Source organism: Synchiropus splendidus, chromosome 3 (assembly GCF_027744825.2).
Source record: "Synchiropus splendidus isolate RoL2022-P1 chromosome 3, RoL_Sspl_1.0, whole genome shotgun sequence".
NCBI lineage: Eukaryota > Metazoa > Chordata > Actinopteri > Syngnathiformes > Callionymidae > Synchiropus > Synchiropus splendidus.
Window position 1 is genome coordinate 6,929,709 of NC_071336.1, and position 144,179 is coordinate 7,073,887.

Consider the following 144,179-nt stretch of genomic DNA (forward strand, 5'->3'; position numbering starts at 1 on the left):
GAGACTATCTTGTGTGGAGTCATTCCGCAGTTCACACTCCAATAACAAGATACAGTGGAACTCTTTCATGACCCGACTTTTGTACTCACCAAGTAGTTTTAATCAGTATGTCGAAAAAAAAGTCCTGCCTCTTATTCCCTCAGGACGGTCTTTGGAGATCTCCTAGTCTTCAGCTTCAAGAATCTCTCTGGGGTGGTTTAAAATAAATAACCAGAGAAGAAAGACATCCCTGATCCCAGGTCACCCATGGTGACCGCATGCCTGCCTTGCTGCACGTTTGAGTGAGTCAGCCAGCAAAACTCATTTGATCCCATGTTAAATATACTCAACGCACCAATGTGCGGTCACGAATCAGCATATTTCTTATTTTATCGTTTCTTGCGTGTCTCCACGATGCCAAACAAATCTGATCAGATTTTAAAACCCCCGCTGACTCTTGGTCACCTGACCAACATGGATGACCTGAGTAAACCTATGGTCGAGAAACACCAGACTTGCATCCAAGAAGTTTAGGTTTTTGAATCTGGCTGCTGGGAGCTCACAATGTTTAAACCCCAAGAGTCCTCGAGAGGAAGCATGCCTCCGCCAATCCACTCCTTTTCACCCACACTAGGATTTTTATTTTCCCAATATTGTTCCTCTACATTAATGTTATTGATGTGTTTTGAAACACCACTGGGTGTAGTGAACACAATTGTACAGCAGGTGGCGCTACTATAGAAGTCTAACGAATGGAAACTTTCAGATGAAACTCCAAAATACCACCAAGTCAAGTTCAAGTCTGTCCATTTCTAGCTGAGCCTGGGAGAAGTTGTTTTCAACTCCATCCAAAACATGCCCCGTGTCATATCTTCTGACACTCCTTGGTCAGTTGAACTACGTCAGTACTGATGGGGTGCTCCAGTCGTGCCTGTTCCCCCGCGACATCACTCGATGTAGGATTTTCCTGGCTGCTCACAGCCTCAGCAGCCTCCAGTCATATGTGTATATTTGACTTCTAACTTGTTTTTTTGTTTCTCCGTTGTTTCCTTAATGTGTCAAACTGTTCGATGCATAGACCTAGAAATGATTCAATAGTGTATCTTTAAACATTCATGCTGTATATGCAAACAACAGGGCAGATTCATAACCACGAGCCTGGTCAACCTCCAACCTATGGCAGCTGGTATGCGCTCAGCTCGGGAGTGACGTCACTTCCCAGTAAGTGAAGGCACCATCTCACCACCCTGAGCACACAATCCAAGATGGCTTCCCCAAACGTAAACAGGAAGTAGACGACTTGAATCCATGAAATATGCCAAAAGAAACACACTCAATTTGTCTTTCCTCTTCTGCGGGTTGCAAACGCAGCACGTTTTTCTTCTGGATCTGGACAAGGCACCTGCTATTGTCTTCTGGGTTCGACAACTGGGCGGCACTGAAACTGCTCTGACGTCATTCCCTGCTACGTCTTCGATGTCAGTTCACCTCGTCCTTGGCAGTTTCTCAGTGTGCAGCAAGTAGCATACAACTGTGTAGCACTCATTCACCACCACACGTCCAATGTGATAACCGCGTGAATGAAAACAACAAACTGGACTCAAGAGCTTGTTGAGCAAATGACAAATGAACCTTTTCTTGGGACTGGGACCTGAGGGGAAATGAAAAGTGCTGCGGCTCCAAACACCCTCATTAGCCTTCGTCACTGAGGGGCCTGGAGGGCTCGGGGTCCACGCCGGCCTTCGCACGATTTCAAAGGGAGAAATGTCCAGATGGACGTTTTATAAGCAGATGAAGGGACGTCTGCTTGAACTCAGGGGAATGTCGAAGTTGAATCAAGAATACGGTCCCAGATGAGAGAGGATCTCATCATTCATCTGCGTCACTGAATTGCCTCCTTGAATCTCATGTTCATGTTTGGTAGTGGGATCAAAAAAGTCGATCTAATATGGGAGTCACATCATGCTGTACCGTGGGAGGATTGAGAGTTCGCTCTTGTGTTTCTTGTGTTTGAGGTCGGACACAGCCTCCAGGGTGGTTCACGTGTAACCAAGATCTGCAACAATTCAGACCAGTTTCAATGAGAATCGATGATTTCTTCACCGATGAACTGTGTACTGTCGGCAGACCCTGAAACTCTGAGTTGGTTCTGAGACTCAACTTAGTTGCTGAAGTCCCCAGTGAGGCTTGTTTAATTTGCTCGAGCCTGAGCTGCCATGTTTGCGAATGATCCTCTGGTATAGTGATGTAAAAACCTCCCCGTCTGATTCAGCTAATACAAGTGTTGTGACAATAATCTAATCTATCTTCAAAACTTTCTTAGCTAAGTGATAGCCACAGTTGGTCACTAGCTTGGCTGGTCAGGTGGTGGCTCTTGGAGGTCAGCCAGGTGAGGACTTCTGTGTGTGGGATCAAAGTATGGCTGGCATCAGTCTGCTCCTATAAATCCGAGACACGTAAAACTCAAAGACAGAAGCGCTTCCCTGCCGGCTGGAACTCTTGAGTGTCTTTCAAGTGCGACAGAGCTTTTACCTCTAGCATGAAGTCCCCGCAGAGTGGCCCCATCCCCCCCCCCACTTGTCTGCCGCCGTCCTCCGGGTTGTTAAAAGCTCCCACACTGAAACTCAACTGCACGTTTTCTTTAATATATGTACAAAAGTAACAAATGAACGAGTTCATCTGCAGTCAAGCATTTGTTGATACATTCAGTGATGTGACATGAGCATCACTTTGGCCTGGAGACACATTGGCACACGATGATTCAGCAATACAGCAAACAAGAAGAGTCCGGTCACATATTTACACAGTAACACTGAGGTTATACGATAAGATTATGAAGGATGACACACACTCCTGTCCGAGCTCAGAATACCAGGAACGGACTGTTTTCAGATGCAGACGGTGCAGTTCCCACAGAACTGATAAGATGAGGCGCTCAAACGCTCGCCACTCTTCGGGTCAAGGTCGCTCTCTGTTTGATCTCTAGATGACACTTGTGCGTCCGAGTGCGACGTTTTCAGGGATGTATCTTTTGGTCGGTCAAGCAGAAGTCTTCAGGGGTGACACTTGTTAACATCACAACTGTCAAGACATCATTTCTGCTGAACAACAATATCCACCAACGTGGGGTCCTGCAGGTGTGCCCTCCTACTGTCCAAACTAGGGGGCGATGAGCCCCTCATGTTGGATTAAAAGCATCCTAAATCACTTTTTTTCTTCATATTTCTGTCACCACCAAAATAAAGACCGTCCAGAGAGCCAGAGGGATCGCCTCCGAGCAAATGGCCGTCCTGTCTCCTGTGTGGCGTCATCATCTATAAGCTGCAGAGCTGGCCCAAGTTACAAGTCACATTTAATACATTATAATTCTGCTTTGATGAAGCAATTTTCAGGTGTACTTTTGTTCTTGCCGTCGTATCAAGGCCAGACCCCCTGACTTGTCTTGCACTTGTGCCACACCTGTCCTTCAAAATAGTTAAACTGTCAACCAAATTAACAATATTTACATAAAAAAAAAACATCACTGACTTCATATAAGAATCTCTCAGGAATAATGTTACCAAACAACTACCAAACTTCTGTAAAAAAAAAGATCAGTCCAGGTGTGTCTACATTAGAATTAACACTCCATTTCACAATCTGCTCAGGTGTCATGCTAAAAAAAGTAGATTACAAATATCAGTTTGTTATTTTCTAGGGACGCACTGATACCAGTTTTTCCAAAATGCGTAGTGTACTCACCAATACCAACTACTTGCAAGATTACACATAAAGTTACTGTGAGATCTTTTTTTTCCACATATATTGTTATCTGAACAACATTCCTCAGTATATTTTTCTAGTACATGTGTGACGTTGATAAGTTTCACTGCAGTACAAACACAAATTCTACAAAATTGCCACTAACTGACATTCAAAAACGTGCACTGGCTTTGTGGTATCGGTGGCCATTCTAGGTGTACAAGTATGATTGCTCAAGCCTCTGGTCTCCAACCTGATACATGAATCGGGTAAATGGATATTGCTCTGAGTAAATTCACATCATTGAAGGGCATAAATTCAAATGTCAGCTGAAGTCAACAAACATCCTTTGATGATATATTAATCAAATGTTTCATCACGTCATTTACATGATGATGCCAAATATTGATTTGCATTTTGACTGAAGAGTAGGTGTTAAAAGTAAATTTACCGGTAAGTTAGTGAGAAAGACTTCATAACTGAGTGTCAAAAACCAGACAGATGAGTAGCTGGACAGTAGACAGTGCTGCAGTCTCTCAACAGGAAGATCAAATACTGCAGCGGCTGGGCGAAGCATTCCTCCACATTTCCTCAGATATTAACACTAATCTCTTCCGTTATGATGTGCGCGGTTAACCTTGGCTAATAGAACAAGTGCTGAACATAGGGAGACCAGATGTCCTCTTTTTCGGAGCAAAAATGTGTTCCAAGTCGCATCAAAACTTCATGTTGAATGAGGCCTCCAGATTAACCTTTGTGATTTAAAGTGAAAGTTTGCACTGAATCTGTGAAGCATTTCATAGCATTTTATATTTACTTTATTAAGTATATCTTTTCCACTTCTAATGTAGACACAATGCTCTTTCGGGTTGTGTGTCCGGTTTTTATCGTAGTGCTGTCTACCCTTCGACTTGGCTTTTAACGGCACTCCGGTCAAAATAAGCCACATCTGCTTCCATTGCTCAGCACTTTAGACTGGTCCCCACAGTGGAGTCGGACCCGTTTAACCCCAAGGATTGTTGTAGATGTCAGGGCAACATATCAGTCATACAACCTCATGAGGCAACATATCTTGAAATCACAGCGTGATGAGTACAATATACATCAATGGTACAAAGTCTGTCCCACCTGTCTCTTTGAGTGTGAGGCCCACTGGCACCAACTCCAGAAACAGGCGAGCTATTGCTCCACTGACCAAAGGAGAGCGCTGCTGGCGGTCAAAACACATTGTCACGTCATTTATTTGTCACAGCGGCACTATGCACCAAACCAAGCCATACCACTTGGAGAAAGTAATCCTTCATGAGGCCGGGAGTTGCACTGAACAATGTAAAACCAAGTGAGGCGGATGAAGCTGCCGTGAGAATACGCAGTCCAGATGGAGCACATGGGCAATAGTTAGGCTCCGAGCGAACAATACTCCAGGTGTGGGCTTAAGGACTGCGGACGTGGCTTCCAAGGAATGGCAGTTACAGACTTTGCATTGGCCTCAGGTAATTGCGATCTCACAACAACAAGTTGGTACAAAACATTTAAAGCACATGAAAGTGTTCTTCTGGCAGTAGTGTTGACTGAAGATCAGCAAATACTTGCTCAGAGGACTAGTTTGATCTGCTGCTGTAAAAGTGCGTTCAAGCTAGTGTGAGGTCTAAAACCCTCCCTATTCTTGCTGCCACACACACACTGAGTCCAGATTATGTAGCTTCACATCCAGCTAAGGCTCGGACACCAACATAGGTGAAGGCCGTCTTGGGTCCAGTAGGCGGGGTGAGACCGTTCTGTTCTATGGTCTTTGGCTTCGGTCTCGCGCAAGCTTCCCCGGCCCTTGTCTGCTTGATCACAGCTGACCGGCCCAACCGGCTGCCCGCCTTGCCGAAGCAGCGGCAGCATGTGAACGTGGCCAGCATGCCCTGGCGGAAGCGCTTGTTCATGAAGCAGTAGATGATAGGGTTGACGCAGGCGGAGGTGTAGGACAGGAGGTGAATGAAGGAAATGGGAGCGCCAGTCAGGCGGTAGGCTGAGCGCCGGTCAAAGGCCTGCCACGCGTTGACCACAAACACCGGAGTCCAGCAGAGGAAGAAGAGAAAGACGATGACCAGGAGCATGCGGATCACTCGCTTCTTGGCCATCAGGTTGGCAGTGGAGTTGCTGCACACCAGTCCCACCATGGGCTTGCTGCTGGTGGCCCCTGCTGCCGTCGCCTGCGTGATGCTCTTCTTCTTAGAGGGCGCCAGGTAGCAGCCGTCACTGTCGCCGGTCTTAATGCTGCCAGAGCTGGTCTGTCTCTCTGTGATGAGGATGACACTGGTTTCATTCGTATAGAACACCAAAGTAAAGTAAACAATTTGCAAATGAGAAAAGAGAATTTCAGAGGAGAAAAGAATATTTTGGAAAAAAGAAATGGAGGAGCAGTCACTATGTACGGTTACATGAGTTTTTCCACAATCTGTATCGGGGTGTATGTGTCCACAGGGAAGATTTAATCCCTATTACATGTATCAGGGATTAAGTCGTCCCTGTTGACATGTCGCTGTTGACGTATTATCTGATGCAAATGACTGTTCTCATGGATCATTTGCCATATTGTCAAACCGAAGGAAAATCGACCAGTGCATAGATGAGACTCTTCCGCCTCACTACTTCCAAACCCCCATCATAAATACTGACCCGGTCAACAATCCACCCTCTCCATTAGAACCACATTTCATTCATTGATCAGTCACCAGATCAGTCATTTCATTCCAAAGAGAAATGCTTTCCATGAAGCGTTTTCATTCAGAGTTTGTTGATAGCATAGCAGCAGAATTAAAGCCTGCCACGACGTGTGTCGTTTCTGAAGTGGACTGTGTAAAGAACGAACAGGAGGCTGCCATGCAACAAACCTTGCGGGACACCATGGGTCAGAGCAGTTGGCGCAACTGCTAGTCGAATGATGCTATTTGAACAAGGCCAGAATGGGAAATGTTTAGAGAGGATTAAGGGCAGAGAAAGTTTTTTCGTGAGCAGAAACCACATTTGGAATGGTTCACACGCGTGTTGGTGATGTGTGGGATGAAAATTCTCTATTGCATCTGTTTTTAGTTCAATTTTTAGTTCAAAATGCAGCGTTTGAATTTTCGTTTGCTAGTATCAGGGTTCAGATTCGCACCTCGGCTAGACTTCCTGCTGGACAGCTCAAACCTGATGCCTCTGTACAGCTCGAGGGAGATGAGTCCATACGCCGTCATCATCACAATCCCAGGTATCAAGAAGAGCAGCAGGAGCAAAGACACATACCTGCCCGAGAGACAGAACAGTGGCATCATCACCTCCCTTGTTCGTCCACAGAACATCCATATCACAGAAAATCAGCCGCAGTCAAACACAGCACCAGAACAGATTTTCTTTTTCACGGTTAAAAATTTTGCAGTCCAAACAAATTTTCTTATATTAGAATGACTCAGGTCGACGACGAATATCAAGTTCTGGTCAACAAGATAACCTGTTTCCAAAACAGCTCTGGTTATGAGGTCATCAGCAACAGGTGTCATTTCTACTTTCCAAGTGTCACATGTCGTGTGTACACTCTCACCAGGACTGCTGGATGATGTCGTTGGGCCAAACCAGGCGACACATGTGCCCGGTGCTGTTGTCCAGGCGGGTGAAGGACTTGAGGTTGCTGGAGATGGGATACGGCAGCATCAGGATGAAGGACGCCACCCAGGTGGCAGTGATGACTTTGGCAGCGTGAGATTTCGTCTGCCATGTCCTAGAGGTCAGTGGGTTACATATGGCACTGTAGCGTTCAATGGAAATGGCCATCAGGTTGAAGGTGGAAACGCTGACTGAGACGCCTGTGGAGGAACCAAGGTATATGAAGTATATGAAGGGTGGGCGCTTCAAAAAGTACATGTAGTCATGACTCAGCTCTACCATAGTACTAGAACACGGTTGGAGGCACTTGGAGTTTAATTGATCTGCTCTGTTTTCAGATGAGCGTATCAGCTAATTCAGAGCATTGATGTCGTCTCCAGGTTTGCAGTTTTGTATAATCACTCTCTGGCAGTGTCAGCATGATGTGAGGCTCAGCCACATAACAACCTCTATCGCACATTTGCATGTGACAAAGGCAGCTTATCGTCATGACCCCTCCACGATATTGATCTTCAATTCTTCCTGAGTTGTGGACGCTTCTGATGACTTATGCGGTGAAGCAGATCACCTGGTCCGATCTCAATCCAGCAAGTGGTTCCACAATGGTTCAAACAAACAGCTGGGTATCTCACCATACTAGGTGGTAACATGTATGTTCAAAGTCTCTCTTTAGTCATCAATTATCTGTAGTCACTGGTGGAGGGTTTCAATCCCACGAGGGGGACTTCAAGTCAGAGAGTACTACTGTACAGAGGAGGACCTGTACTTTCTGAAAAGTCAAAGTCAAATGTAACTCTGTTTGACAGCTACGAGCCATGCAAATGTTTGCAAATATATAATTTATTCAGCCATTTAAAAGTGTGTTCCTGAAAAAAATCATCTCTCAGTTCATCTTGGTGAAGCCTATTGGATTTTTAAAAAACCAAGAAATACACGTCTGTCATTGCACACCTGCTTCCCTACTCCAAATGACAAGTTAATTCATACTAGAGAACCACTTTAGGTTTGACTGGTTGAGCAACAGTTAAACCTTCTTTGGCTCACTGCTGCACGAAGATAAACACACCATCTTCTGTATTATCTGTGGCTTCGAGCTTGCTGCGCTGCGACTGTTGGCCCTCACTTTGACAACTTGTGGCACACCTTTCGATTCAGGGCATTTTTCCTCTGTGATCTTGAACTTGACTTGAAGCTAAACTTGATGTCTGTTTAGTTAATCAATGCATGCGGGAGCATGAACGCTCAGACTGCCAAGAGTGTGAGAACTAATCCTGAAGCTGATCCCAGGACCACATGCTGTCGTGGAGACCGTGTTGAGACCAGAGCATGCAGAGACCATGAAGAATGTGAGACTGAGTGCAAACTGAATACAGAACATTACAGCATTTCAGTTCTTGATTTATTTTGAAAACAATGACTGCTGTTCCTCCCGCAGTAAGAAATAAACGTGTGTCTATATGACTAATGGCCTCATGTTTCTGTCTTCAGTTTGGCCTGGGTCTCGCTCTCTTCATAGGTCCTCGTAAGCAGTGATGCTGGAAAGTGAGGAACCCGGAGAGGAACAAGGCAGGATATCTATCTGTGGTGTGCTCTATTAATCTAAGCGGCTCCCACCAACAAATTCTTTGATTGTCCCAAACCCGCCAGTGGTGAGTTCCGACATATTCGAAAAAACTACCAAGACCTCCAAAACTGATATCAGAGCACCAAGACCTTGAAGATTCAGTTGGAGCATAGCTCGATCACCGCTATTGAAATCGGAGTGCGCCCCACTACTTGTGCTGTTTAGTAAGGTTGGCGTTGCAACGGCAACTGTTTACAGCTGCTTTGCGTAGATGTCAACATAATTTTTAAAAAATGAACTCAGTTTTAAAACAGACATAGGAGATACACATACATACAGACATAGGAGTTAATGCTTCAACAAAACAAGTAAATATCTTTTGTTACAAAACAAGACTAAACAGGTCAAAACCACGACATATTTTCTCGACAAGGCCGAGCCCTTTCTCATATCGTTCCCGGCAGCTGCCGGGCAGAGTTCAATTTTCACCAAGGTTCCAGTCTGGGACGTGTGATGCCGTTTCATTCACAAGGAAAGCAGGAAGCATGACATGTCTGTTCTGGTCCTGCTGTGTTGGAGTGGTCAAGTACAGCAAGGCGATGGTTGATGCCTTCAACGACAAGAGTGTCCAACTTCCTCCAAGCATTATTGCCACACAAAACAGCAGCTACACTGAGTCACCCCTCTGCACTTTCACTGTCAGTAGAGCGAGAGCATTGGAAGTGATGCTGCTACGCCAGGAAAGCCAACTCAGAAAGGCAGCCCTCCATGTGAGATTCCTGAGGAACCAGTGGAGCGTTTCATATTTGGTCCTTAGTCACTCACAGTGATCCTCACTTGCCCAACACTGATTTCTGGCTGCTGCTCAAGAGGACACCTTTCTAGGCCCTCATCCTCACAAGCTACAGCAGAGCAGCGCTACAGATATAACTAGAGAATATAAAGAGTTGGCTTCTCTTGCGAGGGATTTTGGCCTCCTTGTTTTATTACTTGTTTTGTTTTTTTTTTTAAGTTAGTTCACTTGAATGTTGTTTTGTGACCACACAATTGTCCATGTTTTTTATTTGTTTGTGAAATGAACATCATCAATAAGAAGATGAATTTGATTTGACCAAAAAAAAATCCCCCCCCTTTTTTTTTTTTTTTTTTAAGCAAATCACATTATTATTATTATTTTAGAGTCTGTTGAAGCTTAACAAAAGCCTCTTGGCTTTCACTAGTCCTGAACACCCTGCAACACATCCTTTCAGGATCTGGAACAATTTCATGTCGAAGACATATGTTTTAAAATGATCAGACAGAATCACAGCCTGATGGTTCCTGGCTTCCTCCCCCGCTAGAAAAGACACCGATGAGCAGCAGCCCTCACCTCCCGGCTTGACAACACAATATTGTAATCAAGTGTTTCCATCGACATAACCGTCCAGGTGAAGACGTTTTGTGTCACCTCTACCCTAATCGCGTAATATCACTTCTGATTTATGAGTAGTGAGTCCTGAACAATGGTCAGCCCTGAGGCCAGGAGAGGGGCCAAGCGTGGTGACAGCCGCAGACAGAGAGAGGATGAGAGGACAGAGAGAGGATGTCAGATTGTCTGGGCAAATCCTCTTGTCCAAAGTGGTCAGGTATAAATTTTCGAATCACAATCCGAGGAATAAATAAAAAAGAATTGATCAGCTTAACTAGCTTGTTTCAGTTGCTACACTGGTGTCATTTATTTATTTATATTTACACTATGTAAGGACACTGAACTTTACACTGTATGGCTTTGCTGTATTGTTTGCATCCTTGACTTGTGTGATGAGTCCAAGCCAACCCACAGGAACTATCAAAAATCTTTGCCGTTTCGAGGATATGCTTTGTTCCCCTCCATTGTTTTACTGCCGTACTGATCCAAACCTGTTGATCCCCAGTGAAGCTGTTTTCCAAGCAAAACGCATAGCCATCAGGAAACTGCTTTGAAGCTGCTGCGGCGTCCACACGACAGCAATAACAACAGACGCTTCAGCTGTTTCCCATAGTTCTGGCTTTTTTTTAATTAACTGATGTTCTCATTGTTTTGGTTGAGAAGAGTGTGAAGATGATTTGAACCAGCAGAAAGTGGAATCTCAGACCGGAATGTACAATATTCACACACAAGAGCTAAACATTGTTCCAGAAAGCGATTTCAGTTGAGCTCTCGGTTGAATTAAAGGACAAGCCTTCTCATGAGAGAACAGAACTAAAACATTGAGTAGCCATTACGACCAATGGGAAGCAAAAGAAAAGCCCTACTGTCCACAGAACGTCCTTCAGCACACTTTTTTGTTTGTGAGCAGAGGGATTTGAGACACCAACATTTGCGTGCCTCTTAGTAAGTCTCGCAACAAACATCAGATGCAGTCGAATGTGAGAAAAACAAGTCCTTGACATTCCACAAGATTTTAAATGTCAACTACATGAGACAGGTAAAGAGCTGTATGCATTACCCCACTGAAGGGTAATGCTGTCTGCATTGCTGTGCAAACACGAGACACCAAAAAGCAATTTGTAATTCGCTTTTTGTGCGGATGAATGCGTCCTGTTTCCAGAAAATAATAATGATAATAATAACAATAATAATAATAATAACACAAACACACATATCTATAGACACTTCCTCATTCACAGAAGTTGAGTACTTTTCTTACCCATAAAGTACATGACCAACTTGCATATGCCAGTTCCAAAGATGAAGTCCCTCATAAGGTTTGGGATGAGGGTGAAAGGGATGCAGACCAGCGACACTGTCAGGTCACTGATGGCCAGTGAGAGCAGGAACAGGTTAGTGACCGTCCTCATGCGTCGATTCCTGACCAGCACAGCGATGATCAGGCTGTTTCCCACCACACTGAGCAAGAAGATGAGGCTGTAGAGGATGATCCGCACCGTTTCATTGATATCTGCCGGAAGGAGGAGACACTTGCTCATTCACTGCTTCAAACCAAGAGTGAGTATCACAGCTTGATCTCATTCTCTACCCATTGGAGCAGACATTTCACACAAAGAAAAGTATACAAAAAAGAAAACATTTTTTAATAGCTTTTACCAAAGACTTAAATCAATAAGCAGTTGATTCCTTTTAAAACCACTGCATATTTTCTGTTGAGAAAAGAGTCCCAATTGATCAAATAAAATTTGACAAAACCTAACAATTTCATTTACTACTCCATTAAATGGAAAGGTTATAGTTCATAATATGTTACTGTTTTTCCATTTCAAATGAGTTAATATGAAATGAAACAATCAAATTAATGGAACACTCATAAAATATGTGTTACAATATAATGATTTCCAATCAAAACACTACGTTCGAAAGGGATTGCACTGTATGTGTCAGACTAACAAAAAATATGTTAGAAAAAAGCAGATTTGACTCATTCAAAATGCGTAATATTGCCCCTAAGATGGAAAGCGGTATGGTAATCATACACTTGGTAAATTGTCGAGCCATAAAAAATATTGGGAAAAAACGGTTACAAAATACATGCTGTTTAAAACAGGATTTAGTACTAAGCTATTGTTGCTTGGTCCATTACGTTCAATGTGGCCCCAGGGGCGCAGCAAAGCCCTCGTCTCTGCAATACTTTTCCATATGAACACGTACATTTAAGATTTTTGTTGGCAGATTGTGAGTCTGTTGTGACACACAACACATCCTATTAGCTTTGGAGGTCCTGAGCCATATGCGTAATGCGCACTTACGCAAGCAAAGTGCCCAAAGCGCTCGTTGGTTCAACACACACACAAAAAAACAGTTTATTATAAAATAAATAAATAAATAAATAAGTATGAACATCGCGTCTCTGCTACTCGATTACTGGACAAGCAGTGTTTTACAAGAAAAAAAAAGATGTACCTTTCGGCTCCGGCGTCTGGTCGTCCTCACTGTCGCACTCGGACATGTTCCTGATCCCCAAATTGCAGAGAATCCTACTGAGATCCGTAGAATTCAGGATCATGCTTTGTATCGTGACCGATTCCATGTCTCTGCGTGCGTTTTCTTCCCCCTCCAATGTCCTCAAGTATCAGTCATGAGGAAGAAACGCGACACGCTCCGGTGGACGTGTCAAGATGGTAAAAATCCTCCTCGGCTCTTCACAAAATAATAAGAGGGCAGAATGCACATGTGCGCTCGCTGATGTGGATGTTCCTCTTGGTGCGCGCTCTGTGCGCTCCGGTGTCGCTGCGCATTTGCAGCTGCGTTGACAGCATGTGGACGGGTCACATTCTTGCGCCCGCCTTTAGGGTCTCTCTGTCACTGTCTGGTGAAACACGGAGTCACCACGGTGGAGCAGACGCTGTTAATTACTCACAGGAGAAGGGAACACGTCCATGTGGGCTGAACTCGGTACACTGTGGTGTCACTTTGAAAGAGCGACTTTTTCGCATTCCATCTTCATGAGCAACATGGAGCTTAACGAACCAATAAAATGTATGGATTATTCTTCTTCTGAAGAATGTCAAACTATGATATATCACAGGAAACTCACGAATAAACGTTTGTCTGAGTGCGATTAAGATTTTAGAAGAAAATATACATCATTATATCATTATTTTTTAGAAACCCAACTTCTTCAGCGCACAACATTTACATGAGTGATATTTTGATGCCCAAAAATATTGGGCTCACTTACAACTTTATGGTTTAAAAGAGGGTTTGTTCTTCTTATATTCAAGTGTGTTTATTGGGGCGCACCGATGTCAGTCCAACTTCCAATGTCCCGTGGACTGAGTGTTGGGGCACATTTTATGATGAACATGCAGTATATAAATTTCAAGTATGAAATTATTTGACACGGAGGATGTATGCGGATGTTTGGCATTATCAAACCTGAGTGGTGATATATTGTATGTTATCAATCATGTTATATACGTGCTCAACATAAAGGACTGCAACAAAGGTGCCAGAAAGGTTTTGCACTCTGAAGTAGTTAAAGCGTTGTTTCAGTGATGGATATATATATATATATATATATATATATATATATATATATATATATATATATATATATATATATATATATATATATATATATATATATATATATATATATATATATATATATATATATATATCGATTTTTTTTTTGAAGGTTTTTATCTTAAACGAATGAACCAGTGAGCGAACGAACGAATGACTGAATGAATGAATGAATGACCCCCTCCCACGCCCACCCCATCATTAAAAAAAACCAAAAAAAACAAAAATAAAACAGCCCTGTCTATCCTGAAGAAGCACAGCAATGTGCTGCTGTTGTCATCTTTATACTGACAGTGACGATTCCCCTGTATAAAACACCTATTTACGTCTCGAAAATATAAGAATCATGAAGAAACCAAACAGGGCGGAACCAAAGTGAGGGTACTTGTTTCCCTTGCCCGTACACCGACTGTTGCTAAGTAACCTCTGCGGGAGGCAGCTGCGGCTGGATGCTGTAACTGTTCGTTAACGAATACGGTTTTTCAAACTCTATCCATCTGAACGCCGATGATGGAGGACGGTGACCAGTTATCCCTCACCATCGCTCAGATTGTCCAGCGTCTTAAAGGCAGCCATTTACACTCTCAACTAGAGCGACAAGCAAAAGTGAGTTGGTTAGCATGTGGCTAATGATGCTGAGCAGGTTCAGGCCAACGTCGAGATTAGTGTTCTTCCAGCCTCGCTTCTTACCCCTTTTATTTATGAAAACAATCTAAAAACGAATGTGTTTTTTTTGTTGTTCTTGTTGTCCTTCATCTTTGCCCACTATTTATAGGAGTGTTTGCACCTCCCAGAGATTAAACTTCAGTCACTTAAGGAGGATGTCCGCAGTTTCCTGAAGACCTCAGGTGGGCCTCGTCTTGGTTGTTTCTTGTTTTTGCAGGTAGCACTAACTTATTTCTTGTAATTGTTGCAGGGTGGGAAAGAAAACTCCAGAATGCAGTTTACAGAGAATTGCACGTGTAAGTCTCCGTACAATAGGAAGACTCAAAGTGTCTTTTCACCAAGTTGAAGCTGTGCTTCCTCAGTTGTCAATCATCTTTGTATACTTCTTCCTTGTCATCCCGCCTGGCCGACCCATGGGCTGCTGAAGCCATTCCCTGGGGGGGCGCTCTCTTGACTGGCTGCCAGTCCATCACAGGACACACATGCGTGCACTCCGAAACAGCACTGTCGCATGAAGTGACACTGCTGCCATTCTTATTTCATTTTTTAAAGGCAAAACTAGCCAAATATTACAATTTTAGCCCCCGAGTATGGCTGACCATTGGGACACGTTTTTTTTACTTTTACATAAGGGATATAATCAGTCACGATCAGATTTACTGTGTGAGATTGTCTCTGGCACATTGCCACTGTTAAAATAATTTTAAAAACCTAGTAGAAAAGTTTGCAAAGATAATATGAAAAAAATGCTGCTTAACAAAGGTTTTTAAATTTCTTGTTTTGAAAAATATATCCACTCTCGATTGGTGATACAATCATCTGAATGAAAGACAGGCTGGTTGCCATATGTTGTGTAATATCATATCTTCATATCTTTTTTGCGTGGTTATCCCAAATATGAATTCAATAGCTTAGAAGTCACTCATCCTAAATTCCTGACATTTTTACAAATACATCCGAGTAGTAATGTGTGTAACTGCTGGTAATCATAAAGTGATCATTGATGGTGGTAGAACCAGCTTCTATAACAATGTTCAAAAAACGTAGAGCTGAAAATGGCAATAATGAAACATGTAGTCATTCAAAACCTGAAATGAAAAATGGTCATAACATGCCAATGAAGCAGAATTCGTGGCCTCTAAACCATATATTTGATTTGAGCTACTTCTGGTGGTTATCATAGAGACACAAATGCCTTTATCAGACAAAACTCGAATATGTGACAACTCATGTGTTCGGTCTAAACTAATAATCTGAAGTTGACTCAGTTGCAGAAAAACATCTTTCACAATTGTGGAGCTTCTTTTAATTTCAATGTAGAATGTTTTACACAACTAAAAATTATCAGACCAGTTTGATGCCCACCTGCAGAGTCAAGATAAGATCTTACTTGAGTTAGAAAAATGTATTTAGATTTCAGGAATGTTTTGCATATTGAACTCAACTGACGCACGCCCCTAAACAAACATGAATCATGTGCAAATAGGATGTCATGAAGTATCATACTTCCACACTGTTGGATTTGTGTAACTAGGATTCATTTTAAAACGTTTTTTAAAAGATACACATTTTCAATTTAAACTGTGGTGACATTCTGTCAATGTGTAGTGCTACTTTTTCCCTATTGAGCTATAACGTTTCAGTTGGATTCACCCACCTTTGCAAAACCTTTGTAAGCGACTTCATCACATCTTACACACCCTTGTCTAAGACATGAGCTCGTCTTCTTTCATCAGCTGGGTGTGTTGGTGTTGCTGCTCTTCAGGATGCGCATCATTTAGACTCATAAACACTCCCTTGCAACTATTGGTTTTGGCAATTCAGACTTTCTTAGACAAAGTCCCTTGGTTCATCTTCTCTCTCCCCCAGTTCAGCACAGAAGTTTGGCTGGCTCTTCTTTTGCACCAGTGAAGCTGATGCCTCAGTACTCATTGTTTGTAAAATTTCAAGAACAATAGGTGGCTGACTGGTACATTTAAAATCGAACTTAAAAGCTGACCCCTGGCTAAATCGATGCATGCTTTGTTCATCATACGTGATTCAAGATACATCCATAGGGAGGTGGTCTATACCACTCTTAATGAGATGACTTTACCATTTATTGAGACCATAGTCATTCAGCGTCTCCTTGTAAATGTGTTATTGAAGTTTTTAAACACAAAGGTGCAAGAGAAGGATGAGAGCTGATGTGGCCACTGACATTATGAAATTGAAAACATCTGGGGCACGTTTGCCATTTGAAGTGTTGTTTCATTAACATTATTTATTAGGTTAATTTTAACAAAGCAGATAGACATGCAACAGCCTGCTTCACGGCTGCCAAGTTGGTATTCTGTGGCACATTCCGCTGGCATTTGATCCAGTAAGCAAAGGGCAGGCCAATAAATACCGCCAAATAATAGACGATGGTCGCGGGGCATAAATTTTGACTTCTCCAATGTCGAAGCTCAGGGGACCTCTCACTGAACAGATGATCACAGAGTTACTATTTTTTGTCTTAGAGAAATCTAGAACACTTGTCATTGCTTAGAGTGGAATCAGGCTGAATCTCTGTCTCCATTTTTCAGAAGAAGCTGATAGGTGTGAGGACTAAGATAGTCAGCACAGTTCTTTACGTGGACTCAGAAAAATGTATAAAGCTTCCTGTTTCCTCTCTGAGTGGGGCTACATCCCCCACCTAAAGTGATTCAATCCCATTAAAAACCATGCGTAAGTGAATCAGCCATCCCTTTGCAGCCGATTCTCCATAAATTTGAGAGTATGAATGTTATTAATGTCTTGCTTTTAAGGATGTGCAATGTTGACTCATTCCTCTATTTTACTATTAGTCACCGTTACTTATGTTTATGTTGGATTGAATGATGTTTTGCACACCCTGACGTGGAGTCACTCGCATGCCTTTAGCATGGTGAGTGAAGGTGAATTCTGAGTCATTTGAGCTTGACATGCTCGATTATTCCTTCTTAGCACATTTAGGTACACAAGCCTGCTTTTGTGCTCCATTACTCCATAATATTTGTCACTTTTGTAGGAGATACTTGAGGTCTCTCAATCAGGCCGTGCTCTGTCGTACTGTAACACACACTCGTGTGTTTGTGCTCCACAGTCAGCTCCCTCCGAGCCTTCCCCAGGCCCCGCCAGAGCATCTCAAAGAGCCTTTGGCCTACATGCGGAAGGCACAGGTCAGTCTGTCTCCTTCAATCTCCATCACTGCTCGATAGGTTCTTCAGTCTCATTTGTATTTCTTTCATCATACTTATGTTTTCAAATGTGTGTGCTCCCTCACAGTCCAGCTGGGAGAAGCGAGTATTCAAAAGCTTGAACAGCATGAGCACAGAGCTGGAAGTCCCACTGGCTCGCATGGTAACGTAATTCATATAAATGTCATCTATGCAGTGCATTAACATTTGTCTGCTCGAGAGAAGACTATGAGAACCTCATCACTCGAGCACTAATCTAACCTGTCAACTGCAACTGTAAAGTGCCATGGGGCAAAGACCTGTGGTTGTCGATTGAGGACACAGCAGTGGCATAAGTGAATCTTGTTTTGTTTAGCAGTGTGAAAATATAAAGCTTTGGTATTATTATTATTGTTATTCGTTATCATAATCGGTATTATCATCAATGAGAAAACTACTGCATCTACTAATGTCTGTGTCTCTTCAAACTCTGCAGAGGCCTGAAGAGGAGCAGAAGGAGCTCACAAACAAATGGAATGAGATGGGTACTGACGAACCAGGTACTTTCCTGTCACCTAGCTCAGGACTCCAATTTCTGACCTTTTAGTGTTCAATGTTGACTTAACGTGGCTGTGAACCAGACCCGTTAGTTAATGTTTACTTTTTCACTGTTGTTTGATCAGGGAAAGTTAGTCCAAATATTTTCATCTCTATTTTTATCCATAAGTAGCTTAGCTGCTCAGCCATGACTTCTCACTCAGGCTAATGAAACACGGAGACACCTTATAGCTTCCCTCTGAAATAAAATTGTATTGCTTCATTGATATCTCACCATTGTCAGGGACATTTTGATAGAAAGATCATTTCATGACGTGGTGGTGTCATTTGTTGTTTTTTTGTTAGATAATGAATTTGTAAAGAAGCTGAGGTGGGGATATTTTTTTCATAAGTCACTGCTCAACTTAAGGCTGGCATCCAAATGATACATTTGCTGTGGCAAAATGTATACGTATAAACATCAACTTTCATTTTCACTGTAATATCTTTACTTCTGTAATTTGTTTTCTAAATACTTTTGTTCTCCTTGAACTTATCTCTTCTAATTGTTTAACTTTCTGCATTACAATTCTTATGTTTTATTATTTATAAAGGTGACTTTTTTTGTTGGCTTCGTTTCCCAATAAATGCTTTTTTTTTGCTGTAATTGCATCTTTACTTTTTCACTTTTTTATCACTTTTTTTAATTTTAATTTTTTTTTTTAAATTTTTTATTTTTAAAAAAGAATTTTATTTTTTAATTATCAATGATTATCGCTAGCTATAATTTCATTCATTTACCCTCTTTACGATTTAATGCTCTTGCAGTACTGTAAATTCCATCGTTGTCGATTTCTGATTTAATATTTTACCACAAGTCTTTCTAACAACAATAACGGAAAACAACAGGGAAGAGTTTGTGTGTTTTTTGAGGGGTTATTATTTAAAACCACAGCTCACACAATGAGTCATGATACATTGAGCCGTGACTTGAACAAATGACAAAGCACGCAATTGAGGTCTGTGTGACGCCTTCGGCACTCGATTGTGAAACTATACACTGTCCAGATCCTTGGGAGCAATTGTGATACAGAGACAAACCCTCTTCCTTCTTCCGTCTAAAGTTAGAGGTGTCCATGTTCTGGTGATGACATTACAGCGGAATTTACTGCTCTGTTATGTCGCTGGTGGATGGGGGTTTCATGACGCTTCTTCTCCTTCTTCAGTTCTTCAAAGGTCCCACATTTCCAACAGAAATTTACTGCAATAGCATGATCAAGCATCAGGCTATTATTGGGATTTTACTGACTAAATAAACATTATGATAATTGCTTATGCTTTTGTCTCCACAGATTTAAGTCTCTTCAGGCCAGTTTATGCTCCCAAAGACTTCCTGGAGGTGTGTGCCGATTTACAAAAAAATCTGATTTCATTTAGCCAACATGTTTAACTGTGATGCTGTTTGAATGTTTGGTTTGGTAATCGTGGCAATGAGCAAACAAATAATTCTTAGCTTTGTGTCTATTTAATGTTTAACCAACCCCCTGCTTATCCAATAGTGCGAGAAAAGACTCTATGTGACACTTTACAGTGACTCAATCCTGCTCACAAATGTAATGTTTTTATGATGTAGCTCTGCAAATCTGCCTTGGCAAGGATGGAACTCGGTGGCAGCTGAATGCAGATGGGGTGAACACTGAGCTGTGGTTGCAGATCAGGGGTCTGGAACCTTTTTGACTGAGAGAGCTGAGAAACCCTCATATTTTAAACTGTAGAAGTTAAGATCTGTTAAGTTCTGATTTGACTATTTATCGGTATGTGACGTCCAACTGTCTCTTCTGGGGCTACAGAGCTGCATATCATGCTAATGCTGCCATTGACAATGTTCTATTGGGCAGAGCAGCATTGGTCCCATCACTGTCAACAATAAACTCAGTTATGATGACCTAAAAGTTCCCATGATGCTGTGCAGTCCAGTCAACCAATCACATGTCTACAACATGGTGTTTTGCTCTCCGAGCTCTGATGTCCGAAAGCCGTTGAAAGCGCCTCCTTTGTCAGAAGAGCCATAGGTTCCCGGCCCCTGTTGCAGACGGAGGGCACACACACCATTCACACGCGCACCTATTAACCTAGTGAGCATGTCGTAGGGAGGAAACCATAGAACCCAGAGAAAACCCACACGCACATGCAACCACTAGGCCGCCGTGTTCCAAGAACGCAATACAGTAAGCTTCAATATTGGTCACTGCTTCGTGCAGTGTGTGTTACCCCACTGTGGGACTAATAAAGGACATCTAATTTAATGAAGCTTTGTTTTCCGCAGCTGAATGTGCTTTTAGATATTTCCCCAATGACATAATGGATTGAATACACAATTATATAGATGGAAAAAAATAGTACAGTAAATGCACTACTGCATTGCTGGATGGCTTACATTCAAGGTGGCTCACTAGACAAAGCAGAAAGATATTTATGGGAATATATTATGTGAGCAAACTGGGTCTCACAACTGCCAGGCCACGATGTTGAAGTGAATAGAGACAAACATGCACGTGAGTTTGATTTTACTTGCAGACATTTCTCACATTACTTCTCAACTGTGAACAGAACCACACAGAACAGCAGCAGAAGTGAAAATGGCTTTAGCAAGGTTCCTAGTTGTGGCTGAATCTTTTTGAGGATGTTTGTCCCATCTTCCTTTTGACGAATCGAGGAAGATTATGATCCTAGATAATTGTAAAATGTAGTTTTCAGTGGGTGTTTGAAATATTGTGTAAATGTCAATTATATATCTATTTTAGGTGTTGGTCACCTTGCGAAACCCCAACCATGAGAGCAACGAGGATGTCAATGCTAGAAGCCACTGGGGTCTCATCCAGGTTCCACTCAGTGTCAGAGACCTTCCACTGTTGGTGAGAACTCCAGTGCTGTGTGGTGTGCCGTACAGTGAGGTTGTTGATATGATCTCTTGTGGTTGCACCAATGCATCTCACATTTATTTTAGCTGTCTCAAATGTGTTCACTTACAACAAGGTATGACCAGAACACATTTGCATAGGGTATATTTGCTGGCATGTTCGGGTCGTAACTGATTCTCCTGAGAGAATACTTATATGTCTTGCTGTATTTACTAAGCTTGTTCAACATGACATACACACAAGCTGTGCAGGAAATCCACCTATCCTGAAGATGGTTGTGGTCACAGGTCGACTGTCAGATCACTTCTGTCCTCAGGGATTCTAGGATGCATGTATATGGAAGGGTAACCATGAAGATAAGACTGATAAAATATGTCTTCTTTTAGCCACACTATATTACTAAAAGTATTGGCTCACCCGCCGTGACTCTCATATGACCTTAAGTGCCATCCCATTCCTAACCCAAAGGATTCAATATCAACCAATGTCCACGTTTTGCTGCTATTACATCTTCAACTCTTCTGGGAAGGGAAGGTTCTTCCACAACAGACTCTGTCATCCGTGTCTTTATGGACCTTGCCTTGTGTGTGATTTTACAGTAATAATGTGACTGCACTTTGTGACTTGTATCTGAAAGGTACTATGTAAACAAAGTAAAAGTGTTATTATCAAGATTGAATCACAAAAACACAATTTGTGACTCAGGACTTGGTGACTGTGTTTCTCCAAACAGAGGGCAGCCTACTCAGAATTAAGCCTCACTATCGGGCAAGTTGGGATCGATGATAACGCGCAAATCCATCCAGGTAATGATAAGTCTCTTGCACTGTAATGCATCAGTTGAAGCATTCAACCTTTGATCTTGCTCAGAACGGAAAAGATGTAGTATATGAATGTTATGCATGTTGCTTCAGAGACAGTGAATTCTTTGAAGCAAGTGGCGTCTGTTTGAATGACAACTTTGGTCAGGACTGCAGGATACTGTAAACATCTCTGCAGCACCACAGCTTTGATGTGAAGGACACATCAGTGCCAGTGTTCTTACGATTCCATCAGCAGAGTGTCGTTTTTGTATTTTAGCTTGACTTTTTACATTTTGTTTTGGCAAGTGTTGTCTAAATATTATCACTATTTTCTGAAGCTGGTTCTGTCTCTGCAGATTTGTTTGAAAGCGAGTTTGTCCAACTTGGAAAAAAAGGTAAGATAGTGGCAAGTGTTTGCTTTACTTGTCAACTTTTTAGATTGCAGTGATAACAATACTATTAACGTTGTCTATGTCTTTTGCAAGCAATATGGTGAACTATCCAAGCTAAGGGCATTACCTGCTGCTATAATATACTCCCATTTCTTACAAGATTTCTTTTAATTACTTCCAAATGCTTCATATACAGGGTTGTGTTCTCGATCCAGATGGGTCAGAGCCAGGGTACTTACACTTCAAATCACGTATTATTACCTTTCCCGTACTACCTTTTTACACCAATAATAATAATTGTTTCGGTCATGGTTGTGCTGTCAGTTCATGAATTTGTAAAATGTAATGATGTAATTCAGGAACACAACAACACAGCAACAAGTGTGCACAGCTTTATTTGTGAAATCCAGGTGTTCATTTACCAATCCGTTCTGCTGAGCTCGGCACTTTTGACCCCTGGCATGTGTTGACTTACAAAAAAAAAATCACATACACAAGTTTTTCGTAATTCATTATGTTGTTCTCATGTGTACTGTTAAAGAAAAATAGAATACGTCTTTATCACTCCCGAATATAAGTTCCATGTGTCCTGTCATTCCTCACGTTGACTAGATTAAATTCTTATGTAGTTAGCACTTTCACAATATTATAATGACAGCGACAAATAGTCCTGTTATAATACAAAGCAATTTTGTCAATGTAATTGCATTAAATGATGCTGGGATTTGGGAAATTTGTTTATATAGTCCTACTAGTTATCCGGATTAAGCTACGCATTAATTGCAGTCAACTTCTTGCCTGATAGATTTTGTGGTATGGTGAAAAAACATGGGTGCACACTGTACCTAATGCTTTAATGCACTAGGGTCTCCATGACATATCATGAATAAATAACGCCGCTCCATGTAATAAATGTAATATTTGATGAATAGGGCAGACCACTTTTTAAGGAAACTTATATTGGTGCTCAATATAAACCTTTGTATACTGTTTCTTCACGTCCTGCTTCTAGTGGTCATGGAGCAGGACAGTGCAGCAGCCCAGCAGTACAGCAGGCGGGGCTGCCCCACGGGGCTGCGGGCCGACCTTTGGGCCCTCACCCTCAACTCCATCAATCAGTCACAGGTAGCATACACTCTCAGTGGCAGTCACTGATGCTGTGCGTGAACAAGTACCAATCCACAATTTGATATGTGCCATTGTCTTTCCGACAGTTTTATTGTCTGTTGTGCTGCAGCTCACGGCAGGTATCTAGCCTGAGGGAAATTGAGTTGGAGCAAACCTTGCTCTTTTCTGGGTGTTGTCTACATACTTGCATGGGTTTCCTCTGGCCACTCTATTTTCTTGCTACTGTCCAAAAACTTGCTTATTGTTTCATTAACAACATTTCTAATCGTAATAACAGAGTAATTATCACAGCCAATCACAGGTCACCTCTGAGTGTCTCTATAATTATTATTATAGTAATGAGATATTAATCTGAAAATGAGCAGAATGTTGGGGAGCCAGCAGAGTCGGTCTAAACAGCGAGTCTGCCTGAGTTGTATAGTGCTGTTTATTCAGTCCAGAGGCTTGTGTCCATGTGAATAAAACAATTGATTTTGTTGAAGAAAGTCTGAAGAAAGAGCACTCAACAGATATTTATTGAGTTTCACAACCCCCCTCTTTTCAAATAAATTCTTCTTTTGTTGGAAGATCATGTTCCAAGATCTTGCTTGCTTAAGTGCTTCACGCAGTCAAACAAACCTTAAAATCTTAAAATAGCAACATGGTCTTACCGTGAAGCTCTGTTTCATGTTTTATGGCGCGCAGCTAGACAAGTGGCACAAAACACCCACATTAATTTAGAATGTGGAGCACTTGTTTTCTTAGAGAAAAAAATTCTGCATTTTGTCTGATAAAAGTTGTTTCTTTTACATTTTGTTCTGAACATTGTTTCTAAGATTCAAACCCTTTCCTCTGTAGTGGTTGCCTTTGTAAAATCCTTCACCGTCTCTTTTTGGTCCTCTCCTGCAGTGCTGAGTGCTGTCACTGAGGACATTTGTATCAGCACAATATCTTCTTTCCCTCTCATTTATAATGTGCTGTCTCAAACCGGAGGCAGGTCAAAGTTGGCGCTGGAAAGAATCTTACCGTCCTCAGATTTTAGTTTAATCGTGCTGCCATCATAGTGGAGGGAATTTATTAGCTCCAATAAGCAGCCAAACGGATGGTAACTGTTTAAAATCAGGAACCAAAAACCTTCCTAAATCCAGTGGCTGTGCTTAGCCATTACATTATGACCAATTTAGTGATAGTTCATTGGTTGTACTTTCTCACTGTAACTTGTGTGTGTACGAACCTGTTATGGTCTGTATTTACCAAATACAGACAATACCAGCCACATTTGCGAAAATATTGACTTGACTTGTAATATCCATTGTTTGTGTTACAGGATCTGATGCACTATGAGCAGTTAAAGGCTGGAGTGATACAACACAGCCTGCTGGTGGACAACCTTTTCTACAAGGTTCTATATCTTTCTGCTTTTGTGGGGACCTGTTTCTCAATAAAGTGCAATAAACAATGTGTAGATTCTGACAGTCCTAAATGTTTAACTATTTGTTGAATTAAATTTCAATTTGCCTTCTACAGGATGTGAAGCTCACTGCGAGCAATGATGACTACTACTTTGTGTTTGAAGATTTCCTCTATCAGGTGTGTTTCTCTTTTCTCCTGCTTCTGATCTGAGGACTCTCGTGTCCTTTGGCTACACCCAGTTATAAACAGTCGTGAAGCTTTCAAACAATTCTCAGTCATTTCATCCACAAGTAAAAGATTTTGACGGATGGGGTATAATGGATCTATTTTGGCTTAACCTCTCTCTGCAGTCAGGCACAGATGCCAGATTAAACTTCACCATGAGGTCACTTCTTGTAAATTGTTTGACTTGTTATGAGCATTCCACTTTATCGCTATTCCGATATGTATAGTTCAAACAAGGATGTTTTATGGAACTGATATACAGTTAATATTAGTGTGTCTAGCCTCCCCTTGAGTACCCACACACCACACACACACATACATACACAAGCACACTCAATTTTAAAAAAGAGTGTATTCCACATCCAATGCAATGTAAACATGCATAGTTTAGATAGTTTTTTCTATATTTTATCATCTTTTCCTAAGTTTTGTGCTTTTTAGTCCTTTAGTCGTGCTTTCGATTTCATGAAAACTGAGTCAGAGTTTCAGTCATCTTTAGCAACTTTAACTGCAATACATCTTTGATGGGTAAAAAATGCAATTGATTTGAATTAGGTTAGATTAGATTTTCTCCTCTGGAGGCTGCATCAGCAACTCGCCATACATGGACTCCCTAAGGCTATCAAAATTCACGGTCATGTGGAAGTCTTGAAATATTTACAAGACATCATAGTCACTTTGGAATTCAACCACAGATAACTTATAAACACACCATCCTCATGATGTTTACAACCACACAGAATAAATGTTAGTCTGAGGTCGACTTGGAGTTATTTTTGTTCAGCTGTTTATGTGAATAACATTTTAATGCCTCTGTGTGTGCGTTCACGCATGTGTCTGTTTAACTTTGCTATCTAAGGGAAGAGTTCTCTTTATGAAATGAATCCACTTTTTGATAGATTAAAATAAAGAGATGCACGAGAAGTGTTCTAGTTACGTTTTTTTCAGATGAATATGTATTTATTGCATTATGATTGAATGAGGCATTGCTGTTCATGAATTCATATTTTCCCTCCTAAAGTGCTTTTTCTCAGTATTTACACTTGCACATCTCATTGACTAGATGATTTATTCATCTTTTATGGGCACCGGAACAGGAAAGGTCTCAGAAAAAGCAACACTAAAATTGGTTTGTGACTTGAAGTGCTCTCAAATATCAGGTCATTTAATGTTTCATCAACCTCTTAACCAAAGGTTACCAGAGGCTACCAAGGTTAATTATGACTGCAAATGTAAGCCACTTCATTTCAGAGGATAAAGTGGCATATTGTACATGTAATCCACTGAGGCTTCAATCTAATCTGTCTTCAATAATGGAAGAGGCACACATTGGCACCTTGTTGTGATCTAATCAGCTGTATTCTGTGTCCCCAGGTGCTGCTGTGTTTCTCTCGTGACACTGCTGTGTTGGAGCATTTTAAAAACAACAGTGCCACTCCTCCACGGTCGTATATTCAAGGTCAGATGAGTGTCATACTGTGTCTGCGTCCAGGTTGCTCCGATACAGGGCGACCTAAACATAAAGTCAAACCTAATTTCTATATTTGTGTTTGAATTGTTTTTTTCTACCCTAACAATGAGGTCAGAAACACAGACACATCATCAAGAGTGCATCAAGGACTAAATGATGGAATGACTAAAAGAGACGCATCCTCTATGTACTAAAACTTCAACGTTCACTACACCACAACAGTTAGGCATCTAAAATGTAATGTATTTAGTGTACTGGTGTTGTCGTACTTGGGCGTGTATCAGGACCTCTTCAACATTCTGGTTGAGGACTCCACTGAATTCAGTCTTGGTCTCCACTTGGTCTGGGGCTAGGGGGTCTCGACTACAACTCTGAATATTTATGTAGTACTATCATATCAGTCAAACTAAACAAAGTATTTGAGATTGTAAAACAATGTTTAAACTGACTAATTCAGTTGGTACATTTAGTAAAGTATTTGTCTCTCTTATCCTCATCATGTCCTTGGATATCACATTCACGTCTTTGGTTGCCTTATTCATTCTTGGTATTCATGTTTCCCGTCTCTCCTCTGCATAGTGCTGTGGTCAGGATTGTGTTCAGGTTGTGTCGAGACCTAGACCAATGAGAGGCTAGACAGAGACCAAACTGAAAACTAAACAAACATTTGTTCCGATGAATGCATTGCAGCTCCTGATTTGTTTTCGGAAAAATGACTACCATTTCTTTTGCAGTCACAAATAAATCTGTGTATCTATATGACTAATACACTTTTTCCTTCTGCATCCTGTATTGACTTTGGTCTTTGTCTTACCCTTATTATTGGTCTTAGTCTTGGTGTCTGCATGCTCTTGTCTTGGCATGGTCTTGACTCCAACACTATCGTACCTCTCAGTCACCTGAGTCTGGCCTCCCTAACTTCCCAATGAAGACCTGAGTGTGTAGAAATATACCATACGTGACTCAGCAACTTGTTTTTACTGTCTCTGTATCATACAGTACAATATGGCAAGTCTCACTACTGTCCTATGAAACTTCTTTTTCACTCTACCGTCTACTTTTTTTTTACTGCTCATACCACTACGTCTCCAGCTTCTTCTGCACATTTATTTTTCTCTCACCACATACCCCTATGTCATTATCAAACGTCATCATCCTCGGAAACTCCTCCCTATCTACATATGCCTGTCAGTCCAGTCAGTAGAAACAAGACAGAAGAAAAGATGAACAAGAAAAAAATGAAACCTTTCAGCTTTTTTTCTTGCTGAAATGCTTCCCTATAAATTTCTCCTCACCAAACAGGTTTTCTATGTCTGTGGGCTGGTCTACTGAGAGGAGGAATGATGAGTAGCTCAGTAATCCACTTGACATTTACAGAAAAGCAGATATTTGCGATGGCTCAGGAATCTTGTTTAAGCCATCATTTCAATGCTCCTCTACCTTAAACTAGCTTCTCCCTGTTCATGCCTGTCCTCTTCATGTCCTCCTTTATTCCGTCATTCTCATTCTCCATAATGCCTCAGCACCTGATTTAAGTATAACTGAGAGAAGCTGCTTTTTTTTTTGCTGCAAAAACAGTTTTAAGGGTACGGAAACAGGGGTATTTGTCTCTCATGAATGAGACCACAGACTCTATGATGTCGCTTACGAACGGCAATGAAAACTTTCCTTCAATGTATTTGTTCAGAGAAAAAGCCCATACAATGTATGTTGGTAAAAGAATAATTCTAACTGTAAAATCTCGAGATAATATTTTGAGTAAGTATTTCTAGTATAAGCATTTTGTTATGGTTAATAATTTTCTAAATGACAGAACAATGACTTAATAATGTGGGGAAAATAACTAACTGACTTCAAACATCATTGTTCTCACAGGAAAAGCAGGAGATGAAGAATGTGCTGTGGTTTATCCACCCAATGGTAATACTTCCATTCTGCTTCTTTACTTTCAACAAGAGAATCTCAGGTGGCCTCTGTATTTTAACAGGTGTAATCCCATTCCATGGGTTTTCCATGTATGGTAAGCATATTTACAAAGTAACATACTGGGCATGACCTGAGCTAAGATGATGTGTTTATGAGTGTGTTTGTCTCAACAGTGGCGCCTCTCTGTTTCTTGTACAATGAGCCGTCCAAACTCTACAGTGTTTTTAGAGAAATGTACATTCGCTACTTCTTCAGATTGCACTCCATCTCCTCATCCTCATCGGTGAGAATTTACTTTACTTTACTTTAGCTCTCGCTCCTTGTTTGTCTCCAAAGGTCTGTCTTAGCAAGTTGTCATAGATGTTCTACTGTTAAGGCTTCACTCAAATTTCTATTCCTTGCTTGATGCATTTGGAATTTTGGAAGAGAACTGACACTTCTATAGTTAATCAGAATTTGATTCCAGAGCTCAGTAAAGTATGTGAAGTCCAAAATACACATTAGAGGTTGCTTAGTCATACCACTCTGCCTCCCTTGTGTCAGCACTGTTCTCACCAGATCTTTGTCTTGCACACGACACTTCTCTTCCCTACTTTAGCTACAAACAGCTGGTGGAATCAATTTCTAGGTCAGACATCAGTGTTGATATATTTTGTGCAGCGATGAACAATTTGCTAATAACCTCTTGAGCGATCTTCATGGTCTTTTTTACTCCCATGCAGTAATATTGTTCTTCACAGTTTCTGTTTCACTCTTTTGAATGTCTCATGTTGACATTTACTTGTAGGGAATCGTGTCTTTGTGCCTGCAGTTTGAGCGTCTGCTTCAGGCACACATGCCTCAGCTTTTCTACCATCTCAGACAAATTGGTGCACAGCCGTAAGTACTCTGACTTAAAATTCAATTACTACTATGATTACTAAAATCATAATAACCATAATAATGATCTGCAATGATCACATACAGCCCACAAACAAGAAAATTCAGAAATGCCACAAAATATGATTGTATAGTAGTAATAATTGTTATAATAATTGTAAAAATAACAATGAATATTAAGTTGGTTTTGACATAAGACCATGATGACGGAAATATTGGCTCCTGATCTTCATACTATTTATGCAGCGAGTAATGAAGGGTAACTTATTTTTCCTTACTCAGTTAGGGACCAGGAGATGCCTATTAAAAAGCATGTAACCATTGGAGGAACACAGCAGCAATCTTCAAATATTTGCCTTAGTTTCTGATTAACATTTAACATTTTTGCAAACTTGCAAACTTGCAAAAAAAATTTTTAACTTCCCCAAGATAAAGATTATTTGAGTTGTGGCCTCATGTAAATTTTGAGATGTCCTCATAGACGTGCTGTTCTCACAAAAACAAGCAGCAACATTCTGCTAAATTATAGTCAGGTGCTGCTATCTGGTGGCGATCCGAAGTACATACCGACCCTGGTGTCGCAGAGGCAGTCGGAGTTCTCGACGGAAGGAAGAATACGAATGTATTTGTGTGTCTTCCTCATATTCTCATGACTTGCCTAATTTCTTAGACAGCGAGGAAAGCAACCCCAGACAAAAAAAAAAAAAAAAAAAAAAAAAAAAAAAACTCGACAGTGGAAAACTCTTAAGTGATTTAGTGGGGTTTAATACGGTTGCTAATCAGTTACGTAGTACTTGATCCCAGCTAAAGAAAAGTAGGGTTAATTCAGACAATGCTTCGAGTTGAATTGTCCTGTTGGAATGCATTTATTTTAAATGCAGAATGAACATTCTGGAAAAAATGAAGGGTGAAAGTGAGGTGAAGTATGAGTGTATTTGGCTTTGTTGTTGCAACTTTATATTCTATCAGGAGATTGATTTTTAAGGGCTGGATTCTAAAATAAATTGTAAATGAACAGCTATGAAACAAGGCGTTTTCTCTCTTTGTTAAGTCCGATCTAACTAATCTTATTTTTAGGTTGCGAATAGCCTTCAAGTGGATGGTTCGAGCTTTCTCGGGGTATCTTTCCACTGATCAGCTGCTTCTCCTTTGGGACCGTATCCTGGGATACGACTCTCTGGAGATTGTAGCAGGTAAAAAGCAAAAACGATTTGGATAGATTTGTACATAGTTGTGCATGTATTTTAGCTAGTCTACTTCTTAACTGCACACTTGACCTCACTCTCTCATTTCACAAACGCAACCCCTCCAAGTCCTTGCAGCTGCCGTGTTTGCCTTCCGCGCCGAGAACCTGATGGAAGTGACGTCGCTGCCGTCAGCTGAGGTATGCTCATTAAGCATTGCATATATGAAACTCTTAATTCCAGGCCTCCTCAGTCACTCTTATCGTCCTGGAAGGCTGCAAATAGCTTGTTGTTGAGCTGCCAGTTCCAGTAACCCAGTCTCCTGCAGGCACATGTTTAAAAAATGCTTAAGCTGACTCCACTCACTCGACTTAAATGCTCTGCTACTGAAACCCTACGTGCATAGCTCTGAGCTAATTTGATGTTTATTATAATGTTGAATTGACTGATATGATTACGCACGTAGAGAAACTCTAAGCGGACCACATGCTAAATCCAAATTTCCCGTCACTCAAGTTGATTTATTGCAACAACCAGTCATGTCATTCTCTACTGTATGCTGCAGCCACCCCCCTGCACCTCCACTATCGTGTGACAGAAGCCCAGTGTAAAACATGAACTCCCCTGCTACACCCTTGGCTCCCCTTCCTACCTCCTACCTACCACTGCCCTCAAAGGTGAAGGGGTTAAACTCCAATGTGACGCATGAAGGTGACAGGCTGATCTGCAGCTTCTGCGATGCTGGCCGGCACCATTCGCCCGCCCCAAGAGAGAGAGAAAATATCATAACATACTGCTTCTTATCTTATATTTAGAACCTCAAGCCGGCGTTGAAATATTAAACCGCCTCTCTTAACATGATAGGACCCTTAATTTAAGCCTCCAACAGTCCCAAAAGCACCAGGTGCGTGGTGGCATGTCCTTGGTGTGGATTGTTACTGCTTAATACATATGCATCTTCATTATGTCCGTCTAAACAGTACATTTAAACCCATGAATTTAAATAATGATGCAAAGCAGGAGACAGGCGCTTTCTCGTCTTTTATTTTTAACATACTTTTTTTATTTTTATATTCAGGTCGTTCAGCATTGAGATCTATAAATAGATATTCAGTCTCATTGTAATTGACATTCCAGTTATACATCATTATTTCAACCACTTCTTTGCTACATGCCGCGGTCCATCATCAGAGAATCTTGCTTTTCCACTGTAACTGCTGTCTTGTCAGTTGGAGAACTGTCTTCTCCAACTGACAGATTTTCAAACCAGAGTGAAATTTTCCGAGTGCGCATGCAATACTGGAACAAGTAAGTTGGTCTGACTTGAAAGTATTAATTGTGCGAACACATCGCTTTGCTGTGTTTTTAGCCGAAGAAAGATGTCTCAAAATGTCAATTTTTGAATCTTTCACCAAAGCTCTTTGGCTCATATCTGGTGCTACTTCGGTTTCATCACAAGACTTGTTTAAACATACAACAAAGCTGTCCTATGGTCAAAGTAAAGGCTACCAGAATAAACTGCACAGGTGACTATTTACTGAGTGAAGAAAATAATCCCCAACAAATATTGTTATGATGTCAGGTGTGATGTGTGACCAAAGGGTGTCGGCAAGGATGAAAGGGAAAGTGTACAAAACGGTGGTGAGGCCAGCAATGTTGTATGGTTTGGAAACAGTGGCACTGAGGAAAAGACAGGAGGCAGAGCTGAAGGTAGCAGAGATGAAGATAGCGAGAGAGATAGTGAGTACATTGGTAGGAAGATGTTGAGGTTGGAACTGCCAGGCAGAAGGTGGAGAGAAAGGCCAAAGAGGAGATTTATGGAGGTGGTGAAGGAGGTTTGTAGGTTTGAGAGAGAGAGAGAAGCAGAGCAGGGTGAGATGGAGGAAGATGATTCGCTGTGGCCACTCCTGAAGGGAGAAGCCGAAAGAGAAGAAGAAATATTGTTATGATGTCCTTGATCATGTTTCTTCAAATGTTAATCATTTTCAATTATAAAATGATGCTTTCTCACCTAAAAAAAACAATGGAAAGGTGATAAAAAGTAAAATAACAGAGGTGAAGTCAGTAGTGGAGATCATCCAGGTGACGCTCTCAAAATGTTGATTATGAGATTTACTTAAAAGAGTTGACATGGTTTGTAATATTTTTAAACAGTTTCTGATAAAAATTAATGGAATGGGAGGATTTTATAAATTATCACAGGTGGTCTGGAACAAAACCTCCCCAATAATCAAGGGAACTGCTGACCATGAAATTATGATCACTTCAACCTCATAGTAAATAAAACTCATAATAATTAAACTCTGGTGGCACTGGGCAGCACTTTCTAGCTACAGGAGAGAGCCATTCTGATGTTCTTTCTTTCCCACTGCTGTCGGTTGCGTAGTGGTGGACTCACTATTTTGGACACTTCTGCACATTATTGTTGTAGTTTTTATTTGTATTTTTTAAGATATATTTATTTATTTTTAAATGTCTATGACATATTCACTTCAAGTTCTCTAGGTTTTTGAAGACACAGCATCAAATCCAGTAGACTACAACTGAATTACAAACACTATACGTGCTATTTATTACACAGTAATGGAGGTTGTCTATGACAACAATGACTTGTTGTCATAGACGTCATGGTAAAAATGTTGCTTCTGTTCAAACTTTTTAGGCTGTCCTTGCTGATCTTTCAACACTGAAGGTGATGCCGCTCATTCAGATCTTTCTGTATGCCACCTCTGTCTAAGAGGAGGTGCGGCAGTAGGCACGCTTCACCTGGAGGATGACGCTGCCAAAGAAGTGCTACTCCAACACATGTAACTCACCCTAACACTACGGATCCCAGGAGACTACAATGAAGTGTTTTGCAAGTGAGCATACAGATGCTTACATCCATTGTATCCTGTGTAAATACAGCGGACAGATTGATCAGCTGAAGTCACTATATCGGAAGCCATATGTCCCTCAGAGAAACGTAATTTCATGCATGAATTTGAATCACCGCGTTTAGATTATTAGCATATCAGCATGAAGAAGTAACTGCAGTGTGATCACATTGTAAAAAGTAACTGTAACCTGACGTGGCTAATGAAGCGTTCAGTACAAAGTAAATGCTGAGCTTCATCAGTTGTGGGTGTGCCATCACTGTCCCTATAATGTTAAATTGATATTGAAATCATGCAGTGGATTAACAGAAACCGGAGAGATTATTTTAGATTCTTGTTTCATTCGGTTTAAAGGCTCACTTGCATCTTTATTTTTAACTTGAAAAATAGGTGCTCATTTTTTGAAATATGAAAACAACAGACTAATAGTGTTTGAAACCTTCTGCTAGTAAATTAAAATATTTCTAAGACAAATGAGGTAGGTGTCATCTCTCTTTGTAATTTGCTATGCATCATTTTCCATATCTGTTTTTTGTGATTTTAGAAGTTGCATTATCCGACATCTGAAACATGTGAACAGTGAACTTACACAATGCATATCAGTGACTAACACTAAAGGAATGTGATATGAATAGCCATAAAAATTCTATTCAAGTGAAACGGGAAAATCCTTTATGAGTCAGCGAATTAGCTGAACATGGGATTCATTTGCTAAATTAATGAATGTCAGCATGATAATTAAACAGCGCCATCTAATGTGCTGTGGAAATGAGGACAGTGCTCCATCGGGTTGAATTTGCCTATCACTAGTGACTCAACCCGCATTCCTCTGGGCAGGATTAGTGTTGAGACAACACATCAGCTGTAACTAACCTGTTTGACAATCGTTTTCTGACTTGGCTTTGAAAATGGAATCCATATCTCTGTTATGCAAAATTGTTGTGGTGTTTTTTCTTTTTCTTCTCCTTCTTCTGTTCACGAGGATTTTGCTCACTGAGACATATCACTAGCTACATGGGTCAACCAGGGCGTCACGTCCACCAACCTTAATTCTTATGAAAGCAGCTGTCGTTTTGAAGACAAAATCCATAACAGTCAACAATCCTTGCTAAATGCTACATAGGAAGTGCATGTTTATGTTGCTAAAAAGCATATGTGTGAATCCAGTGAAACTACACTGCTAAAAGAATTACCATCTGGATATAATATAATCCTAAATCCAAACGTCTACAAGACCTTTGAGGGTACAAATGTTACCTGTGTTTTGTTGTCATGCCTTTCACGAGTATTCAAGCCTTCTGTGCCAGTGAACAACTTATTTTTTGTTCCAAGTCCTGAATGTATTAACAAATTATGCACTTTCTGAAAACCATGGAAAACATTGCTTGGAACTAGTTCAACTTTATTCATACTATTATGTGTCGGAATTTGCCAGTGCTTTGATCTCATCTCACCCTCTCTGTTTCAGTCAAGACAAATAATGTTTCATTTCAATAAATTATTCCTCATTCACTTTCTTTGGGTTATTTGTAAATTAGTGTGAATGTTTTGTTTGCACTGTCAGGTGCCTGATCCACCCTGTTCCTGACTTGAATATTTCTTTTCTGGTTTTGTGACAGGGTAAATATTTGGACAGGGAAGACAGTTTTCTGGAAGCTCACTGTAGGCTGTTCAAATGCAAGCCAGATAGGGTGAGTGACAGCAGGCTACACTGAAGACTTTGACATAGTTCTTCTTTCACATGTCTGCTCTATTCCTCGCTTGTCATTGGCCGCCCTCCTCCCTGCTGCCCCCGATGAGGGCCAGTATCGAATTATGCTGCTCTTCCCTTTCGCCTCCCTCTCCCTATTTCTCTCTCGGTTGCTGCTCCATCTGCCACCTGTTTGCCTGCACTCCCACGGCTGACTCTTTTATCACTCTTGCACCTCCTTTTAGGCCCCAAGAGTTAACTCGTTTTGGCACACATTTAATTCAAAGCACTGTATCCTTTTGTAAATTGAAACCTTCTCAATTAATTCATATGCACAAAATTTGTTCTGAATCATTAGCATTTGATATTGTCTTTAATTGCAACACCAAAGTGAGTATGTTATCTATATATATATATATATATATATATATATATATATATATATATATATATATATATATATATATATATATATATATATATATATAGTTCAAACAGCTGGCCACAATGCAAGTCCAATAGTAAATAGCAAGGTTCAAATTGAGCCTTCTTAGCTGTTTTCCCTCCTCAATGCCATGTGACTTTGTACTGCACCAGGTATGAATGGGAATCACTTGTGTTCACTTTGGATGTTCAGCGTGGCCCCTTATGGCTGAGATCCCTCTTTGACGTCCTGGAAAGAGAATGGTTGCGCTACATAAAGACGATAACAAAACCCAAGAACACCTCCAAGATGACTGCTGTCTAGCTGAAGATACTGACGGTAAATGTGATGGACTGAACCATAGTCAGCATCTGTGGAGTATTCTCAAACAGGAGATGGAGGAGCATAAGAAAGACCTGAGCTTTAAGAAAACCCAGCTTTGTTACATTGTCCTGGAGGAGTGGCTGAGGGTTCCAGAGGCCACCTGTAAAGCTGTAGTGAGAATTACCAAGTAAGTTAAGGCAGGAAGGCTGGAAAATAATGGGAGTCAAAATGCTAATAAGTAGTGCTGCACTCACTTTTGTTGACAGCAATTGAGACATTAATTTCTTTTTGAGCTTCTTTGAAAACAGCAAAACGTACGCTGTTGTACATGCTGTACACTGACAACTTAAATTGTCATATCATCAGTGCAAGAGTTTCACCTTTTGGTCGTGAACACTGTCCTGCCAATTTTTTTTTTGCTTATTTTACTTTGTGGTTCTGATAAATCCAGTTTTGTTCCTCCACTCAATCCCACTATTTTTTTTTCGAATTTATAAACACACCCAGTTGAGCAGCAAAAAGGTGTTGGCTTCAAATCCCACTTGAGCAACACTCAAATTTACATAACGCGGGCTAAAAGATTGACGTTAATCCATGATCATGGCATACATTAGAACACGAATAGAATGGATGATCATGGAAACATTTTTTTCAAAGTGAAATCATTTTGTTTTTTGCCCACCTGTACTGTATTGGACAACAGGGCAGATTTATTTGGAGTGAGTCCAACTGTGTCACCACACCTGTCTGAAAGAGACTGAACAAATTGATCAAACAGGCTGGTTATGTCCTGAGATTTTCTTGCAGCAGATGTGGAAAATAACAGAGCAAGCAAGTGTCCTCCTTAATGCAAGCACACATCACTAGGCTGTGCAGCTTCTCTGGAGGACGGCAGATGCAGCATCAGTGGGTAAGATACAGGCAACACCAGTCTACTCACAGGGAACGTATTCAGGGTATCAAACCCAGTATCCCGTTCTGCCTCAAGATGGATTTGATGCCTGTATCTTTTTGCTTTGTGGATGCAGCACTAATCACTAACACAATCCAGAATATATTGAAATAATAGAAATTAAATAATAATAATACTATTATAATTTAAATAATAAATGTTTTAAATAACCTGAAATAATTAACACATAATTCCTCAATACTTAACAAAGCAACGTGCGCTTGGTATTGCAGCCTTCAAATCATTTTCCTTAGTGAAATGTCAAATCTAGTCCGCATATGCGCTCTGAGAGAATTCGAAGACCCGCGCTGAGCATCCTCGAAACAGGCCGAACTACTGGCCGAATCAGCCAATCAGGGGCTGCCATGTTGGGACCCGGCAGCCAATCAGCCCGCAGAATCGGGAGGACAACTTGGATATGCCGAGGCGGGGAAGTGTGGAACAATAACGCAGGGCTCATCATCATCTTTTGCGTCAGACGAGGAAATAAGCGCATGCAACTTTGGCTGGAGGATTCCGCCAACTCTTAAAGCGCCAGGCAGCTGCCTGCGCCGACGTGTGGGGTAACAATTGCAACACACATCCAGCCCCTGACAGTGAAACACGAGCGAGAAGCCCGTCAGTATACGGTGTCGTCGTTGGAGCGGGAGCGTGCCTGCCTCCATGAAAGCCCAGTCCCCCCTTCGCCTCACCCCGCACACTGACTTCCGCCCCGCTCGGCTGGCGTTCCCAGGCTTCGTCTGCATCAGCCGGCAAGATAACATGACAGCAGCACTCGGTCGCGCCGAGACGTGAAAAGCTGACTGAAAAACTTGCTCCGGATGCCGGTTGTCGGTTGATATAGGACAGAGGAGGATTAGGGCTAACGGAATGTGTTTTTTGATGCGATGGGATTTGCTACTTTCGCATGAAGAGGCGGACCTCTGAGACACCAAGAGTTCAATATGCTGAAGCTGACCGCGGTGTTTGTACACTGTACGTGGAAGTACAGAGACTGTTTTCTTTCGACCTGAGGATTTGGTTCAGTATTCCCGCGGATATTCACCACAGTCTCCCCCTGTCGCTGTTTTTTTTTTTTTGGTTTTGTTTTGAAGAAGGAATTCCTCCAGACGGGCTGCATGTGCTCTCCGGTCTCCTGCTCCTTTTATTTATTACCATGAAGGGCTTGTATCTGACTTGTAGCGTCTCTGAACCCGTCCGCGGTCGCCAGTGGGGTCTTTAAACTTGACTCGACCCACCATGAACTACGCTGTAGGTATTTTTCCTGCGCCTGTAAGATTCCTTTTTATATGACAGCTGCGTGTATCTTCTCGGTACAGGTGGCTCAGTTACACCGTGAGGACAAGCTTTTGGGAGCCGTTTAGCTCGTGACTACTACGTTATCCTCCAAGCCCTCAGTGGCAGCCTCAAGGAGACCTGGTTTTCCTCTCAGTTCCACCATGAGTTGCACCCACAAGGTGGTGAATGTCTTGCTTCGTGGACTCGTCATCTATGCGGTACTGGTGCTGGACTGCTCTTCCTCGAACGCTCTGCCAGGACACTCGCCTGACGCCGTGGCCACCTCAGGTAAGCCCGTCATGTCACATTCCAGTAGCCCCTCCGTGTTCACCCACCCCCTTTCCTCCTCATCAATGTCCCGTGGTTCCCTCCGGGAAAGCCGAGGAATGCCCCGTTTGGCTCTAACCGCCAGTGGAGTGTTCACATTTGCTCCCAACGCTGTAATGTGTGACATGGCAGGAATTGAAAAACGAAGCACAGTGCTGTCCAGAGCGCTGCTGTCACCAAGGATGTTGTTATTCTCTCTGTGCCTGGCTCTGCGTGGACCTGAACACTGCTTCCAAACACATTCATATTGCCAATCTGAATACTCAAATTAAACATTGAACATGAACACGAAACCCTCGGATATTTGGATGCTGCCATCAATAGTGTTTGCTTTTTTTAGCCTCTACTTCAAATTGAATTGAAGTTGTCTTTAGTGAAATGAACCTTGTTAAATCTTCCCCAGTGCGTGGTGATGATGAGGTTCGAGAGGGAAACTTTGTAGGTACATATTGTCACTGCCGAGAGTAATGGGTACAGTGCAGTCATAGTTCAAGGATTCGTGGGTGGTTACCTCAGAATGTTGCCTTGTTGGTGTCTGATGTAGTGGCAATGATGCAAGTCAAGACCAAGGTGGGATCTGTCTCACACAATACAGCTCTTATCGCAAATTAAGCATCACTGAGAATGTGGACGTTTTCCTCAAACTAGTTAGCACACTGTTCCTCTTCCTTTGTAATGAATTTAGACTTGACTATTAATGGATGCATGCTGTAATCCGTTAATAACTTCTCAGTGATCCCCAACTCCTTTTATTTTACAAATGGCAGGGTGGTGCTATGGACCAGGGGATGGTCCCTCAGATAAAAAAAACCACTCCTGACCATTGATACATTTAAGTATTCAACCAACCTAGATTCCAGGCATGAAGTTACAGATAATCCTTATTGTCACGTTGTCTGATGGTGTGATAGTTATATCAGACCCCCCTTTCATGCAGAGGTCTCTCAATGATGGAAACAGAAGGTATACAATCGTGACAAAAAAAATAATCTCTCATTCATCTGTGTCTATCTGACCAGGAGAAGATTGGACATTGGCTTTCTTGCCATGACAAGTCAGTCTTGTGTGAATCCTAGACAAATGTTTCTTCTTACTGTTGGAATGAAATTCACTTGGGAAGTCATTTTCCCCTCCAAGTCAAGGTTTCCTCATTCAACTCTCAAGAGTTTCCATCTCATTGCTTTTTCAGCCTGGCATGTACCAGTTTCATCATGTTTAAGGGTGTAATTTGCTTCCTTTACAGCTTTGGCAGTCAGCTGTTCAATAGGACAAAACACTTCTTAAAAAGCAGCTGTAGCACACCTGGTCTCGCACTACCTTTGTTTTGGACATTGCCACAATGCTTTCCCCAGCCTCTCACCCTAAACCTAACCACCCAAAACACATGGGTGAACTTAACCAGGACTCTTAACCAAACTTAAACCTAATTATAATGACTTAGATATATTTTTTTCTTCATTTGTAAACTGAGGATGTCAACACACACATACACACACACACACAGCAGATAACTATTGCTCTCTGCATAATTGTATCTGTCATTTATTGTCTTTTATATTGCAATATCACCATTGATTCAGGACACAGACATATTTCATGTCAAACTCCTGAAAAGCCATCACCACACTGGTTGTGTGTGATTGTAATGTGGTGCGTTAGTCTTCTGACTCTTGCATCACAGTTCTGGGATTTGCTACCGTGTTCTGGAAGACGAGTCAAGTCTCCAAATGTACTGGCACAGGTCATGCATTGGAGAATTAACCTTAAAAATTTTTATGTGTTTGTTTTCTGACTGCTACAGGCCATTTACGCTAAACAAGCTCCATGTTGTACAGCCAACATTTACAGAAGTAAACACCATGTACGTCCCTCCTCATGTTCTCCTACCTCTTTCTGTCTGTGACGACAATGGGAAGCCAATAATTATACAAGTTGAGCAACAAAATGTCCACACAATATGTGCAGTGCAGACTTCCTTTGAATTTATCATTCAATTATTTGACATCCTGCCATGGCAGTTGGACACCCTCATGGTTTTGCATACTCATCAATGAAGGAGGATACCAGGATGAATGATTATAGAAAGTACCAGTCCACTCTGGCAGGGAAATGTCTCTGCAACCATGGTGTGATCCCTAGAGGTTTGAACACATCCTGTGTTTTCATTCTGTGTACACAAAACAAATGTTTCCGCATACTACGATATATTGCAAGGTTCTCGTAATTTAATCTAAGTGAGCCATCTTGTGACATCACTGCATGTACTAAATGTAAGCAAACACTGGTGCATTGTGCAATGATGTGGCGGCAATCTCAGTGAACACTGAGAGATTTGAATTATTATGAAGCTGGTTCATTCAATGAAGGACTTATTCTTATTTGAACCACGTTGTTGGGACTTGGTTGAATTCAGTTAGCTTGGTAATAGTTTTACTCTTATCTAGTGTTGTAATTCAGAATAATTCAACTTAGACAATATATGATCATTCAGACTGTGTATTCATGCATTGGTCCAGTGGTGGTGTCTTAAAATACTGCAGCCTCTGCAGTGGCTTGGATTTGGAAGATGTATGATTGAAACAATTAAACCCAGTTGTACTTTACTGGGACAAATTCATTCGACTGCCACGAAGTCTATTACGGACCACCATGCAATTTTGGAGGCCAGTGATACACAGGTGATGTAAGCTTGTGGTTTTCTTGGAGTTCATTGGAGTCCTACACTCTAAACTACCTCTGTAGTTCTGGGCAATGCCAGAACTCCCCATCCCCGGCTCCCGTAGCCACTCTGATCCAGTGTTCTTGAAATTATTCTGTAATGGATTCATGCATTCTTTTACTGGTCCTTGGTTTGTCCCAGGGATTCCTCCCACTGGCTGTGCCTGTTTATACTTGTTTTTTGGTAATTATTGTTTTTTTAAAACTCATTCATTCTGTAGTTGTACAACAACAGGACCTGGTTGTTTGGTACTACGCTCTTAAGGTCTTAGCTTCATATTTTTAAACGATTCGTTTTTTAAGTGTGTTTACAAGTCCTGGTTGGCCTTTCATTTAAGTGTTTCCACTCAAGTCACAATAGCAATGCGTCAGCCCTGAAGATAAATCAGTCAGCAATAGTCATTCACTGGCTCCTACTATTAAGTACATTTCAAATGAATATGTTTTGGAAACCTTATCCCTGCATTATAAACATTCCTAAACTAGACATTACTAATGATAGTTGTAATAGATGATAATGTATCATACCAGTGTGTGAATAATGAGGACCGGGCGCTTCTTCTTGCGAGGTCATTCATATGAACAAATCAACTGTGGTGTATACTTCCGCTTGCTGAGTTGCGACGACCTGAGGGAGGTAGATGAGTTGAAAGCTGCCATTTATGACGCTGTGACGGATTTTAGGGAGCGACTCTAGGAGGGATGTTTGATAGGTCAGCTGGCTTTTTGATTCTGGGGCTTCAAACAGGTTGAACTGTGTGTGAGAGCGCTTTCCCCTTTGACATATAAAATAGATATGTGTGTTGTTCCCCAACTTCTACAGCGTGGTTACTCATCAAACACGACTTTTAAGTCAAGCAAAGTTAGCTTTGAGGTCTGAATTAGTTTTAGCTTTAGACAGGAAGCTACATTTCCATTTTATTGAGGATGCTAAAAATCACTTTATTACGGTAATGTTGCTGTAATGCACATTACAGTATTTGTTCAGGAGCTTTGTGTTCAAGCAAACAAGGAGTTGGGAAATGATGATCAATATTGAGGACCATGTGATTTGCTTTTTAATTTCGTGTTTTTCTTGGTCCTGTAATGTGAGCGAAAATGTTGTGGGCTAGATTTCAATTTGCTTTCTATCCTTCTGAAACTGTCTCGAATGAGTGTATGCAGGAAGACACAACAGCATTCAAATCAAATCCTGGAGTGAGAAGTTCTGAGGAATGGCTGTATAAAAATAGGACACTTTCTTTGGACCGTGTGTTGCAAATGTGTCATAATAAGACCAGGTTAGAAAGGAGTTGTGATGTCTTCATTGGTTGCTTTATGATTGCAGTTTGCCTTTAAATGATCCAGCGAATAAAATAGTTTAGGCACTTGTATATAATGTCCTCATGTGATACATTTCAGGTGTAGCAAAGTAGATGTGGTCTTCTTGCGTTTTAATGGTGTAGTGTGTCGTGCCGTTTTCCTTCTCTGCAAACAAAGCTCTTCCTTCTGCCTTCAAGGAACATTAAGTTCTGAAGTAATGTTCCTTTTGGTAGATGGTGTCTCAGATATAGCCTCCCCAATTTAGCATTAGCATTACATAACTAACTGAGGCTGAAACTGTCTGCTGATGGTTCAATTACACCACAGACACGTCTCAGTCATTCCCGGCTCCTCCAGCATCCACATAACTCAGCTCAGTTTTGACTGGTCTTTGTGTTTATAAACCTGATTCAAATGACTGGTTACATCAGAAATGCATCGCTAATTTGTTTAGACAGAAGGACGAAGATTTGCTTCTCCTTCATTACTGCATGTCACGTGATGTCGGGGCCCACGTCATTTGCTTTTCTAATACGTCTGCTGCATACATGGTGTTCGCTTCAAGAAAGGAAACAGCTGTTGAGGTTCATTCTTTTTGTTTTTTTAAATACATTTGAAGCGCAGAGTAAGTGAACGTCTGTGCTACTTTACGAATACAGCCAATGTCTGACAAACTATTAAAGAATTTGACTTATTTTTTCTGGATTTTTTCAGGAAAAATCTGTCATTCTGTGAATGGAAACCTATTCTATGTCCTCATACATATTTGAATCTGTCTAATAATCCCAAGCCTAATCTAATACATACATACATTCAATTAACCACCACTTAGTCCTGTTGTAATACCTACTGCTAAACAAGTATTTAGAGATGAACAGAGGCAACCTGCTCTGTCATGAGTGCTAGTATATATGTAGTTTAGGAGTGAAATAACACTAACATTGTATGCAAACAAAGATCAATGGAATGGCATAAATGCATGTCATCAATTAAAAACAAACTAAAAACCCTGTAGTTTATGTTGGGACACAATCTACTGATATTTACATCTCTGATGTGTCGCTAGTAATGTCTGTCATTGTTTGTCTATGCTAGTAAAGATTGAAAATTTGCCTCTTTCAAAGGTGTGTTCCCTGGTATCTACTTTCTCTGCAGTCAATGTATTTTGTGTGTTAGTAGGAAAGACTGCAACAACAGAAAAAATAGTTCAAGAAAATAAGTTTGTGTCATTAAATTGCAAGGTAGACTGAAAGCACAAACCACATAAGGACCAATGGAAGGCTGAACTGTGGCACGTGGTAAAGTTACTCAAGACTTTGTGTTTTTGTGTCAACGATTCCGTGGGTGTTTTTTCCCAGTGCCAATTGTCTGACTTTTATTTATTGCCTGACTTTTATTTAGTAATGTATTATTTATTTTTATATTCCCAGTTGAATTGCACTCGAACACCATTAAATAACACCATCCTGGTGCTGGCCTTGGACCGGTGTTGTCTCTAAACTGATCCTACTGCAAAGTAAACTAGGACATTCACGCTCTCTGATGCAAGGTTTTGGTGTTGCAGATTAGATTGTAGTGACCGTCAGAAACAGATGTTATGGACAGTGCAAACGATTTAGTACAACCAAACCTGCTTCCCAAAAAGTGAGCTACTTCTCCGGTCTGTCAAGAGGTACAGTAGTGGCATCATCACACCGAGCACAGCGGGAGCCGTGCAGTGAATGTTCTGCACTAGCTAGGATAAAGTGGCAGATGCTTATTACTGAAAAGAGAACTGTTCAACAAGATCTCACAAAATGATCTTCCTTTGAGTTCATCTCCATGATAAACTTGTCCTCTTAATTTTATTGTTTTAAAAAAATACAATATCATATCTAAAACCACCATGACCACAAATCGGTCGGACTATTTTTAACAGTAAAGACTGGTGTGACGTTGAAGCCGCCCAGACGCTGTGTTGACCTCTGCGAAAGTGGACAGCTGCCAGCCAGTTCATTCAGAGGGCTTCAGCCTTATTATCCAGACTAATGAACTATCACTGAAGAGGCAGTGTATTTATAAGTCCAGCAAATGAAGTACTCCCTGTGTATTTTCCACCAGGCTTACTAGCAATCCACTGATGCCACCGCCTTTATAGTCTGACGCTCCAACAGGCAAGCGATGAATGGGATGTGATTCAATGGGCTACATCAATGTGACCCTGCAGTCAGCAGTTATGCCGGGAGTCACAACTCTGATTGGAGGTGCCCCACAACAACAACAACAACAATCAATGACCTAAAAACACAAAACAGATCCACTGCTTTCAATGTCACTCAGCTAATCATTTATTGGTAGTCATGCTTTTTTTTTTTTAAGTCTTGACATCAACTGCTAACTTGTGTAAATCTAGCTGTGACAAAGGATGGTGTGGTGCGAGCTACAGAATAGTGGCGCGTTTAGATCATCAATTTAAAGTCTTTGGTTATCTCTTTGACAATATATGACACTAGTGATTTTTTTTTTATTCCTATTTTCTTGACCTCTTGGCATTTGTGCGGCTAGGCTAGGAGAATATAACCTGTGTGAAAGGTAGAGGAATGGCCCACACTAGTTCAGAACAGCCATCACGAGTGACACCTCCAATTTCTTGGAATTAGTCGAACTAAAGACAGTGTCAAGAAGTGAGCTCCTCATATTATTTGCTTATATTGATTTTCGATGTTGACTAACCCTTTATTTGAGCCATTCTTTAAGTTTGTTTGCACAGGTTCTGTCCATGTATCCATAGAGAGAGGGTGACAGCACTTATCTTTTGCTGGGAACCTCGACATATAGGTCACTATACTCATCTGTACCATACTTCCTGCTGTGCTGAGCTACCATAGCTGTGCTGTCTGCACATAACTGAGACTCAGCTGGTTATTGTTTGCTGTGTCACACTTTCAGTTGTTTGTCCTCTGAGCCGGCAAGCTTCTCATGCTCGACGTTTGCAAACTTGAAAAACTGCATACCAATGCGTTAGAAAAACAACTCAGGTGTGCCAGATGATATGTGACCTTATGAACATAACAAGTCACCTAATATTTGTTTAAGCTATTATCAATTTCAATATGACAAACAAGTTGTTTTTCTTTTCACAACCTGTAAATGCAATAAGTTAGTGACAATACATTTTAATGAATCAAACATTTGCCTGTTTATGCCAAATTGAAGTTACTACTATGTAGACAGGGTAATAGATAAGTGAGATCAGCTGTCACTGCTTTGCCTGATAATAACTATCAGATGCTGTGTCCCATTCAACTTGAACTTATAAAGTAGTTGGATCTACATTCAAATGATATATTGTATTTCTTTTATTGAGGCACGGACAACTTAATAATGTGGAGCAGTTGATGTACATGTACAAGAATATCTGACCATGGTCTACTTATGAAGATTTTATTAATCTTTCAAATGAGATGTCATTGGTTCTACCTTTGACTGTTTAAAATTGTTGCTGCATTATTTTTTATTTTTGGTGATAGTTAAGCAGCTGCACAAAAGCAGTCGTGTTACAATAGGTCAGCGACAATCTTTATGAAGCGAGTGCTAAACCTTTGTTAACTCAGCATTGACCAATAATTCTCCTTTTTGTATTCTGGGTTCTAAATAACTGACTCTAAATGTGCTAATATGTAAAGTGATGGTTATTAGGTACCAGTAGGTAGACAAATACACAACGCCTTGACTGAAGCCCACTCAGTGTCACAACCTTGTTCTGTTATTGGGGTTTGAGCCAGGTCTTATCAACTTAACGCGGGAAGAGACCAATGCCATGCCCTTCACAGTGTGCACAGTGGTCACCACAACCATTTTAAAGTCCCCAGCCACATCATGTATTTCATGAGAGGGATTGTCGTCATTTACATTTGACACTTGTGGCCCCCTTTGACCACTGATAAGGAGTAACCGGTGGACATAAACTCATTTATTCATTCACTTACGACTGTAAACATATATGTGAAGCTTTTTACATGTATTTTCAAGTGTGATTTAAAGATAGTCAGTCATGAGTGTGCAGTCCCCTCTGATTTCAGGGACTTTCCCATGGCAGAGGGCACGTGATGTGGTGACCTGGGCAACAGGGACAAGGAGAGGTGTGGATTTCTTTGGCATGTTGGCACTGCTCGTGTCTGCCTCCACTATCCTATGTTTTTCTGTATCAAGCAGATGTGGATAAATATGTGCGCTACAAAGACAGAGAAATGCACACATGCTTGCAGAACGCATTTTTAATAAATAAATAAATTAAACACCTCATGTAATTACAGTCTGAATGCAAGGAGGTGCTTTTAAAATATCACAGTTCGTAACACAACAACATATTGAGCCAGCAAAGTAGATATTGCCTATGTGACGTGGGTGTTGGGACATGAGATCAACTTAACCTCACCTCACACACACACACCAAAAGTTCACGATGTGATGAAATTATGTGGGAATATTGCGTGTCTTGTTCCATTGAGGCTCCAGATTTTTGCCTTGCGCCGGTTGTTGCCACATATTTGATGTGGATCACACTTCTTGAGAGAGAAGTTACAGTGTGTTGTCTTTTCTATAGGATGTCTTGGGCTTGTTTCACTGGGCAGATTGTAAACATCACAATCTCGGTGCTTCCCTCCTCTGTACGTAATGAATAAACCATGTTGTGCGTTTGTCCCATTCACGCACAGATCTCTGCACCCAAACAGCACTAAGACCAAGGGTACATTGCTTGACAATTGCAACGTAATGGGTTGATTGTGTTTGACTTGTGCCACAGCCCGTCATTGCACAGTGCGATGTCAATAATAGCACCGACATCTGCTTCACATAAAAATGCATTTCAATGTGTGTGTTATAAATTATGGTTTTCCAGTAGTTGTTGCAAATCTGTCACGCAGTCGTCATTAGTTGCACGTGCAGACCAACAGGTGGATTCTATGGAACCACTTGGACTTTGTTTTAATCGGCCCAGTTTGTATTACATACTGTAGGGCATGATAACACCAAATGTTCTTCATTGGCTTTGGTGACCTTCCTCTGTTGCATGAGCGGGTCAAACGTCTAAAGAAGTTTTAAACCCCCTGTCAACACATAGTTTACTATTGATCACAGTAGGCTGTACTGTAGCTTCCATGTGTTCAGCTCAAAGTGACTTTGCAGGACTACGCTGCTTATCAGGAATGCTTCATGCTGCAATGCATTTTTGGGGTGAGGCAGCCATAATGTAATTTTTAATTAGTGTAACTTCATAAAAACATTTACAATGTTTTGTTGGTGTGGGAGTTTACATGACTGGAAGTAGCCAGCCATTGCCTGTTTGCTGTTACTGCCCCAGAATAGTAACACTGTCACACTGAAAACAAGCTTCATCATCCACCAGAATACTGTCCATTCATTTTTTTTTTGACTGTGGAAACCCCAATTGTTGTTGACACTAGCACAACAAATCTGCCGAATCACATTTACTCAAATGTACTCAATCAATTGGTTCGAGTACAGTACGATATGCAATACTGAACTGAAAAGCACAATTTCACACATTTACATGGAAAGAACCTTTCTTTGCCGCAAGCCTCCTTTTAAAAAACAAACACAAAACATTTTTTCCGGTTTTGCATGGTGTAATTTGGAGCACAATGGAAAGGGAAAGCATCTTAATAGCTCTGAAGTTTGTCTGCTTATTCTCTGAAAACATGTTGAAACACCCAGACATGAGTGTGTCTGTCTCTGCATGCACACATGGCCACATGACCAGTGCATGGTTAATTTGCATCCTGCTTTCATTTATACTTTGTCCAAAGACTGGTGTTCTAATCTTGTGTGCAGGGTCTTTTTTTTTAATCAAATTTGCTTCCCCTTTCTTGTCATCTTCAAGCCAGCCACATACATCACGCACCTTGTGCTCGGGATACTTATCAAACATTCCATGGACGCCTTGGTCCAAGAAGTATCTCCTTTTCTGGAAGTTTTTCGATCTCTCTTGGACGGCCTGAACTTGTAATGCTCTACTTGTCTTCACCACCCTTTATTTGCCCAAAACCCTCTGTGTTACCTAAGCAGAGGATTACTCAAGAGGTGGTTTTGATGTACTAAGGCTATTTTAGAATTGTGAGTTTGAAAGCGTCTGAGATTGACTGATCTATTAATCCGGGGAACATGTGGACAAAACTCCTTTTCTGTGTCTGGTCTTTGAGCAGTTAGTTAGTGCCGATTTCAACTCAGTCTCAGAGTGCTACCAAGCACAATAGGTTCTATGAGAGTATTATTTACCAAGTCGTAGGTACGGGCGATGTGGGCAAAAAACATGATCACAATCATAAATTGAACCATTCCGAAGATAATGCTAAAAGTCACAATAAGTACACTTTCATTCTTTATATTTTGTGTTGAAAGTCCAACTGTTTTATGATTGCTGGAGTTTGTTGTTGAGCCCTGTTGTGTTTGTATTGTCACTGCCAGTTTTATTTTTTGAAATTGGGGCTGTGAGAGATGGTGAGTGCGCTGAGAATTTTGTAGCTATAGCGGCTAGCGAATGACGTGACAGGGATGTTGTGTTTATATTTCCAGTGAATTCAGCATCTGTTGTTATGGTGTGCCAATGTTTTTGTGTTGTTCCCTGATATGACAACCGTGTCAGAAAACTTATTTGAGACCGCTTGATCAAACAAAACCAACACTGACACCCAGTCTTAGTAACTACTGTCATTTTCGGGAGTTTCTTGGATTAAAGATACGTTTAAAACTGCGATTGTGAACCAAAGTCCTCCAGACACTGCTGCCTTCAGTCTGTGTCAGTTGTCACATGCAGCAGAGCTGGAAAGCGTGTATGATGACATGTCACCCTTTCCTACAATGTGGGTCGGTTAAACTCCTTGATAAAATGGAATTCTTTTTGCTTAAAATATGGATGTGTGCTGGTGAACTTATTTTTGTTTTGGTCTAGAGTGGAGAAGGACCTAAAAGGATGAGTGGGTTCATTTGTATTATTGACAATCTCCATGCTACTGCAGACTGAGGTCTATTGGTCTTTTGCTCGGTGTGAGGGTCTAAAATTGTACTGGTCTTGCAAACCCTCCCCCTCTCTCCAACACACTCTTGTGTCTGCCAGACCAGGACAGAAACCTAGTGCTACCGATTATGGTGACCTGTCTCTTGACAGGTTACTGGTGTCACCTGAACATGAAATCAGGGAGTAGCAGTTCACTTTAATGGGGAAATTATTTGCTGAGCTGATCCACCCACACCAACCTGCCTCAAACATCAAGCTTATAACAACAATGATGATATAATAGTTTAGTTTCTTGTGCGGACATGTCTGGAGCCTGTGTACAAACCTACTTGGATTCAAGGCTAAGCCCAGGCTCCCACTTGTGTGAGACCTGGTGCAACTTTGTGTCTGTGCACCCTCAGAGAATGCATCTCCCTACTGAGTCTCAAAGTGGAAATATTTGACAACTCGGCATCAGCTGTGACATGTGTATAGATTAAAAATGACTGCAAAGGAAAGGCACTTTTAGACGACTCGGTACAATCTAAATATCAACATTTATCTGCTGTAATTTACCCACTGCAGTCCTTAAACTAGCATGCAAAACTTGTAATGTTAACCAAGAGCAACAGCAATTGCTGTCTTGCTTCCTGCTTTACCGAAGTGTTGCCTCCTCTTTTGCCTTACCCACCGGTGGGATTTGTTGAGTGGCTAATGATATTTGCGTCTTATTAATGGCTGCTGATGAGCTGAAATGGTAGACTCTCTAGAAGCTTTATTTACCCGCCTTTAATACTGACCCGTCAGCTTGACTTATGACATGACCATATGGGCCGCAGCTATGGAAACCAGGGTGGTACATTCTGGCATCGCAGTCTTCTTGAGCAAGAAACGGATCAACAGTGTATGTGTTGTAACTTGAGATCTACATCACGTGTCAAACTCAAGGCCTGGGGGGCGAAATCCGGCCTGCCATGTAATTTAACGGCCCGGCTTTAAATATGTGTGGCTGGCTTCAAGTAAAATGTGTTATAGGGTTCTCCCCAGGATTTTTTCTCAGCACAGGTGACAGGGGAGGGAGTGGGCCACAGATGATGGAACGCCATACATGTCTTTTCTGATCCTCCTTAATGTTCTACCTTAAAAGGCTAGAGTCCTACTCGACAGATGTTGTGAGTCAAACTTCACTTCCTGTTGACAAAAACAGCTGAAAAGGCTGGGATTTCATCCCCTCTGTGGGGGACCATATGCTACTAATGCACCCAGGAGAGCCTTCCATTACGTATTTAAGTTAACCAAAGACTATATCACTTAATGTATGTTCTTGCTGAGCAACGAATGTCAACTGAAAATGCAGAGAGGCAATTTCTGGAAAGCAGATGGATATTATGACCGTCTGAGAAAATGTAAAATAGGTGATCGAGTTTGACACGCCTTCACAATGTCTTCCTTTGCCTCATCCTCATGTGGCATTGTAGCTGTTAATTGTTTGGCTTTGGAAGGTGACATTCCTAATACGCATACAAATTCAATTTTCTTACATGAACATTCATGTATTACAAATCATCGACAGTTTGACCAATCCGTTTATTTTCAAACGGAAGCATGCATGATCCTTTCACTGTGACATCAGCAATTTAACTGCGCTAAAGCCCCCAACAATTCTTCCAAGTATCATATCTATCGCCTCATGCTGCTGCTGTTCACGCCTCAGTGTTTTTTTAAAGTAGACAGCAATAGAAAAATATTTTTGCAAATCCATTGGTCAGCAGAGGCCGTTTTTAAATATGTCATTATCCAAGTGTCCCTCCGAACATTTGTTTGATTATTCATGGTATTTGCTCAACATTTCAGAAGCACCACATTCCAATTTATTAAGTGTTTGTTTTTGGATCATCATCAACGTCAGTCTCCTCTTTTCAGACAGGTTGTCAGAAGCATGTGACCCAGTTTGACTCTGTCTGCCTTGCGCTCATGTAAAACAAGAGAAAGGGAACCATCATTTATTTCCCCATTCTAGCATCAGTTTAACAACAGTGACACCTGAGCAGTCATTTGTACGTAGTTGATCTTAATATGTCAGTGCCAGTCATACTCACAAGTGAACCACTGTGTGGCTATCTTTGTCTCTGGAAAGGGAATAGCTCTGAGAAATCCTAAGCCGCAAGAGGCAACACTAGCGCCCCTTAGCTCCCAGGAGTCGCATGTCAGAAACCTCATAACCTGCTGTTTGACTTCCAGGTCTTGTCTGCCAACACAGACATGCTCCAAGATAATCTTTCATTTTATTTGGCTGTTCATCTAAGATCTCTCCTGAAGTGAAATGCGGGCTTAGAGGTTATTGGTGCTCTTCTGCTGTCATGCTAATATTGCTTTATCACAATTGCTGCTGAGAGGATGTTAGATGTACCATGCTATGGAAGGTTGAATAGTCATTTTCAGGTTTGATCTTAACTTTTCGTGCAAGGTTTTTGTTAGCAAGGTCCTCCTTTTCTCAATTTTCCTCTTTTTTACTATTCTTTTTAAAAATACTTCATAGGTTTGATAGTGTCTGCTGGAGAAGACAGCATCCTTCATCGCCTGACTTAGAAACTTTCATTCTGTGCTATTTTGAATTCTTGTTTCCATTTGCACTTAAGTTGGTCATATTTAATGTCATGTTAACACGGCTACAGTCGTCTCATGTGGAGCTGATCCTTTTGGCTGCGAGACTCAACAGTTGTTATTTGGGAGGCTTTGCCTATTGTCTGTGTGAAATTATAAAATAGAGATGGAATGCGTGCATTCATTTATTTAGAAATGGGACAACACGTTTATCGCAATTATCTTTCTTCAGTTTTGCTAGAACTATCCTCCAATCTCAGCATTATTGTCATTATTGTTCTGGGAAGCTGTAATATTGTAGGGAGTGCTGTGTTACCGGAATGATAGCCGAAGACTTAAAAACTATGTAGATATGTGTATTGTCATCACTACCTGAATGCAGGACGCATTTAGTTCCTGGGAAAATTTGTGGGTAACTGCACCTATCCTGGGAACCAACTATTTCAATCAATTTCTTAAGCATTTGTGCTCAAGGTTGTTGGAATCAATCCCAGAATCAGGCTATGGGGTTATTAACTTTCATCAGGTAACACCTTTTTATGAATTTCTCAGGACTTTGCTTGCCTGAAATCTTAAGATTTTAAGATTATTTTGTCCAATAGATGCCAAGATTGTTGAAAGACGGTCAACCCCTTAAATTTCTGAGACGACACACAGCATCTTGTGCCACTAGACTAGAATTTCGGCAGGGATATGCTTCTGTGAGGGTTTTTCGAATTGTAAATATAGACCAGTGCTGTCAGGCTGTTGATAAGAGGGGAGTTTGAGAGAAACATCATGTTCAAGAAAACTATTTTTATCTCTATTGTCCTCTACCTCTGTCAAATTAGCATCAAAACCTGTCATGAGAAAAAGCAGCCACAAAAGCCACACCAAAAAACTAAAGTGACAACAGCCGATAATTCACCTGCGGCACATTCCCATGATGTAAAGAGCCGTTTGTGTCCGCCATGGAGTTTTAGTTGGATGTAGCCTCCTGGGAGTAGATTAACGGAAGTCCCCAAAAAGTCACTTCAAAGATTTCTTTTGTCTTCTTCTCTTGTCAAATGTGTGAAAGGCACGACAGGGCCTTCCGAATGGGATGCATATATTTTTGTAAAACTTTAAAGGCTGCGTCTGACAGCTAATCTCTTTTGTTATCAAAATCTTTTGAACCAAACATGTCGGCCCTCTGTGACAACTTGCAGGCTTTTGTTAGCGGCAATGAATTACTGTACAGCTGCTTTTGTAGTTGTGTGTGTGTCTGTGTGTGTGTGTGTGTGTGCGCTGACGTAGACCTCTGCCATTGTTGAGCTCTTACATCCTGACAACCGGGAGTCTGACAAGTTAAAAATAACCCAGTGCTTTCCAAATTTGACTTCTTTTGGGAGTGCATCTCCCGTCTGTTTTGATTTTGTGTGGCCCCCCTTGGAATGCTCGGGGTCACCGTCGGCCGTTTCCTGTCACGCAGAGTTATTCATTGTAGTATTCTCAGATAAATACACCTAAATATACCCAAAAAATCCCACAGGGAAGGAAAACCTGTCACATTTGAGAGTTTCACAGCCCAGAAGTCATACCGTCTTAAATACTGACAATGTGAATGACAGCTTGTGTTCACTTTGTTTTAATCGTCTTTTTTCGTTCTTTGCCTTCACAAGTCAGTTCACCGGGAGTTTAACTCACAGAAGTAGGCCGCTTGTAAAGAAAAACACTTCGAAAAGTGTTTTAAATCAACAACCCGTCTTCTGTTATGACGATGAAGGGATTAAAAGGATGTTTAAGTCTCACAAGAGGATGCTTTACCTGTAATACTTGCCGGTACACACTATTGCTTCACACTGTTGGCAGTTCAGATAACCAAAATTATGGTTCCTATGCAAACAGCAGTCTATGTAAACAGCCTGGGAAGCTAAGCAAATACATTATGTAACTCCTTCTCAAGTGTTGTGGCCTTTTGATGGACACTGTTGAAGATTTTGCGGGATTGTCGTATCTGACTTGTATACATGGATGTGGCATCTTGTGATTAAAATGTCAGCTCATTGTTGATAGTTTGGACAGTGTTTGTGTGGCTTTTTAAGCTAAGAAAATGAAATGGAAGTGAAGATTTAGCAATCACTGCACACCTGCAGCCAAACTATGAATTTTTACTTGTGTATTTAAAAAGTGAATGACAGACAACCTGTTTGTTCAAGGTGACATTGTGATGCTTGACATCAACCCAATGAGCAGAACGCTGTCTGTAAATAGATAGAGTATTGTTTTTATTCTCACTTTAATCCCCACTTCCTGACTGTGAATGAAGCAAGTATAATGTCCTGCTACTGACAACAACTCTTGCGACGAGCAACCAAAGCTTCATGATGCTGTGCTTTCATTTTTATAACCCCGTATATGACACTTAACGTGGCCTTTGTTGAAACACCATAATGGCCTACAACACTGAATAAAGACCACCAGCTTTTGGTGTTTTAAAATGAAGACAAACTCAGACTCATTCACAATAGCATTCAGTTTCACACTTTACCTCTCCTTTGACCCATCTAAAAAGCTATCAAAGCTGTACTATTATCAATATTTTCTTAATTTGCTTGCCATGTATTTGGACTCTCCATAAAAGTATGTCTGAGGGATTGTATGTTGCCTTATCGTCTTTCGTGGAGAGTCAGGGTTTATAAGCTGTGGAGAGCGATACTGTTGAGGTGATCTGCGTCACGTGTCCTCATAACCAGCCAGTGGTTTACAGCGGAAATGATATTGTAAATTAAGACGTTGAAGCTGTAGCTCAGTGCTACTACCATGTCCTGTCAACAGGTGGAGACATTCAAGCCACTGTTTCTTCATTTACTCCCGCGAATCGACTGTGTCCGGTTACACAAACCATCAGTGTGTTATCTGGCTGGATATTCAATCGCAGCAACACTGACTAGTCACCACACTTTGCCAGTGTCGAAAGGATCTTCCCTGGTGTCCACTTGTCCAAACTTAGCATGGGACTTTTTGTTTCTTCAGCACACTGCCAAGTAGCAGCTATGCTGCCTTACCTGCTCCTAGCAGTCATGAATCCAATTGTCTAATGCGAGTTTATGTCTGAAACATTATTATGCATCAAAGAACATGGACCAGGACTGATATTAGCACCCGATCCAAAGACGGAACGGACAGTCAAGAAAAATGGTCTGGAGGATGTGGATCGGTTTCTACAGTTTGAATGCAAAAAGTGTTTTTCAAATGTGTCCACTAGCCCAGGGGTTCTTTAACTTTTTTGATCTTGGGGCTCACCTTTCCCAGAACCAATGGTCAACAGCCATATTTAATCTACTTACACATAAACAAACCAATAACTTGCAAAATGACATGAAACCATGTGATCATCGCAAAAACATGAATTTGTCATCAAAAAGTCCAACCAGCAGCAGAACCAGGTGCAAGTCATATTCATCAAATTTACAAAATAAAAAAATGCACTTGATACAAACTTTGAGAAAATGGGAAAAACTGAATACAATTTGGAATAAAATAAATGTAATAAATCATGTCTAAATATCATCAATAAAAATCATATATTTTATTTAAACTCTAAAGAAGATGTAAGTAAAGTGTAAATGAAAGTATTGCCGTAAAATGTTGTCATTAATTTTCAAAACTGTTCAACAGGTGCTTTCATGAACAATTTCTACTGTTGGGGTGGCGGCATCACTTTCTTTATCATTTTTTTCTTTTCAAGAACTTCTCCATATTTGTTAACTATCAGTGATTTGCAGCTGTCAAGTCAATTCAGTGACACCCTACTGCCACCATACGTGGCTAATGCATCAAAACTGAGAGTCCTGCGACCCTTGCGGCCCAAAGGTGTGAAACAAAACAAAACAAAACAAAACGGAAAAAAAAAAAAAAAAAAAAAAAAAAAAAAACCTTTTAGCGGCCCTCTCGGAGACGCGCGAGGCCCAACTATGGGCCCCGGCCCTATGGTGAAGAATCACTGCACTAGCCAACAAGGACGGTTCCTTGTTTGCTTCTCTAAATTCAGTATGAAAGGACTTCACGTTTCTGAGTCAGGTTTAGAAATGGGCTTGCTCCACTCTCCAATTGATGGTATTCAACTTTCAACAACCTGTGCTGGACTTAGTGGAATATTAAGGCCCAAAATAATCAGTACACACTAGCCTTGGGTTTCCATCAGAACATCTGTGAGCGAACGGTGAGCCATGATTTCCAACCGTCTATCTGTTTGACCTTCTTTAGTTCGGGTTCAAGGTGTGTCACCACCAACTTTCGAAACAAGAGAGAATCAAGAGTAATAAAGATATCATTTCCTACCTTCTCTTTGTTCTTGCATCTTGCATGAAGTTTGATTAGCAGAAGTGAGAGACTGTTTGCTGTTATAATTGTTATCTGCTCAGGCCAGTGTACACAAAAATCACCTGCTCTAAACTAGTAAGACTGTAATTGACATAGCAAAGAATGTGATTTCTAGGAGAGTCTGATAGATGTATTTGAAATGTAATTGAATAAAATGATATATTAATAGACTTTGAAAATGTCTCTACCTAAGCCTGAGGAAACGGTGAGGAATTTTGGTACATTAGTCCCGACACAATCGCTGCAAACTTTGCGAAAAACCAAGGTTGACGGCTTATATCGCTATCAACACTTGCATCTTGGCTGAAACCTTTTATGGGGACTTAAAAAATGAAAATAATTAGTGGAGAATCATAAAGGTAATACTAATGATAATCAGCATGTGTACGATGGCAAATGGATGTCATGCACAGTGTGCATCCTTTTTCCAGTTAGCTAGTGGTCTTAGCCTTTCTTCGACCTATCCAAGCACTCACTTTAATGCGCTATTTAATGGGCTTGGTTGCCTGAGTTATTGCCCGACTTTGGCATGACTGCTGGTATTGTTTCATTGTAAATGTGTATGTATTACCTTAGTGTGTTTGAAGTAGCGCTGAACTGTTTAAATGACGCTGAAATGCATTCCTTGGGCTACAGGACGATCCATCAACAAATATTCCTAGGGGTAGGGAATGAGAGTTCAATCTCTGGTGCATATTTGCTGACATTTGTCACTTCTCTCTACCAATGGGAAGGAAGGTCATGACAATGGTTTCAAGTTTTACATTAAACAAGTATACTCATGCTAAATGGATGCTTGTCATGCACATTATTCACCTTTTTTCGTGGAATGCCAGCAGGATGTTAATTTTCAATTTACTCATAGCCTCCAAGTCAAACTGTGCTTGTCCTCTGCAGACCCCTGTCTAATAGTGATGCCACCATGCATGGGTGATGCCGACCGCTTCAGCCTGGAAGCTCTTCGCCACATCCACAAACAGCTGGATGACGACAACGATGGAGGAATAGAAGTCAACGAGAGTGTTGAGGTGAGTGTCAAAACCTAAGTTGCTCGACCTTCTCACAAAGAACCACCACACTTGTCCTATGTAACACTGCCTTAGGACACAAATGTACATTAAACACAGATACATGCTGATATGTGTGTGGACTTTTTTTCTCTGACTACCTCATGATGCGGTATTTGTCGTCTGAATGTGGCCAAAGTTTATTCTAAAGTTTCTCTGAAGTGTTTACTTATGATTGTTTATCACACTAAGGCCAGTAACAACAAATATGTGAATATTGAGTTAAGAAAGTCGTCACTTGGTTACTCCCTTTCGGACAACTTCAGGTTTCCTTCCTGACGTAAAAGCTGCTGATTTCTAAACTTCCGACTGATTCATCAAACTCAGTTACTTTCACGGCCTGTGTTTGCGAACAATGAAGCGAAGCATAGCATTCTGTCTGTGTGGCAATTGTAATTCTTGACTTCAACTGGTCTTTTCCACACGCTATTCCCAATTTGCGTTCCAGAGGTATTCCTCAGTTTAGTTTACTCAAAACTGATGATCAAGTCTTAATTTTGACCTGCTGCTCTGCACCTCCATGCTTCATGAGGAAGGAGGCTTAGAATGCAGAACAGCTGGTGAGTTCTCAAACCTCTTGTGACAGTGAGTTGTGTCCTCATCACTCTCACAGGACCACAACTAGCTTCAGCTTATTAAGTATTTGCAGCATACAATTGGTTGTAGATGGACACAGTTGTGACACGGTGTTGAACTCTTGGACATGGCTAATGGTCAACAGTTGTGGAGATAATTTTTAAATAAAACATATAACTGTACCCCCGTCGTCTAATAAAACTATGTGGTAGATGAGTCATTTGCTGCCGTCTCGAAGGAGCACTTTGAGATTTTCCCTCTTGAGATGAGTCAAGAAGTTGAGGTGGCCATTCATGATAAACAATCACCTGTCATGAATTGAAAGTCGCACTCCACAACTTTAAAGAATGTAAAATTGTTAACTTCTTGTGTATAAAAATATGAAAGTTACCTCCTGCTGTACCTCACAGTTCAATTGAATTTCATTTCAGGTGGCATTTGCATTTATTTATTGTATTTTTTAACTGTATTAATATTTTCAGTCAACACATGTTTTCTCCCTCTTGGTGGATAAAATATTGACCAGAAATCACTACAGAATGTACATGAAACGTAAACGAAGACTGGGTGGGCACCTAATCTGTGATTTTCGGAGCCATTCAGGATTCTGTTACCGCCGCTGGGGAGGGCAGGTGCATCCCAAGGGTGGTGATATGTTTGTTGCCAGAATGCCAAGGAGACATGCCGCTGGATCATGTTGCATCACTTGAAAATCATCTTTCACAGTGAGAGCACTCACAGGCTACATGCAGCGTTTTGGGGATATGTATTTTCTGGTTGTCACCAAGACTCTTTTGGAATCTTTGTATGACATTGTGTCATGGATTACAGGAATTGATGAACATTATTAGAATTTTTTTTATTCGTAATTTTGTTATTGACAGTATTATCAAAAACATTACCGCTAACAGTGTTTTAGATACTTGAAGATTCAGATATTGGTTTGCATCGGTTTTCAGACAGTAGAATCATATACTGTGGCTTGTGTGTCAGTTGGAAAAGTCAGGTGACCAGATTGTCCAAGAGGACCTTATTGTCTCCTTATGAAAGACAAAAAGCTTTTGTTCCAGTGATTCTATTTTCACCCTTTTTTCCTGCAGATACGGCCATCAGATGTTTAACTAGCATGCAGCATGTGCCTGATATTATCTTTGCTTGAACCTGAACATAGTTGTCCACAGTTGTTGTCACTTGACACATTAATTGCTAGTGACTGTCATACCTACGACATAGAGGGAGTTCGAGGAAAAATCTCATGCCTCAGAGTTTGATTTTGGTTTTGTTTGTGAGAAAAGAATAAAAAAAAAGCTGGCAAGGAGCTTAATCACTTGGGAAGATTGAGGAGTTCAAATATTTGCATACTTGCATTTGAAGAAGGAAACTCACAGTGGTTTAACTGTCTGTTTTTATTGCATGTTTATTCCGTCTGGACCATTTTGAACTGGGTTACTTATCGAGCCACTTTTTTTTTCATCTTAGCGTGGTTGCCTAAATGTGCTGCACCATCATTTAGCCGGGAAATGCACTTAACCTCACTTTGATCGTCAATGTGCGTGCAATATGTGGAACAAACAACGAAGGCTTTTTTATCTGGCGGATAATCTTATAGGACACTGTGTTTACAGGAATATCATATAAAGACAAGACAATAACGCTGGCGAGATCACACCGAACACACAAGGCTGATTCATTTGTTAAAAAGATGCAACGACTTAAAATGTAATGTAAGTGTTTGAAACACGCAATCTGTAGCCGTGTATTGATCAACGTACTTAACGGGTATTTGAAATACACAGACAAAATGCCAGGCTAATGCTGAGAATGGGAGTGGATCATCAGTGGGTGGATCAAAGGTCCCATTGCCAGTTTGTGTCAGATATTTATTGGTTGGATATTGGCCATTCACACCGTGGACTCAGCCTTAGGGCGCTTTCACACTACGGCTTCTGTCTTGAGACAAAGCTCTTTGGGCTCAGAAGTAAATGTGAAGGAAGTAAAGGCTGGGCGGACAACATCGTTCAAAAAGAACACTGTGGTGTGCAGCTGGGAGCTGCAGGAAAAGGAGAGCACAGCACAGCAAAGCGGTCCAGGACTCGCGATGTGTTCGGGGCTTTGATAACGCACATGTTTTCGCCTTTATTAGGCTGATAAACATCTGATTTTATTGACAGACAGATTTGCTTAAATGAATAATGCCGCGCTCTACAGTAACTATTTTCACTGCTGTGGTCTCGCTGCAGCGCAGCTGTCTACATGAGGACACTGAAGAGGAAAGACGCTGATTTTCCCTAAGTTACTGAAGATCACGAGACTATTCATTGATCATTTCTGATGTCTGGATCTGTGCTTAAATGATTATAATCTTCTCGATCGTCAGGAATCTCTCACTGTGTTCAACGTGTTGTGAGAGCAGCGTGGATCAGTCAAGACGCTCCGTACTACGTAGCAGTGTGTTTCTGCTATTTCCTAAATTAAACATGATAAGACTCTTTCATGTTAAGTTTTGGCTGATATCTGAGGTGAGGACGACTCGTAGTGTTAAGAAGTGACAGAGAAATAAGGTGGTCAAGCTGGTGGTGGTAAATAGATTGTCATGTGGCATTTGGCCCGTAAACAAATATGGCGTCTGCGGTGGCCAAGGTTCCGGTGCAGATGCGCTGAATTTATCATATTCAGCGAAAATGCTGCGCGGGAACTTCCTTTTCACAGAAATATGATGAGACTCTGGGGCATTACGCAGGCACTGATTAAATCCGCGGGACGCCCAGACGCCCCCCTAACTAAAAGCCTGAACTCAACTGGAAACATGACCCTGCAGTGACAACTCCACAGACGCGATAGGTAGCATGTCTTCCACAACATACCTCGCTTCTAGTGTGTTCAACGGCTTCTTAAATAAAGGCTGTGCAGCAGGCGCTCCCAAGTCAAGCTTCTGCTGTTTGCCTGCAGTGGCTTCTCCAGTGGCGTCAGACCAGCTAACCTTAGCAGCGTCTGCTTCGGGTTCTTTTCCCACCAGCTTGGTCGGTGCATGCACTTTCTGAAGATGTTTTGCCAGATTGAAATTTCTTGTTTTTGACGTGCTTAGTGTTTTCGAGCCTCTGGTCTTTTACAGCTAAAAAGGAAAAACAATGTAACGATAAACGCGTTGGTAATTTTGGCAAAGGAGCGCGTTATGGCGCTTGTTATTACAAAAGATAACTACTTAATAACTATTACTAAATTACTTAATATTACTTAATAATAACACTGTGTATCACAAGCTCCTATCTCTCTGTGTGAGAAATACTAGTTTGTCATGTTTTGCTCTGATCAGGTACAAAATGAACTGATGGAATCCCCCTGCTGATCAACGATTTATTTTCTGAAATCTGGCAAACCCTCGTCTCGGAGATGTACGACCTAGCCTTGCCTGATTTGGCAGCACTTCCTCTGTCTCTGAGTTCACAGGTTCTTCTTTGGAAATGAATGTAGCAGTATTTGTTTTCAACCCTCAGTGCCAGCATGCAAGTTTGAATCTGTCAGTTGTGGCAACTTTGCTTACCATTCTGAACAGATTCCCATCTTAATCCAAGATTGAGACTCAGTAGCTCAGTAGCACTAACTTAACTTAGTAACTAATGGTTATCATGACTGTGAGGTTCCTGTCAAAAGTATGAATGAATGTACACTGAAACTGAACCTAAGTCTATCCACAGTGTGTCTGAGACGGGGATATGTGGGGACATTTCTGCACAGCACAGGTGTGTCAAAGCCCACGTTATACCAGATTTCAGAGCCAATTAACGCAGCGATATCTTAACGGTAGAACAAGCTTGTCAACAGGGGTCCAACATTTTAAACTAATAGATTCGTCCGAACACTTTTTAATCTTCCTATATTGGACCTGCAGTTGCACTCTAGTACTGCTGGGGGGCACTGCTAGCGCAAGAGAATAACCACTTTGCTGACCCACCAATTATGCAAAATGTTCTATTTGCAGATACAATATTTAGTCTTACAAATACCCACACATTTGCAAGTGCAGCAACACAGCAAACAAACAAACACTGCCCATGGGGAAGTCAAACTGTGCCAGACAGGAAGAGTGAGTTGTCCGAGAGAATAGTCAACGTTTCTCCAGAAATCAACCCTTGAGAGAACCCAGTGTGATATGATTCATCCTGGTCAACATTAGAACTCCTCTTAGTGTTTCCTCAATGTTGTGTCATTGTTGGCGCAAGGTAATTCCTCATTACGTAAAGTGAGCTTTAGACGCTTTCTGAGACGTTTGTTTTCGTAGGAAGCACGCACATGAGGCTCTCTGACTCAGCGAACAACTTCCTGGCGTGGTGTGAGTGAGAGAACTCATTTGCATTTGTGTCATGTACAAGGGAAGTAGAGGGCACTTCTTTTCACCTCCTAGAGTTTTTTTTTTTCACTCTGCCACAAGTCACACCGTCGGAGTTGTAAGCTGCTCTCATCAAATGAGCATATATCATGAGTCACCTACAGGACTGAAGGGTGTCTGGGCACAGGGAACAATAAGTTTTACCTTCATGCAAAGTGTATATAGATCACCCAAAAAATGTAGATTGAAGACCATGCAACATGTGTTATAAGACTCTGCGCTCATAAATGTGTTCCATTGACCAAAAGCTGAATCTCCAACAATGCAAATCTGTTCCCTGCATGTTGGATAATGTTTCTAACCAGAATTTGTTTTTTGCTTGATGGCATGTGTCAACTTGATGACACTGTGATTCGCATTCACAGCACAGTACCAGTGAATAGGTACACAGCAATCTAGATAGATTGTCTGGGCTAGTTGAGGCTCTTGAAGCGGTGACGTCAGAGTGGCTTTTGGATAAAAAAAAAAAAGCTTCTGAGCCATCCAAGTCGGTGACAGTAAACATATTTATGCAGTCATTTGTGTGTCATTTTACCATCAAAGTTGGAGACCAATATCGTTTTGTTCATCCCCCTTAGTGCTTGAAGTCTGTTCCTATTTTGATGTTTCCATTGTCCAAGTGACAGTTTAAACGGCCAGGTTTTCTTTATTGATGTATGTATTTTTTTATTTAAGTAAAAACCATCTTAGCTGTTATTTTTTTTTTGCCTCCACAACTGCTGTTCATGTTAGTTTTGTAGTTCTGTTTGAAAGAAGTACAGATAAGGTAAAACAAAAAAAGGCTGGGTGAGTAACAGGAACACTTGTTTCTTGTTTTCAACACACACAAACACAACAACACACACCGAGACACAAACAGCTCTCACACAGTTGCACACAGTACAAGCACTCCGAGCAAGACAGGTAGAGGCCTGTGCTACAGCTCAGCTTTTCTTCAAAATGTCCCTAAAAGGCTGACAGAAAGACAGTAAATGTGTTTATTTACAGGAACACCTCACACACTCTTGGTGTGCCCCTCTTCTAGCCCCACAGAAAAAACTAACAGATTCTCACTTATTTCTTCCTGCAGTTCATTATAGAAGACATGAAGCAACAGCAGACTAACAAACACAGCAACCTCCACCGTGAAGACCAGCACATCACTGTGGAGGAGCTGTGGAGGTGCTGGAAGACCTCTGAAGGTAAACACAAGTGCACAACTTGTTAACTTCTGCGAGAGGAGGAGGGTTTAACACAGGGTGGGAGAAGCAGAATGTGTCAAAAAGGAATCATTTCAGAATGAAGTGCAGACTGTTCTTACATATAAACAGTCAATTTAGAAGCTCGATTCATCTTCATTTCTACTTTTCTAGTGACCCAGGCTCCAAGCTTCTACTAACTTGTTTCTGCATCTCAGAATTATGCGATACATCTCAAAAACATTTTCTTATTGAGAATATTCCCAATACAAAATCCCTCTCTAAGTAAGTGACGCAAGTGTGATGACTATTTAAGAGGGCGATGGTCTATAGCTGTTCAAATACAGCGAGGCACACACCACAGGTCTTAAAGTTGATTCACAGGTGTGTGCTTGACTCCTCCAAGCATGTACTTTGTATGTAAGCTGCTGACTCATCTTTATTTCAGCTCTTAAATTGTTTACATCCCTGTGATACGTCAGAAGAGGGTTATTCTGACTTGAGCGTGGCGTGTTTTGACATGAGCACGCCTTGAGATGCTTTTGCAATAAGTTCTCACACAGTAGAACTAATCCAGGCATACACCTACTTGATAAGTGCTCCGCGGCTAAATTGACGTTTCTTGCTTGATTCTATTGTTCGCTAGCAACCGAACACTAGTAGTTTAACTATATAAGCCTAAACACTCTTTAGATTTGAAAAGGATAAACTAAACCAAATATGAGTCGGATGTTCTGCGCTTGCTGCGCTTCTGTGAAATGAAGCCCGCGGAAAAAGCTTCATTATGAAAAGTTGAGTCATGTTTGGTCTCTTTGACTGAAACTTTGAATATAATAGATGTTTAAATAAATTTGCTTAGCTACATTTGCACATCTTTTGTATTCTGGCTAAATTTACTCAGGCTAATGAACCTGTTTGAAATGTCATAGTCAGGTCTCTTTAGGACTTATCACCCAGATCATTTGGGGATTTAGATTGGTTTGATGAAATTGAATCAAAAAACGTTTTTTTTTTTAATTCTGTGTCAATATAACAATTAATTCTGGTGATGTTTATATTACTTCCCTTGTATTCTAGTATTCCTAGTCATTCTTATCATTATTATTTTCTCATACAAGATAGTGCTCTTGATCCCTTCTCATGTTCTATTATTGAATTAAAAGTGTTCATATTTCCCTCCTGAGAGTTCAAATGTCTGCAAAAATGTTAGTGAGTACAACCCACCTCCCCCACAGTTGTACGAAGAAAAGTCTGATCCAACATGCTGTGTTCGCAACTCATTTATTAATGTGAGTGATCAAATAAGTGGTGACAAATAAGGCCTCTGATCAATTTAATCACCTCTTATTAAATTACAGTTTGACAGTCCGTGGTGTCAAACATAACTGATATCCGTTTCACTGTCAGATCAATATTAGGATTGAGAAGAAACTCCAGAGGATCTCGTTTTATTTAACCTAGTTTTGTAGTAGAAGAAAAGTTCAGCTGAAGTGCAAGCGGTGAACGTTTGAGCGCATGTTTTGATTTCACCAGTGTTTTCATCTGAACTATGTTGGATCATTTCAAGTGAAAAGAATCGTCAGATTCTATTCAGGCTGCTTAACATTATGCCCGCATGCTTTAGAGAACGTCCCCCTTCTGGGTTGTTCATGCACAGAAACTATTATGTAACTGTTGTCCCAGGAGACAGGGGAACCTGTGGGGGGTCGTGGGTGGCTGCCAGGGCAGCAGTTTGGTCTGACTCTACCAAAGCTTGTTGGTTAGATGTGAAGATGTATTGCACATGTTATGATAACTAGTGGCTCCTTTACTGGGCCTCGTCCGCCCATGGCTGCTGCACCTCAGGATCAGTCATGACCTCCATAGCTGCACCCGTACTGACAAAAGAGCGACTGTTGGACGGCCGGTCATCATGCATGGGTATAAACTTAAAAGATAATCCATCGATTTGAAATCAACACCACCTTCTGTTTATGTTCTCAGTTCACAACTGGACCGTAGAGGACACTGTGCAGTGGCTGAAGGAGTCAGTGGAGCTTCCCCAGTATGAGAGAAACTTCCGGAGCTTCCGGGTCACAGGAAACACGCTACCTCGGTACTTTGGATCCCCACTTCACATTATTCATATTATTTTTGTTCAATGCTGCCTACTGCTGGTCATTTATAGCAATACAAGAAAGGTTTTGCTTTTTCCTTCAAGCAAAAACTTTCAAACTTTCAAGTGTTGCTTGCTGCTGTCTGACTTTAAGACATACGAGTGGACGAAAGGGGCCAGAGCAAGGTGGCGGCGAGGGGGTGCATGTGTTGGGGGATTTGTGTTACACCACCCACCTGAAGGGCGCTGACTCATGACGTGACGCCACCACGATGGGTTACAGTTTCTGCTGGCTGCCATGTTGTCTGGCGAGAGTAAGATGGTGGTGGCGTGGGAAGACTGTCACAGCAAAGAACTCGCACACACACACTCACACACACCCACACACACAAGGAGTCTGGTGTCTCACTGGACTTACTGGACAGGATCATGCCTGTCACACAATCTCACGCATGTTTCTCAACAGCATTAGTCAGGTTCTATAACCAGAACTGTTCAAAGTCACATGTTGACTAATACAGTTCATGGCGATGCTTTTCAGGTTCATGCCTGTGGATTCTAACTTTAACTCAGGCCATCACGTTGATAGAATTACTCCAATAGCAGCCCAAGTCAACTCTTAAGCGTCATCCCACAGATAAGGAAGAAAGAGCGCTTATCTTTGTTCATGACCACAGATTTCTCCATTCATTCTTTTTCTAGTTGGCACCCACCCTCTCGGCCATGCCGTCAGGACACTCAGCCAAATGCACATATTTTGACTCCTTTCTTTCTCTACTTGTCTCTCCAGAATAGCAGCAAATGAACCGTCGTTCATGTCGACGCAGCTGAAGATATTAGACCAGCGACACAAACAGAAACTCAACCTGAAGGCACTAGACGCCGTGCTTTTTGGTCCTCCGCTGCGTAAGTGACGCTGCCCTACCAAGTGTCCCTTCATTTTAGGATCTAACTGGTTTGCCCCTCGCCTGCAGGTCCGCAGCACAACTGGATGAAGGACTTTGTCCTGATGATTTCTATAGTAATCGGCGTCGGAGGCTGCTGGTTTGCCTACGTGCAGAACAAATCCAGCAAGGTCCACATCTCTCAGATGATGAAGGATCTGGAGAGTTTGCAGAAAGCTGAGCAGAGCCTGTTGGACATGCAGAGCCGGTGAGTGACTGGCGGCGAAGAGCTTGCGAATGATTCATTTGTTGCCGTCAAAAGTCATGACAAGAGGTTTCTTTAGGCTGGAGAAAGCTCAGGAAGAGAACCGGACTGTGGCAGTGGAGAAGCAGAACCTGGAAGAGAAGATGAGGGATGAGATCACTGGAGCCAAAAAAGAGGCTCATAGGCTCCGTGAGCTGCGGGAGGGTGCCGAGTGTGAACTGAGTCGACTCAAATATGCAGAGGAGGAGCTTGTTCAGGTGGGGATGCACAGACCGCTCGGAGATGTTAAACAGTTACTCATACTCTAACCGGGTCTTTACTCGTAGGTCCGTAAGGCTCTGAAGCGAGCTGAGAAAGAAATGCAGTCGGAGCGGTCCGTGCCTGAAGCTCTCCAGAAGTGGCTGCAGCTCACACATGAGGTGGAGGTCCAGTACTACAACATCAAGAAGCAGAGCGCGGAGCTTCAACTCTGCGTCGCCAAAGATGAGGTAACCGCAACATGGCTGGGTGATGGAGGCGATATTTTATTCTGGTGCCGTTTCTGAAGAGATTTCGAGACATTGAGAAAATGACATTATGTGACTAGGCAAAGACTTGGTGAAGTGCTGCGACCATTGGACTTCTTTGTCTTCATGACAGTGTTTTAACTTCCTCAGTCAGGATCATAGTTACCTGGTGGGGGTGCAGTGGACTGGTTAGCCATCCAAATATTTAACCGGCATGTATGTTTTAGGACTAAGGAAGCAAACCGCCATGCCCGGAGGAAACCTGGGTTCGCCTGTAGCCCGAGTTAAACCTTGTTGCTTTGAGGCTGCAGATACTAACGCAGCATTAGTGAACCATGCTGAAGGTTATTTGTACAAGCTAATAAACTCCTGGAGGCGTTTTCTCCCAGTGTGTCGCCAGAGTTGTAAAGTAGCAGATGAAATCCATTGAATACTGAACATCCCATGATGTTTGAATCACCACCTCCTGGGTCCTCGCCGGAGCACGGTGAAGATCATGGTGGAACACGGCTGAACAAACTTAACGCAGCCAGTGACTGTCACGCGTATCACGCAGCGTTGGTTGGTTTGAGTGTTTTCCTGCGCACGTCCCCGCCTGCGACTGTGGCGCAAGTTCTCAGCCTTAATTGTGGAGATGAGTTTGGCCAAAGCGTCTCCAGAGACTGGACTAATGACCCGATTGCTCAGCTGATGAAACAGCTTGACATCACCTTCTCTCTAGCGCCAAGTGCCTCTCATTTCTTGACGAGTGCTCTTCAGTGGGTCAATATTTGTGCCCGCGATGACTGAACTCAGTGGCTGTTTTGGAATCCATTCTGTTGATCTCTGATGATATGAATCTGGGTTGCTTTGTGTTTCAGGCTGAGAAAATAAAAAAGAAGCGGAGCTCTGTGTTCGGAACTCTTCACGTCGCCCACAGTTCATCACTGGATGAGGTGGACCACAAGATACTGGAGGCAAAGTAAGGGCTCACACAGTGAACCTGTGCGAATGCGGTACTGGCTTTACTTTTGAAGGTGGTGAATATTGAAATCATCAGCTTGTCTGCTGTCGGAGCACCAGTTCTATTTCCAAAATATCCTCACCTCTGAACTTCATAACAATATATACAGGCACTTGGTAATACAGATGAGAGTAGGAACATAGATCAACTGGTAAATCAAATCCGTCCATCTCACGCTACATCATTCTAACAAGTTGATAAAACTCAGGAAGGAAACTTTGTTTGGTGATCTTTTGATGATGGAGTTCAGACTGTGAGATCAAGTCGACTGCAGCTGATGATCCACTAGCTATTTGAATTTGGACATTCCCTGAGCAAACACACAAAACTGGTTTCAGTTACTATGCAGAATTTAAATGGAATTAATTCAAACTATCTTCCTGCTGGGGAGTTCTGTTTGCACTGCAATACATCTTTTTCACCTGCTTGGTTTGTGGCTTGTTGCTGCATCATGTTTTTATCCAAGGCTCCTCTTGGAAATTATTGTCAATGAAGTGATGAAAGAAAAGTGAGTGAACATTTTTTTAATAAAATAAAAGACCTTCACAATACAGAAAAAAAAAAGTCACTGAAAATGTATTTTCAGCCAGGAATGAGATGCCTACATGGAGGAGGTCATGTACCACATGGGAGGGTGGACACGGTCTGTTTACAATTGTAAAATCTATGTGTTTGAGATCAATGGAAAACTCACTCAACAAACTTTAGCAAAAGAGAGTAAGAAAGCGAGTGATAATATTAGAGTCCTTCCGTGAGAAACTAGTTCTCACGAGAGTAAAGTCTATCGAAACAGGATTACTGATGACGATACGGTGTATGAGCTAGATAAATTGACAAATTAAAGTCACAAATTCTAATACTAATGAACCATCTCTGATGTCAGTGGTTGATCTTTCTGGCGCTCACGTGCTGCTTTACTCGCAGGAAAGCCCTGTCCGAGGTGACGGCATGTCTGAGGGAGCGACTCCATCGATGGCAGCAGATCGAGAAACTCTGTGGTTTCCCTGTTGTTAATAACTCGGGGCTGCCCAGTCTGACAGCAAGCCTGTACTCGGATCACAGCTGGGTGGTGATGCCCCGAGTCTCTGTGCCCCCTTATCCCATCGCGGGCGGAGTAGACGACCTGGATGAGGACACGCCTCCGATCATCCCTCAGTTTGCAGGTCAGTATCTTGCACCTTTTCTTGTATTACATAGGCAGATGCTTCTTTCCCTCCACTTCAGTGTCACACTCTCACAAAGGATGTGCTTCTACAAGCTAACATGAGTGCATATTGAAGGGCAGCAGGTGCGGAACCCATGGTTTAAGAGTTACCTACAGTGTTAACAAGATGACATGACAAATGGCGTTGGACTTAGGGACACAGTTCATCCCCCATGTTTGTAGTTCTTTGTAAGCCTTGTCATTCAATACAAACAGGTCATTTTGAGCAAAGTAGCCAACTTTGCAAACTCTAACAAATTAAATTTCATAATTTTTATAATTTCAATTTTTTTTATGAGATTTGATGGCAGAGGAGGAAAAAGTCCTTTAAACTCCCTTAAAAAATATCTGTTTGCAAAAGTGCATTACTTTAATATGTAGTAAGGAACCAGTGCTAATAAATGGCTTTCTAGTAAAAAAAATACGATGCATTATGCAGCTTCTACTCTACGTACAGTAAAGGTTTGACCATTCTGTTTTTCGTTCCCAGCGGCAACATTTGTGCGCCCCCCGCTGACCCGCAACAGCAGCATGTGTCGGTCCCGCCGCAGCCTGTTGTCGCCACAGTCCTCACTCATGTCCCCGGACCCGGACCTGCTATCCATGGCCAGCTTGTCCCTCTCCTATCGCACCGATGCAGATGACGAACATGTCATGTTCTCCTCAGATAGGAGGGGGTATGTAGTGGTGGCCGGACCGCCCAGGAATGATTTTACAGTTTGGACTCACAGGTGTTTGATCCAGATTCTCAGTGCTTGGGTATAAATGGTAAACGGTTGCAAAGTGGTGAGGTGGAGGATGCATGGGTGACCCCTACTGGTGACGGCACACATTACACCATGTTCATAGCAGAAACTGGTGTAGTCAGCCATGATGCTTGTGACAGAACATTCGACATGTTGAGTTGATTTAGTTCCATCAAATCAGATGATTTTACATTCTTGTTCCTCAAAGTGTAGTCCAGCAGGGACCCCTTGTGGTCTGCGAGGACAAGAGGCATTTTTTAATTCACTTTTTTTAAATGACATTTTGGGATGTGACTGGGCTATTCCTCTGCCCTGACTCCTTCTCTCTCGCCGCAGGGACCCGGCAACACAGGAGTGTGCCTCCGAAACAGACTCTCTCAACTCATCCATCAGTCGGAAGCAGCTGCAGAACCTGCCGAGCTCAGAACCGCCCAGTCGCAAGATCAGCAGGGAAGAGCTGAGACTGTTTAGCCAGATCCCGGAGCTTCCTGCGTCCTCAGCGGCTGTCTCCACGGCGTCCCCCCACAGCAGCAGCAGCAGCAGCAACGGCAGCCTCAGGGACTCCACTCCACCTCCCTTACCGCCAACTCCAGCCTCCACTCCCTCAGGCCCACCTTCCACCTCCCCCTCTCCTGCCTTAGAGCACCATCCATTTGCACACAGAGGCTCTCCTGACCTCACCCACATCCTCCCTGAGTCCAAGAGCGCCCCCTTCCCACAGGGGAGCATCAGCGCCCCAAAAGGAAAAGGCATCTACAATGGCATCCTGGAGAAGTCTTACAGCTTTGGCCAGCTGCCTGCTAGCATGCTGCCCAACGTGGGCCGGTACCCATCTCTCAACTCCCTGGACTCTGAGGGGCGAAGCGTGTACAAGCTCCAGAGCGCCTCGTCCCAGGACTCTAGCGACAATGGAGAGCGAAGCAGGCGCTCCTCTTCTAAGATTAAAAGCTTATTTAAGAAAAAGAAATAGGACTTTTGGAGCGAAGACTTGTTGTTGTTTTAGCCCCTCTTCTAAAATAAAACATGGCGAGCTGAAACAGTTCCTGAAACAGCCGGCTCGCTCTGGGTGAGTCATCGCCTTATTTTACAAAATATGCCTTTTCATGGAGTGGACTCACAGAGACGCTGCTGGATTTCTTTTGCTTCCCCTTGGTTCTGAACCATCAAAGCCACCAAGTGTCGAGGGTCTCAAGGGGCAGTCACTTTTTTTAAGCACACATTGTGAAGAATTCTCGTGTGTCAGCAAACACTGGAAGAGTTTGAATCGGTGGCGAAAGCAGCACATGATGCAGCTGCGTTCACATGTCAAGCTTCACTCTTTTGGCTGGGATCTAGGACGTGCAACAGAACGTAAATCCATGTGTCCATTCACAACACACACAACTGACCACAACTGAAATTAACAACTTGTGCACAAGCACTTTAGTATCCCCCCACCACCCACACAATGGTTCAGTTGTGCTCTCAAACAACTCAACCTTCCAGTCAGGACAGAACCAGACTGCCACCACAGGAGCGTTGCTTACAGTCCCATTTCGTGGGAAATCAGGTGATGCTCATTTTAATTTGGTTACCCCACACCGTGATCAGAGCTCCACTGTTCAAGCCAGCAGGTCCCAGGGTTGGTCCGGTTTATGTTTCATCTGGTGAGCCACTGGTGTGTTCTGAGAGTTCATTCGCGGTGTACAGAAGGACTGTCACTAGGCACCTGGTGCTTCAAATGTGCTCATCATTTGTGGAGTCCACTCCACCCCCCAGAAGAAAGTGTCCTTCGACCCTCGCTTGTTGGATGCTGGCTTCTATTTATACTTCAACATGGACTGCTATCCTCACAAGAAGTTCATGTTGCCTTGTCTGAGCTATCATTAGGCACTCTGATTTCCTCCCCCTCAAACTTAGCTGCCATCCCCCTGGCTGACTGGGAATAGTATTTGACAATTCAGGATTGAACGAAAAGGAACCTACAACAGTATTAGCTATATCAGCTTTTTTTTCCCGGAACTTAACTGCAACCTTAAACGCAGCTCCAACCAAATTTAGGGGAAAAGGGTGGTTTAAGATCAGCATTTGAATGCTGGTCAGTTTCTGTCTGTGGTCATCGGCAAACTGTGCTCTGCTTCGTTTGCCTCCCATGTCGCCATTCTTGTCAAAACACCCCTCTATCCAGTCTAACCTAACTGACGCGAGTACCAAATGACCACTAGATGGAGCGCCTCTCCACAATCGCACACATCGGTGTATCGCTAATATCCATTGACAATCCTGAAGCAACCCAACCCGCGGTGAAGCCTGGTGATGTGAACGTAGCTCAAACTCTTTATAGGTCATTATATATTTTTTTAAAAGACACTTTAAGATTCTCCGTCTGAAGTCGGCCAACGTCTTCCTCAACAAACGTCCAACTGCATTGTGGGACAACAAGGTCACCCTACTTCTGCGGAGATCCTGGACTCTTGTACTTGACTATTTCCTTTAAGAAGACATAGAGAATCCTGCGAAACGTTTGTTGCACTACTGCTTCCCTGGTATGTTGGGAAAGAGCTGCTGCTTGCGGGGTATGACTTTAGAGAAGGGGGTGGAGCCACAGCCGCTCATGCAGGCCTCTGTATTTATCATTATTAAGGTCTACTAAATGTTTGGAATAGAATTATATATTGGTCGGGGTTCTCTTGAGCTGAATATGCAGATTTGATCCAATGACGTTTTTTTTTTCTTTTTTTCTTTGTACTCGTCTGGCACTACTTGATGAACTGTGTCCTGTAGCCAAACCAACCCACCATTTCCATTCGATGTCTTAAGTCCGCCATGGTCCACAGGAGCATGGCGTCGCCTTCCCGGTAACATTGTCGCCACATTTAAGTGCCGGGGAAAAGTCCTGTCTGGACTTTGATGAACTGAACTTCTCACGCACTTGAAGGCAACACCACGAGTTGAGAGACAGTTCCAGCCACACGCACTAAGCGCCGAGCGGACCCTGCAATACCTCCCTCCTCCTCTTCCTCACTTCCGGGCCGCTACAAGCGCACTGATGTCAAGAGCTTCTCACTGTGATCTCTGCTTTCCTTCCGCTCGTCCTAGAGTGTCCGTTCACAGAAGGAGGGCCTGTGTGCTTGCGGTCAATGTGTCAGCGGGTTATGTGTTCGAGGTGTGTGTGTGTGGGTGAATTAAATAATCGATGTACCTGTGCAAGGTGGTGGACCGAGTAGCACACAATGAGAAAACTGCAAATCAGAAGTGCAACAATGAAGAGAAAACGAATGTTTACCTGTCATTTGGGTTTTTTGACAACCTTTGTGTGTGTGAATATTTGTATACTGTAGAAGAATTCATTAAAAAAACGAATCTGTCCGTCTCAGTCGTGCTTACTGCTCACCAGAAAGGCAGCTCCTGCGAAGGATAAGTCAGGAATGTTGACTGGTCCATGGGGTTTCATGAAGGGTTCCTTATTTTCAGAGGCCACTAGATGGCGTGTTTAACCCCAGGGTTCTGACGTCATGGCATTGCCCCAACAGCACAGCATTTCTGCACGAGTTTTGGATTATGTCCTGATGTTGCACAAGATGGAACGACTCCAGTACGATAGGAAACTCTGGATCGGCTGTTGCTCACCGCTACTGTCATCGGAAATGTATGGCCACATCTATAAGATGCCACATAAGAAGACATATGAAATCTGCTGTTTCTTGTGATCGACTGTTTTTCTGTGATGCAGGTTGTGGATTGAGTTTAAGATGAACTGATCTTGGCTGATGTTTCACTCGACCTTGCATTGGAACTTCAGCATGTGTCCTGGGGAGAGGATGAGGCATGCCGACACAGTTGCAAAGACTTGCTTAATGATAACTGCTGTGGATTTTAGTATTCTCCTTGACCTTTTCAGGGACTCTGTGTCCTGAAGCGCCTCCACTCGCTCGTCTCCACTCTCTCTCATGCGCTCACGTTTGGATTCTTCTGAGCATCACCCTCTTCCTTTCAGCTTCTCCTCTACTAGACACAAACCAAAACGTCACTCACCATGACCCTCATCTTCAATGTCCGTTCACCACCACAGTAAACAAACATACTCAGGCAATGACACATAAGAATATACTTCATTAGGTATGTTGATATTTTCATTTATAAAATGTGCAAATGGGCACTTTTATTATTTAGGAATTATGGGATGAAAGGGGCGGTTCAACAGTTGCTGGACAGAAAACAAGACAGTCCTGTAAAAGCCCACTTTCCCCCCACAGCAGCGAGGCCCAAGGAGCAATTCTGTGACACCCCATTTGTCTTGTGAGTGGTGGAGGTGTGGGGGACCCCGGTGCACACATGAAGCGCATGCATGATCGCTTTGTCAATACCAAGTGATCGCAATGAAACTTGTGTTGATGCTTCATCAATTCTTCTCCCTGCAAGAGAAGCGGAGACGTGAGCCAATGATAAATGTGCTGTTTGTCCAGTCCAGTACACCGAAACAGGCCCCAACTCTCGCGATGCGAGTGCAGTTGTGAGTCACACCACACGATGGCAGCAGAACATCGTCAACAGGACTACAACAGGCGTCTGCTTCGTGCTGAAGTCTTCTGCGCCCTGCTCCACCCACACACTGACTGTATCTTCCTCTCCTTAAAAAAGTCTCAACATACGAGTAAACTGTTGAATTCATGTTGGAAAAGTCAACATAAGATGCATGTGGTCAAGTATGACTGAAGAAACTTTTACCCGTTTCTCATAAACGTGTTCTTTGTTGTAACAGTTCTTCACCTGAGTGCACTTCTAAAACACACAAATTAAAAAATAAAATAAAAATAATATGATTTCTCAGGGGAATCCATCTAACACTAATTATTTTTCCAAAAGAACTGTATTTTATTCAATTACTGCTAAGATACTAGTATACTTTAGCTTACTTTAATTGTAATGCAGTATTTTTCCACTTCAGTCAAAAGAGTCCCGGTGTAAAATCACATTTGGAAAAACAAGAATGATAAATTGATTGACGGATCATAGACAGACGTGTGGTTCAGTAACCGCATGAGCTCAGGGGCTTCCAATTGCTCCTCTGGAGTCTGAAGCGCTGAAGATAAGGCCCCACAGATCGACGTAGAATCAGACAGGCTGGCTTCAGGTGGCTCCTGTTTGGGCCCTGGCGACGCTGCGGTGTTGTAATTGGCCACACGTGATGGCGACTGTCAGAAGACACTTTCTCTTCTTAACCACGATCCGAGCTAATGAACAGATGAGCTGTGAGGGGACGTGTACATTGCTGCCCGCCTGATGTGGTATCTCCCCCGTTTGTCTGCTGAAATCGCTCCTTTTTCCGTCATCATTACCCAACAACGCCTCCCCAGCTCTCCGCCGGATCCTGGTTTTATGGCCGGGTAATGGCTTTATTAGTGAGTTTAATGCCCTGTGACCGACTGGGACCAAAGTCTGGCCTTGTTCAATGATGGGAGAAGTTTTTTTTTCAGCACAGTCAGTAGTTTCTGCAGTTGATCATAAATAAAGGTGAAAGTACTGTAGTTTGATGCAGAGTATCAGACCAATAATGCATCTAGAGTCCAGGGTGAGCCAGACCATCATGATCCCACAGAAGGCCTGGGTGATTGCTAGAACCCTTGCCCGAGTCATGCACCCTGCACTTTCCTGCCCAGCTCCTGAAGTTACATGTGCCCAGTCTCAAGGTCGACCCCAGAGCTGAGAGCCCAGTCTGCAGTGCAGCGGTGGGCCAAATAAATCGGCTCTCATTTGCTATGATTCAGAATCTATAAAGAAAAAAAAAAGAAAATATCTGCTGCCTGCTGCCATTTTGTAACAATGCTCGATATCCTAACGTTACCATGCAGACACACGCACTGTTGCGTCTTCACTGCTGGTACTGCTGGTCAAGCCACAGCTTTACCAAGAGACTAAAAGAAGGCTCCCCAGTAAAGACACTTTCCTCAGAATTTAACTGAACTATACGTATTTTGGAACATAAAGAGCCGCTTTAATATTTGTAACTCGAGCATTATGACAATATGCTCATACTGCCACGTAGCAGTTCCAACAGTTCCATCGAAGCATGGATACATGTTCAAAACAAACTCAAAATATTGGCCACATGTCCTCCTGAATAACATATATTTCTCTTCTCCCTCCTTGTTTGTTTGTGGCAATGGAGACACATGTAACGCGTCATTTCCTGACACATCCAGGACGAAAAATGATTCTTAATACAGTCTGTATGATGACGACGCTGCAATTCTCTGGAGTTCAACCAACCACATTGGTGTCTCTCTGCATTCTTCACTCCTCTGTCGGCAAAACACTGAGGGAAAACAGTGTTTTACAAAGTGTCCTAAAGCTTTTGAGGGACTTGGTGAATGACATGGACCTCTTCATTTTTGTGGGCTACACAATCCAAATTCTTAAAATTAATAAATAACTAAATAAACTCAACAAAACAAACAAACTCGACAAAACAAACAAAGTCAATAATATCAGAAACAAGACGTGTCACTACAGTTTTTCAGGTGATAAGCAAATGGCCAACTCACTCATGACTGTATTGAAGAATCCAACCAAAGGAACCGCTGGAGTGAAGAACACTGACTGACATGTCTGGAGTGGGTGAACGCGTGAGTGCAGGAATGTTCATGCAGATTATCCCAAACACAGTGAGCTCGCCTGGCTGCCATGTTCCCTCGCCGAGGGACCGTCTCTGTCGGCTTTGGCTTCGGCTGCGCAGCTGCAGATGAATGTTGCCGCTTTCACGCTCTGCCAGCAGCCGCTCTGCTCAATAATGAACCCGTTCCAGTCAGGTCCGCACTGTTCTGACATCTCCCTCAGCCAAATGCCAAAATAGAGATTTAGGAAGCGGAGGTGTCACCTGAGAGAGGCCGGACAATGAGATGCAACATGTGTATCTCTGTGATGATGCAGCCTGCGCTAAATGCTGAGTGTGTTCCAAAGTGGTGGGCGGGAGCGCAAAGCTGGAGGAGACTCACGTCGATGCTGACCTGCCTCTGTGTTCTCAGGTGGAACTTTGGGTTAGATGTATCACAGTGGGATGACATGGTCTTATGTCGGGCCGCAACGATTAGTTCATGTCATCAATGATGTCGATAACAAAATGTCGTCGACGTTAAAACCTGTGCGTTGATGTCACATGTTGCTGCAGGATGGGCATCGACAACTGGTTGTTATTGAGAAACAGTGAGAAAATATCACATTCTCTGGAATCATTAAGATATGTTCATTTCTGTTCCTTTTATTGGTTCCTGACCGAGGTCGGACTCCAACTTGATGCAGTTGCTGCGCGCTCCTGGGTCCGTGTCACCACCTCCAGCTGACTGCCTCAGTCACGGAGGAGCGGCAACGGGTGGTAGTGTTCAAAAGTTTGGCTTTGTTTTGTTTGTGAAGAAAACGTGTCTTTAGGGTGAGCAAACCCCTTTGACACCATGGTAGAATGATGAACGAGTGTTCCGTGTTTGGTCTGTGACGCCACACACTCTCGAGCTAACAGCTAGCATGTCGGTAACCGACACGGCGTGTTCACAGAGTAGCACACAGGGTGTGAGGTACAATGGAAGACAAAGAGCACCTTTTTCCATCCTTTTACTACATTCTTTTTCTCCACTCCTCCCCTCTCACAGTCCAAAGTTTCACATAACCCACGGCTCCAAATCACTAAAAGTGACCCGTCAAAGGGAAATAGGAAAGACACTGAATGCTCAGAGGAAATTAAGTTATTGAGTGAATTAATGAACATAGTGAAGACCAAAAGTCCAACTTAGGATAAGATCACCTTGAAGAAGAATACTCCGTTACCGCGTCCTAGTTCACAATGCATTCTTGATCAGGTTAACTATCACCTTTAAATGTTTCAAACAGTAATTTCCACCTCCATGTGGATCTGATATTTCACATGAGATACATATATGAATATTGAGGATTTTAAATTCTTCTCAAGGACCAATAAAGACCTCTGTTTTAAAGAACTGGAGCTCTCTGTCAACTATGCTTCATGCTTCACAGGGTTAATACATGTTCCTGGATTGTGTGTCATTCTTTTAATATACTTGTTTAATAATGTAACCAACTTTATCAGAAATCCAAAATAGGTTCAAACAAAGGTAATTGCCATGAGTCGACTAATCCAAAATATCTGTTGCAGCCCAAGTCTTATGTATTGGGTCCCACTCAGCCGATCGGAAATGGAGGCTGTTCTGGAAAAACAATGACAACAGCTCAACTTCAGAGGCAAAAACCTGGACCAAATCTTTCACTGTCTCCGGCCGATAAAGCCCAGACATGAATTCCTCAGTAACCTGTCACAGTTTTTAATTCCTGGAGTCTAAATTACCTTTTAAAACATGCATTCTATTTCCACAGCTTCTGTGCATTGGCTCCCAGAAGACTCATTTGGATTAGATCCTATCTCTGCTCCACCATAATCCCTCTCGATGAGGCTGCCTCCGGTTATTCTCAGCACCTGAAAGGTGACACGAAGGAAGGCTCGCCACAGACCCGCAAATCTCATTACCACGGGCCTCATGTCGCCACATCAATCTGCAGTTCACCAGTCAATCAAGAGCTGTTCAGACGACTCTAATCGGGAGAACAACTCTCTTTTAAATGCTGAATTTATAATTAACAAGGCTCTTGATTTATTTCACTGCTTTCTAGGGCAAACAAATTAGTCTGGTAATTGCTTCATAAAGAGCGCGAGTGTAGCTTCTGCGAGTGGAGACTATTTTTGGATGTACTTTTCATCGAAATAAACAAGGAGCATTTCCGTCGTGAGTGAGGCGTGCTGCAGTGAGAGAGACGGTCCCCGCAGGAGCAAGGACGCATTTCAACACAGCCAGAAGACTGGAAACAACAATAAAAGATGCACTTGCTGGCCAGCAGAGGGCTCCTGCGACAAGAGGGCGCACCGGTGCTTCATTCTTCCGTTGAACTCTGCCACAATGTGTGAGCGAGCAGCCGCCGTGGGCAGAGGGTGGTGCCCATATTTGTAGAACGGGATACATTGCATCTCCTTCTTATGTCAGAGACCAAGGCCAAGAGGAGGAATGTACTACCAGTTGACCGCAGGAGACAAGCCACCCTGGATCTGGGGAGGTCCGCCAGCATGTTTGACCAGCTGGAAAATAGCTGACTGCATCGGCTCCAAGAACATTTAGAGATGAAGAGCCAGCGGTGACATGGAGGAGCTGCTCGGGGAGTATCATACACGCTGGAGCAACAGGAGGGTTCATCTGACACACCACCAGATTTCATCATCGCCTCCATCATCAGCATAACCTGCGCATTTCAAGGACAATTATTGATACATAACATGATATTTGTACTTTTCTAGTCAGGATCATTCTGAACATGTTTGCTTACTTTGTGCTACTGCCATCCCCACTTCATTCTTCACTTGATTTTCTTTTATGTCCACTACCAGTCAAAAGTTTGGACTCATCTTTTCATGTAATGCTTCTTTACATTCATGATTTCTTGAGATTGTACAATGCAGATTCTCACTGAAGGAATCAAAGCTATGAACGATGCGGCAAACAAACAAAAAATGTCACGCTTTCTATGACATCATCACCAACTGTAACAGTGCAGTCAACAAGGCTCAATTACACAATTTCCCTTGGGATTAATAAAGTTTTCTGATTCTGAAAGCTTGTGCAGCAACAGCACGGTGGAAGCCCCGGCACAAGGGGGGGACATGAGGGCTCATGGCATGTTCTGCTGTCCTTTATTCATTTCATTTGACTTTACCATCTGCAGTACTTTTACTCTATTCTACTCTGTTACTCCTCAGTTCTGCCATCACCCCATCCTCTTTGTCTTTGGGCACTTCCCTCCAGTCCTTTTGCTCCCACCTTGACCTACCCTGTACTTCTGTCACAGATCACTCATACACTCAATATACTCATTCTCCCCTTTATCTCATTTGATCTCTGTCCCATGACTTGGAATGACTGACACCAAGCACTTGAACACATCTGTTTTCACTTCCTCCACTGGCTGCACCTTCAGGCTCCCTCCTGCCTCCCGCTAACTCTCTCACACACACACACGTATTGTGTCTTGGTTCTACTACCGCTCGCTTCTCGCCTCACACCTCCAACTTCTATGTCACATCCTCCATATTCTCATATTCTCTAAATCGGATCGACTTGTTGTCAATATGCAGTCTGAGCCTGTTGTCTGCTGCTTCTTACTGTGTTCGATCTTCCCCTGTCAGCTGCATACCAATTCTCACTTCTCTGCAATTTTGCAGTCATTCCCCGAATGATTTACAAAATCAGGACAAATTGTAGCAAGTTCCCAGTCGACTCCAATTACGTTTAATAGCTGCAGTACAAGTGTTTTGAGCGCCACAATGAGCAGCAAGTCGCTCCCCTCCTCTTATGAATAAGTGTGTCGGCAAGCATTTCAAAAGTGCTATGGTTGTTGTCGCCAACAGTCTCTGGAGAAGTGGAGTGGTCTGATCATGTGACATGCCACTGCTGACATGACGCGTGTACTGGTCCATCTGCGTGTGACCTCAGTCCATGAACGCAGAAATAACAGCAAGCCAAACAGACAGGAATGCGAGCGCCTTGCTCCTTCATTTGCTAAAGGTGCAGGTGAAAAGCAAGTAAAACTGCAACAAGCTAAACAGGAAAGAGTCTTTCAGCCTGATAACTTCAGCACTTCTGTTTAAATCTACTGAAAGCTAGCAAGCTAACTGAGTAGCATTACCCACAGTACATCTCCAGACGTGCATTAGCATTGTAACGTGGCTAATACATTCTTAAGTTAACGTTACAAACCATAGAGTTTATGTCTTAACAAACATACACCATGACTAAAGTTACAAATAACTTTCATACGTTGCTGCCGTAGATGTTTGAAAAGAGAACTCTTCTCCAGATCGAATGGATCAACACCACCACGAGCTAACTCTGACCGCCATGCCACGCTCCTGGCCGGTTTAGTGCGGAACACGAATATGAATACAAATCCCTTGTCAAAATAAAGGTCCACTTATGGATTACAAAACACCAATCAAACTTGTACACAAACAACTTACAAACATATTTCAACCGGTGCGCCTTGACCTGAGAGCAGAACATCACTCATGGCGTTGGTCATTTGCCAACGCCACCTCTGGATATCGGTGGCATCCAGATCACAGCTTCAGAGTACAGCATACCAGGTAGTGGATTTCATCCATTTTTTTCTAAGACACTACCAGTCAGTGAGCGAAGAAGTATATTTATATCAGCTGTAGGTTTGTACAACAAACTGCTCTGAGCTGTTGTACAGTGTTGTTGTTCCCTGTTTATTGCCCTATTTTTGGAATTCAACTTTACATTCAAGTATTGACTTGGATGAAGTGGGATGGTGAGGCGAGAAGAGAAATCACCAGGGGCCTCATGTACAAAGGGACCATGCCAACTTCAGAGTAGGCTTATGCAAGTTCCTACAGGTGTTGGTCCTCTTGGAGGTGGTGCTGGCACCTGCACATCAGAGACACGTGAACACTGATCAACTATCATTCAATAGCTACACAACAGTTTGTATTGCACAACAAGATGGCTTTGTACTATATCAAACTGAAGCAACACACGCCACTCATCTCGAGTGAATTTTAGGCTAAGATTAAACAACAGGGAGGCACTAACTAACTATTGCTAACCCAAACTACACCATGCCACCAGCATAACTTAACTCAAGTGCAGAGCCACTAAGGCACCTGAGTAACATCGCCATGTCGCAGCAGTTAATGAAGGGTTATCTTTACAGTCAGAGCTACTTATGACTTACTTGTGCCATCTCCAGCCAAAACTGAAGCAACCAACCTGTGCTCAGACTGGGGCCTCATGTACAAAGACTTCATAGATTTCACACAGAAAAGGTTGTACGCCCAAATAAATGTGAATGGAAGAATGACTACAGTTACATGCAGAGTGTAGCCCAACTAAATAGCAATAGCTCGACTAAGCTGCTGAGGACAAGTGTTTCATGCTCTCCTGGTTTACATGCAGTGCTATGACTTCTTCAGTTCCACTGTCAGCAGAGGAAGAACTAGTCATAGCAAGGAGCTGTTTCACGCCTCCTCTCATAGCTTTCTGAGTCAAACAAACTATCCAGGAGACGCTGTTTTCTTTGTATTGTGAGAATGATGGATGTTGTCTAAAGCAGTGATTCTTTACCATGGGGCCCATGGTTGAGCACCTCCTAGAGGGCCGCTAGAAGTTTTGACCACAAGACGCTCAGTTTAATACATTAGCCACGTATGGTGGCCGAAGTGTGTGACTGAATTGACTTGACAGCTGCAAATCTGTGATGGTTACCACCTATGGAAGTTCTTGAAAAGAAAAAATGATAAAGAAAGTGATGCCGCCCCAACAGTAAAAACTGTTCATGAAAGCACCTGTTGATGCAGTTTTGAAAATTAATTGGAACATTTTATGGCGATACTTTCATTGACACTTTACTTATATCTGCTTTAGAGTTTAAATAAAATATTTTTAATTTTATGATATTTAGACATGGTTTTATCATTTTTATTTTATTTGGAATTTTATTCAGTTTTTCAAATTTTCTCAACAGTTTGCGTCAAGTGTATTTTTTTTTCTTTAGTAAATTTGATGAATATGACATGCACCTGGTTGGACTTTTTGATGACATATAAATATCTTTCATGTCATGGTTTCATGTCATTTCACAAGGTTTTGGTTTGTTTACGTGTAAGTAGATTAAATATGGCTATTGATCACAGATGAAATCAAGAGTTATGAATCAGTTCTATGACTTGAATGGGCCCTGGGCCCATTTGCTCTGGAACAACCCAAGATCAAAAAGGTTAAGAACTCCTGGTCTATAGTACAAGCGGGACGCTTTAGATCACCGAATGAGCCCCAACTAACTTAGCAACCATGCTAACGGTTGCTAACATGGTGGTAATGTCTTCTCCTTGAACCAACCAACTACATTGTCAAATCCTCTAGTGCGAATTCACGATCAACACGACCTGAGTGATGGTGGTGGATGAACACAAATCTACACATCTGCAGGTCAGCGCTGTCACAAGTGACAACACGGCAGGTTCACTGTGTGTTCACCACAGACATCAGCTAAGATTGATGAACACTGCTGCATCAAATCACAGCCAGTGTTCCACTTCTCGACTGTTACTTTCGCTGCCCAGTCTGGTCACACTCGGTTGCATGCATTCTTAGTCGAGGTGGGTAGCTTGTTCTACGAAAAAGACTATTGAAGCTAGTAGGAATTGGAGGCTAAGACTGAGGAAGGTCACCAAGGACCAGTCAGATACTGCAGCAGGACACAGCCATTGGCTGAGGTTGAGACAGAGGCTTGTTGAAGGACACACACCCAGGTCTGAGCAGCCTGTGGCGGGCCTTCCTCTGCTGTGGGTGTATTGCAATAAAAGGCCAAAACAGCCAGTGACCCAGAGGTGCACAATGTTGTTATTGTGTCATACTGGTGCGAGAGCACCACCAAACAAAGACCTGGGGAAAATAAAGAGACTGCATCATGCAGGAGAGACACCCTGGACAGGTAGTCAGCCTATACCTGGCCACATATACAGGGGCTGCCGCTCATGCCAACCACTGGCGTGACATTTTAAGAAGCATGTGTTTGTTTAGAATGAATCTCACCACAGACCTGCCTCCTCCCTGCCTCCAGACCAGCAGACTATTTGATGTGTTATTTATGTCGCTGGCCATCTATAATTTCACACAAGTGTGCACGCTCAAAGTTGACCCGGCCGACAGTGGCTGAAGAGCCTTGGTAGCTGAGCGGTATCACTGCACTGACAATGAGCCTGAATCCTGCTGCTGTGATATGTGAGGAGTCACAGGCTTTAATTTACTGAAACCAAAATTCAGAAGATAAAACAAGAACACGGGCTTTAAAAAGAGACAATTTAGGCCGATAAGTTAGAGACCCAAAGGTGCTTTGTAGAAACAGGGAGCTAATCGTGTGTAATTCCAGCAGAGCTCAGCACGGCTTCACTGAGCACTTATCAAGTGACAAGACTATTCTGGCAATTTACAGCGTGGTCCAATCTGAAAGTAGAACAAATCCTCTCACTTTTTTTTGAAAAGTATATTTGACCTCAGAGTGCGCCAGTCAGGTAAAAAAAAAAAAACGAAAAACACGTGAATATTTCGACAGCATGAGATCAGAGGGAGAAAGGAAAATGGGACGGGAAAGGAGTGATGCATGAGAGGGGAGAGCGCCGGATAAAAGAAATGCAACAAAACAAGTGAATCAGCAGGAAGCCAAGGTCACCGCTTCACGAATCCACTCCACCGCTATCTCTTCCACAGACAGCGGTGGAGTGGATACTCAGAAAAAGAACAAACCGTTCTATTAGCGGTGATTCTGTGATAAGCTGTCACAAGATGACTCATTTACAGGAAGCTCATTTCACAGCGGACACAAAGCAAAAAACAACATCATATTCTTATGAATCTGCTTATCAATTTTGAACCACAGGGAGCACTAGTCAGGTCCACACAGTCAAGGTTTTTTTTTACACGGTCGTGGAGTCCTGGCTGAAGAGGTTTCATGATACAGTGTCCTGATTCTCAAAGCTCAGTAGGTGGTGCTGTCGGTTAAAGAAAGCAAAAAGATATGGCTGACAGGATCTGGTGTCTCCTGTGGCTGTGACCTTATATAAATTGCAGACTACAGAGGCACTGATGAGAGTGTACCTCCGCCGAGCCACTCATGTCACCTTATATCAGTCCACATGCTCTTATGTTGTATTGCTTCCCTGTTTTGTCCCTCTTTGGTTTCTCCTGACAGTAAATGGCGCCCACCAAGCTTCCTCGGTCCATGGTCAGTGCACTGGTACAGTTGGTCTCAGTTGGTTGTGCTTTTCTTCTCCAGTTCTGATCTTGGAGTTTGTTTCAAACATGACATCACATTCTGTTTGTGATGTCATGTTTGGACGCACGCGCACAAGCGAGAACCACCATTTTCGTGTGGGTTAGAAGTCTGAAGCAGATCTCAGACTACAGGAGTGATATTCCTCAACACCCCCAAAACTGTACCATTTATTCCTAGCCACATGATTTCAATGAAATGTGACAATAACTTTTCAACCCATCTTAACAGTCAGATGAGCGGGCAAAAACAAACATAACCTCGTTGGCCGATGAGATAACCAAACAAAGTTTCAAACCAAAAGTTGACCAGAAATGCTGTTGCCTTGTGCACTTTGCATGACCAGTATGCCAGGTGTAGAGACCAACATCCATAAATCACAAAGACGCTGAACTGCTTGAAAAACAGTAAAACCCCTTCTAAACGCCGCATGACTGGCAATGATACATACAGAAAATAATTCAATTCCCGCGGATGACGGATGTCACTCAGTGTGTGTTTGCTATCGAAAGTCACCTCTACTTCTTCTTGCATCTGTTGCAGGTCCAACTTTCTGTCTGTCTCCGTCAGAAACTTTATCATTTCTAGAGACGTCAACCCTCAAGCTCGGGCGCTCAAACAAAGACGGGGGAATCTGATTTGAGTTCAGGAGCTTTGTGCCAATGAATAAAACATGGCTGCTCCTTGATGTTACCCAGACTTATCAAGTCACAGATTCCCCCTTTGAGTTTAGGTGGTGACATGGTGCATGAGACCCAGCGCAGGATGAAACAACTCAAGTTTCTGAGGATTATATCTCCCCCTCCGCCTGCGAGGACGGATAACGGCACCAGGGTGAGGACAGACGTGTGCACAGGACACTGTGGGAAGATTGACTTTGGATATGAATGGAGATGAAGGATGCTTTGACACTCCAAGAAAAAAAGAGGTTTCTCAACAGGATCTTTTATGTATGATCTGCAAGTGTATTTTCAAACAGCCTGTCTCGTATGTGTGGAGATACACTGCGTATGTGGTGGAGCATGAATCACTGTGGTTCAAGGATTAAAAGACCTTGAGACAAACGTCTGATTGGAGCGGATGGACGAGATGTATGTTGGATGGTGGGACTTATATATGAGAGTCGCAAATAGGCCAGACGACATGTTCAACCATCCCGAAGCCAGGTGGGCTGCTGCTGCAGCTCCATGTTTGAGTTGGAGAGATTAGCTAGTGGAAACTGAAGCCTGAGAGATTTGATCATAGTGTTCAATGTGAAGCAGCAGACACTCGCCTGTCAGTGGAGATGCTGCATTCTGGTCCATCCATGTCAATCAATAGGAGCAATAACTTACTTTACTCAAAAATATGTCTACAGTTAATGGTGCGCATGGTCTCATGACCCGTGTGTTCAGTGCTATGACCAGTCGAGCTCAGGATGAGTTTAAGAGACGCACATGTTCCGTCACAAGCCTGCTGTTCAGGTGCATATTCTCACGGGGATCACGTGGTGTATCATGACTCATTTATCAAGGCTCTTACTAGAGCACAGGTGAGAGACGAAAGGCCACTGTCTGAACTTTCAAGCTTTAACCTTTTACCAACTGCCCCAGCTCAACTGTGTTTTTGGATAATTGCTTTTGAAATGATATTTATCACGACCACTTGGTTGAGCTGGCAGTTGTTTGGATCAGTCCATTAGTTGCTTTTGACTTTGTCATTCATTAAGTGCTCAGACTGTGGTGAGTTTTTTCATTTTTCTATCTCAGTTCTCAAGTATTTTGGGAATTTTGCTCATGACTCAGTCGCATTTGTGCAGCTGTTGCTTGTAAATGTGTTTAAAAGAATCCGTCTGGCTCAGTAGATGGCAGACTTGTCCTTTGCAGGAGTGGAACCATTACACCACATTGTGCTGTGTGTGTGTGTTATAGGGAATATGGATGAGAAAGGAAGGACAGCTGCAGTAAAGGTGAACATTTTCCCCTTCATATTTATTTTTTGAAGTAGCTCCAACCAGAACACAGTGTTGGTTGCAAGAAACATGCATGTTGATAGGGAATGGCTCACTTCCCAAAATGTGGCTAAATTTTTCATTTCATTCTCATTATTCCGCTGGAGTTCAAGCCTGACAGGCATCCAAGAGAGTGTAAGTGGTCACAGTCACACTCTCTTCACCTCGAAGCACAGCTTCTAAAATCATGCAGATGTTCAGAATCAGTCTAATGACGGAGGCACATCTGCTTTTCAACATAAATTCAACTGACGGCAAACGTCAATAAATAAAGATATTCTCGTCTGACACCATGTTTTGAGCAGTTTTTGAGAACAATTTTAGAGAGAATAAAAAAGGCGTCCTGCTGTCAATCCCAGAAACAAGTGTTGATTTTTTCTCTCCACCTGATCCTGGATCTTCGAAGTGATCTTCTTTCCTCCAGCTGTCCTGGGAAGACCTCCAAATGGAAGATCATCACCATCATCTCCAGCACCATGATGGAGCAATATATGTGTTGGTCAGAATCAGGGAAGCAGCAGGATCTAAATCTGCGCTTGCACAAAGCAACCGTCATCTGTGCCTCTCCAAATTGTGCTTTTTTTATTTTCCACCTCCAAACTAAGTTCTCGTTGGGCATCATTTTCTGTAAGGAAATTGTTTTGAAAGTATAGAACGTATGTAGGTCACCCCGCTTGCGACACCACATTAGCGTTTGTGTAGCTAACGCTTTGCTCCTGACGAAACAAACGTTTCACATTGCCATCGCACTGCTGTTTAATTGTGTGGAAATGAATGTAATCTTATCTCATCTTTAGTCGCTTATTCTAGTGGGGTCACCGAGGAGTCACAGGCATTCTGTTGCCGCGCCAAAGTGTGGATGATATCAAATAACCTTCAGTAAGGTTTCAAGCCCAATTCTTCAGAGTACGTTTGTGATGATGTGATGCTCCACCTGACTCTCATCTCAACCTGCCATGGCTCACCCTAATTTTCAGAGGCCCATGCCAAAAGTAGCCCAACTACTGACTACTCTGAGTACTCCTTTATGACTTTAATTTAAAAGTAACTAAGTTAGATGAGAAATTCCTTTGCAAGTTACAGCCATCAGAAACATCTTTCAAACAAGTCTTTTTTGACGTTTTTATGTCTAAGATGACGGTTTACCTGGACATGTTTGGGGTCATTTCTCCAGGCCAATCTCAGCTGTGTGAATGTTTTTTGTTTTGACATGCTGTATTAACACATTGGACCTAATTTCACACGGTCAACAGGCAACAAATCTGAGTGTGAAAATGCCACAAATATGAAATAATAATAAGAATAATACAAAAGAACCCTGTTCATCTATTTCCGAGTCATTTAGAATGGAAAATATGTCTGCATAAAATGCTGATCGAAGAATCATGGGATGGATGTTGCACGGCGCGCTGTAAACAAAGCTGCTGAAGGACTGAACTGAGCAACTTTTTAACATCTGCTAAATATTGTCTTGAAAGATGAAGTAGTGCGTTTTTATATGTGAGGAGGAGGGACACGTCTTCCTCTGTTGATAAGATGGCTGTGCGAGTCTTTCACCCAGCAGCCAGAACTAGAATACTGAGGACTGTATGCAGGGTTTCATGGATAAGCACTCATGTACAGTCAAGGGATTTTTTTTTTTTGGAAAAAAACACTCATCCTGCATCTGACCTTTAATGTCCAAATCTTTGAATCTCTGTGCTGAAGCAGCTGTCGCTGAAGTCAATACGGTGGTTGGTACCTCGGTTTTCGAATGTGTCGGAATTCGAACAAATCGGAGTTCGAACAAAAATCTCGAGATTTTTTTGCTTCGGATTGCGAATAAAAATCCAGAACTCGAACATCCCCGAAAAAAGCCGGAAAAAACATAACGTGCGCTGACCGATCAGCTGACCCACGACGTGCTTTGTTATCGTGTATAACACAGCCTCTGTATGCAGACGTGTCCCGTTAGCTACATTTACTGACTGTTTTTTCTTCATATTGAGGTGTAAAACCTTTCCTGTCTCCGCACTGGACCGTGGTAGAGTGTCACAGTGGAGGTGCTCGCTCTCCACACCTCCAGGGTTTGATGTCCTGTTGTGGGCTGGAGCTGGGACAGGGATGAGGCGAGTCTCGGACTGAGCGTGACTTGGTTTATGACTTTGTCACAGCCAAACTGCACAGAAGCGCACATTCAGAGCTGGACATGCACCGGGCACCTCTTCACTTCTGGAGAGACGTCACTCACTCAGCAACCCCTCCCACATGCAGCGGCCACACACATAGAGGAACAGCGCACCTGCAGCAGACACTCTACATTCACTCCTACAAAAGCCTATTTTAAGGTTTGGAACGCATAATTTCTTTTTCCATTCATTGTAATGGGAGATTTCGAAAAAATTCGAACGGCCATCTGGAACGCATTGTGGTTGAGAACCGAGGTACCATTGTACGATGACTTTGTCCCAAACGTTTTTGCAGATGGACTACGAGTAACTAAAAATATCAGAAAAACAGTTTATCATGATGAATTTTTCCCTCGACATGTTCCCTCAACAATCACTCAGTCTGCTGCTTGTTTCAGCTGGAACCTCACTGGTTAAACTGTGTGCGACTGACTGGTCGGAACAAAAATCTGTCCCTGCATGTGCCCAGTTGCCATTGTGCCATTGTGCATTGACTGACTACTGTTTCATGACCCAGAAGGTCACCTTTAATTCTAATGATTATTTTGGACAATGCTTCTGATTCGCGAGACCTCCACTCCTGCTCTTCCTCCGCTCCTGCTCTTCCTGATGCTTTCATAGAGCCAAGGGTTTATTTTGGATCCCTGTGTGTATGTGAGTCAAGCGCTCTAACCAAATTTCCTCGGTGCAGTCCTAGAAATGATTGCTGCTTGCACAAATCAGACCTTCTCACTGTAGTGTGTGAAGTAAGAATTGAGGGAGAGCCAGCGCTGACCAATCATAGAGTTTAACATTTTCTTTCAGAGCCCTGCGATTGGATTCTGCGCCAACCAAAAAAGAGACTATTGCTTTTGAAGGGAGCGTGTAAAATTGAGGGACTTGCTCCACTTTTTTTTTTTTAACTTTTTTTTTTTTATATAAAGTAGTGCGGCTGTCGAAGAATTCTGTTCGAGCTGCGGAATATTTTTGAATAATCCTACGGTTATAGAGAGTTTTCTCTGTGGCTCTGCAGCCAAAGTGGCTGAGTTAGTGGTCTTAGTTCCTCCATGGCCAGACAAACCAAACTGAGTATCAAAGTTACATACTTGCTTTGTCATGAAGTGCAGATTTTATCCAACAGGACCATCTGCATGGTAAAAAAAAAAAATGTCATTTTCAGTGCGTTTTTTTGCACTGGAGGGGAATGATCTTGTGAGGCTTGTGATTTGTAACCAGGTTTCACCAAATGAGAAGCACCCGGAGTCACCAGGGGTCAGCGCCCCTTGACCAACATAAGAAACCAGGACACAATCTTAAAACCCATAATGTGAGTGATACACTAAAGCAAGCATTTCTGTTTAATAACTGTTTACTGCGCATGTTTACTGCTACAACATGATGAGTTGACTGAATGTTCTCCATATTGCAGCCTCTGCATCTACGGCAGTTTTCTTTAAAAAGTCTGTCCCACTCAGCTCCCTGTTCTGCAAGTGCGGCTCTCCGACTCTCCCAGTGTCCGTGATCGCACGCTGAATAAAAGCCAAAGTGGTAATGAGTGTGTAATTCTCTTCTCTCTGTCCCCTGCTGTCCCTGTTTCATTGCTGCTTGCGCTGTCCCTCGCTTCTCATTTCTCCCGGCACTGCTGCCCCCCTTGAGGACTTGACCAGTTATGTGTGTTTACCTATTTCCACAAACCAGATCAGGACTCTCGGGCACCTCAGGGAACTGACATTCTGGGAGTTGCCCAGCACCACTTAGCTGGCTGAGTTGTAATAACTGCCCCACTGGTACATGTCCCTACATATGTCCCTCAATTCAGACAAAGTTGAGTGACAATGCATTTATGGACACAACTCAATTCACATGCCTCTTTACTTGGCAGAGAAACTTTCGTTCTCCAGTCACTACAACAAGTCTCCTTCATATGGCCTTGCCCTTCCCTTCACCTGGTCCTCCAGCTTGCTTCAGCCGTTTTTAGTTGGCAACATTTATCAATTTACCATTCCATTTAGTGAACTCCAGAATCTTTGACTACGTCTTGGTTGGAACTGCTATGTTTTCAAAGAGCAACTCATCTCCAAAGCCAATGTTCATGACTCATGTGTACTGTCGGTTTCCGTGATGCACTCATGAGGATGATGATGCTCCATGCTCCAACATGAGAATGGGAGCTTGGGTCTTCACCAGTTGGGAATGGTGGTGATCTGGTGAGTGAGACTGGAACTGGTTGGAATAAGAGGCCTCTGCTTCGGGCAGCATGGTGTGTCACACACACAGCAATGATAGTCAGGCTAAATGGCTACATGCTAGCTTGGTCACGCTACTAACCACATTATTCTGGTCATGTCGTCTGACTAAGAGAAATTTGCATTTATCCAACAAGTAGTTGGACTAAGCTGTTTACATGCATTTTAAAAGTCAGAACTCAGCAGGACTGATGCAATAACTCAGTTTTCTGGCGCACCGCACTCACCGATTGGTTGAGAAAAGAACTTCATTGCGGTTGTAGTGAATGGTACATGTGCCACATGGCCTGAAAGGAAAGGCCTGGTGGAATAGACTGACACAGCGACACCTAGAGTCTATGCACACTAGCAGCAGAACAGCTGAGAGGAACGTGGTGGAGTGAATGAAGAGGACCAACTCCTTCACTTGTACTTAGTCCTCATTGATGATGCACACTAGATCTACTTTGTTTTTATTTCATAGTCCACTAATGCATTCACCTCATAAGATAGTAAATATGGCATATGCAAATATTAATCACTTATTCCAGGAACACACATCGACTTGAGCAATATTGCTTTTTAAACGATGCTGGCAAGTTTACTGTCTGTGGCAGAGGGAAACCGTTTTTGTCGTCTTTATTTTTGAGTTTCACCCAGACACACTGCAGTCTATTGACTCGAAAAACTGACCAAAAAGAAAAGAAGGCCCAGCATGTTCTGCATGACAACATCATATGTATAAAAGCTTGGATTCGGCCCAGTTCCAGAAATAGAATGCTCTGAAATTCAGAATTTGAGAGCTTTTATGGGCAGCAGAGAACCTGCAGACACCATCCTGCGCTGAAAATCACTGGCTCCCTTTGGTACGTGAACAACTTGACAAAATCAGAGAACAAAAATTTCAAGAATCGTTGACGTACCCCGTTGATAAAAATGGATTCCCCCCAGTGTCACATGACAAACCTTCGGCATTAGTGTGAGTTGCTGGATTTTAACTTTAGCGCGGTGGGAAACTTGCCCTTGATGCGGGACGGTTCAATTTCACAGCTGGAGTTTCATCTCTTGGCTATAATGGAGTCTGATGTGTGTGACCTTTCCACCCTGTCACACACTCACAGTAACAAGGCGCTGGATGTTATTGTAAACAACAATATTGTGGGTCCCCTCGGCATCCTGTCGTGGCCGTCCGGCACAGGTCTAATTAAGGCTAGATTTAGATCCTGGCATTTGGGTTTGTGTGGGATGAGCAGCGCTCGCTGGTAAATGACCACATCAACGCGATGATTGGTCCCAGGAGTAGCAGCCCTCAGCCCCGCTTTCTCCCTCCAGCGCATGATTTCTATCCCCTGCCATGGCGGGGCTCTATCCAGTCAGGCGCGCCTCCCCCCCCACCCACCCAGTCTAATTGTTATCATATTTTGTCATGGGCAGTTATTTGAGCCTGCCCTTAGTGGCTGCATATAAATACCCGCTGACGTTTATTGAATGTCAAAGGCCACTGGGCGGCTGATTGATTCTGACCTCTTCCCCGGGACGGCTGGGTGTGATTTGTTGCCACGTCATCTTTAAAAGCCATTCCCCCTCTTAGTGCAAATACAATTACTGCGAGTGCAAAGTGCCAGGAGGAGACGTCCGAATCGAAGAGACACCTGAAAATGGCCTACTTCATTATTTTAACAAAGCCCATTAAAGAGGTGACGCGCAACATTGCAGTGGTCTTTAGCATGCGTCGGTTTTGGGTACAATTCACAGTTATGGGATATATTGTTACCAAAGCATCAGCCGCTCAGTTCCCCAGACCAGCTGTGGGCAGTTGATATTAACGCTGCGCAAGTGCTGAACTGACTACATGACCTCAGTTTGATGAACGCACCGACTGTTGTATTCTGCCTCACATTTCTGCCTTTGTTCTCTGTGCTCCTCACCAAATATACGCACTATTCGGATCTCAAATTCACAAATTCAAACAAATTCAAGATGAAACACTTATGAAGTGTGTCCCACATTGCTTGGGTTCATTTTCCACTCACAGTGACGGGCTGGTGAGGTTTCATGAAACAGAGTTCTCATTCTCAGGTGCCTCAGGTGGCAGTGTCTGGTCGACAATCATTGGCTTTGAGGAACTATGTCAATGAAACGTCACATTTCATAATCTACTGAGAGTTCTCTTTGAAAAAGGGCGCTGAGTGTGAATTTTGCATGTTGAAATTGTGTCTTTGTTGAGTGCCTTTGGTGTATGGTGATTGCATAGAGTTATTGCATCAACAAAAGTAGAGTGCATTTTTATCCTCATATGTAAGTAAAAAAAAACCAAAACATAAATTCTTACATTGACAGAAAAAAAAGCTTGAGTGGATCCAGGCAAGGCTGGCACAAACGCGTAACCGGAGGGTGAGATGAAGTGTTACTGTGACAAATGTCATAGCGTGGCTGGACATGTGTTTAGTCGTGGTGATGGGTTAGCCGAGGTATCATGACTCTATATTGACGGGTTGAAAAGGTTTCATGAAACACTGTCCTAATTCTCAGAGCCCCTGGATGGTGCTCTTGACTTGGAAATCATGGAGGGTTTCATGGATAGTGGCTCAAAGCCAACAGTGGACAGGGCCATCTGGAGGCCTCTGGAAACTGGGACAATGTTTCATGAAACCGCAACAGTATCGGGCAGGAACTTGAACTCAGTCCATAGTTCAGCCTAAACTGTGCAATCTCTCAGATACTGTGCACTTATCTGTTGAATCTGTGCAAGTTTCCACTTCAACTATGTTGCTCATCCATCCAACTCACAGGTGTGGCAGATCAACATGCTGATCAGCCAGATGATGACCGACAGGCAAACAGTTTGCAGTAGAGTAAACCAGGAACCCTCCGAGAACAGAGTAAAACATATGGACGACGCCTAAATAATTGTGTCAGTTATGTTTATTTATCACTTATGTGGGCCGGAAATCGGTCATTAACTACGCAAAAGCTGTGTGACTCTATTCTTTCCTTTGAAAACACACAGTGAAACAATGCTGGTAAAAACAGGCTGTGGACAGCCATTACCTGCTCATCCACCCACGCCGCCTTGTCTGGCCGGAAATGGCAGCCAAAGGAGCCAATGGCATTTTAGAAAACAAACTAATGAGCACGGGTGTCTGGCCAAAGTGAAGGACAGAGGTGAACAAGGGAATGATCCGCATTGGTTCTGAATCACAACATGGAAAAAGAAAAGCACACTTTATTACGTTAGATTACTGCACACCAGTATACCATGTGGCAACAGCCAAACTGCCCACAGCTACACACAGAGAAACTGCAAATCTGACAACTAGAGTGTAATAAACAAATACAAGCTTTCATTCTAAGAAATTCCTTACCCTCGTACAGAAAAAGCCAAACCCTTCTCCTACACAGAAAAGGAAGAATTTTAAAGGAACATGTGCGCTGTAAGCCATGTATCTCTGATCATGTACGGCCAATTATTCTCAATTATGGCTGGAACATGAGTCAAATATTAGCAGTCGGGAACATTTTAATATTCCGCTCTGAGCTTGTGCTTGAATTCCTTCCCTCTCTCAGCGGGTCCTGGAGGAGATTGCTGTTTTCATAGCTGAGGAAGATCTTGCGCAGCCTCCAACTGCACCCGCGCAGGTACAATGCGCGCTGCGTCTCTGGGGTAAATAAGAGGAAGTGACACGGCTGCTTGTTCTCTGGAGTCGGCTCCTTCGAACTGTAATAAGACAGAAAGTCTTACACTCTGAAGAGCCGGATGAAAATAGACACATGCTAGACGGGAACACTTTAATCTCCTTCCAGCCGTTGGAAACATATTTTGCCATTGCGGCGCAGCAGAACCACGTCTTGGGGTGTAGGACTGTGGGATTTGAAAACCTATATCTGCTCTATGAGACGGAATCTTCTCGCTTCCATGTTGCGCTGCAGTCATAAATTTTGCATGCGGGGGCGCTTCCTGAGCGAGCTACAGCATGCTGAACCAGGAGACGGCGGCTGTGGCTTCTATTAAATCGCAACTCTTTGGTTCTCAGGGGAGCGCGGGGACGATGTGCGCGCTGAGGAGGGAGACCACGGGCAATCTGTTAAGCAGAATGTTGCTGTGGGGCCGAGCCCTGTTTGGTATTCAAAGATGGGAGTTTAATGCATTGATCCATGAAGGGACAGGCTTCAGAGTGGCACATGACTATAAATCCACAGCCTGCATGCGACTTCGTGGTCATATCACTGACCAATGAGGCACACATGTCTCTACAGGAAAAGAGCATCCGTGAAGGATGTTTGCATTTGTAGTCCTGGAGTATAAACAGGAGCTCCATGCCGAGTCCAACCTGCATTCATTAATGCCTCATATCAGCAAACTGTGCTCAGGCTTGCTCTCCGTCAACGTCCTTGGACCATGAGTAGAATATGGATAATATTATACATCCTGTCCAATAGCACCCACTGAGGCATCACATCACCCTGACTCATGTCTCCAGGATCTTTAGGCTCTGGAATTTATAGTATCTTGTTTAAATGCCACTAGCTGTACAAGAGAATAATAAAACAAAATGTTTCTTATACACATTTACAGAGCCATTTATTTTCCTTTTCCTTCACTTTGCCCCCTTAAATGTCTGTTCTAAACCAGATGAAGCGGGCCCATTTTTATTCTTACTTGTCTGTTGGGCGCTTTAACTTCATTGCATACACAGATGGCTTCACCAAACGGCAGTAGGTGGCGCTCCTGGTTTAAATATAATGTGAGATTTCATTGGAATTGTAGCATCTTCAAAAGTGGTAGAACCAACCGTGGAAACCAAAGTCTCTGGCTCAGTCAATAAAGTTCAAGTCTTTATTCACAAAAGGGGAAAAAAAAAGGCTGCTCCAGGTTTGAGTCACGGGCAGCGGCAAAACTGTAATAAAGAGAACTGGATCAAAAGCAAGAACTGGCAACGCCAGGTAAGTCCAAAATCATTGCACTTCGCCGCTGTTTCAAAAAGTCCTGGCGGAAACCCTGAGAGTGGCGCCTCTTCCACACTCCCAGTCCTCAACATGACCTCCACTGCTTATGTTGAGAAAAACTCCTGAGTCAGCAGGGCACCTTTTCCCCTGGGAACCAAAGTGAGAAGTTATCATCTTTCATGCCCTCAGAATTTGAGAAAAACAAAGCTCCTGTGAGAAAGAAAAAAAAGTCACAATATTCTGTGTGATCCCTCCTTCACATCTTCCTTCCACCAGACTCCCACGGGGTCACTGGGAGTAAATGATAGTCCTTTCCCAAGCGATGATTGAAGACCATGTCAAGTGCTGGGCTTGCGAGGGGAGCGCTTGCCACAGCTTGGATTAGTGTGCCAGACCAACGTGTTAGTTTACGAGCGTCCAGGAAAAATGCCCCATATTTAGGCCACAAATTAACTCCTGGCTTCTCGCTTTCTCGCCTTCGCCTGCCCGCTTGGATTTATTGCATCTGGCTCACACCTGACATCAAGAATTTACTTTGGGAGGCTCAGGTTCTTTCTCTGGCCTCAGAGAGAATTGGCTCTGCAGTTTGAGGACATCATTATGGACTTCAATTACTCCTCACCTCATTTATATATATATAAAAATCATTTATTTTTCTCATGTCTTAGAATGAATTGAGAAATAAACTGATATGAATGAGAAACAACTGGATTTAATTGAGAAGGATGAGTTATTCAGGAAATAAAATAAACGTTTCTCATCTTATATTTTGTTCTTCAAAACACACAGCTGTAAATCCATTAGTGTGAACCATGGGTTCTGTTTTTAAGGCACAAATTCTCGCTGAAAAAGCCCCTGCTTGCTTTGATGCCTGTGCGGGTAGCATGTCAAAAGGTTTATCAATATGCCTAGGAAACTGGCAGACAGCTGGATAAACTGAGTCCTGTCCAGTTAAGACGCTGGCAGGACTCAATCATTCAACTGCTCCTCCAGCCGGCAATCCAACAATGTGGTTTGGCTTCCTCAATACGTCCTCCATCCCCTCTCTGTAAACCACTCTACGACCACAATATTTCTTAAAAGGAAGGACACCTGCCTGTGTCTACAACCAAAATCCTCAGACAACCGAGCCCATATATTGACTGACAGAGAGGCTGACCCACTTGTCGCTACTTGTCAATGCTGCATGTACTGCAAGTCCTTTCTTCTGGAGCTGTGCAGATGTTTACTCAACAGCTGGCTATAATGGAACAAAGGTACCATCTTCAACCAAGTTACAGTAATTCAGAGTCAGATGAATACCTCATTTTATGATGAAGTTTGAGTCTCACTTGTGGCTTTCAAGCCCAGAATCTGCTACTCAGGTAGAGTTTTATCTCTGAAACCAAAGCACTAAGGCTTGATTTCATTTCCTTCCATTCTTGAAAATCAATTCCCCTAAACGCCAACTATTGTTGCAGCTTCAGCTCACTTTCCTTTAAAATCCCTTAAAAACACAGCTGGAATTGAATAAATGTGTCGCGGCGGGATGTTTTTTTTTAACCTCTGCGTTACTTTGTGAGAAGATTTTAGGGAACAGGAAAAGAATGTGTTGACGAATGGATAAAAGCACTTAAGGAAAAAGCCTCACCGTATCTGCCAGAATGTTGATTAAAACTCATCTTTCTTTCCGAGCGCACCAAAAAGTTTTTTTTTTTTTTTCTCTCTCCGCAGCCCCGAAACTATGCTACCTTCAATCAAATGGCATAAAAGCAGAGAGCAAAAAAAGGATAAAGTCAGAGATGAAAATCCATTCTCCATTGACTATGCAGAGCCCGTAGACGGGGAGGCGCTTTACTTCAGCGCGAGTATTCTCTGCAGACAGCTTGTGTGTAGTTTAATGCTCCATTTTTCCATTCAGACGCCTCATCCTTCTATTATGTCTCACAATTTATTAAGATTTGATGAAACTTTAATGATCCCTGTGAGTAAAATGGGTCGTTGGGCCAAAGATGAGTGAGAAAGTTGGGAGCACTGCAAACGCAAGAGAGGGAAAAAGATCATGTGGAAAATATTCAAAATCTACAACACAATAGAGGATTCCACGATTGTGGCAGACGATGCATTTAAGCTGTGACTAGATGTTGAGCTCGACAGTCACGGCACTGATGTTTCTCTTTTAAACTTTTTAAACTGCTCAGTGAGGTCCACCTTCCTCTTCCTTGTATGTTTAACCTTGGTCTACTGTAGTCTGTTGTGTATGCAGTGTGATTTTGTTTGTGATTAACCAGGCGAGAAGGTGAATGATAAGCCAACATTATCTGCCATGAATTCACTCTAGACTTTTCAGTGGAACATGTCAGAAAAGGCTTGATAAAGGGCACTTCCCATCCCAGCAAATATCATCATTTGCACATCGTCCAACACGGGGCCCCTGCTGCTGTCACAGCAAGCGCCTGGTTTTCAAAGCTAAACAAAGCTACCTGACTTCATCCCACAAGTCACTGGTTCCTTTCGTGCATCTCTTTTGTTTGTAGTCGTGAATTCCTTCAACATTAAGTAGTTTCACTGGGAATTTTGCTTTTCATGCGTTCCTGAGAAGACTCTTAAGTTCCCACTGTTTGGCATCCATTTTTTTTCTGAAATTGCTGTGTGAAAAATTGACTCTCATTTCCATCTCACCAGTAATGTTTGGTTGCCGTTTCACTCCCTGTAATTCATTGACAAAAATGTATTCTGTTCACCTGTTTGCAAAGGCGTCTTTATTTCTGTAGCACTGACACATTTTTAAGACTTATTTTTAGATTATGAATCATATTTTTACATTTGTCTGCATTCTAGTGTTTGTCAAAGCACACGTCTTCCCCACACCCTTCAGAAAATTGTATGTCACATGGGAAACAAATGTGTTGAAGAAGTTGAAATATCAGTGTCACTGTGTGTCTTAAATGTCTGTCCATCCATTACAACAGATAGGGAAGGCATGAAAACGCTATTCCAGTGGTTATATAACAACACGCTCGATTGTTAGTTGAATTGTGTGACAGATCAATGCATTTTTCTATACAAAAGCAACTTTGACTGCATTATCATGTTAACAGCACCAAACTGCTGCTACTCCATTATGAGGATGCATCTAAAAAAAACTTGCTTGGAAATGATAGTAGCATGTTAAGGGGGAATCTGATGTCTGATCCGCTGAATTAGAAGAGAAACTTTTCTTGGCAATGAGGGGTTTGGAAAAGAGCTTGCACAAAGGGTGAGTGAAAAAGTAAATACAAAGAGTTGGATTCTTGCTCGCAAGTCTCTGAAGAAATTTCACCGTTTGCTAAGAATAGAGGTGTGGGAGGCGGTGGGCAGACAGACTTGAGGACATTGCAACTCTGATAAACAGCCAGCTTCCCCTGTGCAAAACTTTTTTTTTTCGATGAATGCATTTTATGGTGAGAAATGCATACATGCAAAGGATTTTAGTACTGCATTATGTTTGGGAGACTATAGGCAATAACAACAGCATCATATATTTTGCCTGTTTACTTCTGTTCTTTGAGTTTAAAAGCCTCACTCCTCATACGCATCTGTTATCCCAAGCGACCTTCTCACTGACAACAATGTCTTCCAGCTCCATTATTCTTATTCTATCACCAAGTCACAGATAGGTGTTCTCTTTGGATAACATCTCCTCGCAGCATCTGCTCTCAACATGACTAGATAACGCCTACAAAGTCGCACTGTGATTAACACAAAGGCAGATAAGTTGGTGACAGCTGAGGTGCTGTTATTGGAGAAGGTTGATCAGCCTAACAAACCGAGTTGCTTTGTCTGAGTTGTTTCACAGAGGAGGAGGATCCACACTTTTGTTGTGGGGAAGCGTTTCTGTGTTCGGCATTTATTTAGTCAGGAAAGTCATTAAACCAACCCAAGCTATAGTTGCATTACAAAAAACAAAACAACTTTACTGACTATCTATGGTTCCTACCACACTCCCATGGCATAATATGTTGACCTTTTTGTGTCCTATGCGGGTGGAAAAAGGCGTGAATGTTACACATAGGTGTTTCAATGGACTAAAAGAAATGTGTTGCTCATGAAAAAAAGGAAACTTTTCACTTCAAAACTTCTTAAGATAGAACTTCTGATTTTTGTCATTACTTAACTCACCAGTGACTTTTATTTGCCGGTCCACCATTAAAATATGAGCTGCACTAGTTTGACTATTTGCTGTTCAGACCTTTGTTGTTTTATTATAGTAGCATGAGAGTGTTTTGTAGTTAATCTTCATCCTTACGTTTTTTTTTTTTTTTTACTTTCAGAACTTTCCGATATTCTCTGATGGGATCAGTTGGTTTACGCAGGAGAATCAAGTGTAAAATTGATCTATGAAGACTTCCAATTTAAAGCTGCTGGCCCTGACTTAAATGAAGCCCCTGCAGTATGATCCTGCTCACACACCGCACCATCTGACGGCAACACCCACTCCGGCGAGAAGTTACACACCAATCCAAGTGAACATAATCAATCCTTTCTTCAATGGAGCACAATGTGAGTGTAACGGCGCCGCACCTTTTCTATCCAACGCTGCAGCAGACGCCTGCGCCACGCAGATGGGCCTCTGCTCTGCCATGAAATTAGCTTAGTATGTGCGCCGTTTGTTCTCCGTGCGTGTGTGTGTGTGATGGGATTGACAGTGCTGCGTGATATATTCCTCTGGGCTTCACTTGTGAGACTCACCATGAGACAAACCGGTGGTTTCATATTCTAGTCTGTCAAGCTCAAGGTCACATTGTGCTCGCTTTCAATCAGGCATATTTCAGCACAAATCTCTATCCGCAAGAAAGTATGTGGATAATGTTTGATAATGAGACAGGAGAGGGGGGAAAGGGAAATGCTTTCATAGAATTATGCATCCTTCCTTTCTCCTTTTAACTGTAGAGCCTGTTGTGGCTGTACAGTGGAATCTCTGTTTTGACAAGCATGTGAAACGGAGCTAGACAGCAACATGATGGTGCAAAGATTCCTGTTTATTGAGTGACCATGACATGATCCGCCACCATGCGTCCTTCTTGTTTGTTCTAGTTCTGTTTGGCTTCCTTCCTTCTGTTGCCAGTGTGATTCTTCTCCCTGATGTTTGTACTCGACCCATCGGTTTCACTCAACACACACTGTGCTGGTAACATGAAGCCAATGCTTATAATTCAGGTGTTCCCCAACGTGTTGGACTGTAGACAGAATGCAGAATGGCTGGAATAAATCACAAATGTTAATTTAAATTTCCGCTAATACATCGTAATGACATTTGTATCACATAAACTTCACCACAATAAATTACATGGTTTCAGATACATTAGATACAGTGCAGTCTGGCATGATACTGAGATTAAATGGAGCAGAGTGAAGAAATTATTATCATTTTTCATCCCACTTTTCTCTGTTTTCCCAACAGCAGTTATGTGTAACTGTGCATATGCTTGTGTTTGTCTCTTTGTGTTGTGATTTGCGTTACTGTCAGTTGTGTGTTACATTCTGTCATTTGAGTGTTCCTGTTAGTTGCTTCCGATTTCAAGTTGTCTTTTGCTGGAGTAATCTAACAGTTTCTGTGTTACATCCATTTTTCTGAAAATACCCATTGTTATTTAGATTTTTCACTTCCTTTGTCAGTGAGTTCCACGTTTCCCCTCATACTATTACAGAGTGCATTTGCCTCACTTGTCTGCTGGTTCTATCATATGGTTGGTAGAAGTTCCCTCTTCTTCTCTGCTCCTCCTCATCAGGATTTAGTTTAAACAGTCTTTGGAGATGATCCATTTCTGAGAAAAGAGTTTGCATTTGCCCGTCATACAAAGTTGGACACACTGATTTTTCTATATAAACAGTGCTTTTCTACAATAAAGAAGGTACATCTGACTATGTAATGTAATTTAGTTTCATTTGTTCTTTTCATTCTCACTGTTCGAGAAAAAAGTTTTTTTGTGAACCCGCCAAATGACCAAAACTCTGTGCTTCGACGTGAATTGGCAGCAGCCACAAGGGTCATAAGTTGTCACTCTGGCTCGGCCTGGATAGATTGTGGAGCTCATCCAGTTAATCTTTAGACCTGTGCCAAGGTGCCCTTTACTGGGGCCCTGAACCTGCAACTTGGCACACCTTTGCTATAATATTTCTCCCTTCATATTTCGTGACACTGGCTTCTTCCTTGTACCGCACTATCATCCAAAACACTGGCAACTTGGCGCACAGCCTCATGGATTAAAATGTATATAAGTGATACATGCTCCCAAAACATCTTCCATTAATATCATAATTTCATACCAGTTATTTCATGAATGCAACTCAAGAAAAAGAAAGGCAAACTGTGTCTTGTCCTGTGTTCATGCGCACTAACAGTGAGTGCATTACATCACTCAGAATTAGTGGCCAACATTTTGAGGTCTGAATGCATAGCTTACATATTCAACACGGACCGACAACCATTACTGCACACTCAGTGATGAAGCCACATGAAGCATTGTCCTCACTTCAGACCTTCATTGGTGGCACTCTTGGTTAATACGTCATGTGAGAGTTTAGCAAAATAGTTTCTCAAAGCCAAGGATTGTGGAGCAGAGAGTGCCATCTCGTGGGCCACAGTTGACCACAGAATAAAAAGACATGGAGATCTCTGCACATATTCGTACACCACACCACAAATGCTACAGAGACATCTTGTCGGTTTATGGACTGCATTCAGACGTAAAATTTGCGCAGTAGCATAATGTGAAACCTCACTGACAATGCCAAGTGCTCGCGAGATCAAAAGTGTCTGAATATTCCCCTTCACAGAGGCGATTCCTCAAAAGACGATGGCACTCTGTGGCAGCTCTGTGAGAAGCCAGGAGTGCTGAGGTGTTACTTCTGCCCAAGAATTGATACACATAATTATAACGGTGGAACGTTACGAGAAATGGTCGAGGCGCTGACATGTCAATGTTTACCTCACGACTGCTGCTGTCAGAGAGCAGGGCAACAGAGCGTGATGTAAATAAACCGCCAAGATGAGCTGGTGGACTCACTTTTATTGGCTTTCTGTCGTCGGATGAGAAAAGAAGTGCATTTCAGGAAATGAAATATGTTCTTTTGGTGAAATCCTAGAGAGAGATGCAATTATGTGAATTAAAATAAACAACTTTATAAGAACCTAACAGTGAAGGAAGGTTGGTGAAATACGTGGGAAGCTGTGTTTCAAAGCGTTTTGGAGTGCAATTGTTTTGAACAGGGGACGGGATTTGAAGCAGAATGAGGAGGGTCAAACCAAACTTTGGTCCACGTTGGTCTGTCTGGCTGAGTTGAGTCATGAAGTCCTCATCTTGGGAGCTTTGGTGCCTTGTCAGATCACCTCACACCCACGTGCAGCCGCCATCGAAGATGGGAGTCAGTTGGAAGGTCAGTATTTGATTGTATCCCGCATCACCTGTGTTAAATCTTACAAACTCGACTTTAATAATGAGTATTTCAGAAAATCAGGAGGGTCATAACCACTGATAAACAAATCTGTTTCAGTCTCTGGGTGTTATAAATTAATTGGTTTCACAAACTTAATGGATCCCACCCTGTTAGCCCAAATGATTTGCACCCAAAAGTCAGAATACTTTCTGGGAGAAATAATTGGCAGCGCAGCAGGGTTGCTAAGCGACGCAGACAGATGGCTGAATGATTTGGTAAAGAAGAAAAAGACTTGGACGAAAACTCGTGTTCATAATATACTAACAGTATGGGTGCAGGTAAGGTACACTGTACATTCTGAGACATGGTAGCAAATATTGCATCCCCATCACATCACTGCAGCTCCTCAGCCTCGATTAAAAAAATGTATCCATGCAATCCAATTTATATGATAAATGAATCGCGATTAATCGCGATGCATGTTTATACAGAAATGAACTGCGACATTTGTGTCGATTAATACATTTTATCTGTTATTACTTATTGAAATAACACATGAAAGTTACATTGTCAATGTAAAACATTAAACCAGACCATATTGAAGAAAGAAACAGTGTCTTCACGCGTCTAACTAACACTCTCTGGTCTCCTGTCCACATGGAGTCCTCACATGCACTGAACTTGCTGCTTCCCTGGGAACTGCAGCGTGACTATTCCTGCCATACTTGGAGTTTCAGATTCTGCCCTGTGTGTTTAGGGAAGCAAACTCTTTGGATGCTCCAAAACCAAACTGGAGATGCATCTCTTCCTCACGCATGACGCCAGTCTAGTTTTAAATGCCTCCTCTGGCCATGCTCTCTCTCCCCCCCCACTGAGAAATGATAAGAGCTCCGCATGAGCACTAATCTTTAGTTTCAGAGCATTTCAACAATTGTACTTAATTGTTTCACGACTGTGCTTCTTGACCACATCACTACGTAACCACATGCCACATTACTCAAAGAAACCTGACAGGGCAAACTCTTATGAACACCATGATATTGTTTGGAGGCGACGATACTTTTTGTTTTTTCCCTGGGTGAAGAGAATGTTGGCAAAGTAGCAGCCGTTTGAACAGGTAATTTATTTCCCACCAGACTGAATTCACCATTTTGCGTGGCTAATTTTGTTTGGTATTTCATCGAGACGCTCCATTTTCAAGCTTCATCAAACAAGTGCCTGCTCGCATCGTCACTCACTGTTTCCACCTTAATGGACTTTCACATCGTTCATTTTCAGAAGCCATTATAAAATGAATGACTTTGTGTCTGAGGTTTTATTGATTTTATTTGGAAGATTTGAGCTACAATGCGAGTTACAGATGATCATCAAAGGCACCAGACAAGGTGGCCGCAGAACAAACACACAATTTCGGGTAAACTCAAAGATGCAGCACAATAAAACAGAAAAAAAAGCCATAGACTGTGAATAAGAGAAGGTTGGAGGAGACATACATACAATGAACATGATGAGTGAAGTGAAACGAGGCGAGTATAACCATGAACAACGATTGAAAGAAATACATTTCCAACATCAAGAAGGAACTACAAAACCAGTGAATGGAAACTGCCAATATAGAGAAATAACTGAGCAATGTATGTCAACGTCGAAGGGCCTCTCTTCACTGAGAGAAAAAGTGGAACAAGAGATCAAAACATGAGGGAAGAAAATATAATTTTAAAAGATCTGTCTATGCCAGTGTGGAGGAATCTCTTCTCTTGGAAAACTACATCCACACGGAGCGCCGCATTTTCCTATCTGATCATTTTCTGTGCCATTTTCAAAAAAGTGCTCAATAAAAACGAAGCTGTTTCTGGGATTCACATGGATCCACTTAAAACGACTGAAAACAATGAAGATGGAGCACATGGGGCGGGACTGTGGTGGCGCTGCGATGCTCTAACAACATATTGCACTGTGTTACTGTTATTATTGGTAGTTATTTCTTTTTCGTTGTGGTCTTAAATCATTGAGCATTACAGGTCTTATTGCTGTTCAACATACTTAAAAAACGTAAATAAATAGTGATAAATAATATGTTATACTGGTACCTCACATGGCTTGTTGCGTACTGGTCAACCACGAGGTTTGTTTTTGTGTATTTCATCTTGTCAATGTAAAACAGGTTCTTTTAGCTGAAGAGAAGTTGAGTCAAAATGAGCACGCAGATTATCAGTGGTTGTATCGATGAGATTAAGACAAAACCCATATATCTGGACAGACATGAGCAATAACTGTGTCCTGGGTAGACTGCTGGGGGACATAAGTTTGTTCCCCCATTTTTATACTCCAGATGTTGACTGAGAACACAGGAACCATGTTGATAAAAGGCCTATCTGACACCAAACTTGTGCAGACTGCGGAGGAGCCCATCATTCACTCAGATCAGTGGACCAGTCGGGCATAGATCCAGCAAAAAAAAATCCATGAATACACAGCTGGTTAGATGTGTTGCGATAGATTAATAGATCTAACTTGAATCATTACTTTTTGTCAAATTTCCATGCACATCTGCATTGTTCTCCTCATGCAACTGGCTCCAGAATCTCGCCTCTGCTGAGTCTGGGTGCTCCTCATCACAATATCTTAAATGGCACGTAGCATGATGCTGAACACGTGTTGCTATGGTTACCGTCAGTCGCACACACCAAAGAGGAAAACAAGTCCCAGACTAAGAATGTTGGTTGAACTTTTTTTTCACGACAAGCTCCACTAATTGGAGTGCAGACAAATAACCCAAAATGTTGTCAGCAGGAACAAAAGAGGTCTTATTTAGCAGAGATTAACACCAACAAGGCTTTGATAGTGGTAGCAATGCGGCGATGTTGGGTGCTGCAAATTCGTGTTTATTCAGTGTCAAGCGTGACGTGCAGAGTGAGACCGTGAAATGATGAAGTGAGGGATTACTAAAGGGATAGAAGGTGTCGGGTATAGCCAACTTAATTCACTGGTTAGACTCGGTGTCGCACGAATGCTGCCGGCTCATTTCAAATGTGCCACTGGGTTCTTTATGTAACGTTCCTCACCGTACCTGCACAGGGTAATACTGTGCATTTTATTACACAATGGCTTTTAACTCTAAGCTTTGGCTGCATTTGTGAGTCATATTTTTCAAGTATTTAGCTCAAATCAGCACATTTAGTCATGCAACTGCTATTAAAATCAAAGAGAGGAGCGATTTAATCTAGTGGCGCATGGAGAATTATGATTTCCTCTTTTTCCGGGGAAAGGAAAGGAGGTATTGCATTATGAATAGTTAGCAGTTATAAATGGTTTCGACTCATCAGATCATCTTTCAAACAACATGAACTGTGAGTTATGTACAGAACAAGGCAGCCTTCCTTGTTTGTCAGGCAACACAGGGTGAGACTTTAACCTTTATTACATCCATTTGAACTGGAGTGAAGACAGACCGGTCTTTTTGTCATTTATGTTATGCAGAGTTTGTGAATAGAGAGGTGTCATTACAGCTAAACTACGCGGGCGTAAAGCCATCCATGAGTTTGATGGTCATTGAAACTAACTTTAGGCAAGCACTTCTGACTTTGCTTTGTTATTCCTGCCATCACACCAATATCCAAAGAAATATCATGTTTAATGGGATGCTTTGTTTCAACTTTGTGTGCCCAAGAAGTGTCAAGTAACCTCCTGTTTTTTTGTACACTGTCTGGTCATTGGAGGCGACTACAGACGACTTCGTCAGCTCTTCTCCTCTGCTCCTGTCCTTCGGCACCTGGATCCAGCTCTTCCGTTCATCGTCGAGGTGGACGCATCTGACACTGGAGTCGGGGCTGTTCTCTCCCAGCAGGACCCGTCTGATAACAAGGTTAATCTCTGTGCCTCCTGCTCAGGGAAACTCTCTCCTGCTGAGCACAACTACGACGTGGCAGTGGTTGTTGCGCTTCAGGAGTGGAGGCACTGGCTCGAGGGGGTGGAGACGCCGTTTATCATCCTCACGGACCACAAAAACTTTACCTGTTTAAGGACAGCTAAAAGATTTAATTCCCGCCAGGCTATACGGTCATTATTTTTTGGACGCTTTAATTTTTCCTTGTCTTTCCGTCCATGTTCTAAGAATGACAAACTCGATGCACTGTCCCGCCATTTCGAGCCTGCTCCTGAAACGATCCTACCGGAGACCTGTTTTCTCTATGCTGCTACCTGGGATATTGAGAGGGTTGTATTGGAGGCTCAGACAACAGAACCAGGTCCAGGTAACGGACCCACTAATTGGCTGTTCGTACCTTCTGCAGTTCACTCCCAGGTGCCACAGTGGGGACACACCTCTAAGCTCACCTGTCGTCCGGGGATCCACCGCACTCTCTCCTTCCTCCAGCAACGCTTTTGGTGGCCCAGCATGACCTGGGATGTCAAGGACTTTGTACTAGCCTGCACAGTTCGCTCGAGGGGAAAGTCTGGTCACCAACCCACAGCAGAACTCCTCCACCCGCTTCCTGTTCCGGGACAACCATGGTCTCACGTCTCTGTTGACTTTATCATTGGTCATCCCCCATCTGAAGGTAATACAGTGATTCTCACAGTCGTGGATCATTTTTGGAGATGAGGCACTTCATTGCCCTGCTGAAGCTTCCATCAGCATTACAGACTGCTGATCTGTTGGTGCTTCACATTTTTAAGGTACCAACGTCTGGTGGACAGGCATCGGGTTCCTGCACCACACTATCAACCTGGGCAAAAAGTGTGGCTATCGACTCGCGACCTTCCCCTGCAGGTCGAGTCCCGCAAGTCGGCTCCACGTTTCATTGTACCAATAGAGGTGAACCGCGTGGTGCACCCCTCTGCTGTTCGTCTCAAGCTCCCTGCATATCCACCCAAACTAACCTCCACTGGACCAAAGGTCCACCCCGCGTTGCATGTGTCCCTCCTGAAGCCAGTAGCTACAAGTCCTCTCAACAGATCTGATGAAACTCCTCCACCCCCGATTACCATCGACAACCACCCGGCCTACCCGGTCAACAAGATATTGGATGTTTGCCATCGTGGGCGAGGCTTCCAGTATCTTGTCAACTGGGAGAGATACGGACCAGAGATCCTGGATCTCCAAGTCCCTCATCCTGGACCCGTCTCTCCTCTGAGACATTCCAACAAGCCCAGTAAGGCTCCAGGAGGTGCCTCTAGAGGGAGTACTGTCAACTCCCCTCTTGTTGTGCTTTTATTTTGTATGGACGCTTCCTCGTTTCCTGTTTGTGTTTTGTGCCTTGACAGATCGGGCACGAGTGACAGCTGCATCCTTGAATTCCCTCAGCTTCTTAAGGAGTAGCTGGATGACAGTGCAGCAGCAGATCGTGAACGTTTCATGTATAGTATGCTGAGCATTCGGATCTCGAATTTTCCTCCTAGTTTGAGTATTTTTGTAAGTTTTATCCTGACCTTGATTTCTCATTTTCTAGTTCCTGTTCCTCCTCGTGCCCGATCTACATTGGGAACTCTTTTGTTTGGACTTTTTTTGCTTGGACAATTCAGGACCTCCATCGTCACCTCTCTTTCCTTCCTGCAGTTGAGTCTCCTGTCTTTTCTGAGCCCCTTGACAAGAAGCCTGCTCTGTGGTGTTGTCGTCAAGATCAAGACATATATTTTAAAGCAATAAAATACTCAATTAACTGTCAATCCTTTTTGAGGTACAATCAACTCAGAACTGTAGTTCCTTTACACAAGTGTTGGGGTGAATATTCAACCCATCATTCTGGGTTAATGAATGGCACATTTTTCCCGGTTAATTTAATTGTAATTCGGGTTGAAAACAACCCCACCAGGGTTGTTTTTCAAATGTTTAACTCTTTATTACATTTATAAGTGGCAAAGTTAAAATCTTGACTGATCCAAACACCTTTCTTCCTGAAAAAATGTTGGGCTTTACTGTCAACTCGAGCTTCAGAAGCATGGAGAAGGAAGGGAGTTGGAAAATAGGGCACAGAAAAGTCAATATAAGACCGTGGGAGTGTTCTTTTTTTCCCCCTCAAATGCTGGTTGCAGGAGTCACTCAATATGAATCGATTAGAGACACATCTGTGAAAGAGAATGACGGGTCGGCACACACACACCACTAGCTTTGTGGGGACCACTAATTGCCGTCATGCGTCCTTCAGCTTTTGTCCATAAACTTAACCATCCAAAACAAATGGCTAATCTTAACCAGCACTCTGAACCAAACTTAAACCCAATCACAATGACCCAGTTATATTGAAGTTTTCACCCTCAAAACTCAATGAAACAGGCTAAAATGTCCTCACAAAACAAAACATCTTCCCAACCAAAATAAAACCAAATATCTTACACTTACACTGTCAAGCCGGCCCCGATCAAACGGAATCTTTAGCAAAGATCTCATGTAAACAGTGGATGATGAAAGTCAAATGAGATGACATTCTTTGAAAAGAGATTTTAGCTGAACATCTCTATCTATTTCAAACCACTGACTCTGCTCAAATGGGCTGTAAACACACGGAACAGAGACACCATTCTCACCTGCTAGGGTGAAACCTCAGTTCATACCTTAGTACATTGTTCCTCTATTAAGATGCAGCATATTTAGAAACATTTCCTTTGAGTAAAAAACAAACAGATGTGGATGCAGAATCACACTTTGGCTTCACGGATTAGGTTTGAATAATTTGTATCTTTAGAACATGGCACGCTTCCTTCCAGTCACTAGTTGCGCTTGTTCAAACAGATGAATAGCTAGTAATAGAAAGCCTGTTCTGAGAGTGAATCTACTCAACAGCCAGATAGTAAAGTTTCGTCTTTGCACAACAAATCCCCATCAGGTTGATACCAATAAGGTGTGTTCATCTGCTAGCTAGTACTTTAAAATAATTATTTCATGATTGTTGATCATAGCTGATCACCACGTCCTGTGTCTCTCTCTGGCAGTAGTTAGCAGGTACGTTTTGATTCTGAATGATCCAGATGCACATGGCAAAGGTGCAGTTGTAGTGTTGCTGTTTGGAGTGGTCTTGCTGCTGTTTGCGATTATAGACAGACGTGCCAAACGCCTCTCCCTCTCTCCTGCCATGCCTTGTAAATCACCTTCTGTATATTCAGCAAAGAACGTAACACACAGAAGGCGCTGCTTGCTAATTGCAGAAAAACAAGCAACAAAAACTGTCTTTGTCATTGTTTGGAAGCGCTGTTGATGTGGGAACCACGGCACGGACGTCTTTGTTCCTGCTGCACACAATACGTTCAATTTGAGAGAGCGAAAGACCAGGAGAGACCCGTTTCATCCAGTCCAGCTTCCAGGAGATTTAATTTCTGCATCTCAAAAAGGAGAAAACCATAAAATAATCAACTTCCACTCTGAACACCTGTCTCCTTCCTTTTTCACTCCCTCTTGATTGCGCTTTCACCATCTGCTAAACAAATTGATAAAAAAAAGCTTCAAAATGTTCCTGAATGCTTGCATGATTGGATTTTTAGCACAGCCAGAGGCTTCCTCCACCATCCTGTTATGTTCACAGTCTGCCTTTCTTCTGCCTTCTATTCTTTTTAATTTTTCATTGTCAAATATTTTTTTTATCTCTCAAGATCAAAGCAGGACACTACGTTACGTTGGCGGCTACACAGGGCCCCTTAGCCGTTCAAGCTTGTTGCTGGAACCAATGATGGAATATCATATTGTATACATCTGCAGAATTAACCATGGTTTTCCTTTCTTGTAGGTATTTTATTCATCATAATACTTAGGCCTTGTCTTGCTTCCAATCTTTATAAAATTGCTCGATACACAAATTTGATGTGTTTGTTTCTTTGTCGATCATTTGTGGGACTTCTGAAAATGATTTGGTTGTTTAGTTACTCCAACAAATTTGTCCTTTTCATTTCCATTCTACATTTTGTTCACAGCTTTAGCAACTTTTAATCCTGCCAACAACAAAATGACTTAAAACAGCAAACCTCACTCGTATTCATGAAACGTTCTAACACATATGTGTGTCAAGAATTGAAGGAGGACCAATGCTGCTCATTTCATTCAATCGGTTTGAAGGATACTGGAATGGTGTAGACTTTACATATGCATTTCACATTCGCACTTATGTAATATAAGTCACATCTTGAATTGACATACTGCAGCGTCGAGAGCTCACCACCAGTGTTGGGATAGTGATTCACAGAAAGTAATCCATTACATATTATTAATTCATTTTCAAATAAATAACACCTTCCTGTACAAAGTTACTCACTGCTTAAAGTAACTAGTTACACTACTAGATGCAGCCACAGTGAAACCATAAACATGTCAATCAAATCCAGTCCTCAAAAGGTAGGTGAGGTGCAAATGCTGAAAACAGTGCTGAATGTTAATACTAGCGCTGCAAACAGTACCTCTCATGACACCATTATTTATGACACCACAGGTGTGGAAGTAGTATCCACTTGCACACTACTGGGCAGCTCAACTATGTACAAAACAGACCAGGTGAACTTTGTACACTCACTTGCAAAGTAGTTTTTTATCAGAAAGCCTCCAACAAGACGGCCACATTTTGCAGACAGCGGCACAGTAAACATGTCTCTTACAGAGTACAATCACACAGCTGCTTCAGAGCACGCCATCATTAACATATCGAAAGTGAAAAAAAAATATTATCTAAAACGTTTGCACTCACCAAGGGTTGAGCCTGCAGTCGTGACTTGATTGGAACAAACACTTTCTCCGCCTGGGTTACTGGTGTGGCTGTAGGTGCCCGGGAAATGCAGAGACGGAGAACAATGAGCGCTGGAATGTCACTAAACATCTGTGATCTTTCAGTGGTCTGAGCTTGTTGAGCTAAAAATCTATATTGTGTGGTTAAACCACAGGGATGCAATGAAAGCAGGTCCAGCAAGTGTTCTGTCTCAGGAGTCAACTGAGACTCTGTCCTTTTTCCTTAAGGTGCTGAAGTCCATCAGTAAAGTATGAGCCTGTTTTACTCTGAATTTGTTGCTATACGTCTTTCAAAGCTGGTAAACCAAAGCATCTGAGCAGTTCAAACTGCTGGTGGCTGCAAGGATGGATTCAGCACCCATTACAGTTAAGCTTGCATTATCAGCCTTCATGCCGGCCAACCTCAGACAACTTAATGTTGCACAGACCTTTGACTGTGGTAATGATGCTGTTATTTAAATTGCTCATAAAACCTCTGCAGCTGCTACTCTCTCATTATAGACTGACGCAAAACTTCTGTAGACAGCAATGGCCGCGGCCCATCCACTAACTTTTCTCACGTGTTACTGTCTGTGTGCTGCTTGACTTTTTTTCTGCCCACTCTAACTTTCAAGGAGTTTTGTTGATGTATTTTATCATGTATATCTATTTTATTTTCATGGAATTAACACTGTGTGTGTGTGTGTGTGTTAAAGAAATAAAAATAAGAAACAAAAGTAAAAAAAAAATGAAGGTTACAGACCCTGAATAACTCCCCAGGCAACCCTTCCTTGCTGGTGCCCCACCCAGATACTAAAAATCAAAAAAAAAAACAACAAAAAAAAACAGTTTTTATTAAAACAGTTATCCATTTTAAATTCAAAAGAAATAAAAACACTGTTTTCTAAATTGTTTAGTAATTTTAAATACTGAATAGTATTTTGAATTTCTTGAATTTAATCTCTGACTTTTCTTGCGAGTTTGTTCCCAAAAGCTGCCGATGGAAGTGTGTTTGACAATGAAACTCTATAACGGGGACGGCGTTGAACCATCGCTCCAACGCTCTGATTCTGGACCTCCATCCTTACGGGAGTTGATCCGTCAGAACGATCGATGTCTACAGAGTTCAGTATAACTGTCTGACACGGCTTCTTGCCACCTGTCAGCTTTGAGTGCTCTTCCTCTACAGTCATAGGAAGCCCCACCGGTCACAGAGATGCATTACTCAGTAATTCATCTTACCCCCACTGCATGTAAACCATGGCGCAATCGGACTCGGCAGCTTAATCGAGCTATTGCCTTCGTCGGGCTACGCTCCGCATGGAACCGCAGTCAATGACTTAGAGTGACAGTCGTGTGTTGCACCAGAGCTGTGCAGCTGGTGCGTGTGGCAGGAGCACTGGCAAAAAAAAAAATCTCCCGTGCCACCCGCCGCTGGTCACAGAGAGCATAGTAAAGCAATATGGCGGCTTTTGTTTGAGTGTGCTGACTAAATTGTCAGCAGATGCGAGTGAGGTTGTTCTGTGCGAGCCCTTCAATGCTCTGGCAACCTTTCCCACTGTTTCCTACCTTCTCTTGCCCAATGTAACTGGGATCAGCTCCAATCCTTCCACGTTACTCCGGACTGCGAAGATGGATCCAGAATAAAATAGATGAATGAGTGCACATCTGGAAACGGCTGTGCCAGAATCCTCATAGGAAGAATGGAACCATGAAGGCTGCACACCATGATGGTATCCATGGCTACCCATCAAATATAGTATCTCACCACAGACGCCGCAATATCAGAATTAATATTTCACACTTCACATCAAATTCTTGCAGATTACATTTTATTATGTTGCTGGGCTGTAACCGATTGAAAAGCCCTATTTTCTTGTGCAGCTCCGCTCCACATCTCCAGTCTAGACCCATTACCTCACATGAAAGAAGCCCTGTCCGGAGATATATGGAAGGAAAACAATAGCTTTCTCTTAAGCTCTTCGCTTCCCTCTGAACGATGGAAATGGAAGGTTTTCGTTTAGAAAAGAAGAAGGCAATGCTTTGTGCTACGTTCCTTGCAATCTTCATTCCTTACATGAAGCATCAAGACCCAGAGAGCCTCTCGTACACTCACATGCCCGTGGGTCTGTATTCTCTTTTCATCGGCAGACTGCTGCAAATGTTCTCTCATGTGTATGTGTGCTGTGGTCAGATTTTGTAAAACTATTGTTTTTCTGCCAGCAAACCCTGCTGTGAGCAGCCAAGTAGCACAAGTCTCCAACATCAGAGAGCAGTCAGGCATCAAGAGGACCAGAGAGGGAGCGCGAGAACCCCACGCTGGGCTGCTTGAGTGGCACACATAGTTGGAGGGAGGCGGGTAAATATAGATCATTTAAGTTACATTGCTGCTGATGCACAGATCTCACTCACAAAAATGCTATGACCAGCAGTGTTCATCTGAGGCTTGGATCAGAAATCATTCCACCATTTTGCAGTGGACAGTGTAAGTCCCTTAGTAGAAGGTCCGACATAGAATACTCTTTATTTGGAAAGTAAGAGCAGTGCAGGTCTCACAAGCACGTGCTGCTCTTGTGATACACTATTGTGACTCTCAGTGTTTTTTTTAACATCTCACCAGAGGACTGATTTAACAGACAATCTCCACTAGTCTGGCACACACAGTAATCGCCACTGTATTTTGGAGAGGATCACTGTTGCTCTACAAGGCGTCTTTTCCATTGCTGCCTTCGTCCTTGTGTTATTGCCTGTCCTCTAATGCCTTACACCTGTTCCTAATCGCCCCCCCTCCCCCTCTGGTGCGTTCATGCATCCTTTTGCCCTTGGTTCTCATCCACTTCATTCTTTCACTCTGGCCTGCTTCCTCCTAACTGTGGACCTGACCATCTACCCCAGATCCATGTATGATTTGTTACATCATCTGTTGTCTGAGCTGTTTCACTGCATGGGAAATTCTGATCAATGTCAAGTTCCTGGTCTACAGTCTTTACCACAGACCTGGGCAGTGCAGTCCTCAAAGGGCAAGGGTGGTGCGGAGTTTTGTTCCGGACAGTCAAGCGCACACAGTGTAACCAATCAGCTTACAGTCTTAAGTCACCTGATTGGTGAAGCTGGGTGTCCTAGTTGCAGGCCATTGTGCACCTAACTGCCCACCCCTGCTTTAGCAGGTGCAGGTGAACCGGATAAAAACGAGTCCTAAGTTTGATGTGGTGACCCAACATGTGAGCATTCAGAATCAGTATCAGATTTATTGCCATGGTCAGTGGGGATCCCTCCAGCTAGGAAAGTGCTTTGGAAAACGTGCAGTCAAAAAACATAATACGGTAGAAATAATCGTAATAAAATAAAATAAAAATGTAAATAAAATCGATTTAATAAATTAATACAAATTAATAAAATTCCGACAAAGTTGCCCACGTACCATGAGCTGTATTGAATGAAGACCTCAATGCAAGATGGAGTTTTACAGGAGAGAAATTTGGTTCCGATGCCAATGTCTGAAAGTGCACCCGACAAGATTTCTGATAATCCAGCCTATTACCTTTTTACAACTGTGAGCCAATCTGCTTGCCACACACAACAAGTGGCTTCTCTGCTTACAGATACATTCATCAGTGAATGCCCAGCACTGTCAGATTTCAGAGTGGGAGCAGTGGGAGAGGGGTGAGAGACCGGACCTCTGGATCACCCGCTCAAGTGGAACCAGTGTGATAGTGTTCCGGTCCACTTCAGGATGCAAATCATTTTGGAGCACCTTTGGTTCTGCAGCTTTCAGTTTTCCTTAGATGTCAACAGTTTTACATTCACCTTTTCAAGTAGAGAGATTTCTCAACAATCACCTCAACCTTTATTTTTTATTATCATGCCTGATACTACAACTGCAATTTCTACTCAAGGTCTACATAGTGAGGGCCTCTGGCTTTGAGGTTGATTTCAGTGAAGTAAACAATGGAAGAAGGGTGAACTTGTGAAGAAAACATTTCTCAGCAACCTTACTCTCCTATTCACAGGTCGAATGACATCTATTTTTTTCAGTTAGAGACAGATGCACTGCAGCCAGCACTACACAGTAGAAGACCTTTTCAAGTACTCATCAAAGAGAAAAAATATACAAAACGCAGTATAAGACGTAATTCATTTCAGGTCCAAGCAAACAGAGTATGACTGTTTCCTAAAACAAAGGTAGGGCAATGCATTTAACAACACTTTCTCACACAGAGGCTGGTAAATCCAGTTTGGTTTGAAAATGGAAAGGTAGTGTTTCACTCTTTTGGACGCTGTCGGCTCTTGTTAAACGCTCGCTCCGGCAGGCTTCAGGAGCTCTGATGGCATTTTTGTGGGACAAGGTCCACTGACTTGTTGTGGTGTTGTTGAAACTTGAATAGCATAATGGAACCACAGGGTGTGCGAAAACATTTCCACTTGAATTTAGAAGAAAATGAAACCAATGAGTGAGATTCTCTGGGGGAATAGCCTGTGGAATACAAAGCAGCGCAGCGTTCAAACCAGAAAAAGAGAACTGTAGTTCCTCCTGTGATGATTAAAAGATACAGCACATTTTGTGGTGCACACCTACAACTCTACCAGCTTGAGCCTGACAAGATAGAGAAACAAAACAAAACAGAGAAATATTCATCCTTTAGACTTTTATTTATTTATTTTCAGGTGGCCACAGAAGTGCACGCAGAAGACACCTTCGCTGTTTATTCCATCATGATATTATTGTTTATATATTATTGATATTATTGAGTCCTCATGGACATCAGTTTAAATTGTTGCATTTGTGGTTGCTGTCCGATTCCACCAGATGAGGTCACCAGCCTTCTTTCAAAAACGTCAATAATTGAAATTCATATAATAGAAGACATTTTTGTCTTTCACTAGCATGGTACACAAGCACAGATAAGGACACAAGCTTCGTGCAAGAACAGCTCCTGAATGAAAACAGAGCAGGAAAGAACATTCTGAAGTTTTAACAATGAATGTAGTGTATATGCAATATGTGGAATAAAGTCTTCAGCTTCATATGACATGGATCTCTGATTTGAGTTAGTTATAATAGAATTGTTACTGATAACAGCATTGTGAATAATAACTGTCCACAAAGAAGCTCATTCTTTTTAGCAAAACAGTTTTCCTTCCAGGACAATGCTCAGTTACCACTCCTTCGAAGTACAGTAATTCTCACCTCAAATTGCAACGAGCTCAGGCCACAAGAAGTTTAAGGGAACATATGCTCATTGTGACGGCTGGAGAGAGCCAAATGACAAAGCATGGAAACGGTTCACAATATGGTTGACAGATCATTTCAAAGCTCAGCTGGCTGACACAAAATGCCATGAAATCTCATCCATGCCGACAGTGAGCAGTCCCAGCTAAAAGAGTGGTTTGCAGGTCGATTCGTCCTTCACAACTGGGTGTTGCTCAGGTCACATTGCTATTCAATGGCTGAAAGACTTGGGTTGAGAGTGACTGTCAGTAAGTTTACTTTTTCCTCTGTGCACCATTTCAGAGCATAGATGGTTACAGAAGAAAGAGCACCATGTAATATGTGGATGAAGCCTAATGAGTGAGACACAACTCTCCAGTTTGTGTACAATTATTTGATATCCGAGTGACTTTGACATGAGACACTGCGTTGAAGAGAAATGTACAAGTATATCTTTTCAACATTCGCTCTTTGTTTCGTTGTGATCAGCAGAGACAAAGAGAATACAGTCCAAATAGACAAAAGCAGCCCCGCTGGTTTACTGGCAAAATTGATAAAGGAGCGATACAGAGAGAGGAGGGGAGAGTCTCAGGAACAGTGGAGGATCAATAACAAGTGCGCATCTGTGTGTGCATGAGAAAGAGCAGACAGTTGAGGAGGAGGAGGAGGGGAAAAATGCAATCACTGCGCGTATGAGGTTTCTCCACAGTGAGGATTTGGGTCATTTAAAAGAATACGGCTGAATCAGCGAAACTGTCGCCGCTGCTGAACTTAATCTACGGAAAAGTCCTGCAGGCGGGAGCCGAGTGAGGGAGCGAGACAGAGGAAGTGAGCGAAATGGTGAGGATGTCAAATATGGAAGAGAAAAGAGCCAAAGAAAAGAAAGGGCGAGAGGAGCAGATGAAGCCGGAGGGAGAGGAGGGATGGAGATGAAGCAATAGATACATGGCGGAAGCGGGCAGAGGACGGAGAAAGACGAGCGATGGGGAGAGACAGAGGAGGCAAGAATCAGCGGGTGAGAGATTTATCAGTGGAGACGGCAGGAGCAAGAGGGGAGATGAGACGAGGAAGAGCACGAGATAGAGGGAGAAGGAGCAGGCAGGGGAGAGATACGGGAGCAGAACAAGAAGATACACAAGGCTCACCCATGTCTAGGGGCCTCCTGCTGCTTCTCACTCTTGAATCGTTCTGCTTGTCCTTATAAGGGAGTTTGCTTTTCTATTCCCACTCTTTACAGAAAGCTGCACCTCTTACGCAAGGCTGCTTCCTTTCTTTGCTCTGGTTTTTAACACACGGTATTACAGGATCGTCCACTTCAGTTCCCTCGTAGCTATTTAACACCAAGATGTTCAGCTCCAATGATCAGATTTCTAAAGGAAATCACATTTGCAGATGTCAATTATGCTGCCTTATGAAGATAATAAAAAAATAATGGCACTTTTTCCAATGAACTATTCAAAGACCCTCATCAGAGTTAGGTCCATATTAGCTAGTCCTTCAAAAGCAATGTTCTGCTGTCACTGCTTGCTCGTGATGGGCTGGTGAGGCTTCATGAAACCTCATGAGTCCTTATTGTCAGGGGCCGCTAGATGGCGCTCTGTGCAGTTTAATTGGCTTTGAACTACGTCTATGAAGCCCGTCAGCATTTTTGAACCAAAAGCGCCACTCACCGATTCATGAAACCTCATCTGCCCGCCACTAGTGATCGCCTTCCCTGTTTTGATTTTGAGGACCAACAGCAACAGCAGATCACAGAGTGCCGGTGGTTATGCATCAGGGCACTGGCCGTGTGCTTGGTTATTTGCAGGGCAACTCCAAAACAGACAACAATATTTCAATAAAATCCAGTCACTTCTAACGTGAAAGTGATCCTCTATGCTGTGCTCTAAGTTTGCTCAGATTCATGAAGGCTCTATATGTCAATAGGCCGGGTGGGACATCCCATCACATGATCAGCTTCAGTTAAAACAAGCAGAAAACTGAATGTTTGACTCAATAATGAACAAAATAGAATCGATAAACTGTAATGTAGTGGGGCAAGGAGGTCAGAGGCCACTAGATGGCACTGTTGACTTCAAACGAAAGGATGTTTGACTAAACTAGTTGCTCAAAGCCAAACATTATACAGTAGACAGTGCCATCTAGTGACCTCTGAAATTAGAGGACTGTATCATGAAACTTGATCAACACCTCACTGCTCTGCATCAACTTTTATCTGACTATGGTCTCAGATGTTGAGGATAATGATATATAAATATAGAATAAATATAACTGTCGATTCAAATGCAAACGTATGCACCGCTTTCCCGTTTCTTTGATGTTGTCATTCAACATTACTGGCAATAAACTTCATCTTTGTTGGGGGTTTTTAATGCGTGATCACCCGTCACCATGTCAAGCTGAATATGGTCGAAAGAAATAGTAAAACATGCATGCACACTTTCACTCAGGGACTGACAACTCACGTGTCCGTCAAGTTAAAAATAATGACACAATGCAAGTGGTGCAAATGGTTGATATTTACTTAAACAGTAACCAGTGCAGTAGTTTCTGGAGTAAATGCTGCTTCTTTTTTTGACTCTCGCTCTGAACCCTGCTGCTTTAACAACAATGTGGCTAATAAATGGTCATCATGCCACCAAACGTTCTCGGGGCTCCGCCTCCACAGCAGGTCACAGCTGACGCACAAGTTCTCGACAGCTGTGACAGAAACGGCCGGGCGTAATTACATTTAGTGGGTGTGGCTTAGGTTCAAGTGCGCCCAGTAGTCTACAGCACGATTGTAGGCAGACGTTCCTAAAGGCTCCACAAACCTCCAGAAAGGAAGTGCTAATTTGGTCAAGTGGGTCAGATCAAAACAAGAAGGCAGAAAGGTGGTGGTCGATATGGGATGACAAGTGCAAGGAAAAACAGTGATGTGTTCAAAGAAAAGAGTAAGTCATATCTTAACTGTGTTTCAAGAGTCATTTGAGGATGATGGGTTCCTGCTTTGGTGTCTTTCATTTTGTTTCCATTCAGTTGACTTACTAGGCAAGTCGAGGTGAGGTGAGTGGAGGGAGAGGACAGGACATCCTGCGCAGGTCACCAGCCAGGGCACATGAATATCAACAAGCGTCCGTGCACACTTACACCTGTGGAAATCCGAGAAAGCAGCAGGCACACAGTTTGTTTAATTAGTTTGACTGCAGTCACGGAAAAAAAATGTCATTGCTACACAATAATCACTTCATGGATGCAAATGTCAAACTCACATCAGTACGGTAGGAGAGATTTACTCTGCGTGGTGCAAATGACATTTATTGACCTTTGTCAACAACATGAATCAGAGCAAGGGGAGGCTCACTTAATTGACTTTTAAAGCTTTATTGGCTTGTGCTCTGAGAAATCTGCAGCCGCTCGGGTGTGTGTGTCACACATACGTGTTGGAAGAGACACTGAAAACACATAAGTCACAATTTAATAACACTGTCATTATATAGACGTATATAGTAAAGGATATGGAAACCACTTTTGAAGACATTGGCAGTTTTTTTTTTTTTTATTGGACCATGTAAATGTTGTTTATCTTTCCATTGAAACATATTACACGTTTTTCACGTCTTTGAAATCCTGGAACTCAAGTTAACTCACTGAAGTTGGATTGCTAAAAAAGGGAATTTAGTTGATCGTTTGCATTTTTTTCTTTTTACATCTACAACATTTCTGAACCGTATGTATGTAAACTTACTTCTTCTGCTTCACCACTAGATGGCAGTCGTGTGATTCAAGAGGCGCTGCGATCGTGGGCTTGTTTTCCTGCAACTCAGCCTAATGGCATGTGGCGGCTGGTGCCTGTGAGTAATGCCGCAGGAAAATGTGTTCCATAACCTATTGTTCTTATTGCAAAAGAGAAAGGAAAGTGTGAAGGGACACAAACAAAACAAACAAGAGAGACGGAGGAAGAGGGAGAAGGAAGGAAAAGAAACGGGCAGAGACCACGACGGTGCTACAGGTAAAGTTTTGCTGTCCAGTCTACTGATGCTACTCATGTTTAACTGAGATTCTGTCAACAATAAAAAGGTGTCTGGATGTAAATGCTGTTTTGGGCAATGGTTGCTATCTAAGGGCTTTAAGCCAATTTTTCAGTACGGTTCAGGAGTGGCTCTGGCTGCGAGTGAAATGATTTCTAACTTGAAAATTCAAAACGGCTCCTTATAAAGGAATCCATTCAGGACTTCTGTCTGGTTCTACACTTTCAGGAGAACAGAGATGCTATTGTGCAAAGAAATTAGAATATTGTTTAGTAGTTTAAGTCTACTTGAAAAGACACATTGTTAGAAGAGAGGCGGCCTCATGGAAGTTACATGTGCTTAGTCCGAGATAACGCGGCTGTAGTCTTTCCCTGTTCTGGAGGTGCGGGTGGTGGGGAACCCCTTGACAGATTGCCGTCCGATGCTGCTCTCTCTCTCTCTCTCTCACACACACACACACACACACACACACACACACACACACACACACACACACACACACACACACACACACACACACATACACACACACACACACACACACAGACATGCTGGTAAAAGACTTGTGAGGAGAGGGAGGAATAGCAAGGCCACACAAAATCAGATGTGGGTTTGAACCTTCTGCGGCTCAAAAACACATAGCTGATCATCGACAGCACTGTACTATTTTTGATGTCAGTAAAAGTGGATTGATGTTGTTTTTTTTCATTCAAATAAAAAAAAAATCTGTTTGGACAAACAAACAGATATTAGTAACCTTAACGGTACATTTATTGGCGTTTAACAACTATTGCTACGAGTGCAACAGCTTCAATTTTATAATATGCAAGACTCCGCTGTGAGCTGACCATGGTGCTGAAAGTGATATGCACAAATAAAGGTTCAGCTTGCAAAAGAGAGTGCAAATTATACGACTTGCTTGAGCTGATATGCTGATACAGTTGACTAATGTGAATGAGACAATTACTTAAACTGCATAGACATAGTTATGTCATTGCATTACAACTACCTACTGGTCGTAAGATGCTTTCATTGTTGATATCCACAGTTTGGTCTCAAACTGTCTGCCGTAGTAGCACCATGCAGCTGAGAACACAAAAGAAGGAGGGAACGTCATCCTGTTCCAAAACAGCAGTGTATTTACTACAAATATGCGAGAATTCAAATATTAACCACTGAATACTTCAAACATCTCATGAGTGAAAACTGATTTTTATTTTCAAGACTCGATGATCAGGTAAAAAGCTTCCTATATGAAATCTAAAAATGATCATTTGTGTTAGTCTCCGCTAATATTCATTTGACGACGTTATGCATTGGAATCATATGTTATTGTAGTTAGTAAGTTAGTGCTATTTGGATAATCAGGCCCTGAGTGAGTGTATTAAAATACCATTGTCCCGGTGTCAACAAGTGAAGAACCATCAGAGAAAATCCAGGAAGAACATGTCAATCATGTGATTTTCCTGTGTCATATATCATGGTGAATGTGACACATCCCATTGCAAATGACTTGAATTTAAGGAGGTTCAAGATGATCAAGAAACATAACCAGAGAAATTATAATTACAATGCATTGATGTATCTGTTAAGTGAAAACATGGTTAAGGCACCTTGACTTGTCATTGAACAAAGCTGAATAGTTGTTTAAAAATAATTAAAAAAAATAAGAATCTCAGAATGAATCCCACTACAGCTACAGCTAACAGCAAAAATGTTAAGGCAAAAGTATTTATCCATTTTTATTTCCCTGAGAACCTGACATGTATACATCACTCCTCTCACGTACTCAAATCCCATTTGGTAGTTGAGCCTCTGGATGAAAGCACTTATCTGAAACAAATATATATCAGGTGGGGGCGTTGGTTGATGCTATGAGTCATAAACAAGATCTTCCCAATGGTTCCTCTGAGGATCCATTGAACTCAGTTTAAAACAGCAGGCAGGAAGGCTCTTACTTTCCCATTCCCTCCACTGCTGTCCGAATGGGGGTCCACCATTGGAGTGTTTGTGACCTTCAGAAGAGAGGGCAGGGGTTTTTATTGGCTTTTTGTCAAATTGGACACACAAGAAGCTAAACGCAGCGGAGGCCTATTTGCTTGCTGCAGGCACTGCGTGTGAAGCAGAGAGCTGCAGTGCCTCCACCGCTGGCCAGACAGTCTGCATGGCAATGAAAGAAGATATGAAGTCAGGAAAAGCTCGCTCCACTGTCACCAGCCGTGTCCTTTCAAGAGGCAATATCTACTTTTTAGAGCAAAATGAGTAATTAACATGAAAATGAAAGGTGAGATGTTCCGCTCCCGAGGACACGGTGAGGTGGCCTTCATGTAGAGCAACACTATTCATATTAATTGAAGGACCACATGTGGAAATAGCAGCACACAACCTCTGTGGAAAGCTGTTTTGGATACATTTTAGCGTTTATTATTTACAAAGCACTTTACGTTTCAGGCAAAGCTTGAAGCTCCACAGAAAAACAAATTCCCACTATAGTAATTTTTTTCGCCTCTTTTAAAGTTACGCCTTCAAGTCTTTCTTTAATGCATCCACAGCATGTGTTTGCGCAGATGAGTGGGAACACAAGCAGGACACGGGGTCAGGGTCCCACATCAGTGAAGGTCATGCAGGGTGGAGGTTATATGGCCATGTGACTCTGCACTCATGAGAATCTGAGTAGTGAGCTGTGTGAACACCAGCTCCTCCTGTTGAGAACCCTGTGAATTGAAGTTGCTCAAACTAGAGGGGACGAGGGACTGGGGGAGCGGGGAGGGTGATGGTTCAGGCTCACCCTGAGGTTGGTGACTGTCGATGAACCTGTCGATGGAGTCTGGCTTCACGTCTGAAGCTTTGGTTTTGAAGAAAGATCTGCCCTTAATCTCCTCTACCCAGGTGGTCAATATGGGCAGTGGGGGCAATGATGAGTTGGGAGTGGGATTAACTGACACCAAACTGTGTTGTGAAAACCACATTCTCAAACTTGCCACTGGATGTATTTACCACACCATGACAGCACCACTGTAGAACCACCGTTTGATCATCCTCTGGCTTTCCTTATGAGCTCTGCTTGTCCTGTTAATGCCATATCTGGTTAACATGGGATTTCTTCAGCGAACTTTTATGCTGAAATAATTTTGATTTTCTGCTGATTTGAATTGTTGAGTACAGACATCTTTCTGCCAACATAGTTCCATCTCTGGTAATACTCCACTTAGCAGCTCACAGCAGAAGCCCGGCTGCTACCTAGAAGCCAGGAAAGATTGTTGACATGACGAATGCCTCCGCTGTGATATGTTAGATGACTGAAACCACAGTGACCGTTCGCTGACCCAGAAAGATTTTACCATGACAAATCTCTTCTTCGTAGTGTCTTCGATGACTCAACTATCAGAGTGCTGTTGCTCAGTGACAGTCTAAAGCACTGATGATTGACACCTGTCAGGTTGGATGACATGTTCTCCTACATGCTGCTAGACATGCAACAGGGCAATTATGGCAAAAATGATAATCGCAACTATTTTTTCTTCATATCATTATCACAATTATTCAAATGATTATTCTGTGATTCAAGATTTTGTTGTTATCGAACATTAAAATTATCAAAACAATATGTAAACTATACATAATTATTCAACAGTTTAACCATCATATAGAGGTTTCTAGATAGAAAAAATATGAAAGATTCTGGTGGTCAACATTTCAAGGTTTTTATTCAGTTTTGTGAGATCCTTTAGAGAAAAATTCCTCCTTTGTTTACATAGACCAGCGTTGTTCCTGCTATCATTCTGAAGTTTGGAGCGGCATTTACAATAGTGGCGCTTGGATTTTACACCACATTCCTAGGTTGCTAGCATGAGTGATTGTTGTTCTGCACTTATTCACTTTCAAATATCATTGTTTTTCAGAATATCTCCAACAAGCAGCTGTCACTGCTGCTGTGAACGCTGCACGACTGTCTGCACCTGTGAAGATGGTGAATGTTGAAAACAATCTCAGCATTATACAGAGGACCACGTTGGCACTAAATGGTAGTTAATGCTAACGTCGTCCACTCTGTGACTTATTGTTGAAATCTGAAGTGAGACCAGCAGCCCCTATTATAAACAGTTCGTATGCATATCCTTTGGTATTCATGAAAAACAAATTTGGCGTGACAGAGTGGGACAGAGGGAGCGTACCGCACACACAAAATCTTGAGAAACAAGAGGAAGCAATGAAAATCAATACAATTGTATGAAAGTGAATTGAATAAAATAACGTCGAAATGTAATGGATGCCTTGCGGAATATGCACACACATTCATTATTGTGAAACCAACGGGGAATTCCATCAATAAGACAGACAGTCTCCCTCCCCCTCAGATGTTGTTCAGCACAGCACGGCAACAGGGTTCCCTCAGCACCTGAGATGATGGGAGACTCTGTGGTCGATCCACATGTTCAGCGTCTGGAAGTGACGCAGCGCCCATGTGTGACGCGAGAGGTAGAGAGGGAAACGTTTCTATTTATCCACGTTGCTTTAGTGTATTACTGACGTCTGTCCGGACACTTTTGATGTCCCGCCTCTCCTCAGTCATATCCTTCATCTAGTGGCTGTGTTATGTTGATTCCCTTCCTCCTCTGTCACCACACCACACACATGAGAGAATCGGCTTCACGGCAGTTCCATGTCCTGCGACGTTCCATGTCCTTACATGGGCGTAACTTGGCCAAAGTGAAGCCCACTTTGGGATAAGCTGTGATTGATAGACAGATATTGGTGTAGGACGTAGGTATGCGCATATGCACGTCCTATGTCTCTTGTCTGCGCACACCCACCCACGCACAGATGAGGCCCCACATGACTGGCACTACTCCCCCTGTTCTTCGGCGCTCATGCCGTCTTTGCCTGGCGTTTCTCGTCTCAACAGCTATGTGCAGGAGGCAGGGTTTGCGGTGCATTGGGACAGAATGAGAGCAGCTCATGTTTTTGTAATGGCAGGAAGCAATAATCGTAACTGCACAAACAACCTGATGAATTGACCAGCCCTACAATAAATCTCTTCTATTTTTTATTGAAATTGTTTTCTCTCCAATTATTTTTTCCTCATTCTCACAGATAATTTTCTCGACAGCCTGACTAGTTAGCCAGTGATAGGCTTGTGACCTGTTTGTGGTGTGCCTCCTGCTGGGACAGGTTCCAGAACCTGTGCAGCGAAAGACTATGACATGAGACAGAATTTTTAAGATGAGATGCGTTTGTGTGTCTGAGCCTTAACTTATCTCAAAATGAGATTTCAGAACTGACTACGTGGCACTCCTGTTTCAGAGAGTGTGCGAGGTTTCAACAAGGTAGTAGATGAAGGCCAAAGATTGTTGAGCTATCCAGTGGGCTCTGAAATAAGAACTCTGGGTCATGAACATGAAGCCCTCCGCTAACTTCAGCTGCTCTCCCAAAGTGTATTTATTCACGTAGTTACACTGTATACTTCACTTGAATCTGTGATCTTTTTTCAGAGGTTATGGTAGAAATGAGCGAAATGAAAACATTGCATCATAAATAAAGAACATTGTCTCCTCTTTTGACCAAAACGTGAAGTGGAGCATAAGTAAAGTGAATCAATAAATGCTCGTGAGTGTTCTTTCATACAGTATCATTTAGTTTGACCATGTCTCCTACTCTTTAATGGGTGGGCTGGAATATACCAACATGCCTGGAATGCACGTCTTCTTTGTGCCAAGGTGAGACTCTCTACACTCACAGTACACTACACTTTTATTGTATTTCACTAAGCGTGCTGAGAGGTTGAGAACCAGATCAACGGGAGTTCATAAATGTAACATTTTTTGTCGTATTCTTGCTTCGACAAACATTTAATTTAAGTTGCAAAGAAGTCAGTCACAGCTGCGCTTGCAGCTTTTCGAACGCCACACTCTCAGATGTGAACGTTAATATGACATGACAGTGACTTTAATAGCCACTTCATCTGTGCTTGTTATTTAAAAGGGTCTCACAAGCAATCAGCTACATGAAACTCATTCAAATGGATTGTTGACCAATATTAAAAAAAAAAAAAAACCAAAACATTTCAAACACTGATTTTAGGGCTGCATCTTTCATGTTTGTCTCAGCTAGGACCAATAAGCACTGAAGAAAACCTCCAAGTGACATTAAAAAGATTAAGGCTGCGATGAATGTTGGGAACACATTGGCACCAGGGTCAGCTGAAGTTTGGTTTGTTCAACATAACACTGGTCTGAACGCCATGTATTAGTGAGAAAACTACAAAGCTCAAGGTAGTGATGGGCTGATGAAGTATTGTTCAAACCCTGGTGAGAATACTTAAACTTATATTCCTGTGGTATCTCTGCTGACCAGTAGGAGTGAGTGTGCATAATGTCCCTTAACATTGACTAAGAAAGGGAGCAGAGAAAGTGGCATTAACAGCCCGACACGGAGAAGCCGTTGTTGTCGCAGTTCTGTGTCACACAGGTGTTTCCAGTCCTGAACCCACATCTTACCAGTCCAGGTCCCATAGAGGATAGATTTGAAACGACCCATTTGCATTGCCAAACGGCAACTGCAGTGTGAAGAAATGAAGACACCATAGCTGTGCTTCTCTTGTATTTGACCCTGAAAGATTTCTGCTCACCAGCAACAGGGCAGTGCTCATTTGGTAAAGATGGGTGGATGAGGTTTCATGAAACAGTGTCATAATTGTCAGAGGCTACTCGATTGCACTCTTAGTTTGGAAATGATCAGCTGTTTCATGGAAATACTTGTTCGATGCCAAACATTATACAGCAGAGTGGCCTCTGAAATTTAGAACACTGTATCATGAAACTTCATTAACCCATCAGGCAACAACATCTATAGACACAAAACTCTATAATATTCAGTAGAACGCAACGGTTGCATGTATTTAACAACACACTGTTGGATGATCCTTTGTAGCTTCATTTCATCTTTTTCTGGTGAAAGCCTTTTCTTCAAGACCGTTTGTTGACTACGTGCTACAATGCCACATACGCACCCAACATGGCTCCACTTTTTTGAATATTGATATTGTGAGTGTATTGCCAATGGTTTTTCACAATGTGTAAAGTCCAACGCTGAGTCAGGAAATTATCATTTCGTCCCACTTAGAGGTTGTTCATCAAGTTAATTTCCAACATGCACTTTTCTTCTCCACTAACTTGCACAGACGACGGAATCTTAGCATAGTGTGTAGGATAGTGCTCACATTTTAGCAGCTCCTAACAGAGCTTAATGAGTTTCCAGTGGCAAAGACTATCATCGCGCACCACTCTGGACGAGTACCAGAGGAAACAGGCGAACTTTTTTGGGGCATTTCTTGCAAAATATAAATGGCTTGTTTGTTGATGTGACTTTTATTTTTGCCTCAACAGTCAACAACTTTTGGTGAGGTCTAACAATGCCTGCCACCCGCTCGTATAATGAGTGCGGAGCGCTGCCAGCGGGTAGTTATGACGCGAACGTGTTATCCTGAGAACTCATAACAGTTAGTTTATTAAGAATGGATATGAATGTCAGACAGCCACAGAGGAAGCGGAATCGCTTCTGCCTACTAATGAGGCAAGAGGATGCTCTGTTTTAGTAGTTCCTCTAAGAAATTGAGTTTTTCATTAAAGTCCTGAAAAGCACAATAAATTCACATGACTTAACAAGACACGGAGGACGATCCGCTGCGCCACCAGCAAGTGGGAAGAAATCTTGCGCACATTTATCAGCTGTGAAATGGCACAAGGGTGCTACCAAGGGGACTTAAATATTAATTCATAGCCCGGTGAATGTAAAATAAATCCTATTCTAATCGTGCCTGGAGATGCTCGCTCAAAAGAGAGAGGGAAGAAAAAAGAAAAAAAAGGTTTTGTGTAAATTTCTAGGAGATTAGTTTGATCGGTGATTTATCTACCGGTCCGAGCTGCAGAGGTGGATTCATCAAGCACTTAAAATTCCTCTCAAACTTGCAGCCAGTGGTTTTGGGGGGGATTTGTGCGTATATGTGTTTGTACTGTAAATGTCCCAGCAGTGTCTGCAAATCCTCTGATTGTCTCTGGTGAAACAAGATAGTGACAAGCTTTAAGCCGTGGCAGTGCGGTATTACCTGCAGGGACTACGACAAGCACATTTTTAATGCATAAATACTTGTGCATCTTTTTCAGCCAGTTGTGCTGCTTTAAAAACCTGTTCAGAAAGTTCATACTTTTTTTGTCGTCGTATTTGAACATGTAAGCCAAAGTGACGGCAGTCCAAATCGCGGAGTTTGAATATTTAGCAGTTTAAATCAAACCTGTTTAAGCTCCCACATCTGTCAAGTCGATACGCAGGACTTCTCTTAGCCGACCTATTTAGCAGGCGATTTGCTTTAAATGACAAATTAAATATGCACAGACAGCGCAAATGTTACAGCGTGTGAGCGGATTACCCCCTACTTAAGGCTCCCTATGGATACTATGATGTATATTCTAACAGACCATTTAACAATGTGCTTAATAATGAAATTTGCTCGGCTTACACACTTATTATGCCCTTCTTGCAGAATAGGCTAAATGGAAATAAAGATTCTGCACTTTCACGGCAGTTGATGTTCTCAGAAAGTGTAACCTCTGCTACTGCTCCTCTGTAAGCAAAGGCGTTGGCCACTGGTTTTTTTTTACGGACTGAGCAGCCCAAATATCCTTAAAACTGCAATGCGACGTCTGGAATCGTTTGCAGTCCCTTTAGGATTTCACAGACTTGTGAAAATGCCAGATTTTGCGGCAGATTAAGAAAAAATACGCTGAAAGCTGAGATCATTTGTGGTTCTGCAGCAACACGACGTGACAGGACTTCTACAAAATTTGCTTGTAAAAAAGTCAATTTTTTGCCTAAAAAAGGCTCCAGGATGCAATAGTTTTAACAAAATATACTGTATTTGCAAAAAACAATCATTATTTCAAGTGCAAATAACACACTTGTGAAATAAATAAATGTACATACTAAATAAAAAATGATTATAAAAATATTACATATTTTGTTATGTGGTGTTTCCGGGTTCACAGTGTGTGTGTTCATTGTTCGGTTGCAATGCACTTCACAAGGGTGGAGACTGACGGATGTTAGATGAGTCTGAGTGAGGAATGTTTGGCTGTGCATAGTTGTTCAGCAGCTCTTTAATAGAGTGAAATAAAACAGTAACAGGTCATATATTACACTGGGTTGGGATGTAGAGTGTTTGAAAAAGCATGGGGAGAGATGGATGGATGGCAGTGTTTGTTTAGGTCAGCCCCATATTGAGTTCGGCTGATGGCACTCTGTCTATTATAGATTTAGATATCGGATTTTGGATTGTTATGAATGGATTCAGAATCGTTCACTTATGAGTCGTGACCCTTGGACTTCGTCTCAACAAGGTGGTACTGAATGATGGAGCACATGCCGTACAGTGGGGAGGCCGAAAGGAGACTAAAGTCAAGAACAACACGGAGGAGCAGTTGGTTGAACTTGTGTTAATAGTTGCCATCGCGACACTGCGGTTTCTTATACTTAAGAAACGATGCGACTATAAATACAAATATGAGACAGCCGGATTGAATGTTTAAAGAAAATGTGAAGGTGAGACACATGAGCGAAATAATTTCACCTGACACGTTTCACAACACATAATGTAAACATGTTTAACTGAGAAAAGTTTGATATTTATCGATGCCTCGCAGAAGGCGCAGATACACATTATTGTGCTGACATTCACACCATGCCGGATACAAGCGGCTGAAATGGATTTTCTCAGGCAGGTGGCGAACATTTCCCTTAGAGATAAGGTGAGCAATTCTGTCACTTGGGTGGGACTTGCTCCTTCTCTGTGTTGGTATAAGGTAAGGTAAGGCAAGGTAAGGTAGGGTAGATTTCTTGTCAATTCTGTCATATGCGTTGCATATAGAAGATTGAAATGTCTTTATTCGCAGACCCGTCCAGTGACATATACAACATTCAACTATGTACTGAACAAAAACAACAAAAAACAAACATAAACAACAACAAAACACAAGTGTGGAGGTATGTGTATGAGTGTGCATGTGTGAATGAATAACCCCATAAGTCTTCTTAATGGCCTGGTGGATGAAGCTGTCCTTCAGTGGGCTGGTTCGGCCCACCCAGACTTCGCAGCCTCCTTCCTGATGGTAGCAGATTAAAGAAACTATGTGAGGGGTGTGTACAGGTGGTTCTTGCATCTTGTGAGGCTGCACCCTGGATGCCTCCCTCTGGAGGTGTTTCAGGCACGGCCAGCTGGGAGCAGACAAGGGGTCGACCCAGGACCAGGTGGAGGGACTCTATATCTCTACACTGGCCTGGCAGCGTCTTGGGACCCGTCGTCGGAGCTGGGGGATGTCGCCCGGAACAAGTGCGTTTGGCGCAACCTTTTGAAGCTGCTGCCCCCTCGACCCGACAACGGATAAGCGGATAAGGATGAGTGGCTTTTGTGTTTCACCGATGTCCATCAGGACGCTTCGAAGTCCTTCAACTCCTCTGTCATGTTGCTGATAGAAGCCACATCCCCAGCACCACCAACCAAGCAGGAGCATCAGGTAGTCTGAATTTTGGCACTTTGAAATCAATGTCCTCTTCTTGTGTTAAAGATATTCTGCTGATCATTTTTCTCCATCTCAGTCCACAAAATTATTCACCTGCAGATCCCAAACCTCTTCTGAAAATCAGCAGGTGTCACATGATAAAAATACACTCTTGCCATCCGCCCCATGCTTGGTTGGATTTTCACTGGCAACGGCTTGATGCTAGGTTTTATTTTACTCTATTTATTTATTTATTTTTGAAGCAAATCGTGGTGATGAATGCCAGGGAATAAAGCCACCGGAGAATATGAAACAGCTTGAAATTAGCTAAAGAAGAGCTTTTTTTTATGTATATATATAAGCTCAATATCTCACAGATGACCATGATTAGGCTTCCTACGATGTCTCTTTTCAAACACAGTAGAAAAAAGCCACAGACCTACATACCTGTCCTTCATCCTCTACTTTTCATCTTTCTCCTTTGTCCCTCTCTCAGGCATCTCAGACGCAGATGTGAACACACACACTCACGCACATCCCTGGAGCTTAATTTGCAACAGAAGACTACTTCATTTGAATGTCTTTGATGTAGCGTGGCTCCGCTCAAATGAAGTATCTGATCCCTTTCCCCTGGACAGATCCACGTGGGTGTATCAGCTTAACCAACCAACCCCTGCATCTCAGTCCAACAACTGGCTCTTTTTGTGTTCCTCGTCTTCCATTCAATCTCCAATTCCAGCCATCACTCCCCCTCCCAGAGCTCAATTCATTTACAATTTTAACAAGGCTGCTTAGGTGCCCCGTCATCCAAGTAATTTATGGAGATGAGGTCTTAGGCTGAGTCCCCGGGCGGCCCGAAGGACTTGACATGTTGCTCCACTTGACTTTGACCTTTATAAATGTATAGATGATGCTTCCCTCATTCACAGTTGGAAGTTAAACGTAACACAACAGCGCCTGTCTTGACATTTATTTAGGCCACTTGTGGTGTTGTGAACAAAAGCAAAGGTACAACACAACAAAGTTTAGAATTAGGTCAAGAGATTTCCTACCATTGGAATTTATAAATAGAAAAGTGACGTAGCTGAGGTCCATTCAGGGTCGACAGCGTGAGAGTAAACAGACAAATCTCCACACCTTCTTGTTCCTTATTTGAGCTAATCCTGTGAGTAAACCTTGCCAGACTTACAGATGCCACTGTAGACTCTACAAGTATTGACAAACATAGACAGCTTCAGCTTCAGTGCTCTTTTCCAAGCTCGAGGACGCAGCAGAATGTATTAAAATGTCCAACATGTACAAACAAGCTGGCGGCCAACCGTCCCAGCAGTACTAATTATGGTGATGAAGGACTTGGCCAAAGCTTAAACACATTAAATAGCATGTGGTGTGTAGCAATATTGATACTACACTGTGCTCTAAGTATTTTAAGGCAAGCATAAACAAGACATTCATTAAAAATGAACATATTTGTGATGGAAATAAAATGTTTTCTAAAAAGGCAATTGGACTGTCAGAGCCTGCTGCTAATGCATGTATCAAGAGGAGTTCAGTTATCGGATCATTTACTGTTGTTCTGCTATATAATGGAGTACATCTTTATGTGATAAATTCAACTAAAAACTTTACATTGACTGCTTGAAATCTTTTTCAATACTTGGAAAATCCAATTGTTTTAGGTATTGCTATCATAAAAAAAAATCACTGTAAAAGCGACGTCCATTTTTCTTGACAACAGTCTGAATTTACGTCGTGATTCCTTCAATAATAGCATAGTTTTGCAGCTGACGGTATCATAAAAATCCACCTCGTATGGCATTCTTATTATGTTGTAAAAGCTTTTGTATGACAAAAGTAGCCCAAAATGGAAAGGATATTGACGTGTTCTGAAGGAAAGGTGCCATATATCAAAAGCAAAATACTTCAGAGAGGCCGGATGTGCGTTTCACTCATCCGAGGTCTCAGCAGTTTTCTGTCACCTCTGGCTTGACGTCTCACAGAGAGAAAGCGCTCCTTCGCCCGTATTGTTCTTGAAGTGATGACCATGACAAGGTTGGAGGCTGAAGTGGTGACAGGCGGGTCAGCAGGTAGAATGTGGAAACATTCACCCTGTTGAAACACTCCACCTTTGATGCAAGTTTTACACAAGGCCTTCAATATTCAATTAGCGCCTGAGAGTGGATGTTGAGTCAAATGTGAGCTCTCTTCTCCTCGTGTTCGGCGAGTGAAAGCTGAAAGACGTCCTTGCAGCTTTTGGTCCACTTTTCATTGGTTTTCACTGAAGCACCTCTTTCCAAATGCACATTAGACAAGCGAGCAGTTGCCCCCTGATTTATTAGAGCTGACTCCAGATGTTTGATGGCAGTCTGTTTACCTTAGAGGACGGAGCTGGGTGTGATGTGGCGATGACCGCTGGCAGAGTTGGCTGCCTGACTAACTGCCCTGCGAGTCACAACATTTGTTTTTCAAAACAGCATTTTCATTGGCTGTTTTCTGCTCTGATTTGCATCCCTTTCCTTCTCACCTTGAGCTGCGAGCTTTGACATCTGATGCAGTTATTAGCATTTGAATTAGAGCAACTAATCACTTTGTATCGATTACTTTCTCCGACTGTAACGCAAACATGTTCATTAAAACAGAAAAGGAGGGATCATTCCTCCATTCCTCATTACTGCATTTCACTACTTCATGACATTTTGCTCTGTGTAAATTTACATTAGATTCTTCTAATCACTTGCAGTCCAACTTCCTTTTTAAGCGCACAATTTGAAATACTTTGAAATTCCTTTTTTTAACTGCTCCTTGTTTTCAAACGTAAATAATAACTCCGGCACTTAGTTGGCTTATTTCATGATGCTTTTTCAGTTTGACCAGTACTGTAGCGTCAATGCCACTATCATGTAGTGGAAAACAACACAAAGCTGTTTCACCGTAAATTTCTGTTTATAAGACCAACATTTCGCAACACAAAAAGCATGACAACCAAAGAAGACAAGAATGAGAAAAGACGATATTGAATAAATGAAAGTCTGAAAATCAGTTTTTAAGCATGTCTTGAAGGTGGAGATGCAAGCCACATTGCCAGCCCTCTCTGTTCCAGAGTTTAGGATCCCTCTGTTGACTCTAGATTTATGTTGTTAGGGGCCAGGCCAAGATGGGCTTTGGGAGCTGTCAATAAAATCTCTAAGTGGATTCTAGAGAGTGGACAGAGAGCAGGTGTAGAGGACATAACACTGCGGTCAATGAGGGGACAGTTACAGTAGTCAAGGTGGGAGAATATGAATGCATGGATTTATGTTTTTCTTTTTTTAACTCCACATGGGAGAGCAGGGGCTTCATGTTAGAATTATTTTTTTAACTGAATGAAAAAACAGGGCTGGTCTGTTCCTTCAATGAGAAGCTCAAATGCAAGTGAAGAGTCAAACATGGTCGAATGCAGGAATTTCAGGCGGAATACATGGTAATTGGACACGGACCTAGCATACTCCCAGGACAGCTGGGGAGAAAAACTAATACATTTTTAACAGGTAGCGCCAATGGTAAATCTGAATGTTCGCTACATAACAGTAAAAAAAAATACATTGTGCCACTGAACGATTTGGCCAAGGAGCACATAGATGGAAAGTAGAACAGGATCCAAAATGGTGACTGAAAACATTCTGTCAACAAGAAAGACGGGGCAAGTGTTCAGACACAGTTCAATGCTCAACTGCAGCGATGACTAACACATGACCAGGGCACCTTTGCAGACTATGCTGAGGCAGACTAGAATATGACTGGACACATGAAGGTCAAGTGGCAGAGGGACTAACATGATGACAAGTGGTTGTTATTGTCTCGTACACAAAATGTACAGGAGACAATAAGTCACATATTAACCCCCAAAAAGTAAAAGCTGGTGTCCTTCAGATTTACATGCAGAAGACAAAATCCTCGTCACTATTCACAGACCGCAGCACTTTATTGTGTAGACAAAAGACGTGTGCTAGTTTTTCCATTTCCATCCATCCTAAAGTGAAAAAGCTATCTGAATGTAGGTTTCATCTTGTCGTCTGATGAAGAGCTTTGCTTGGACCACCTGCTCTCAGGCTCTGAAAAAAAAATAAAACAATACTGATTGCAAGGTGGATGGAATACATATGCAGCCAGGGAAGTGGCACCCTGCCGAGTGGCACTTTAGCATGTGGAGCATGTGTGAGGTCTGGCTCTGAATTCAGACAGAAGATTCAACATTAAAGTGGCAAAATTGAAAAGATTTTCATGGTAATACTAATTCTATTCTCCGTGAAGCAGTGTGCTCCACTCGGCAAGAGCTGTCATCTTTGTGCGCCTGTGTGTCTGGGCAGATGGTGTGTGTGAGTGATAAAGTGTGTATCGGCCCTGTAATAATAGTGTTAGCTGGAGGAAGCTGCAGGTGGCTCATCATGGTGTTCGCCCACTAAACTGCTGACTTATGTCCCTGGGTTAAAACAATAGTTATCCTTGCTGAGTGGGATGCTCTATTCCATCTCTGAGTCTCTTACTCTGGCTGTACACCATATATCAGGCTGCTGAAGGTCTAGAGGCATCCGTTTCTTTTGGAGGATGCCTTCACAGCAGGTTCAGTGTTTGAACTCACATTCTCCCGGCTAGTGTTTACGCAGTCATTATCACGTTAGGCTCCTGTAACGTGTGGGTTTTCTCTCATTCAGGTGAAGATTTCAGTTTCTTTAGCATGTATGTTGCTTGAGGGGAGAGGATAAATAAAGCAACATCAAGTTGGTTCGACGCATCTAGGAACTGTTGAGTCATCGGTACATGTGTGTTTGAGTTGGTTTAGAGTTGTAGAAGAGTAAAATAGCAATTATAATGTGGTTGCATATGCAACACTGACGGTCAGGACGACTCTTGTCACATTCAGAATATTGAAAGTTGAATCACTGCGCTAAATGCTGGTGGCAGCTGAAGTAGACACAGTTTGTGAGAAGGGTTTTTGACATCATCAGCTGTGTCTTGGACAGTGATGAGGTGTGAATATGCTCCACATCCTTTTATGTGAATGCTTCTCCTCATTCTCCACACAATGATGAAGCATTGATGTAGTTGGGTGAAATGCAGCGGGACCATAGATTATGATTGATGATATCGTGTTGGTGAATTTAATTACTTTTCAATAGTGCTACTACGTGATAAGTAGCGCTACCTTGTTATGACAAGACTTCTTCAGCATTTCAGTCATCGTTTTTTTTTTTTTTTTTTTTGCGAAACATCCCACGACCCCAGCCGAAAAAAAAAAAAAAACAGAAATGAATATATTAGTTGCCGACAGTACCTTTCCTACCTCTATCAGCCGAACCCAGCAGTTAAAACAACGTTTAAAAATGAATGCATCTTAACTAATGCATGATGAAAAATCTAGTTGTCACCAGGTTGATGAATGGACTGCAGATGAAGTGCGTCAGAGTGAACACCTCTAAGGCTGTTAGTGTAAATAGGTTACAGGGGGCTGAAGTGCAGTTATCTAAGAGCCTGAATGATGAACGCGTCAAATGAATCTCAATATGGACGTCAAGGTCAGTGCAGGACGCTGGAGCACATGGCCAAGGGCCGAGCGCAGTAAATCATGATTTAAGCAAATTTCCTCATGCCATGCCTCTCTCATACCTGATGGGGACAGGTGATATGATGAGCTGTGCATTACATATAAACATCTATCCTAACAGGTAAACAATTTCAACCACGTCAATTCAGAAGTTTGTCGGGACACAAATCAGTGTAGAGTTTTTTTTGTTTTTTGTTTTGTAAGATGAGATTTTTGCGTTCCTCATTTGTCGGTTAAACTCTAAATGTTATGTCGAATTGCCTCACAGAGAAGAGTGAACAGTTACTATCAATATTATTGATTATGTGATTCTTCAAGCAGAGCAAAGTGGAAAAATGAAAATGAAATTGAAACTTTGTCATCTTAAAGGGTTGCTTGAACCTTTCTGATTATGTAAAACAGAAGAGGTTTTATTCAACTGACTGAGTGTTATCGAGGAGGTAAAAAGGGGACATTTTTTTGGACATTTATTGGAAAATAAAATGCCAGCAAACCTGTCGAAAGCAAACCAACTTTTCATTAATATATGACACCACGGGAGTGAAGATGGGTTGGTCATAATGACAACAAATGTGGAATGATCAGAACAGTGGTCAGAGAGTGGTACATGTTCGTAGTGGACACCAATTCATGAAACCTCCGCAGCACATCTACTGTCAAGAGAGGTTTTTTGTTTGTCACAAGTTGGAAGCAGTTCATTGTGTGTTGGCTTCTAGCGGTTCTCGGACTGGGGCTGATCTGCTGACTTCACCATGGCAGCACCAGGCAGTTACAGTGGTGGTGGCCCTGAGTTTAGACACACAAGCAGCACAAAAATGAGATGGCGGGTGATCGCCAACTAATCCAGCTTTTTTGCTGAGAAAACTGAAATGAAATTAGTCAAAGGTGATGCAGCTTCATTCGTTTCTGGCCCAGCAGCTGTTGGTCCATCGTCCATCTGTTACCCTCATCACCTTCTGGTTTGACTTTGTCACCAAGCAAAGCAAGAACAGACTGTAAAAGCCTGTCAGGACTGCAGAGAGAAGCATCTGCTCTTGACCCTTGTATATGGACAGTCATGCCAGAACCTCCAGACTGGCCCACAGCCTCTACCCCCAGGCAGTCCAGTCATGGGTGCAGGCCCCTCTCACCCAGCCCTCAACCTCTTCTCCCTGCTGCTCTAAACACTAAAGAGCACTCAGCGCAAAAACAGGCTGGTATGTTTATCAAATTTTAATACTCATAAATCTGTGGACCGTTTGTTGCCCTTCTTACTTTGCTTTCGTCTGGTCAATTCATGTTTTGTTGCAGAGCAAGTTGACGGAACCAAAGTCAAAATCCATGTACAGGAAATAGCGAACTCAAAGACAGTTCTGAGAGCGTCTTTGCGACTTCAACCATGGAGACATACGCGTCAGTTGCTGCAGCTAAATGGAAGTGAAGTTACCCTCCTGCCTTCCATCAGACGATGGCTTCAGGTTTACTGTGAAAGTGATCTGGCTTCTGTAGGCACACTGCACATGTGTGGGAGTGAATTAAAGAAGCAGCCAACCGACATGGTGAGTGCAAAAAAGACTGGATTGGCTCATGCTGGAAAACAGACTGCGGAGAAAGTGGATGGACCATTCATTTACATAACCTGGGTACAGTGCCGACACGAGCGGCTAAGAGAAGATTGGCTGCGAGATTAAGTAATTATCCTTTCAGGCCTAATTTGGGGGGCTGTTGAAATTAACCTATGCAAATGAAGTGGCAGCATCAGCGAGGATCACCATGACTCCAGTTGTAGTTTTTTTTTCATTTCATAAACATGGCTGTAAGAGCTGACCTTGTGCAAATTATATAAAGAACTATACTGAAGAGGTACGTTGAAGCGGAGTTTACAGAGTCACCCACACGCTTTCTATTTCTCTATTGCAGTTTCCAACAATTTCATCGGAGGCATCTTGACTGACCTGCAAGGCTGGGCATCATTTGGATTTTTGATCTCAATTATTAACAGTACTGAACACCATAATTTCCAGAGCCCACACTCCTCGTGTTTCGATGACAGTCAGTATATCTACAGGCTTCATGTGCATGCAAATACCAGAACTCACACAGTGTGTTTGATGTGGCACATACACTATATCCCACATTAACTCCCTTACTTATTTTCTTTTTATTTATTTATGTGTTTAGAATTATATATCTGTTCATAATTGGCTCTTGCTCGGACAAATCTAGATATGTCTGTTGTTTTATCAAGTTAAGTTAATAATATTACTGACCACTCCTCAGTGCTCAGACCTGGGAGTGTCGTACCTACTTATTCATTTCGACTGAAATGAAGTATTGCACTGAAGAATCCAGGAAGAGGAAATGGGAAACAATTGACCAAGAGCCCAGACCCGAGTGAACATAGGAGTTGCATTCACACCCTGGAGAGAACTGAGTACTACTGAATCTAACTCAGATACTGAAATGACAATTTTCTGTCATGGTCATGTTTTACATTATTACACTAACCTGAATTAAAAAAAACCCAAAACACTACATTGTGGGGACATTACATTGACTTCTATCCTTCTAGTCTCTCACCCTAAACCTAACCATCCAAAACACATGGCTAACCTTAACCAGGGGCTGAAATAAACTAAAATTCAATTATGATGACCCAGTTATTTTGAAGTTTTAATCCTTAAATTGAGGCTTAACCTCGTGGGGATTGGCAAATGGCCCCCACAAATAGCCCCAAATAGCAAAAGGTTGGTTCGCACAAATATAGCTATCCAAGTTCACACATACACATATGTGCGCACACAAGTTCACACGCAAACGTTTGTTTCGCAATTTTTGTGAGGACCTCTCATTGACATAATGCTTTTAACCCTCTAAACCTTGTGAGGATAGGCCAAAATGTCCTCACAAGATGGTTTTTCACAGGCTTGTCAAGACTGTATGGCAAAACATGCCCACAGTTACTCACAACCACTGATCCAAAAATGATCAGAACGGTTCTTCTGCTCCTTCCACTCTGCTCCTTTTCAATCTCTGTAGAATTATTGACAGAATTGATGCAGTGTATCAATCAGGAAGTGATATAATATTCACAAAACAGTCATATAACATGTCAGGTAACGTTTGAAATGTCTCTAATGTATCTGTAATATACCAGAGAATTGAAATAAACTTTCATGTCAGTCCGAGTGTGACATTTGGAATGATAAGAAATAATCGAGCTTGATGTCCAGCCTTTCTCAGGTGTCAGGTGTTATGCGGAGACGGAAACAAGTCTCGAACAAGTCAACAACTCGAGTCCAACGTTCGTTAGGCACCTGAATCTGAAACTTTTGAAAACATCCGGAGTGGAAACTTTCATAAATGCTGTGCTCTCTGTCTCGGAGTCCCGGTGCAGTATGTAAATATTTCACAGACATAACAAAGTCTCAAGAGATTCACCAAACTGTGACGTCTCACATCAAATGAAATGTTTTTCAGTTGTCCTTTTGACATAATAGTTGCTGCATTCTGCAGGTTATTTTTCAATTTTTTTGCCTTGTTGAAGAGGTGTATTAAAACATGTCTGAATTAAAATGACTTAATGGTTGATGTTTTCACATCATGTACTCAGGAGATCATTTTGATGACAGATTCACTGTCAATCCATGTGATCGGTATTGTTCCTCTTCCTCTTAGAGTTGGTACTCTTCCCCTCTGCCTCGGAATTTCCAGTATGGAACCTCAGGGTGGGCTTCTTGTAAAAGCAACCCATATGGTAGCTAAGCAAGCAATAGGTGAAATTTACCATAGCCTCTATCATCAGTTTGAAATTACACTGTTTTACCAGTGGCAGCACCAAAAATCAAATATTCTTGAAACTACATAGCGCTGCTTTAATGTAGGAAAGAACTCACCATCAACACTTGAGGCATGTCAAGACTGTATGGCAAAACATGCCCACAGTTACTCACAACCACTGATCCAAAAATGGGGAAATTGGGAATAAGGAGGCGACATGATCAGAACAGTTCTTCTGCTCCTTCCACACTCTGCTCCTTTTCAATCTCTGTAGAATTATTGAATGTCGGAAAGAACTCAGCATCAACACTTTTTTGTTTTCGTTCCCTCGCTCATAGTAGTCATCCTTTACCCTGAGATGCCATTCACTCTGATTCACTCTGAAGCCACTTCTGTAGCCAAGTCAGCATTGACGCTACAAACAAAATGACTGACAAAATGCACTTTTGGGTTCCTTGTTGATTTTAAAAGGCAAGTGAGGAATTGTGAATGATGTGATTCTGAGTAAAAACCATCCATTCATTATATAAGTAATCACTTTTGGCCACCCAGTTAATCGCAGGGCCTTTATTCATGATTTTGAATGATGGTCCACCCATTTTTAATCACATTACATGAAAAACATTCATAGACCAGCATATTTCCCACCTCGCCGAAGCCGACCTGCTACATTTGTAAAAACCTAAGTACGTGAATGAGTGTACGGACGTTTCACTGGCAGCCATGAAATTAAAAGCGCTGATTTCCCTGTCGACTGCTCCCACTCAGCATCTGCTCGCCTCCCTTTATGATGCATACGTTATCTATTTCATGAAGGCGAGAAAGCCAACAAGTGCAGTCACTGCCGGGTTTGAGCTCCTCCATTCCGTCTTCTTTTCTTTTTCTCCCTTCCTGCTCAGATTTAACATCGTTTCTGTGGAGCTGATTGAAAACAGCAGCAATCTGTCGAGCAGAAAAATACGCGGGCTCAAGCGGACCTCATTGCACAAGGCCCACTAATACACCTGGCAGTGATCTCTCTATCTAGCAGGCAGCGTGGCCTCCTGCGCGACTGGAGCTTTACAACAGGATGAGCGGGCATTAGCAAGAGTTTTCTGGGGATCATCTGGCGATCTAAATGCAAATGTATGAAGGGTGTGAAAGCACGGAGGAAGTTATTACCTACATGGGTGACTTTAATGAACAGCTTGCGGTTTTAGAGGCGAATACCAAAGGGGGGCGGGTGCATCCACATGATTAAGATGATTAATTACTCCTCTGCAATGTATTTATGTCTGTTTTAGCACCTACTTCACCTTCATGGAATCGTTTACGGTGAACACAAATTCCTCGAGGCTTTAAGGTGCTGAACTCTCTGCTGGCTGAGGCGAGATGGGAGAGAAACCTTTTTTCTAAGGCAGCGCTGCGCTGAATGTGACGTAACTGCTACTGTACGTTCGACGGATGTTACTGACGTTCACTGTTCACCCAGTGGACGCTTGTAGGAGGGATTGAACATGTGAGGGAGTTCAATGCCTGTTGGCGAAAGACTTTCACGACAACAGATTTCGTTGGTTCATACATCAGACATTGCAGCAGATAAATAATATGGATTTGAGTCAGAGACCAAATAAACCACTATTAACATGATATATCAAAAATAAAGCAAGCACACCTTTCAAATGTGTTATCAGCATTTTTTAAACCAAATGTCAATAACCTTGAACATCCACTTGAATAAAACGTGGTCTGGAGTTTCATGCAGGTTTGACAAACTGTTGTTGTGAAGCTCACCTAACTCACTAGGTTTGCTTTTTCCACAATTTCACCAACATGAAGCGTCGCTCCTCTCACCCACAAACTCACTTGGTGCTCACCTTAGCTGTCTGCGCATGCTAGCAAGATGAGGAGCCAACTTGATGGACAGGAGGCTTCATTTGTCTGTGGAACAAACACGCCCATGGAGGCCCCTGAGACTGCTGCACAGAGTGAACCGTCTTCTCAGTCATAAAAGGTCTCTGCCACACTGGATGGTGGCCGGGGCCACTAGCTCACACGCAGAGGTTTGGGACAGGACACGAAACAAACACAAATGTGTATGCATGCTCATTAATATCATTTTTAACGTTCGATTAATGGACAGTCTGCTTGTTGTAAACAGACTGTGCCGGTCACAGTAGAAGATGCAGAGCAAGGGTCTCACACGCAACTGAAACAGTCCAAGTCATGGGCCGAACAGAGTCTATTGTCGATTACTGCAAATGCAAATCAGAGTCGAAGCATCCAATAAACCACCATTTCAATTACTGCCGACTAATTCTAATTCCTTCCTATTATTAGTTTCAAGCTACAACAGTTCATTGATCATTCGCCACTTACGTAGCCTCATAATACAGTCAACACTCTTGCTCTCTCTCAGTCTCACGGCAATGAGCAATGAAAAGAGTTTGGG

The 144,179-nt window shown here is 42.4% G+C and overlaps 3 protein-coding genes across 8 annotated transcripts; 2 read left to right on the forward strand and 1 right to left on the reverse strand.

The window, feature by feature from the left end:
- Nucleotides 1-2,619: 2,619 nt before the first annotated feature.
- On the reverse strand, nt 2,620-13,153 carry cckar (cholecystokinin A receptor). The gene is made up of 5 exons (XM_053859614.1): nt 12,795-13,153; nt 11,587-11,838; nt 7,292-7,553; nt 6,869-6,996; nt 2,620-6,007 (listed from the first exon to the last, which is right to left on the reverse strand). Exons 1-5 carry the CDS (start codon nt 12,919-12,921, stop codon nt 5,415-5,417), a joined length of 1,362 nt encoding a protein of 453 aa, XP_053715589.1. The 5' UTR covers nt 12,922-13,153; the 3' UTR covers nt 2,620-5,414.
- Nucleotides 13,154-14,342: 1,189 nt separating this feature from the next.
- On the forward strand, nt 14,343-34,997 carry tbc1d19 (TBC1 domain family, member 19). Its single transcript, XM_053858677.1, has 21 exons — nt 14,343-14,525; nt 14,695-14,767; nt 14,836-14,881; nt 17,692-17,767; nt 17,874-17,948; nt 18,261-18,324; nt 19,654-19,700; nt 21,106-21,216; nt 21,956-22,028; nt 22,382-22,420; nt 23,430-23,542; nt 24,852-24,926; nt 25,052-25,114; nt 26,537-26,621; nt 28,509-28,553; nt 28,621-28,653; nt 28,733-28,842; nt 29,347-29,438; nt 30,516-30,631; nt 30,752-30,822; nt 33,285-34,997. Exons 1-21 carry the CDS (start codon nt 14,427-14,429, stop codon nt 33,357-33,359), a joined length of 1,581 nt encoding a protein of 526 aa, XP_053714652.1. The 5' UTR covers nt 14,343-14,426; the 3' UTR covers nt 33,360-34,997.
- Nucleotides 30,659-73,711, forward strand: stim2b (stromal interaction molecule 2b). Of its 6 annotated transcripts, none has more exons than XM_053858673.1 (13): nt 33,419-33,483; nt 35,118-35,189; nt 57,356-57,486; nt 63,558-63,669; nt 65,650-65,761; nt 66,552-66,667; nt 66,736-66,913; nt 66,990-67,167; nt 67,237-67,398; nt 68,277-68,377; nt 69,344-69,582; nt 70,114-70,354; nt 70,706-73,711. In XM_053858673.1, exons 3-13 carry the CDS (start codon nt 57,373-57,375, stop codon nt 71,337-71,339), a joined length of 2,187 nt encoding a protein of 728 aa, XP_053714648.1. In that variant the 5' UTR covers nt 33,419-33,483; nt 35,118-35,189; nt 57,356-57,372; the 3' UTR covers nt 71,340-73,711. The 6 variants fall into 6 exon arrangements, with proteins under 6 accessions (XP_053714649.1, XP_053714648.1, XP_053714646.1 ...); XM_053858671.1 differs by lacking the exons at nt 33,419-33,483; nt 35,118-35,189 and adding exons at nt 35,838-36,123; nt 38,208-38,454; XM_053858670.1 differs by lacking the exons at nt 33,419-33,483; nt 35,118-35,189 and adding exons at nt 37,223-38,139; nt 38,208-38,454.
- Nucleotides 73,712-144,179: the final 70,468 nt, after the last annotated feature.

Excerpts from the sequence above, each read along its gene's own strand:
- cckar (XM_053859614.1), bottom strand. The coding sequence starts at position 12,921 with ATGGAATCGGTCACGATACAAAGCATGATCCTGAATTCTACGGATCTC. Across the intron at positions 11,839-12,794 it reads CCAGACGCCGGAGCCGAAAG|ATATCAATGAAACGGTGCGG; the intron begins GTACATCTTTTT and ends TCCTTCCGGCAG. Across the intron at positions 6,008-6,868 it reads CAGCAGGAAGTCTAGCCGAG|AGAGACAGACCAGCTCTGGC; the intron begins GTGCGAATCTGA and ends TCCTCATCACAG.
- tbc1d19 (XM_053858677.1), top strand. The coding sequence starts at position 14,427 with ATGATGGAGGACGGTGACCAGTTATCCCTCACCATCGCTCAGATTGTC. Across the intron at positions 14,526-14,694 it reads AACTAGAGCGACAAGCAAAA|GAGTGTTTGCACCTCCCAGA; the intron begins GTGAGTTGGTTA and ends CACTATTTATAG. Across the intron at positions 30,823-33,284 it reads CGTCGCTGCCGTCAGCTGAG|GCTGTCCTTGCTGATCTTTC; the intron begins GTATGCTCATTA and ends CAAACTTTTTAG.
- stim2b (XM_053858671.1), top strand. The coding sequence starts at position 38,328 with ATGAGTTGCACCCACAAGGTGGTGAATGTCTTGCTTCGTGGACTCGTC. Across the intron at positions 66,668-66,735 it reads GCTTTTTGGTCCTCCGCTGC|GTCCGCAGCACAACTGGATG; the intron begins GTAAGTGACGCT and ends CCTCGCCTGCAG. Across the intron at positions 68,378-69,343 it reads CACAAGATACTGGAGGCAAA|GAAAGCCCTGTCCGAGGTGA; the intron begins GTAAGGGCTCAC and ends CTTTACTCGCAG.